The sequence below is a fragment of the Anser cygnoides genome, chromosome 3, assembly GCF_040182565.1.
Source record: "Anser cygnoides isolate HZ-2024a breed goose chromosome 3, Taihu_goose_T2T_genome, whole genome shotgun sequence".
In the NCBI taxonomy this organism is placed as follows: Eukaryota; Metazoa; Chordata; class Aves; order Anseriformes; family Anatidae; genus Anser; species Anser cygnoides.
Genome location: NC_089875.1, coordinates 442,655 through 569,641, shown reverse-complemented (window position 1 = coordinate 569,641; position 126,987 = coordinate 442,655). Strand labels below are relative to the sequence as shown.

At 45.6% G+C, this 126,987-nt stretch overlaps 3 protein-coding genes and 1 long non-coding RNA gene across 11 annotated transcripts; 2 read left to right on the top strand and 2 right to left on the bottom strand.

The window, feature by feature from the left end:
* Nucleotides 1-3,228: 3,228 nt before the first annotated feature.
* LGALSL (galectin like) lies at nt 3,229-9,634 on the bottom strand. Its single transcript, XM_066993391.1, has 5 exons — nt 9,447-9,634; nt 9,178-9,249; nt 8,956-9,044; nt 8,353-8,530; nt 3,229-5,617 (listed from the first exon to the last, which is right to left on the bottom strand). Exons 1-5 carry the CDS (start codon nt 9,477-9,479, stop codon nt 5,474-5,476), a joined length of 516 nt encoding a protein of 171 aa, XP_066849492.1. The 5' UTR covers nt 9,480-9,634; the 3' UTR covers nt 3,229-5,473.
* Nucleotides 9,635-13,790: 4,156 nt separating this feature from the next.
* On the top strand, nt 13,791-52,057 carry LOC106044698 (uncharacterized). 5 transcript variants are annotated; one of them, XM_066993390.1, is made up of 13 exons: nt 13,791-13,918; nt 14,962-15,174; nt 34,439-34,621; nt 36,622-36,691; nt 38,718-38,807; nt 39,066-39,182; nt 40,958-41,069; nt 41,692-41,836; nt 42,858-42,971; nt 43,558-43,702; nt 44,981-45,129; nt 45,704-45,843; nt 47,337-48,869. In XM_066993390.1, exons 7-13 carry the CDS (start codon nt 40,964-40,966, stop codon nt 47,456-47,458), a joined length of 921 nt encoding a protein of 306 aa, XP_066849491.1. In that variant the 5' UTR covers nt 13,791-13,918; nt 14,962-15,174; nt 34,439-34,621; nt 36,622-36,691; nt 38,718-38,807; nt 39,066-39,182; nt 40,958-40,963; the 3' UTR covers nt 47,459-48,869. The 5 variants fall into 5 exon arrangements, 4 of the variants coding, with proteins under 4 accessions (XP_066849491.1, XP_047916916.2, XP_047916918.2 ...); XR_007162200.2 differs by lacking the exons at nt 13,791-13,918; nt 14,962-15,174 and adding exons at nt 49,760-49,923; nt 50,320-52,057 and having other exon boundaries at nt 34,344-34,621; nt 47,337-48,736; XM_048060959.2 differs by lacking the exons at nt 13,791-13,918; nt 14,962-15,174 and adding an exon at nt 33,731-33,958.
* A 16,301-nt stretch (nt 52,058-68,358) lies between these two features.
* Nucleotides 68,359-72,256, bottom strand: LOC125182442 (uncharacterized). Its single transcript, XR_007162201.2, has 2 exons — nt 72,037-72,256; nt 68,359-70,227 (listed from the first exon to the last, which is right to left on the bottom strand). It is a non-coding gene; the product is annotated as an uncharacterized lncRNA (long non-coding RNA).
* An 11-nt stretch (nt 72,257-72,267) lies between these two features.
* On the top strand, nt 72,268-117,234 carry PELI1 (pellino E3 ubiquitin protein ligase 1). Of its 4 annotated transcripts, XM_066993388.1 has the most exons (8): nt 72,268-72,481; nt 85,098-85,262; nt 108,193-108,337; nt 109,424-109,553; nt 111,145-111,246; nt 113,262-113,459; nt 113,565-113,753; nt 114,732-117,234. In XM_066993388.1, the coding sequence occupies exons 2-8, from the start codon at nt 85,208-85,210 to the stop codon at nt 115,296-115,298; spliced, it is 1,386 nt and encodes a 461-aa protein (XP_066849489.1). In that variant the 5' UTR covers nt 72,268-72,481; nt 85,098-85,207; the 3' UTR covers nt 115,299-117,234. The 4 variants fall into 4 exon arrangements, with proteins under 4 accessions (XP_066849489.1, XP_066849490.1, XP_047916888.1 ...); XM_066993389.1 differs by lacking the exon at nt 85,098-85,262 and having other exon boundaries at nt 72,269-72,481; XM_048060931.2 differs by lacking the exons at nt 72,268-72,481; nt 85,098-85,262 and adding an exon at nt 72,872-73,154.
* The last annotated feature ends 9,753 nt before the right edge of the window (nt 117,235-126,987 follow it).

Below are 126,987 nucleotides of genomic sequence, written 5' to 3'. Positions count from 1 at the left end.
GTTAGCTATGTCTGAAAAACAGAAGAAAGAAGCCAAAAATTAAGTAAATAGGGTGCATAATGAGCATTAAGAATTAATATAAAAGACAAAAAGATCACGGTGCAGATTTCACATTTTATTGTTATTAAAAGTTAATTATGAAATTGGCACAACACATAAAAATAGATCTGTGGTGAATGATACACGTTACTATTATTGCCAGGTCATTTCGTGCACACCCTCACTTTTTAAAATCAGACAGTAATAAATATAAAACATTTCATCAGCTGTGAAATCAGTGTTACTGCAGCAGGGAGAGACTGTGCTTTCTGTTGACTCTACTCAAACAGATAATGCAGGCAGAAATAGTCCTCTATTCATACTTAAAAATAAATTAAGGAGAATGAAAAGAACAGATTTTTAGAGTATGCCCAAGCTGAAAATAACCCTTTCTTACAGACCTTTCTGCATGAAAGTCAAAAGGCGTTTTGCCACGGACTTTAAAGGCAGCAGGATTTAGCTATTTGTTGACAGACAGATGGAAAGACGTAGCAACAGAATCTAGGGAGGACCTGTGGCAAAATGTGAGTTTATTATTTTGATCTTGCACATGCTACTGAATCTCCTCGTTGTAGTAATTGTGCATGTTCGTAACAGCAGTGATTGCTGGGAGGAGTTGGGAGGGTGTATCAAAGCCAGATAAAAGCGTCAGCAGCTCATTTTTTCTCCCCACTTGGGTTGGCCTTCCTTCTAACCCCACACACCATTCATTGCAAAGCAGCTTTTTACCTGTACACTTCCTGGTCCCTGTGAGAAAATCAGAACAAAACCTGGCAAAAAATCTCACCCGGTCACTAACTGTTCCTAGACTTGTGTGGCCATATAAAAAGCTCACAGTGAGCATTTAGGGCTGTTCTCTGTCTGACTCTTGTTCCTCTCAGTTCCAGGGGTGCTAGGAAGTTGCTTAGAGCTGCCACTAAGTGGCTCAGCAGATTGCTGTTCTGCAGGTTTCTGCAGAAAAAGGTCACGGTAAGCAGTTTCAGTGTGGAAAGCAGCATACTGGGCTTTGTGGGGAGCACTGGGTGGGAGGCAAGACAAGCCCCACGTCAGATACACTGCTTGAGTTTTTGTGGGGGAAAAGATCTTCGTGGCAAGGCTACCCCAAAGTTTCCCTGCTACTTATTTAGGAGCTGCTTTCAAAGAAGGTGGGTAGGGACATGAGGCAGTTCCTGCCTTCCAAACTTGTAAGCAATGCTGATTTTTGCTGTGTGTCCTTCTTTGGGGTTGCAGAAGGTGGCAGCTAACAATGTGTCAAATAACCATCCTTGGGAAACCCTCACACAGCTCCACACCTCCTCTTGTCTGGCTCTGGAGTGCCCATGACCTCCCCCTAAACTCGTGCTCCATTAGGACTACAGCACGTCACACTACCACAACCCTACTAGCAAACTTGGGAGCGCTGTGGCTGCTCTGTTCTCATTTCCTCCACAGTGAATGTTTTTAAATCCCGGCAGATAAAATCTCACTGCTGCTCTCGAACAGGAAAATCTCAGGGCTTCAGTCTCAGCCTCACTTCAGGAGAGTGACAAGGGTGGAAAGCTGGCACAGCAAAATGGTGAATCAGGCTCCCTCTTTGGTTTTCAGGCTGTTTACTCAAAACAGCCCTTGAGAAAGATGCTATGCCTCGAGCAGATGTTACATTCAACCGGTTTAGCAATATTACGCCTATTTTTTCCCAAGCTAGGCAAGGAGGGGAAGGAGAATATAATATATGCTAGTGCAAGTTCACATAGACAACACATGAATATTTAGTACAAAATGTTCTTTCAAGGTGGGGCAAACATTTCTGGTTGTGACACAAAAAGAAGGTATTTTGTAACATTTTTAACAACTTGGCTGTGAGAAAGCATATAAGTGAAATATGCTTAGGCACAGACTACCTCACATCACCCTGAAGTATTCAAGGCTCTTTCTGAGTAGGCAATAAGCTCAATATTTCTTAAAAAAATACGACATCAGTTTAATCACAGCCGATTACAGACATAACTAAGTAATTTGGTGGTTTTTAAAGCTATGCTAAATTGAAGGATTTTACTCCACACAGTTTTTACCTATTCAAGACTTCTTTCATTTCAGAAATGATTTCCTTATTCACAGGAAAACATGGAAATATTCAACTAATAAATTCTAACATTAGATTTTCAAAAGTTGGTTTTACTCCTGAAGAATCACAGCTTCCAAGAAGCTCACAGACTACTTGTGTCTACTGAAAAACATTTTGAAAACCTGTCCCAATGTGGAAACAGTCTGATTTCAGGTCTGGTAGGGTTTATGTGCAAAATGAAAATCTGAATAATCCCTAAATTCTGGAGACAGAAGACTTCAGATACAAATTTTGCAGCACCCATCTTAGACATTTTGATGTGGCTTAAAGTCTAACTGAACAGAAAGATTTAAGGCCCTGGTTTTCTCTGACTTACACTGCACACAGAAGTGTTCAGCAGTAGCTTCTGAATGCAGTTAGCCAGCGTAAACCAAGCAGGCATGGAAGGGCCCTTGGCTTCACGGACATCATCCTTCCTTCACCTGCCATAGCCTGGTACTGCCCAAGCATGAAAGAAAAAGGCTTCAAAAATTCTGTTAAACAGACAAATAGGTATGGAAACTGTAACTGTGACTTTCTGCCCTTTTCCGGTCCTGGCACAAGACCAAACGGGTGTGCCCAGGACAGCAGGTGGGAACTCAGGCATGGTGGTATCACCAGGCCCTTGCTGCTGACAGGGACCCGTGTAGAGTTCATCCCAGCATCCCTGGCCTGTGCTTTGTCCTGCGCCAAGCCCGTGCAGGACAAGAGAAGTCTGAGGGCTGCACTAACCTACCACAGCTACCAGGAATCCTGAGTGGCTGAAAGTTCAAGTCTGCTGAACCCCTTATTCTGGGCTACAGTAAAGGCATGGAGGCAGAATCTCTATTGGCTTTGTGCTGTCAGGGAGATCTCTTTTGGTTTTGTGCTACAGCAGGGTCATGGTGCAAATCTCTCCAGCCTCTTACTTTTTGGCCCTCTGAACTAGCAGGACAGCCTCAGGCAACATCACCGCATCAGGAAACCTGGCTTTACCTATACAGCTGGAGACAGCAATAGGCACGGTCGGCACTAAACATCTCTCCAAACAGAATTCATCTTCTGCCTGCATCTGCTTTGGAACTGCAAACCATGTCAAAGCTGGAGAAAAATCCAAACAGCTCATGTAGAAGCACCTTTCCCTTGGATTTTTATTATCATTATTTTTAAGAATATATTTTGTACCAAAACACTGTCAGCATTCTTTATACAATGGAAAATGACACAGTCATCATGAATCATGTAAAAGAGTAAAAACAGAGCAAGACAGGAACATTTCATATCAAGGTTCAATCTGGAGTACAAACAGAATCTGATGCACAACTTAAAAGTCACACACCAGATAAAAAGATCATCTGGAAAACAATAGGTTCTCGCTTAATTTGGAAACAAAGTCAGGAGACTTCAATGTTAAGGCTAAAATTTCAATTTTTAACTCTCGTTTTTTAGGTGGCAGCCTGATTCTTAACTCATTCACACCAGCAATGTCCCCCTGGCTTTACAAAGAGATTTGCACTTGCATGAAGTAAGAATCAGGCTTCTATGCCTTTGTGCTCGGAGGACTCTGATTGACCTCAACAGGCTTTGGACTAGAGCCACAGTTGGAATTTCAGCTTGCAGTCTAAGGCTTCTTAACTGCAGGCCAAATTAGCGCAAAATGAGGCTTTGCAACTGGCATTCTACCCTTCACTTTGGATATTCCAGTTCTGGTTGCCTTAAAACCCTTCTTTATTGCAAGTTTCATATAGTTCTGTTTGTGAGATTTTTTTTTCTCTCTCTTTTTTTTTTTTAAATACAGTGCTACAAAGGATGTTTTTGTATTCTGTGTCCCTATATTACATGTTTTCAAAATTGCCTAAATATATGTTTATATCATGATTATAACTACTCAGAAAGACCTGCTATAGTCTACTGTGAGCAGCCAAGGAAAAAGTGTATTTAGTCCTAAAGACGTCAAGAAAAGTGGTTGTGTTCATTTATAGTGTAGCGCAATGACTGTGTTTATACAGCTATACCTACTATTTAAAAAGCTACTTGAAAAGTTATTCATGTGCAGTAGCTGATTTTCAAGCATTAATAACTTGGCTGTCTAGACAAGTTTTAATTGTCATATCAAAGGCCGAATATGTTCTTAAACGAGTGCAAAAAATCTCCCATCTCCCCTGGAAAGAGGCTGGTTCTCTTGCTGAACTAAGAGACTGCCAAATGTAACTTCTTCTCAAGTTATAAAAGCACAGCTAAAACTACAAATCGGTTGTTTAAATTTTAAAAACAGATCGACTTTAACTCAAACCTATCCTGTGCAGCAAAGTTAGTAAGCCCTGAAAAACAGTTTTTAGTGAATATGCAGAGCTCCCCCCACCAACTACCATGCCCGCGTTTTCCCAGGGCCTAGAGGGCTCCATTAAAATGTAACTAAACATTCAATAGGAAACATGATTTTTCAAGAATAATACGTAGAGTTTGCCCAAAGAACCTAAGACATTTTGTACATTCAAAATGTTTACATTTTGCTGTTCTTAACGATCAGTAAGATTGTTCATTTTTACCAATACATACAATGATTATAAATAAATAAACTACAGATAAGCTTTAAAAATTGTATTAACAGTACATTGTGCAAAAACTTGTAACAATCTACATTCTATGCAAATACCCTGACTAAAATATACAGGCTTGTGTCCTGACACCCTCATTCAGTTTTTGCACAGTCCTTGGACCAAATCAGCAGCTGGCAGCAATCAGCAGAATTCCATCCCAGGCCATGGAGGTTAGCTGATTAACACCAGCAGAAGATCTCACCCCCAGGTGTGTGCAAAAATCCCACAGAAATCAATGGGAGTTGTGCTTGACTAAGGACTAAGCAGTTTGATTGTACCCCAGTAAAGTGAATAGGAGATCTGCCATTGATTTCCGTGGAACCAGGCTCAGGCCCTGGGTAAGGACGTCAGCATGTGGCCCTGCGTTGTGCTACACTACTCCACTTCAGTGCAGAAACAATATTTGCAAAAGAAAAACTTTTCGTCGTTGTTGTCACTGCTGTTCAGTAACCGGTTTTAGTACAGCGTTTCAGAAATAGCCTTTCTGTGAGATTTGAAACGAGACTGCAAGTCTTTCTGAATCCATTCCAATTTGATTATCCAGCACAGGTGGGCTATTTTGATCCAAGAAAAAATGTCTCAATGTCTATTAACCAACAATGTTCTTCGTTAGGATAAACAACAGCCCAGTTCGTCAGCACAGGAGTGAAGAACTGCACATGGAAAAGGAACGGGGCAGCCTTCCTACTATAGTTGTGTCCAGAGCCGGCTGTCACTTCTCCAAATGGACGATGGCACCTGAGCCGGTTTGGAATCTACAGTTCTAACAAGTTCAGCCAAGTTTTGTAAGCTGAAGATCTCCATTTATCTTTATTGTGTCAATTGCTGACAGTGTTTCAATACGGTGGTAAAAATCAAAGAGCTGATGTCCATCCACAAATATCCTAAAACGGGGATGCTCACAAAGTATCTCAACCTGAAAAAAATAAAACAATGAACCATGTTCACAACGTAACTGGGAAGTTATTTCACAGGACACAAAAAGCTCCGGATTAGCCTTTAAGTAGTGTTGGTATGGTTACATATCTTGCTACTTACATGCTGTGCAATGAGAGGCCTGAGACCAACTTGCCCCCCTGACCCCAGTCACGCTACCATGGATCTGCTCATGCTTCACAGGAGCGTTAATCCAGTCTCACACTGTCCCGGAGGGGAGGACCCTGGAACCCAGTCCCACCGCTCTGCAGATTACAGTCCTGTGGGCATCACGGATGTTTTGCCTCTTAGAAGAATGCCGGAAACAGATCCAAACTGCTAATTACAGGGGGAAAAAACTGTATCTCCAACCCAAATCTTGCACTCCTTGCTACAGAATTCTTTTTTTCCTACAGAATGAGGGGGCAGTTCCCTCTGCAATGCCTTCCACACTTCCGTTAATTCACTGGAAGGGAGCGAACATGAGAGGAGGGATAAGTTTGCCCTCCCCTCCCACACGCTAGAACTGCACATACTCACACAGCTGCTGCGCAACTAAAAAGCCTTCACCATGGTGGCTGCACACAGCCTAGGACTGCCTGTTGGACTAGGGGCTGCAATGAGGGAGACGCACGATGGCTTGAATTCAGCCAGACAGTTCACACAAGGCACAAACCAGACCAGGGAAGGACACAGCTCTCCTCCTACAGCCCTGGAGAAATGCTCTGGAAAAGCCACAAAGACTGGCGCTGGACCACCCATTTCGGACAGATCCGGAGATTCCTGATATTGGGGGCGGCTTGAGAGGATGTCTTACAGTTAAGCTTTGGTGGAGCTGCCTGCCAGGAGGCTGAGATGTGAAGGCGTAAAATGTGCATTTGTTGTACAGGCCCTTGGAGACCTCCAGCTCTGGACAGGCTAAGGGAAGAAAATCTGCAGGGAAGTCATGTGTAAATCCTCAGTCGTTTCTAGAGGCTGGTAGTCTGGAATGAAGTGCAACTTTCAGGCAGAAATATTACAACAAATAAAAATCAGAACGGGGGCCAATGATAAACTGACCAAGCCTGATTAGCCCGACTGATTGAGGGCAAATCACACTGGAAGAAGTGGCAGTGGACTGTCCAAAAAAACACTGCCCCATGGGGACCTGGTAGTGCACCACGTAACAGGGAAGAGCCCGTGCTGCTGCGTAGCTCTTGTGTCACTGTAGCAGGTGCATCCAGCCTTAGGCCTTGTTATGTAAAAGATATGGTTAGCCTCAACACTGCTTACGATCCATTTTTACAGATCACCCTGGGCCACGCCAGAACGATAATTGAACTGGATCACAAGTAATTGTCAAGAACACTTAATAGTCCTGTTTAATTTATTCATTGAGAGGGAGACCATCAAAGGTGCAAAGTCATCTGGGAGTCTAAATTCTGTTTATGCATTTGGGAAAAAAAGAAAAAAAAAAAGAACAACTCCCCTCCTGCAGTATCTCACACTAAACGTGCAATATCGCTGTCCTCTGATGTTAGCTGTCATTAGTGGGACAGCCACAAAACATGCTCTGGATAATTTGTCTTGCTTGTTGGAGGGCCCAGCCACCACCCATGGCAGCAGGTAGCGTAACCCTCGCAGCCAGAGCAAGACCAAGCCTCCAAGCCCTTTCAAGTGCATTTCCCACGTGCGCCAAAGGGTGTTGCCAGTTCAGACAGGAGAGTTTGCAGAAGCAAGTAGAACGCAACCCATCCACAGCAAAGCCAGTCATCAACACCCTCTCGAAGCCCAAGCATCTGGGGAGACTGAGCTTTTGGGGTTGGGGGAGATTATCTTGGGGGCAAGATGGATTAAGAGAGTTTGGCAGCTGGTCAGAGCGCTGGCATTTAGCAGAGGGGCGGCAAGGTTTCATAAGAGGGGCGGGGAGGAGGAGGGCTTTTCTGGGTCAGCCGCATGGAGAAGGCGTGCAGCCTTTTTTCTCAATGTAGCCAAACCGCTGCGAGAGAAGAAGCCCTCTGCAGCTGCATACTTTGTTAGTCCTGATTAGCAAAGACAGCTTCACATAACCATAAACACTACAGATGGGAATCTGCTTCTAGGTCAACCCAGTCCATCCCTCGCACCGCAGGATTTCCATACACACCGTTTTCAAGTGACTACCAGCTTAAATTTGCCAGGAGATTTAATCCCAAGGTTCAGAAAAGAATACCTCCATTGCTTAGCTATTTAATCTGCTAACACAAAGGGCTACAGCCAACCTCAGTGTAACATCCCCAGAGAAAAAGGATGAACACGATCCTCATTAGCTGCGCTAAACTGCAAACACTACGTCCATTATAGAAACCATCAAAACACACGGCAGTCCCACAGAGTATTTACATTCTCCAGTAATAACTTGAAATGCAGTAATAACATAGAGGTACTTTTTAATTTATAGCTATAAAACTAAGCTCAGGAAGTGCGCTTCATCACACGGCATTACAACCTCCGACTTGTCATAACACCCCGTGATGTGTTTATAGCCCCATCGGAACTGCCTGCAGATGCAAGCGGCTGCAGAAGCGGGCTCTGCACAACTCCTGATCAATATGAGCAACCCGGCCAGCGGCGTCTCAGCCAGAGGCAAGTGAGATTACAAAGACAAGCCAAAGACTACCCTGAGATTTCACGAGAGGCAAGTCGCGTCCTGCTGCAATGCCGCTCAAATTACACTTTATCGGAGACGGTGCGTGCCGCTGCGATCGTAGTACTCACCCTAAAAGGCTGGTCCGGTATAAAGGGAAAGTAGGGAATAGATGACTGCTCTTCCCCCCATTCTCCAGCCACGCACGAGTTTCTGACAAACTGTCTGTCTGTGAATACAGCTTTCAGTTCGATGGCTACATCCGCAGGAGGATCTTCCGACTCCCCACAAGTCAGGCTGATGCCAAAGCTGCAAGACAAACAGAACTGCTCTCATTCAGCCAGAAAACAAGCAGATAAACCCCAAATGCAGCCGGGCTGATTTCTCAGCTTATCAAAACCGTCAGCAGCGTAGCAGCATGGGGGGGGTGACAGCTCAGCTCATCCGGGGAATGCCTCGAAAGCTCAGCAGGGACAAGGACATGGATATGGCACACATATAGGTGCGTGAGTTGCATAGATAAGCGTATATATGATCCGAGGCGAGTCCTCCTTTACTCCAAGTGAAATCGTGGGAAACAGGATCCCGTACAGAAATGCCCCCTCTATGGGTCAAAGGAGGAACCAGCACGCTATATTTAAGATGATAAAAATAATTCCTCTGTAGAAAAGGGGGGACTGGGGGGGGTCCCTCCTCCCCTCCTCGCCCCCTGCCCGGGCTCGCAGGGTTTTTACCTTTCGGGGTTGAGGTCCACTATGCCCATGACCAAGATCTTCTTTCCCGGCCTCATTCCTCCTTTGATGTGTCCACAGAAGGGGACGATCTGGAAAGGACAGTGGCGGCGGGGGTCACTCGGCATCGGCCCCGGTTGTACAGCCGGGGGGATTGGGGGGGGGGGGGGGATGCGAAGAAGGGTAAAAATCAGAACAAATCTAAACCGAAAAAAGGCGATTTACCAGGCGAGGGAAGTACACATCAGCTTGCACCGGGGATCCCAGGGAGTTGTTTAAATGCCCGTCCTCTATTTTCTGCAGGTAGAAACGAGAGCGCTGAGGCCCCTCCCGGCCGCAGGTGCTCACCCCCGGCGGCAGCAGCAGCAGCAGGGGCAGCAGCGGGCGGCCCCCCCCGAGGCTCCCCGCCGCAGGTGGCGGCCGTGAGGGGCTGCGGCTCCCCCCGGCTCCCCCCTGAGCCCCGTCCCGTCCCCCCCAGCCCCGTTGGCACTCACCAGCGCGTCCCGCTCGGCCACGGTCCCCGCCATCTTGTGCGAGCGGCGGCGGCGGCGCTGGGGACGGGGACGGGGACGGGGACGGGGAGGGGGCAGCGGGGCAGGGCGGCTCTATGGGGGTGGGGGGACCGGGGTATCCGCAGCCCCGGCGGGTCGGGGGGCAGCGGCAGAGCCGGAGAGGAGCCGGTGACAGAAGTAGGAAGGCAAGGAGGAGGAGGAGGAGGAGGAGGAGGAGGAGGAGGAGGAGGAAGAGCAGAAGGGGAGGTGGCCGGCGCTGCCTCGCCCGGCGGGGAGCTAGGAGAGCCCAGCCCCTGGCCTGGGGGGAGCCGGGCAGGGCGGGGGCTGCGGCGGCTTCTTCGGCTCCGCAGCTCTGCCCCGGGCTCGCCCCGGCAGCCGGGGGACGCGGCGACCCCGGCCCTGGGGGGGCTCGGCCCCCCCGAGGAGGCAGGGAGGGGATGGGGTCCCCGGGGAAGGCTGCGGTGGGGCTGGGAGAAGGGCTGGGGGAGGCTGAGAGGGCCCTGTGTTTTGGCGAGCGCAATTATTTATATTTTCCTTGAGCTCAGAACCCGAGTACCCCCACCAGGAGGCTGGAGCAGGCGATTTGAGTAACTGTCCCTCGTGAGATGGACGAGGCCGAGTCCCAGGAGAAGTACATCGTTGGTGGGGCTGTTCTGGGTGGCAGCGTGGCCCGTGGCATCAGGCAGCAAGGCTGTGTTTAGCGCCGCGTGTTGTTGGGCGAATTGCAGCCTCTCAGTCAAGTCATGCGGCGGCTGCTTTGAAATCCTCACCGCAAACTTCTTAATGACATAAGCTAATTGTATAAGTCGGCTGGCTATCGATTGCTCGTTACGGAGGGGGAGCTCCTATTGACATGCACATCCCGTGGTTGCACAACGTGACCGCGTACAGGGATGTCCCTGCTCCCAGTTGTGTGAGCAGGGGGCTCCCAAGGACTCCCCAAATCCTCATGGAGGGACCTGCAAATCTGCCTCGGCCTGAGGCCACCAGCTCTGCTTGGGTTGCCAGGAATCCCCTGCCTTTACCATAGCACAAGTGACCTGTCCCAGTAAGCATGCTGTAATGATGCTGTTGATGAATTTAGGGTCCAGGGGAAGGGGGGGGATTTGGAGAGTTGTCACTTCCTCACAACTACGATGTGGTGGCATAAACATCCCTCCGGCAACGTGACACGGGACCTTGCACGTGTCACCTGGCTTCCCTGTGCCTCCACTTAACCCATGCGTTGGGCTGGGTGGATGAACGTTGCTGTCCTTCCTCCGCCACGGCGCTGTGAGGATTAATTACTCATGCTGTGTAAAGTGGTATGGAAGAAGCTAAGTCATTGCAATGTTTAGGGTTTCAATATGACGGTGCATGTCTGTTGGGAAATGCTTCCAATCACTAGGTGATGCCATTCAAGAAATCAAGAGCTACTGAGAGTAAGTAAAGATTGTGCAAGTGTTTAGATGCTTGGTTACTTTTTCAGTAGCGTCCACTAATTTGGGGATGTTTTCATCTTTGGATGCCCAGTGGAGATGGCTCATCAAAGCTCATGTTAGTGCATATAGCTCTGCTAGAAGTCACGTACAGAAGCCATGTCTTCAGCTTTACCAGTACAATTGGGCACAAAGGCAGTGGGGATCACTGTGGCACAGGTCTTGGTCTTGAAAAACCACCGGACTGTTTTCATCATGCCAAAACATTGGGTGTCAGCCCTCACCACATGGAAAAGCACCTTCCTCGAATACTGCCAGGAGACAATCCATAAACAGCTCAGTAACATGAAACCATTGCACACTGGAAGTGGTCGGCTTCCGAGCGGTGAGCTGAGTGCCCTCACAAGTTCACCACAAAGAGGATCTGGAGGTAGTCTGATGATTCGTTCAGCTCTGGTGCGCTGCTCACCTCTGCCCTCACCGATGCTGATGCCAGACGCGTTGTGCTTTTTTATGCTGGCCTGAGAGAGAAGAGAAATCACACTAAGGTTTTGCATTTTTATTTGGTGGTACAGTGCTACACGATGCCCAGAGAGCTCTTTTCATAACACATCATCTTTTCCTCTGTTGCACAGGGAGCTGCTTTATTGAATAAGATTAAATTTATTGGACATAAAATCAGGCCAGCCAGTACTTTGTGCCAAAGCTTGAGTTCCTGTGAGGAGAGAGGTCATTATTATGTCTCTGTTTTGTAGCTGTTTTTAATTGAACTTTCTCATTTTGGAATAATTAAATAGCAAGACTTGGCCATTTGGCCAGCTGCTTTGCCTTGTGTTTGTCTTCTTTGGCGTGTTTTCCAAAAACTAGCACAAATGCAACGTTTGTTCTGTTGGCCTTGGAAGGAGTGGCTGGAACAACCTGTGGTATGAAGCTGTGATGGGGGAGGATGTTCCCATGTTTTTAGGACTGGTCTGTGCATTTCTGCTTCTATGCAATGTTCTCTTCTCACCCTATACCAGCCCAGGAAGACATTGAAAATCCTGTTTGCACCACAGACAAGGCAAGGCAGCCAGAGCAGCTTTGCCCCCTTGTGCCACTGTCCTGCCTATGTGATGGCTGCTCCTGTGGTTTCTTCTAGGGAGGTGTTCTCCAGCAGAAGAGGACTGCCTACCTCTGCATAGATCAGCGGTCAGGGTGTAGGGCTACATTTCTGGGCAGCACTGTGCCTCCCATCCATGGGGGAGCTTCCTTGAAACCCACTTTACCCACAGGTTTTCCTCTGCAAAGGGCCATGGGGTGTGTGCCACCATCTAAGCTACTGCACTCATTCTTCTCAAAAAGGAGAGATCTGAGCCAAATCTGTTCCCTCACCCGTGCAGTCCTGTTAAATCATCTGCACAAAATGGGCTCTATTTAATATTTGCACCAACCTTCTCACTGGGGAAGGTCTTGAGGTTTCATGCTTGAGGGCCTGAGCTTGTAGGTCTGGTGGTGGAAGCTGGTGCAACATGATAAATATTTGCGCTCCACTGAAATGATGCCAACATCTAAGTCTCTGAACTTGACTGGTTGGCCAAGTACAAAACCCCTTGTGGATAGGTACTGCCATCCAATTCTGGGCTTCTACAGCTGTTTGCTTGGTGGAGCCCGGGACTCCTGAAATACTGAGAATTGTATAAAGATTAAAAAGAAGTGGCACGGTGTGAACACCATTTGGGAACAGTTAATGATGTGCCCATCCCAGCCACCAAAGCCATTGCTGAGAACTGGCAAACCCAGAACTTCATCTTAATCCCAGCACCTTGTATCTTGCAGCCACTCCCTTTGATGATTTAAAGAGGTGTATCTAATTCTTAGCTGGCCTTCACCGAGAAGGAATGCAGCACGATCGCAATTTTGGTGTGGTATAATTACCCTGCCTTTCTTGCCCCATTACCACTGACACTGCTCTCCTCACACCTGGGTTTATAGGCTGACTTGTACAACCTCTCTGGTTTGTTTTGCTTTTTTAATGACGTTGGTGAGAAGATGGGAGGTGTTTGCTGGTTTCGTGGAAGCTTCCTTTGGTTTCTGGGTGGTATGGCACTGAAGTCCTCGTTCTTGTAAGACTGAAAGAGTTGAATAATATGATAAAGTGTGGCAATAAGTTTGATTCAGTGGCTGAAGCCAAGTGCAAAATAGTTCGGAGGAGTTTCTCCTTTCAGAATTATTGCAGTGCTGATAGACAGCCGCCTTATTTTCTTAGACCTTGGTGGCTTTGCCGCTGCAAATCATTGGACAAAGGTCTAGGAGAGCAGACCCGACCTCATGTAAAGTTGCCCTGCACAGGGGCCCAAGGCAGAGGTTTGGAGAGGGTAGTGCTGGCGTCGTGTAGGGCTTCGTGGAAGTCAGCAATGGGCTGAAGAACCAAGTCAGAGACGTGGACTTCTCTTGCCAGGTGGCTTCAAAGAGCCCCAAGAAGAAGATTCCCTTGGCACTGTGTACTGAGACTAAAGTGCAAGGTACCACGTACCTGCAGAAATATTCACGGTCCTGCCCTCCCACACCCACCCACGGGAAACAGAGGTGACAGTTAGCAGTACGGACAGTGCAGGGAGGGTGTTCAACGTGCCTGTGCGTTTTCACAAGTTAATGCTGTTGCATCCTCATCGATGGAGGAGGGAACCCAGGACCAGGAGCGGCACCCCCTCTTACAAAGGCTTTCTGTAGTGTCTGACGTTTATACAGATCATTTCACAGCTTCAAGTTCAAACTTGACATTTATTTAAAGTGGCTTCCTTGCATCTTGTTGCTTCCTGATTTATTCTGGTCTGTCTTGCCCTAAGGGTTTCAAGACTCTTACTGTGCACGAGTCCAGTGGGGAACTCATTTTTCTGGGGCTCTCAGTAACAGATCGAGTAGACCGGTGTTTAAGGAGATTGGCCTGAGTGAGTCGTTTGATCTCACACAACTGCTGCACGCCCGGTGCAGAGCGTGCGTCTATCAGCAATATTTGTCTTGCAGGTTGTTTACTGGAGTCTGCACTGGGAACCAAGGGTATGTACATAAAACTATGTCAGATAAGACATTGGTTGCGGGTTGAAGGTTGTTCGTGTTCAGGATTTTTCATCTCTTCCTGTCCCTTCCACAGGGAATAAATGTCCAAGTGCACGGCACAAACTGCAAAGTTGTGGCAGGAGCTGGAGGCATCCCCAGGGGCAGACTGTGTTTTTATGGCTCGGAGGCTCGTCTTCCCTACTGTGTCTTATTTGGGGCTTCCTTTGTTTTATCAGTGGACAACAATTATATCAGGAATCTCATGACGTTGGCTCTTTTTTTCTTTTAGTTTCAGTTTTGAGTTCTTTGTCATTTCAGAAATGTTTTGTATTATTCATGCATTTCTTTTTTTTTAAGAGGCAATTTATAGCTTTTGAACATGGAGAGCAATTTGAGAATGTGGCTACTTTCTGAAGAGCTGAAATCTAGTGGGAAAAAGGACTGTTATATATGTATTCAAAAATGTTGTGATTTTCAGGCCAACTTCATGAATTTAAATGGGAGGGGGTTCATGGTCATGATGCATTATGCATCCTGTGTGCATCACATCTGCCAGAGGATGCAGAAAAAGACTGCTAAAGGGCTTTTACCCATAAGTATCAGCATGTCAAGAGGTCTTTCTATGTACATTTTAAAATTTTAGTGACTGCTCTATCTAGAATAGGCTTCCTGTTATTTTGCACGGTCTGCAGGACTGGGTGGGGGCTGTTTGCTATTTTTAGAAGCTCCCCAGAAAATATTCTTAATTTATAAGTTAAAAGACCCATCTTCTTATTCCTGTTTTTACGATGCTTTCTGCAAATGAAACCTGGAATCTTTACATTTTAACTGCCAGCCCCAGCAGCTGAAATGTTAAGCAAAGCAAATCCAGCACTCAGTTACATTGGGCAATGCAGTGCCCTCATGGATTTGCTGGGTATAACTGCGTGGTCCAAACCAGGGTACTGGTTTTGGCTCCTTAGGAGCAGTTAGCACCTGAGTCCCACATCTGAAGCACTGAATGAATACATACACAAGACTGATGACTGTCCATCCTCCAACAGCGCCTTCGAACAACCCCGGTTCAGCTGACACATCTGCCCAGGCAGGAAACGAGGCTACAAGAAGGACATGGAGGTGCTCGAGAGAGTCCAGAGAAGGGCAACGAAGCTGGTGAGGGGTCTGGAGAACAAGTCGTACGAGGAGCGGCTGAGGGAGCTGGGCTTGTTCAGCCTGGAGAAGAGGAGGCTCAGGGGCTACCTTATCGCTCTCTACAGGTACCTTAAAGGAGGCTGTAGCGAGGTAGGGGTTGGTCTGTTCTCCCACGTGCCTGGTGACAGGATGAGGGGGAATGGGCGAAAGTTGCGCCAGGGGAGGTTTAGGTTGGATGTTAGGAAGTACTTCTTTACTGAAAGGGTTGTTAGGCATTGGAATGGGCTGCCCAGGGAGGTGGTGGAGTCACCATCCCTGGAGGTCTTTAAGAGATGTTTAGATGTTGAGCTTAGTGATATGGTTTAGTGGGGGACTTGTTAGTGTTAGGGCAGAGGTTGGACTAGGTGATCTTGGAGGTCTCTTCCAACCTAGACGATTCTGTGATTCTGATTCTGTGATTCTGATTCTGTGATTCTGTGAGGAGGCCATTCCTGTGGAGGCACGGACAGACGGACACTCTGCTTTGGAGCAGCGCCGCTTTGCAGTGTCTCTGGGTGGCCGATCGAGTAAGGGTTTCGCTGCCTTTGCACATCAGCTTCAGGAGCTGTATTCTCACCAAGGCATTGTTGCGGTCTGAACTCATCTTCTCTTTTGGATCATGTGAGGTATCCTCCATTAGTAACACTTTGCTCTGACAGGCGTCCTGCTGTGCATTGCAGCAGTTAGAAGTTAAATAATTTATTTTGGAAGCAAGTTTCGTACATGACTTAGAAAATGGAAGAGAACAAGGAATATTGCAACAGCGAACTGCAGGGTAGATTTCAGTGGTAGCCTTGGACAAATACACCATGCTCTGTACTTTCTAAGCGTTGCATTTTGCCATCCATTGTTTCAAAATTGCTTTCTCTCCCATAATTATCTTCACAAGAGGAGGCTGATCCAAAGTGTTGTGTTTTTTTTTATTTTTTTGATGTTGTTCATTGATTTCCATTTTTAATAATAAAGGTGAATAAACAAAAGAAAAAAAAAGCATGACAATATATTACCTGGCATTTAAAATAGAGAGAAGATGTATGTGTGCCACAGAGCACTTAATCTGTGGACATCAAAGTGCCTTACAGAGGTCATAATTCTCATTTCAAAGATGAGGAAGCAGAGGTGCTGAGAGGGAAAGTGGCTGGCTTAGCAGGTCAGTGGCAAAGCGGGGCGAGAGTCTCCCGAGCCTGTACTGCAGGCAGAGAGGAGGGCACACAGGAGAACAAACCTGTCCTCGCTTAATCAGGACGGCTCAGGTCCCAGGTGCAATGAAGGCACAGTGACACTGCAGGGAGAGCAGCAAATCATGCCACAAGCCGTGGAGCCAGTGAAGCCTGGTTTCCTGCTGTTCTGTGTCTTAAGAGTAGGCCGGGGGTTCTCTGATGTTGCCCTTTGATGGTGCAATCCTGAGGTGCCACTGTGGCCTTTCCATCACCAAGGGCACTGATGGAGTCTGGCTTCCCAGCTTGGTTGTCTGTTTTGCCAAAAGTTTTAGGTACTTGAGAATTTTTGTGCCTTTCTGTCAGGCGTGATCACCGTGAGCCAGTGAGTCACAACTAACACGTGTCTGCACACACACACCCACGCACGGGCACGCAGGCATATATCTGGGCATTGCAGTGCAGGGGACATTTTACCTTATGGAACTGTGTGGTCAGACAGCATTTTTATGTGGTAGATCTACGGTTTTAAATATGTTTTCTCTAAAGAGTTCTGAAAGATAAAAGGTGGTAGAGCGAGGATGTTCGTTGTGTTGATTCCGTAGCCACTGTTATTCCGTCTTACTAGAAAATGCTTTTCAAGGGAAGAAACAAAATGCCTCCAAATTGGACTTCCAATGCGAAACGCATCTTCTTCGAGCCCTCAGAGACTCTCTGTGAAGTCAGACTCATTTAAGTCATTCGTGTGATGAATCCTACCTCCTGGTGAGAAGACTTCTTTTATGCCTGCAGCCATGCTGCCTCGAGGCACGGTCCTGTCACATCTCGTAACCCAGAGAGGGAGAGGTTGAATGAGCATTTTGGTGGGAAATTCTGAAGTAGTGACTTTCAAGCCTTCCTGACTTGTGAGCTCTGAAAACACTTTAGGTGGCTGCTCATCTCCCTTGTCAGTAAATTGAAGCCTGCTGATATGAGATTGGTTTTCTCAGTTTTGATGGGCCCATTACAAGTAGGACATGGATGCCGCTGGTCTTCTGTGCATGGAGTTTCATGGAGCAATGTGGCCATCAGTTACCTGAAGATCTCGCGGTGTTTTTCACAGAGGGGTCTGCCTATGAAAGGTAGACATAATTTGAGGGATTATCCATCTCTAAGCAGTTCATGATAACTGCTTTGAGATGGCTTGCAGTGTAACCTTCTGATTAACAGTGCACCCCTGTCTGCTTTCTGCTTCTTCAGATGACTGCTACAAAAGATGGGTAGTAGGGGGAGGTTGTCTAGCTTTGTCATTCACCCTCTTTGACCTTCAACTCCTTTTTTCTTGATGAAGTCCAAGTTACCCATCAATTAAAGAGAGGCTGCGTTGTGTTCTTAGCCCACAGGAGTGTTGTGAGAGTTTTAATAATAAACTTTTCAAGACTGTCAAGTGAAATGTGCTATATAAATGCAGATTAATGTTACTAGAAAGCCTGCAGGTTCTTTACTTTATGTGTCTCCTCTGTGGTGTCTACCAGCAGACCTGAATACATTTGCGGCTCAGATTACTAATCTCAGATGTAATACATCAACTGAACAGACTTTCTTTCTTTATATTTTAAATATCACGGCACACTGTATCATGCAACCTATGATAATACTGTTTAGCATCTCTGTTATTAGAACATCTCTTCATATTTTTGTTGTTACAGGGCCCAGAGGCATTGTTTATGGGTAGACCTCAAAGACCTGGTAGTACTTCAGTTTTCCAGATAGGAAAACCGAGGCCCATTTTCCAAGCAAAAAACTCTGAGCCAGTGGTGTAGAAACTGGGTCTCCTACCTCTCACATGCCATCTCTCCAAGCACTGGGAAACTGTTTTCAAAAGAGCCAAAGACTGTAAATTACAGGACCTCAACACAGATTTTGCAAGTGAAAGTAAGTTTGCTAAACAGATTTTTTTTCTCCTCCTGTGTGCTACGAGTGACACTTCCACTAAGCACTGCAGTGGGTGCGTTCCCTATGTGTCTGGTTACCCCTGAAGAGGTGTTTTAACTGGAGGAGAAAACCCCCACTCATTAGCAATGACTTCTGTTCTAGTGATTGGCTACTTAAGGTTTTACAACCCCAAGTGCCTCGCTAATATTCTTCTCTTAACACCGAGTCTTTTTGCAGGTTACCAGTATGTTCCTCAGACTTGCAAGGCTTTACAGACCGTTGTTCAAAGCCAGCTATTTTGAAAAAATACACAAATACTAGAATCGTGGAATGATCATCACAAATGGCGGTGGAGAAGGGACAACTGCTTGAAGGTCCCTCTTCTTCACTCTTTACCAGGAGAATATCCTTCTACTGGGCTATGTACTCATGGTGCCACATCTTTCTGATTCATGGACTTCACATTCCTTGCTGCCCAGTGGCCTGGTGTCAAGACGAGTTGGGGAATACTTCCCTCTCTCCAGCTGATGTGGGTGCTTTGAAAGGAGACACTGTCTTGATCTCTGTTAGGGTGAAGATGGCACTTCCATGTCTCCTTTGCCTTTGATGTGTGTCCTTGTCCCCTTGGTTGATGCACCAAACCAAATTTTTTGAGTGACTGCTTCTGCCAGTGGCTCATATTGGAGGTGTAGATGGGGTTTGGGAATTCCACTTCTGGAGCCAGGCACCTTGTAGGGACATGTGGGAGTTGCTGTTACCACACCTGAGCCCTTTGCCAATCTGGGACTTGAGCGTCAAAGGTGAGTAATTGTTATTGATGGAGCAGCTGCTTTGTTTGTCCACTGAATAAATAAAGCAGACTTTCCAGCTGTTACCTCCTCCAAGTCTCTTCCAGGTCCTTCCAGCTTCCCCACATCACTCCCTTTTCCTAATCTCCCCATCTTTTCTCTGTGGCTTCCTCCTGCAGTTTCAGTTCTGGCGGGCAGCTCCCAGCATTATGTTCAACTGAAGAGGGCTTTCCACGAGCAACTTGAATGTCCCGAGCAGTACAACATTCTTCCCAGAGCCATCCGTGTCAAAAAGTGATGTTTTCGCCCTGTTTTGCAATGATTGTATTTAATAGTTAGTTAAATATCGAGGTCACCAGCCACTCCTTACTGGCATGCCCCATTCCTAAGGAAACACTGTGCCTTTTAACATAGCTGTGCTGGAGGGCAAGGGCATTTACTGACCAAACCTTCTGCTGGAGAGCTGATCTTTCCATTTCCCCTTCAAAGCCAAGGTTGCCACATTTTCCCAGAGTCTGTGACCTAAATAGCAAGTTGGTGTCCTGTGAGAGTGTCTGGTCCTGGAATGGCCCTGTTTCCTTTCCCTTGTTTCAGTGGCTGCGGTGATATCAGCATCCTTGCGAAAAACAATTCAGTCAATCCATCAGGGCTTTCCAAAGGCAGAAATGCCCCATGATGTGACACACCAAAACCCGTTTTGAAAGCAGCAGACTAGTTAAATGGGCTGACCCTGTGGACTCTGGGTCAATATACAATAACGGTGGTGCTGCACTAAGCTTTTCTTTCCATCAGAGCAGCTCTATCACATTGATCTGCTCAGTGTTGTGCCAGAGAATAGCTGGATAGCTTTTTTTTTTTTTTTCTTTTTTTAATGTGTAAATCCACTTCCTAACCTGGCAGGCTTTCTACAGCATGAAAGTGTCAGCAAAATATCGGTGCGTGTTTCTTCCATGCGGTCTGATAGGGATATATATCTTGTCCTGTTTGCCTAGGGTGCAGCTCCTTTGGAAATGCTTTGTAGAACAGTGCTACACAGGGAAAGAGTTATCTTTAATGACACTTCTGTGATGTTTACATGTTAAAGTCCTTGCATAGCAGAGGTATATGTGGTTATACTGGCATAAAAATGCTTGTGTTTGTGTGGTTCTGGGAACCAGTATAAATTATGCTGAAAAGAGCATGTATTTTCTTTATATTTTGGGAAAGCTGGTGCTGTAATTGAATATAACTGTAAATAAAACCACCCTGGCACTGTTTTTCATTCACAGGCCCCCAGTTCAAATTTATTGTTACCATTGCCATACCAACGCAGAAATAGCAGCTGTAAGGGGTCAAGTGAATCAGAGTCAGACTCATCTCAGGATATCTCATCTCATCTGTCCAGCTCAGGCACCAACAGGTCGATAATGGAGACTCCCTTCATAAAGGTAGAAATTGCTACAAAGTCAAGAGCCTCGGGTATTTTCAACACCAATTTAGGAGGGGATGAGAACCAGGCACTGGAAAAATCTGTTTCTGCCGAGTGTAAAAGGAGCACTGGGGAGGAGCTCTGTCACAGTATAAACTTCCAGTATAGGTTAGATAAATTCCCCATTTGACCCCTGAGATCCTCAGGATGTCTCCAGACTGCCAGTCTCACCTCCCACTCACCTGGGCACAGTGCCCACTGGAGGTATAAGGCACCAGTCCCTGCTCAGCCTGTCTTAATTAAAAACAACTTTATTGTTTGATAGATACCAACAGAATGCACAATATAACCGGCAACACAGAAGGCTTCTGCCCTGAAGACATTTTCCTGTAAACAGATGGCAAGCAGAAAATGTGTCAGGAAAGCCAGAAAAACTCTGTCTTGGTAGGTATGTGATTCCTTTCCCCTTTGGACAAAGCATCAGTGTGGGCTGATGTGGGCTCCAGTTACAGAAGATGTCTTCAAGGCTAAGGCAGTGTGGAAAGTACGAGGGAAAAACGTGAAACCAAGGGAGGGAAAAAAAAAACACAAACCAACACAACCAATTAGCATTCTCTAGTGGGGATTTTATTTCAGCCCGTCCCTCTCCCTCTGTGCTTAGCACTGTACATACACATATGGTAGGAGAGTAGCTCTGCCCAGGGAGGCGTAGAGTCCACATAGGCAGGAAAAGGGGTGGGGGACAGGAAGCACTCGGCTTAATTTCACAGCCTTGAAGCAGATCTACCAGCTGACATCATGACTTGAACAAGGTTGCCCAGGATGTCAGCGGCAGAGCCGGTATTTAAACCCCTGGCATCCCAGCCAGAGGCACTGGCATGTCCTGCTTCATCTGAAGCTGGTCTGACACAGCAGAGTCTTATGTAACTCAGCCAGAGTTTTGGTTTTGTTGCAACAGTTTCAGAAGAACTCAAGCACAGGATTTTTGCTATTTTTAAGTTCGAGAATGAGTGTATTTCTGTCTCACGCTTCACCAGGTTGCATCCAGGGTCAGGGAATGAGGGTTCATCTTCCAGCTAGCTACACAAGGCTTTCATTTGCATTCCCTCTTTGTTTTGTCTTGGGATAACAGAGGTTTGCACTGACATGCAAGATATTTTCTTACTGGTCATCGACAACCGCAGTTGCATTTCAGAAACGTTTTGGCACCTTGCCCCTCTGGCAGCCAACGATCTTAGTAGCAACTTCTCAGGCTGAAATGTTTTTCTTGAAATGCATTAGCCCATGTCTATTATTGCACACACTTTTCCTTTTCCCCTCGTCTGCTTTGGCCATATCTGAAGCTGTGAACTCTTTTCAAAGAATCTTTAATCTCTGTCAACATTTGGAGTGGGTCTGAATAAAAACTTGTTAGAGAAAATCTTAGTGATTTAATGTGCTTCTTGGCTTATTATTCTGGCTGACAATCTTTTACAGAGCCAGCATTGCAATAGCAGTAGGAAAGTAGAAAATCAGGATTGCTTTTAGTAGGAAGAATCACTCTGACATGCTGAGCAATGCCCTGATATGTTCATTGCCTGTCCTGTGAGTGTGCTTGTCTTGTAGACACACTTGCAATGCGGTTTCCGGGAAAACAGAGGCTTAAAACTGATAGGCATTTTCTGTCACCACCTGAATAACACTTAGAACTGTGGGATAATTAAGATCAAGTGCTTTAATCCATTGGTTACCTTCTCAGGTAAAGCTATTCATTCAGCCATAGTAAGGACAATAGTGTTTATCAGCTGTAAATCTAGGGTGTAAAGTAAAATAAACAAGTCATAAATTTTCTGCCCTGCTTCTTCCCACCTATTCTTCAGGCTATTCATCTATTTTGGAAAGCTTACTAGTTCAAAACTTCAAAATCACTGTCTACAAATGAGGAGCAAATATGACATTCTGTGATCTTTTGCACACAGAGGAGATTGAGGTCTTGATAAGAAGCAGGGGTGGGAAAGGAGATGTTAGTGTCCTTGGTGAGGAATGAAGTGAACTGGAAAGTAAGCTGGGGGGAAACAGTTTGGGAATCCCTGCCCAAGTTCAAAGTACTTACACAGGTACTTGCCTCTAATTATGTATTTAAACCTAGACCCAAAGCAGTTAAATACCTGCAAAAAAAGTAAAACACAGAGTCACCTAAACATGTACCTCTGTGCTTTCCTGAGTTAGAGTCTGCACAACTGAATGGGTTCTGGCAAGAATATTTCTGGTCTCTAGGCTTAAACTGACTGAAGCCATCAGGTCGGAGCTAAAGTATTTTGTAACAACTCAGCTACGAATGTCAAAGTCTGTAGAGGTGCAGCTTCTGCAAATGGTTCCAATTAACATCTTTAATCTTATTATCTCAAGTCTTTTATCTTCAAATTTTCTTGGCTGTTTGTTTGTTTTCTTTACATTTGTTTACGTATACAGAACTGAAAGTTTTTCTGGAAATGCTGGTATGGCTTTTAACTGTAAGAATGATTCACTGAGAATAATTAATTCAAAGATCTTGGCATCTCTTTTCCTTGTAATCTGGTGGTGGATATTCTGTGATTTTCTTGGAAGGTTTTTTCCCCTGCATGTGCATGTATACACTCACACCCACAGAGACTCACACACATCATTTGCAAATGCAGACACTTCCCTCTTCTTCCTTTGGAGCTTTTAAGTTGCTCCCTGTTTCTGGAGCAAGACACATCTGACCTGTACAATTAACCCTTTCTGCTATGTATCTCCTTTATTTGTGTCCAAAAACACAACAGAGCTTTTGAGGTCTGCAGGACCCGTCCTGTTGCCCCAGTGTTTTTGTCTGTCTATTTGTTTGTTTTTTGTCCATGCTGCAAACCTCCCTAAGCTTTCAATGCAGAGCAGGGACATGCAATACTCTGGGAAAGGCCTGTGCTAAGTACTAACTCCTACAGTTTGCCAAGGCTTGGCCTTGGAGACTGCTGGCTGGCCTGGGCCAAACCAGACCAGGCACTTCTACTGAATAAAACAGTACAGATCTGTTCCCAGGGGCCAGGATTGTTCCCCAGCATTGTTTAATTTATTAGTGTAGGTGCAAGTATTGTTGTTGATATAGAGGTTATAGCTTGCTCACATTTTAATATCTATTAGCAGCAAAAGCAGTGAGTTCTGCCTCAAACTTTAAGCCCTCGGGACCATTACTTACATAGAAAATTAAGCATGGTCCTTGCAGTCTGTGAAACAAGCTCATACATAGTGTAAGGGGTAAAATTTCCCTACTGGCCCTGTAAGTGAAGTCTGTCATGAAACTTAGAGTGGCTCATCACCGTAAACATCAGTATTACTTGAACTATTTGCTTTGTAGAGCTCTCACTCGAAATTTATGCACCTAAGGAGAAATCAGGGGGCTAAACACCTTTGAAGAGCAGTATGTTATGTTTTTTTCCTTGTTCTGAAAAACATCATTTATGCAATACCAGAATTCCCTGTAACTTAGTACTTTGCACTGTTATTTCAGAAATTAAAAGCTATTCTGGTGCTTTTTAATCACAGCACACTGTGACAAAAACCTAGTTGCTTTGCAGTGACACTCATATCATTGCAATACCGACAGCTCCCTTAGAACCTGAGCAAAGGAACTAGGAGGCTGTAGGTGAGCTGGGTTTACCTAAATAAATGCAATGCTAGAAGCCTGCAGCAGAGTATGGAGTCACTCTGTAATTACCCTCCTGGTTTTTCTGCCTTGTCTATGAAACAGTCACTGGAACAGGACAACTTGTATAAATTCAGGGAGGGCCATGATTTTTATTATAACTATAACAACACTTGGCTCTTTGAGGGCTTTTATCCAAATGTCTCCAAGCCCTTGTTCTTCACAAAGAGAGATAAATGTAATTATCACAGTTCTAAAGTGGGGAAAGCTTAGGCATACTGAACTTAATTAACTGCTCATGGATATACAGCAAATCAGGAGCAGAGATGGGAACACAAACCAGTTTTCCCAACTCCTCTTTGTACCTTAGTCACTGGATCCTGGTGCCATCTCTGTTAGGTAGCAACCGCGGTGGGATTAACGAGACAAAAAGTCCCAGTGGGACAAAGCTCGGTTAGCCCTAAAAATACTGAGACAGCCCCATGCCCAGCTGAGGTAGCTCTGAGATACACCTGTAGCCTTTTGTCTAGCATTTAATGAGCCTGGACTGGCACTGGGAACTCGCACACGGTATGTGCTAGACACCAGTTTGTTCCTCATACTTTGTCCTTGTGTTAACACTGAAGTTTGCTTGCAGGAAACGACTGCTGGCACAGTACCGCCTGTCCAGCTGCTCTGTAGCACTTTGGCTCCACCGCTCCTTCTCGGTCACTCTCTGCCCCTGCTCCACCGTGCTCTGCAGCGTGGAACCCCGCTCCACCGTGGTACGCCACGGGCAGCAGGGGGACAGCCTGCTTCACCATGGGCCTCACCACAGGCCGCAGGGGACTTCTGCTCCGGCGCCTGGAGCACCTCTCCCCCTCCTTCTTCACTGACCTTGGCGTCTGCAAGGCTGTCTCTCACTCCTCTCTCTCTCCCAGCTGCTGTTCCGCAGCAGGTTTTTTGTTTTGCCTTTCTTCAATCTGCTCTCACAGAGGCGCAAACAATATCGCTTATTGGCCCAGCCCTGGCCAGCGGCAAGGCCCTTCCCTAACATGGGGCAGCTTCTGGATTCTTCTCACAGAACCCACCCCGATGGCCCCCCGGCTACCAAAACCTTGCCACCTAAACCCACTACACAGCACTTGCGGCCACTGAGACCTGCGCAGAGTGACTCCTCATTCCTGGAAGCAGCGCCACGCGCCTGAAAGAAGAGGCTGTAGGAAGAGGTGCAGAGATGAGATAAGCAAGGTACTGATTCTTCAAAGGCAGCGTTTAGCTGTTGTTCTCTCAAAAGGCTGACAACAGAGAAGGATGGCCTTCACATGTTCTGTTCTGAATAAATGGTGTCAAGGCGGAGGAAAAGATACTTTTTTCATCCCTCTCACTGACTCCGGGCCAGGTATATTCAAACTCTGTGTTTTCTCAGTGCCTACACAGCCTGGGTGCAGAGCTACACTGACCTGTTTCCTTCCGATGCACTACCAGCTAACATAAAAGCTCTGGAAATCAAGGTGCTCCTGGCATCTCCACAGGCTCTCTGGAGGTCTCTCCACCCATCTTACTTACCATCTTTTTTTTGTATAGTTGTGATAGAAATTGTCTCAGCAAATCAGGAGAATTCATTGCCACATAAGTGACATCCTTTTCCTGTTTGGGGTCAAAATGTAACCTTGAGCTTTTGCAGCAGATAGACTCCTCTCCCTGTGTTTCCCTGAGCGCAGTAGCATATGTCTGCAGTCATTTATCTACCTCTAGGAAGCAAATCAAGTTAAAATTCTCAGGATGAGATTTTTCTAGCGTTTACTGACGGCTCATCACGTTGCAGCAAAGTGAGGCTTTCAAAACAGGAAGGTATTTCTACCCCTGGCTGAAATAACAAGTTTTAGCACAGTCAGCAGGTAGTTTGCTGCTCACACCCTGGTCACTACCTGCTTTTGCTGAGAATGAAGTAGTTACAACTGTGGTAAGGGGTGACTGATGGCAGAGTAAATATCAACCGTAGGTTTTGTTTCCAGACACAAGCTGATGACCAGTTTATCATTTGCTCAGCTCACTGTAGGACAACGTAGTCGTCTTTTTTACCCCACTAAAGCTTAAGGGCAAGTGAGGATGGGGCTCCAGTGTGCCAGGCACTGTTCTGTGGAAGGAGCAGGGAGCCTCTGCCCCAAAGGCTTCCATGGGAGAAACACAGGATGGGAGAAAGGGACTGGAAGGAGCACAGTAACACTAGGGCACAAAATATGCATGTGCTGCCATGGAGGACAGGCAGATGTCCTTAGGAGACATGGTATAAAAATGGGGAATTGGCTGTCTGTAGCAAGTTAGAAAAAAAGACAGAGGAGGTCTGGAGCTGAGACCCAGGTTAGAAAGAAACTTCTCTGAGACCACATCTTTACTGGTAAGTTAATCACACCGGGGACCCTTCTTTGGTGCTGATGCCAGCTGGCAGAGAAGAGCTTGTGTGCAGAATATTAAACTCTTCTGCTGTCAAAAGGTGGTGGCTGCCTCCACGCTGCCTCCTGGGAGCTCTCTCTGGCTTCTGCTACTTCCCAGACCATACCCAGAAACCTGCCAGGGATAGTCCTAATGACTGAATTCCAGTGCCCAGCTCTGGTGTTGGCCCTGCTTGCACAGCCACAGTCTTTACTTGGGCTGTGCTGTGGCTTCCCTTGCTTTGATCTGATTAACTCCTTCCTGCGGGCTGCTGCCAGCCACTCCGAGCCACGTGCACGGGGAGGTGCGCCACGTGGATCCCTGTGCCAGGAGACGTGCACATGGAGACTCTGGCTCCTTGTTGCAGTGGTAGCCTGATCCGACCCCAGCTACCTTCTGTCAAGGAGGAATCTCAAAAGGGAGGTGCTTTAGGAATAACGTCCAATAAAGGTGTTTATTTGTGAAAAAGCGTCTGGAAACAGCCTGAAGACTGGAGGGAAGCAGCAGCTGTAAATGGAGATGCTGCCACAGCTCCCTCATGTCCACATCCACCATGCAGAGCAGATGCCAGCAGCCGTACAGAGCGCTCCTTGGTGCAGCACAGGTTTCACTGGCACTGCAGAATCCAGAAGCTATTCTTGGACACCACCTACTGGCATTTTCCTTATTAACTCTTCTCAGGATGAGCAGTTTGGCCGGGTGTCGAGGGCATCCCAAGCCTGGAAGTGAAGACACAAACTTGACCTTCCGAGTCCTTTTCAGTGAATGTCCTGCTTGGTTTTTTGTTTGTTTGTTTTTGTTTTGTTTTGTTTTTCTGAGAGGGAAGCTGCCTTGGAGCTCTGTGAAAAAAAACATTATGTAAGGGAGGGATTTTTCCTTGCTGTTGGGAAAGGGGATACCAAAAGAAGTGCTATGAAAGGGAGGCGGGTGAAAGAAATAAGAGGGAAAAAAAAATAGAAGGAGAAAATGTCTTCAGGCACTGGTGAGGAATAAGCTGGAGGTCTTCCCTACTGCAGCTCAGGCAGAAAAGGCATTTTATACCCATCAAGCACCACTTTAAACAGCCTTTCAAGAGACAGAGCATTTAAGTCCATGATTTCTTCTTTTTCAGTATGCACTGAGCTCTACGTGGCATAAAGAAAAAAAACCTCTCCTTTCTGGATGCAGCATTTTAAATCAGAAGGGAGGAGGAGGCACAGCTTCCAAATGCTTTGCCTTTTGGCACCGACACCAAAAACTGTAGTACTGATGTTTATAACTCCTGACAGTCGCGACAGACAGAAAAAAAAAAGAACAAAGGAGCAGTCAGTTGTCCTCACTGACACAGCTCAGGCACCGAGAGAGGACAGCAAGGGCCATGCTTGACCTCTGTGTAGCCTTGTTGTTTGTAATGAGAAGAAACCTCCCCAGTTACAACAGCTTAAAGAATACAACCAAGCCCATCCTCCAGCATCTCGGTTTGGGCCTGCTGCAGCTCTGCTGCTTCAGCAGAAAACCCACCGAGAGGCTCCCAGCACACTCGCAGGCCCTAATTGCTCTGAGCAGCCTCACCCGGGGCCTCCACCCACACCTCCTGCCCAGCAGCCCTATTTAAGCTCAGCCTTGGGCTACCTCACAGGTGGCTTTGTCTTTAGTTTTGTTGCCTGGGTTGGCCCTTGGGGTAGATGTTGTTTATTTATACCCCCCTTGCTTTACTGATTGTAGCTCCTGGATGAACTTTGGGCTTGATCAACCCCTTTGGAGAGCTGGGCGATCACCAACCGCATGGAGTTTAACAAAAGCAAGTGCTGGGTCCTGCACCTGGGACAGGGCAACCCTGGCTATACGTACAGACTGGACGACGAGACGCTGGAGAGCCGCCCCACAGAGAGGGATCTGGGGGTTGTGGTTGACAGCAAGTTGAATATGAGCCAGCAGTGTGCCCTGGCAGCCAGGAGGGCCAACCGTGTCCTGGGGTGCATCAAGCATGGCATCGCTAGTTGGTTGAGGGAGGTGACTGTCCTGCTCTACTCTGCACTGGTGCGGCCTCACCTCGAGTACTGTGTGCAGTTCTGGGCACCACAGTATAAAAAGGACATGAAACTGTTGGAGAGTGTCCAGAGGAGGGCGACGAAGATGGTGAAGGGCCTAGAGGGGAAGACATATGAGGAGCGGCTGAGGTCACTTGGCCTGTTCAGCCTGGAGAAGAGGAGGCTGAGGGGGGACCTCATCGCGGTCTACAACTTCCTTGCGAAGGGGAGTGGAGAGGCAGGGGACCTATTCACTGTAAACACCAGTGACAGGACCCGGGGGAACGGTGTTAAGCTGAGGCAGTGGAAGTTTAGGCAGGACATCAGGAAGAGGTTCTTCACCGAGAGGGTGGTTGCACACTGGAACAGGCTCCCCAGGGACGTAGTCACTGCACCAACCCTGTCTGAATTTAAGAAGCAATTGGACTGTGCACTTAGTCACATGGTCTGAACTTTGGGCAGACCTGTGCGGTGCCAGGAGTTGGACTTGATCCTTATGGGTCCCTTCCAACTCGGGATATTCTATGATTCTATGATTTGCTCTGTCTGGGGCTGCTGGTGAGCTCTGCTACCAGCACCCAGCTCTGCTCAGGTTCTGTGGGGTTGTGCCAGTGGTTGAAGGTGCTGCTTGTGCTGGGGTCTCCCTTGCTCTCTGAGGTAGGCAAAAGTTCTTGCTGCTCTTCCAGTTCTCGTCCCTCAGGTAACTATCTCCTCCAGGGTTTTCCAACAGAGGTTCCTCCTGTTATATGTATATACATCTTTTTCATGCATGTATTTGTCTCTGAAGCAACCTCATTTAACATTTTTCTCTGAGGAACAAGTCTAGATTTAAGCTTATAAACTGATTTATGTTCTCCTAAGAAGAAGATAGAGACATCTATCATTCCACCATCTGTCCGAGGCCTGTTGAGACTCCCTATGGCTTACAACAGGGTTCCTATGGTAGTTCCAATCTTCACTGTCTGTTAGTACAATTCCTTCCAGTCAGCTGAGGAATATCAAGCCCATGGGTTTTTAATGCCTGTATTCCTATTCTGTTCTCAGAAATAGTTTTCAAGTCTGGTTTTTTTTTTTTCTGGAGTTCTCTGAATGAGATAAAATTCACAGAGATGTTTCAGAGAAGCTATCAATTGATGATGAAGTCTTGTTGTTCATGACTGTCATGATTTATTTTTTTTTTTTAGTGACAAACTCTACCTCTGTCCAAGGTACGAAGATCCTTCAGTCTTACAGCTGGAGGACCCTAGCTTAGCAGTCATCCTTATGGTGTAACCTGAGTTCTTCTCCAAGCTCTTTCTTTTACAAGGCTAGTGCCATTTTGAGCATAGACTTGACTTCCATTGATAGTTGAAAGGATAGAAATGTAACAGGGCTATTTTTGTGCTGTGTATCCAGGAGTCTACATACTGCAGGATCTCAGTAAGCCATCAGTACCTTCAGAGGTATGCTGGCATCTCTGGCTGTTCTCCTGCTGGTGGTCAGGACAGCGTAGGTAGTAGTGTTCTGCTGGAGTTTTGAGGGATTATGTTTGTGTTTAAATATTAACTTCCTTTTCTGTTGGCTGACTGTAGAGTTTGAGGGATAAAAGATGTATCTGGCAGGTGAACAGCCTTTGGAAATGGAGCTTGTTCAGTTTGGTGTACATAGGGTGTGAACCCATAATGTAATGACTCTTAATATTAAGGGTTTTGTGAAACAATCATAATTAGAGAGGCCTATTCCTCCAGCAAAACTGAAATTCTCTTCCTTCAAACGCTTCCATTTTCTCTTGTACAGTATGTTGCAAAAGAAGGTTTTCATTGCCGTGCCATATCACCCAGGGCTCTCCTTTCATATGAATCCTGCCAAGTGGAGAAATGTGTTCTTGGAAAACGCTTACATGGCTCGAGAGCGTTGCTCTGGCTCAATAGCTTTCTCTGACTGGGCAAGCTCTCTCTTTATGGTGAATAAAATCAGAGGTGATTTATAGCCTACATTGATATAATGTAATCCAACCATGATAGACATACCTTTCATCATAATGAATGATGAATGTAGTTGTTACTGCTTTGTTTTATTACTGTAGCAGCTAATTCTGATCTGTATTTACTGCAAAGGATGAATACGGTAAGCTGGAAAGAAAGCACTGGCCTTGTAATGGTTCAAATCCACTTAAGAAGAAAGAAAAGCTGTCCAGCACGTCAGGTGCAGACTATTTTACACTGCAGGAAAAAAAAAAAACTGTTGGCTTTACACTTTTCAGTGTGCATTTCCTAAATTTAAAGGTGGAAAGTCATGTGTTCTCCTTCTCACGTTGTTGGTGAGATCTCTTAGAGACAGCATCTGTGGTCAGAGCAACTCCTTTTCATAATTAATACTAACCCTGATTCTGTTCTCTACGATTCTCAATTGCTTACTGGTAGTTTTCAAAGTGGGTTTTAGATCTGCTGGTGTTTTTACATGGGAGTTTTGTGGGGCCACGTGGTACGCTGACAGATTATGCAGCCTGTAAATAAACTTTTGCAGTAATAACCTTTCTGTCTCTGTTTAATATATAATAGGTGAGAATGAACCCATGTAGGTTGACAGGACTTGACTCCATCGTTTCCACAGGCTTTGAAACAAAATAAGTCATGATATGTCTAAACTTGTATGGAAGTCTGAGCTCCTAAAGCTGATGAAAGAGGTGCCAGGACTGAATGGCCAGCCTGTATGATACGTGGCCAGTATTACAAGCCAGTATTATGGCTTAGGCTGTGAGACTACCAAAGCCGTGTGCTGATGGCATGTTGAGCCAGAAGATGTTTGGAAGCTGTAACGAAGGAAGAAGAGGACGTTGTTGTATTATCCAGAGAGCTGGCAGCTCAGCTGGCTTCCCAGGTGTGAGAGCAAGCTTCCAGTGATGGCACTGTGGAGTTTGACTGTAGACAAGCCTCAACAAAATAAACGAGGCCTGATCAAAACTGCTAACACCATAAGTTTCACTAAAAAATTAATTAGTAGGGAGGAAGAAAAGGAGGAAGGGCAGGCACTGCTTTGAAGATTGAGTTGCAAAAAGTAACATCACGGTAACCCTAAAGGGTATTTGGACAAAGACAACATAGATTTGGTCTTCAGTGCAAAAGTATAGAGAGAAGCTGATGTTGCAGGCTTGCTGCTGCCTTGCCAAGTTGCAGAGTGCTTAAAGAGCAAGTGACTTGTGTTTTCTGACACCATGGGAGCTCAGTAGTCATCAGTATGTTACGAGTTTTCAGAAGATCGCTGGTCTTGCTGCAGTCGGTTCTGGAGCCTGTTCTGTAGACATTCTCCAGTGTTACTGAGGAGGAAATTCCAGTCCCTCTGAAGGACAAGCCTATTCTAAGGCACCTCTCCTCCAAAATGGAGGTACTCCAAGTCAGTACCTCATCTCTGCCTGCAGGAGTGGGCAGGTCTCAAGTGATGTGTGGTGGGGCCGGGGACCTTTGCAGGCTGAAAAACCTTCTGTGAGAAGCTGGACTTCACCTCCCCTGAGATGTAGAGCCCCTGTGTACAGCTGGCTTTCCATGGGCAAGCTTGATCTCGAATTTGAATGAGAAAAACAGGCTATTGTGTGACCCTGGAAAGGCTGCAAAGTGCTCTCTGAGGACATGGATATGTGGGTGTGCATATATGTGTCTTCATTAATAAATTCATTAACTGTAGGCAAAAATAACAATGTTGTCTTTAGTTAAGGCTGCCCTGCGCTTCCTGCTAGAGCTCTGTTTCTTCACTCCTGACTTACCCAAACTTTCTTCTTTGATTGCAGTTTTCCCTTGTTGCTGCCATTTTCCATCATTGCTTGTTCACCTCAGGCTCAGTTCTTTTTCTGAGAAGCAATAGTACAAAAGGTCTGGTTTTGACAAAGTTTGGGGGGAAACCGATGTCTTAAATTTCTGACTGAAATAGCTGCTTTATTATTTTAACACTTTCATGTTCTAAAACGCAGCCTGGAAATTTGGCTGAGAGATCAACCTGGAGCAAAGGATGTGTTCTTCTTTTAGCCTTTGTGAAAAGCTGCCGGATAATTCTGTGAAGTTACAAGCTGTGAAAGTCCCCATTCACATTCTTGTTCTGGGAGAGGAGAGGGTAGAGGCTGGTAGAAACAGACTTAGGAAATGGTGTTTTCCTTAAGAGGAAAGGAATGGGACGATTGTGTGGAATGATAAGTGAGATGGGGGAGTGGATGCACAAGCAAGGATGAGGGATGTGAGAAGGATGGATTGAAATTGCATGATAGCATGTAAATAAGAAAACTGTTCAGAGGGACTGCTGTCTAAAATTTGCTACAGTATGCAGAATTTTTCTCCCTCCGTAATTCTTTATGGCCAGCCAAAAGCTGTTATTTGTGGACAAGGCTTTTATCTCCTGTCCTGCTAAACAGAAAGTGAACAGCTTTCAACTTGCCTTAGCTCTGCTAGGATCTCACATGGTTAATACCTGCCTCATGTAAAGTTTTTTTGACAGAAATGCTAATAGGGGTGTGAATAGATATGCATGAGTGAAGAAAAACAGCAGATGAAGGATTAGAGGAGTGGCATGTATTAATTGCTACAGAGCACCCCATTCGTGTTTCACACAAATAACCAGATGACAAAGGACAAACTGAAGCCTTAGAGGTAAGGTGACAAAAGTGAGGAGGAGCAATGCTGGAGCCATGAAATACCCAGATAAGGATAACACCACCCAAGAACTTTACCTGAAACCGTAGAAGGGTGATGCGAGATGGTGTGGCTCAAGATCACAGTATCCGCTGTTGAAAGGTTCAAAAGATGCATCAAAAAATAAGTTTGTAGTTACCAGTCAGAAGATCGAGAAATGCAGTGAGGGCACAAATGTGTTGCCCCATATGCTTCTTGCTGCACACAAGTGATCCTGTCCAGACCTCTTAGGTGCACACAGCTCAGTGCAAGTGAGTATGTTCATGGAAAGGTGGGATTGGGTAGAAACAACTTACTGGTTTTATTTACTTATTGTAAATAAAAATTGCCTTTCCTGTCTATAAGGTCTTTCAATGAATTTTTATTACATTAATTTCCTGTGGTGGTGGAACTAAATGTTCCAGTTCTGCTAATGATTCACATAGGAGGTGGTATATATCCATGTGATGGAATTTTATATATATATTTCAGTTGCCTTTAAAAAAAAAAAACACTAGATAATTAGTTTGCAAAATTGCTATTTGAAAGGAATATTAATGCCAAAGTCAGACACTCAACTGCTGCAATTTGAGGTTGTCTGTTCAAGCTTCGCGCTGCCCTCTTGGAAGGAAAACTGCTTCAATCAAAATGTTTGCTGTGCTCCTCATTTTCTAGATGCTCAGCTTAAGATGCCTGTTGCCTGATTGGGAGATACATTGAAAGCTGCTGATTATCGTTGACACTACAGAGTTGAAGCATATAAAGTGCCACAAAAATGCTATAAGAAAAATCAGGCCACAAGAGTGACAAAGCAGGCTTTCCAAATGAGAGGTTCTTGATGACCTGGATGCTGCAGCTATAAAACGAAGGCAGAGAAGTTTAAACAACACAAAACTGCAGTCCGGGTGTGTTTTCTCTCTTACTATCCCATCCCTCCTTGCTCCTGACCATGCTGGGATAGCAAATGGGCTCTGCAGTGCCTGTAAGCCATCACTGGGTATATATTTGTTGTGCTGCTGCTAGTGCAAAGGACTTGCTTCATGGGTGCCTTATGCTCTTTGTCATGGAGCTGTGGAAAAAAGGAATAATTAAATGCTTGTGAAGCATTCAGTTAAGGCAGTGGTGAAGGCAGAGCTAACCAGGAGGCTAACATGTCTGCATTTTGTTCTTAAAATCAGCAAGGGGTCCAGAAGTGACGCTGGCCAAGCAAAATATTGAATGGTTGGTTGCATGTGTGTGACATAGAGGACATGGGGGTGGGGGATCCAGCGAGCAGCCATGTGATTGAACGAAATAAAAAACTTCATAAAAGGAAGATATCCAGCATTATAAGTGTGTCCTTGTTCATCCCTGCTTTATTTTGCTGTTTTTCATTCTCTTCACAGCTGGACTGTTTCAAGAGGAGCGTCACACAGGCAAATTTCTCATACCTGTGCTCTGCCTGCCAGCTCCAGAAAGTGCTGCATGCTGCTGCGCTCCCAGTCTGATGCTGTAGACACTGCCTGCCAGACGCTGCTGCAGACTCTTGGGCTGGCCTTGAAGTAGGCAAACTTACCAACACTTAGCCAGTAAGTGAAAACATCTGGGGAAAATATTTTCTGTTGTTTGTCTCATGAAGTTTAGCTTAAAGACAGTAGCGCATCATTTTTTCTTCTCTCACAAGAATGGGTCAGGGGTTAGTTTTGAGTTACTTGAATGTTTACAGCAACATTCTTAAACTGGAGTTCAAGCAAAAGATTTGATGGAGGTCAGACAATGAATTTTAGCATGGCATCTGTCTTAAAATCTGTTTGAAAATAAGTAGACAGTGGATTCCTGTTACTGTTCTTATTCCCTCAAGCCTACTGAGATCCCCTGCTGCCAAAGGGTGGATCTGTTTTGTTCTGCAACAATAAAAAGCAGATGATTTTCCTTCTTAAAGTACCCAAAGGGGATTGCTAACACAGATCCTCTTCGCTGTGTGCCCATCCTACTGCACCCAGTCAAATCCCATCCCTTCTAGCAGTACAGAAGGGCTAATCCCTGGCACTGAAGACACCCAGATTAACCCACTGCAGGATTAGGATGCTTGAGCTGTTGTAGGAAGATTAGTATATTTGGTTCTCAATATTTGCTGAACTTTTCCTGAAAATGATTTCCAACAAGGTCGCTGACTCTGGGGTCAGCATGGCAGTTTAGGAAAGTCTGGATTTAAAGCAAGAAGCTGTAAAGATTAAACTGGAGTGGGGAGTGCACAGAGTGCATTTTGGATTTAAGCTCATCACTGCGGATAGAGCCAAAAGGCTTTGGCAGTGCAGTGCTACCAAGCTGCTGCCTTGCTGCGGAGGTGTTCAGGGTAGCAGTGATGGCTGTCTTGTGATTCAGCATGGGATGGGGGAAGGAGATTTTCTGACTCGACCCAGAGGTATCTTCTGGTGGCATTGAGACACTGACCTGTATGTCATCTCTCATACCTGCATTTGGAAATCAATGCACAGAGCTGCTTTGCAGGCCAACTCTTCCCTGTCCATGTGCTTCTTCTGTGTGAGCTTCTCCTTTTCATAGGCTAGACAACTTTGAGTTGCTTGGTTGGAATCAAATATAAGTGCTCCCTGGGCACTATTTTTGTTGGACCATTGTGCTGGTCTCCAGATAAGAGATGAATATCACTATTCTAAATGACAGTCATCCACAGATAAGAGATGAATATCACTATCCTAAATGACAGTCATCCACGGTGAGGAAAAGTGACTCTTAAATTGACTTTCAGGTGCTTTGCTTTCTGGAGCTCCCTGCTAATGACACTGTGTACCATTAAGCGGGTGAGCTGCCCACAAATGAACTTGTCCCAGTTCCTGCACAGTGCAATATGAGTTTATTTTGAGGGCAGGGCCTCCACAGTGGTACCCTCAGTTAGAAAATGCTTGGCTTCCACTTTCTGTGCTCTGCACTGGGACTCAGACTGTCTGTGCTCATAATGTCTTATTTCAGCTACTAGCAAGAGTATTCATGTTTAAAAAAGGATCTTTCTCTTGTCAGCAGGTATTAGTTCAAATGCAAAGTCTGCTCATGCTAGCTCAGCACCCTGTAAATGCTCACACCACTTCCTGGTCCTGGTGCATGGGGGGCAGGCAGCTGAGCTGTGGTCCCAGTATTCCCTGTGAACTGGCATCTGAGGTGCACTGACACTGGTGCAATACACCATGGTGCTGCATGGGGAAAGGACGGGCATGATAGATCCCCTTCCTTCTTAAAAAGCACATTTTTCCTTATTTTTTTCTCCAGGAAGCTACAGATGAAGGATCTTAGAGATGGTTAATTTTTTTTAAAAAGATTTTTGGTAATATAGGAAGAGTATGTATATTTTTTTTTCTTTCAGGGGAAAACTGCCGTGATAGTACAATAACTGTTAGCTTGGAAACAGCTTTCCTCTGTTGTGATCCAAGTAAATGCAAACTTAAGTCTGCTTCAGAATAGTTTGTGTTGTATCATGCTTTCATTTGTCTGTGAATGTGAACATGAGCAACTGTTTCTTAGCTGAAGTGTGTGTAACTGTTGTTCATCTGGCAATATCATTCTTCCTCAACAGGATTCATCAATTGAAACCCCTGTGGATGATGGAAATCTAACACTTCTTGCAGTGAAGATACACCAGAAAGGTAGGGCCTTTCCATGAAGGCTTCCTTTCAGTTTGATAGTGGGGTATCTTAGAGCTGTAGCTGTATTGAGAATTCCCACTTCTGGGAATGCTGTGCAGCCCAGTGAAGCAAGAGTTGTTCAGTTTTAACACATGCATTTATAAGCACTAAGCACATTCCTCTGCACTTTAAAAACATACTTTGGGGGGTGGCTGTAGAGCTGCATGCTAAAGTAACTCTGAATATTTTATCAAAGGCCTATGTTGCAATTTTTCCTGAAGAAATAACTCTTTGAAACCCAGAATGCAGGTCTAAAACTTGTCCTCTTGCCCCAGTAAGCTAGGCACAAGGCCACTGCTATGATGGCATCACTTCCAGTTGTCACTAAAACACAATAGATGTATTATGTTCTTGCTGGTTATTACATGGGACAGCAAATTTTGTTGGTTCTCCTGATTGGCTGATGTTTTCTGCACATGGAAGTTGCCCTGGATTTGTATTAATATGAATTTGGCTGACCAGCTGTGCCTTACAGGCACATGTAAGTAAGCTGTCTGTATTAAATAAAGAACTTCAGATCACCTGTCCACTGGAAGAAAGGGGAGTGTCTAAAATTGCGCTGGGGTAGTTTGGACTATATGAGGAGTAAAAGTGCACATATATGTGTATAAATGTTTTTCTGATCCAGTGTGTAGAGCATAATGTATTCTCTGACATGAATCATAATTAAGCCACTGGTTTCCCCATCAGAATGCCTTCCAAGGGTGGACCTCAGACCTATGCTGATAAGTTAGGGAACATCAGTGCTGGCTGGATGCCCTGCCCTTCCCCACAGCTGGCTCAGTGCAAATCCGTGTTCATGCATTTATTTTTATTTTCCTCTGCCATCTAAAAAGCCAAGGAATCCCAAACAGAATTCATTCCCAACCCCATGGTGTTGCTTCTAATGGGTAGGAATGTGTCCTTTGATCACAGGTTTGTTTACTGCCCTTATTAGTTGGCACTGGGGAGCCCGCGGGTAGACTGCCTGCCTGGTAGATACTGTAGCTGCACAAGAGTAATGATATTTCAATGCTGAGGCACCTTTTCAATTGACAATACTAGTTTAAATTTGAGGAAAACAAGTGGATGTGAGGTGACTGCAGTCCTGTAGAAGGTGGAGACTAATCAACCAACAGGGCTTGCTCTGATTCTGTGGGAATGACTTATAGTGGGAGCCTTTTCTATATTTGCAAACAAATTTACAAGTGGAATATACTTGAAACCAATCTCTTAAAAATAATAAATCTTGAAAAAGTCCATTTAGGACTTCAGGTTTTGGACATTTCCTTTCTTTCTGTTTCTGACATTGGAAAGGCTCTCCCAGGAGTTTCCAGAGTCCATGAAATCTGGGAATTACTCCACAAAAAGACCAATATCAAGGCCCATTTTAGGGATTTTCCTACAGTCTGTGTAGGAATGCTTTGTGAGGAATAGATGTTAAGTATAAAAATACAGGACTACTACACACGTGCTTGCTGTACTAGAAAAGTTATTCATACTTATACAATGTTTAATGCTATAAAATGCTCCCAGAGTGCCAAGTCCTGACAGGAGCTCAACTTTCAGCTCCAGGATCTAGAGCTTGCTACATGTCCAGCTTTCCAAAGCCAAAATCCAGGTGATTTTGTCTTTCCTTTTTTTCAGCCACCCCTGAAAATATCCCTTCTCCCACCCAGGAGTGCTGCCTTGGCTGTGATTTTTTGACCTATGATATTCTTATTCCCTCCTGGTGGCAGAGGGATGGAAATACAAAGCAGGAGGGAGCCCGAGAGCAGGCACTCATTAGCTTTTGTCTGTCAGCAAGTTGGGAACGTGCATTGCTCGGGCTGTTATAAAAGGCCCTTGTTAAGTAATCATATTTCTCTTGCATAAGTGTTTGCTTTTGGGAGGCTTTGACCAATCAGAGGCTGCAGCTCACGGACAGAAAGCATTTCTAACTACAGTGATTTGTTTTTAAATAATGCATGAGTATTAATCTGCTGAAAGTTCTGTAAAATCTCTATAGATAAGCCTGAGCAGCGGAGACGTCAGCGCCGATGGTAGCTGAACTACAGCTGTAAGACTGCCAAAAAACCTCTGAACTGTGCGGATCGTTGTGAGTAATATTTCTGATCCTTCTAAAGGGTGTATGTGGCTGATTACTGCAGGCAGGGAAATATTGCAGACTCCCATTGCCAGCAATAAATTAGAGGGAGACCAGAGGTGAGAGACAGGCAGTGAAACTATTGACTGGCCTTAAAATAATGCTTTCCTCCTAGACTTCCATAAGCAAGTATGCATTTCTCTGAAGCTGGGTCATCAAGTCTATTCCAAATATGCTAATAAAAAAGTGTGGTATTGAATTCAATTACAGGACTGTCAGGACAACGTAGATTTGGCCAGACAAGTGAGATCAAAGGGCCATCTAGCCCCATATACTGGCTCAGAGTGGCCTACAGTTTATATTCAAGGAAAAAAATAAAAGACTAAGGTAAGCATACAGTGATATTTCTTCTACTATATTTTCGTGGTTTTCAGAATTCTGCAGAACAGTCCTTTTCTGGAGTCAGAAAATATATTTTTAGTAGTACTTGTGGATTTTTCTTTTCAGAATTTGCTAGCTCAGTATATCTCTGAGGACAGTAAGTTTTTTGGGGATTGACTGACGTTTCTCGTCAGGAAATCTCATCAGGATTTGATATCTTGAGTTAATTGAGTTTTACGTAAGATTTTCATGAAAATAAATGGATAGCTTTCTGTTTAAATTGAACTGAAAAGGAAAGGTTTGCATGAATTTAGCACAAAAGTTTCCTATCCCACTTCCTTGTGATCCTTGTGATGTATCTGGTTGCAGCTAAACCCATGAACAAAGCCCGGAACTGTAAAACTATGCACTGAAGTGGGAACTGGAGTTTATTAGTTAAATGCTGAGCAGCTTGGAACAACTGCTATTGTTCCTGCTGACCCTAGAAGACATTGAAGTGTCTCTGTATAGAAAAGACAGTTCAAGTGCTGGGCTGTGAGGGGAAATAGTATTGCCCATAGGGTGGATGCATGTATGCTTACTTCTACAGATGGAACAGAACTTTTTCTTGATATAGCAATGATTTACTAGTGGAGGTCACGTGTAGAGCTCAAGTGACTACTTAGAAGCCTTGAAAAATGTAGTATATAGATCTTTACAGTCCATGAAGTTCATAAGACATGCTAAAGCATTTAAATCGTATTTTCAGTCAGCAGGAGGAGGTAATACCCCCATGAAAGGAAGTGATTATTTTGTAGTAGTTATGGGAGTAGAGAGGTAAATGTGAAAAGCTATCCTGAACTAAAAGGCATTCAGCTGCAAAGCCAGATTTTAATGTTTCATATTTCTTTTCAAAAGTGGAGGAAATGCTAGGCCTGTTGGCTTCGGTATAAATGCAGCAGTGCTATAACATAAGCTGGAACCCATCTTTTACACTTGCTTGCTAACTATTTAGACTGCAACCCCCCTGCAATACATCTACAGGCAAATTTGAGCTATAGCATTTGCCCTGCACTATACCAGGAAGGGATGGGTGGTGACAGTGGACTAATTGCTGGGTACTCATGGATTGCTATTTGGTTTCTTAAATCTGGCAAGGGTTTTTTGCTTTTGTGGTTCAGGTTTGTCCAGAAACAAGGCAGCCTTCCCAAGTGTTTGTAGCACCTGCTCTCCATCTGAAACTTGTATGGGGTCTCTAGCCATTACAGTTTGGGGGGTGGCAGAGAGAGTTAATTAACAGCCTGTCATGGACATTGTGAGACAGCTTTTTCACCAGACCATTGGATCAATTTATGGATCTAGAATTTGTTTTTTAAAAACTCATGAGAGACTATTTAAGATGCTAGTATTAGAAATCTCTGAGCTGTTGGGTGAGTGTTCTGGGAAACTATCAGTTGTTTTCCCTGTTTTGGACTGTTCTCTGGGCTGCTGATACTGACTGCTGCCAGAGGATGCTGGCTCAAACATCCACCTAGTCAATGAAAGGCCTCTCTTGTTCTTAAGTACATATGGGATTCTTTCCTCTCCTTTTCATCTTTAAGTTTTGAAGCTTTCCTCTTCAATCAGAAAGGTTAACAGATTCATCAAAAAAAACCCACAAAAACAAAAAACTGAAAATTCAATTAATAGCAGCTAAAACTGGGGAATTTACAACGTTATTTTTTTCTAAAATGGTCTCTGGGATGTGAAACAAAACTAGGCGTACATTAGGATAGCCAAACAATGTTTCTAATTTGTTGCAGGATAAAATGGACTCTATATACAAGCTGAAGATTTTTGTGATGTTTTTATCTCAAGCTACTTTCACAGTCATGGTGATACTGAATGCTGGAAACGCCACTGGACTATTCAAAGGTAATGCAAGCAAATAGTCATTGTTTAGTAGTCATCGTTTAGAGAGGTAGATCTTGTGCATCATAGCACTTCATGGTATAATGGTGCCTTAGGTGAGATCTATTTCACTTCTCCAAATACACCCTTATCAGAGCAAGGAGGAGGCAGCTAGTGCATTTAAGTCCTTTTAAATTAAAATGGTCTTGTCCATGGTGAACCTGGATCTAGCTGTGGGTGAAAAGCAATTTTTACATATATTGCGCTTGTATCCCTGTCTGAAGCTGTTCAGGCCTTGTTTATAGAGGGCAGTAGAACTTGGTTTGAACACTATTCAGCTGAGTCTGTCAGAAGTGGATGCTGTGCTTCTCTCTGGCTTTTACATGTAACTGGCTTTTCTGGTTCTGTGCAAGAGGAAGGTGCTCAGGGTTCCCCATAAGGGATAGTGATCCCATAATGGGTTTTTAAAGGCAAGCCAATTGCAGCATGTGGTTTGTTTTTAACAAGGGCATCCTCTCATCTCCCTCAGATCTATTGAGGTGTGGACTAAGCCTCGAGGAAGATTGCAGGGTGAGAAAACCAGCAGTCTTTCCCCATCCTCAGTATGTAGTAACACATTAGTCTGCAATAACATTCACCACTGTAGGTCTGTTCCGGACAACCCCTGGAAACATCTCGGATAAGTACAACACTGACTTCACACCAGCTGGCTGGACTTTCCTCATCTGGAATGTCATCTATGCCTGGCAGCTTGCCTGGCTCCTGTACGCCTTGTCAGGGATCTGTCGAAGGTATTTTCCACGCTCATGGTGCAAATGATGGGGGGTGGCTCTTCCCTGCTGTAGCTTGGCCTGTTACCCCACTTTTCTGGAGTAAAAGGCGGAGTAAAATCACTGCCATTTCTTTTGACTTGAGATGCTGAAGCTCTGGAGCTTCTTTGAGGCTCCACATCCAAAGCTGGAAAGCAGTTTGAAGGTGTATGCTCTAATATGTGAGCATGTAAACTGTTCTGTGATGCCTGGCTTCTGCTGATTCATGTGATCTGATACAGCTGCTCAGTCACTACTAGATACTGAAAATCCACGGGGGCAAAATTTCTGAATTACAAAGCTAATCCTTTTGAGTTTACTCTCTGGCAGGGGTCAGAGAATCAACACTGACAAGTCTCCCGGGTCATTGAATTGGATTTGAAGCTTTTCCTGGGGCTATGAGTTCAATAATTGCCTCATGAGTTATCTGTAATATTATATATTTCCTGTGGGATAGATTTTCAAGGGGGACCATGGACTACTTAGCTTGAATCTTGTGTGTTTGCTGTTTTTACATGGCATATAAGAAGTCTCTTAGTTGACACTGGCCAATGCTGAAGGAAAAATTGTGTTTAAGATTGAGTTCATGTATGTATGTACACACATAGACAAATATACATTCACACTATGATCCTGTAAGCCTATTTTCCCCCAAGAACTGGACTAAAATCCTCATAACTTTTGCTGCCACCACCAATAGCATAAACTTTGGAGCATCTGTGGAGCAGTCAGTCCCTAGCACCCACTGTGTCTGTGATACTGCAATGGTGGTGCAGAGACCAGCAAGAAATTCTGTATCACAAGACATTGTTTTGACGGGGAAAGCCACAGGGATTGTATTTTACCTCTGAAAAGGATGTAGAAGTAAAACAGTCTGATTTGAGCTGAAGTGCCCAACTCAAACATGCTTTTCCTGTTAGCATGAGGAAAATGGCGTCAGTAATGCTTGGTTGTTCAATGCAGGCATTGTTTTTCTTTCTCCATACCCACTTTTTCCTGACAGGAATGAACTTGGATGTGTATACATAAAGCCAGACTTGTTGCCAACACCTTTTTACGTGGCATGGATTCTAAATAATGGACTCAATGTTGGATGGCTATTTCTGTGGGACCGAGAGTAAGTCATTTCTTTTGTACAGGCTTTCTAACCCTCATGATGGGACTGCCCCAGTGCTTAATTTTAACCATTTTCTCCTGCATGTGAATGCTTAATCACACCTGCGTGAAACACTGTGGCAGGTCTTGGTGAAAAGTAGCATTCATAAAAAAAAAAGTTAAGGGTTTTACACAATGTTTTCATCTTGTCCAAGAGGAGGATTGGTTGTTGAAGTCTAACATCTCCTCAAAGCTGCAGTTCTTCAGTGTTTTATCCCACAGATAAGACAAGAGCTATGACACCTTTCATAAATGCAGTTAAGCTCCTTGCCTTGGATTGTTTTCATAATCACGCTCACACGAAGGGCTTATAATAGCACCACTGTCAAGAGGTGAAGAAATCAGCTGCAGTCAGGAAAATAATAACTTAATGATTAAGAGTAAAACAGCGTGTCAAAATGAGGGCTACACATAGTGATTACCTTTAATAAAGGCTTGATTAACTTAAAGTCAGTAAAGGCCAAACAGTAAAACTATGAATTAAAGTATTGTGACACCACTAAAAAATGCACTGTATGCCATGTGTATGTGTGTATTCTTTGTCCTAGATACCTCCTCCCAGCCCTGGTGCTCCTGGTAGCCCTCACTCTTGCCACGTGTGCTGCTCTCTTCATCTCACACAGAGCCTTGAGTATCCATTCCTCGTGGTTTGTGAAGGGTCACAAAGCTGAACTCTGGCTCATCCGGATCCTAGTAGGTGGCATGTAGGAAATTGCACTGTTAGTAAGTGCTCAAAACAAACAAACAGGAAAAAACAACCCACACCTCTGTATAGTGCTAAATGTATTGAGAATGAAAGATTCAAGGGCAGGAGATAGGTAAGGGGAGATTTCTGCCCTGACTTTAACTTGCAGGTGCACATAGGCTCTAATTGTAGCTCAGTTTCTGATCAGATGACATGGGAATGGATCAGAGCCAGTTATATCCCCCTCACTTCTCCAGCTGCCGCAGAATGAAGTTTTCAGTGAAGCATTTTAGCGCAGATCTTTGTGTGGTGGGGAGAGGAGTACTTCTTGCAGAGGAAGTGGGGGAATCGCCATTCCTAAGGGTGACTTTTGTTGTGGCTGATAGAGATGTCCTCAGCATCTGACTAGTAAAAATTGTATTATATAAGGTGGTTAGGGTTTCAACCTTCCTGAGTTTTGCCAAATTCTGGAGGAAAATGACTTTTCTGCTGTCCCTGAAGAGAGTGGGTGTATATATTCAGCAAACAGCACAGAAAAATAAAATAAATATATACCATCACTCCTTGATCCTTCCCTGTGCCCTCCTCAGATCTGCTACCCCAAACCCTTCCTCCCACACCCAGGAGCCCTCACACTGCAGATCTTCCCCTGGCTGCTGTGTGTGCTTTAACTGCCTTTGGTTCCTTCGCTTGACGTTGGTGTAGCTCAGTGAGAAACTGGGTCAGCTGAAAAAGCACATCCAAGGAGCCAGGAGGGTTGTCAGCGGAAGGGGATTCTCCAAAGCTGGGAGTCCATACGTAAAGCTTCCTACCCACCCTGCTGGAAATGTCTCTAAGTCTCTTGGCACAAAGTGGGAGTGGGCATTGTTTTGTATACCCTTGCATTTTGGTTCCTGAGACACAAGAGTAACACGGGGAATTGGGAGTAGCTGGTCTCCCTGTCCTTGTTCCAGAGTGACTCCAGCTCTCAATATTGCCTGCGGCAGGTTCCACATAGCAAATGTGCTTGCTGGGAGGTTTTTGAGATTCAAAACCTGTTTTCTCCCTGCCAGTTAAGGCAGCCTGCAACAACTGGGCTGAGCAGCCAGGCAGACTGTGTACTTTGGGGTGTGTGTGAGACGTACCCAGTGCAGCTGCAGGGCTTCATATGGGGAATCCTACAGATGCCACTGGGGTGGATCTTGTGGGCATTTTGGGGACTCCAAAGCCTCAGCAAAACAAGAAAGAAATGACACTAGTAATTGCTGTTCTATCCCTGCTTGTCTCCTTGCTGTGCTGTGTGGCAGGTTCAGAATGGGCTGGCGCTGTATGCCACGTGGACCACCATTGCCTCTCTGCTGAATTTTGCTGTTGTGTTGATCTACAAGTGGGATGTGTCCAACGAGATAGCAACAACTACCTCTTTGAGCATCCTTACTCTCCTCCTAGTAATATGGTAAGCAACCTCCTGGGTTCATGCCTGACTTGAAGGAGCCCTTCTACCTCTGACATCACAAACAGATTGGATCATCTGCCCCAATTCATTAATAAGATCTGTCCCTGTACCAACAGTACAATGGCTTCTGTTGCAATTCATAGCTCACTTCATTAATTTTTTTCCCCTCTCAGTGAATGAAAACCTCCACTCAAAAGCAATTTTGTCACCTCACCATAATATACCCCATGAGGTTTTACATCAGGCAATAAGCATCCATTCTCCATGGTGCTGCCCCTACTTTGAAAGAAACAAGAAGGTTTTTTTGTTGAATTTAACCTTTTCCTTTACAACCCTCCACTTGTGGAAAATTTGTATCAAACATGGCTTTATTTTTTCCCTAAACTTACCTTTGATAACTTTTTGTTAAATCTTATCAATTTTAGTAAATGAAAGATTTTGGAACATTGTTCCACATTGACCTGTAGCAAAACATTCAAGTCTGACTCTTTCCTTAAGTTCTATATAGGAAAAAATAGATATCTTGGTCACTTTTCTTCACAGGTTTTATGAAGGTCACTTTTTTTCTTTACAGGTTTTATCAAGAAAACTTCTTTCTTGACAAGTACGTCCGTTATAACCTCACTATCTACCCAGTGGTCATAGTGGCTCTGAGTGGAAGCGCGTGCAAGAACTTCTCACTTTCATCCCCAACCACCAACGGCATTTTTATAGGTGAATCTTTTTGGACTGTTTCCAGTTCTCATAAAAGAAGGCCAGTAAACAGTTCCACATCTCTCCCGTGTATTAGGAGCAGAAAGACTTTCTTTTTGAAAAATATCATTTAAAAATGAAAAATAGAGCTAGATTTGTTAGAAGGCATTTCATTTTGCAAACTAAAGAGTGGAGCAGAGCGTTTCCCTTTGCAATGGGAATTATTGCCCATGAGCCCTTGGGCTTGGAATCAAACCTTGTGTTGCCTCCAATTCACTTCCAGGTGCAATAAATTTGCCCTACAATTGTCCACCTGTGCTGCTTCAGAGAAGCCTGCCAGTTCTGCGAGCTTTTGGGTCCTCTGCTGGTAGCTCCGTGCCCTCTGACCCAGGGCAGGCCAACAGAAGAGCAGGGCTGGGATGGAGACTGGACTTTGCTTGCCTTGTACCACCTGGGATACCGGGCAGTGCTTTAATTTCTGACCCAAGGAGAAGCTGTATCTGAATTCCACAATGCAAAGCCCTGCACATGTTCCCCTCCTACATAGAGCCCAGGCTAGCCTTGACAAGTTTTGCCAGGATTATTTGGTTGCTGCAGGCCACTGTAGCTGAGCTGGATGTAGTCATGCACTGTAAAAGGGCTTAAGCTGTATAAATACTGTACAGTCAACAGCCTGGTAAAAGCTATGCCACCATGAGTAGTTTTATGCTGGCATGAAAGGGACTGGGACGCACAAAGTCTCAATCCTGCTGTAGCAATTTGGGATTCCTATTCCCACCACAGGATCAGCAGAAGGGAGTGTAGTGCCACCCTACAGCCTTCCCAGTGCCACATACCAGTGGTTAAAGCCCATTCCTGGACTTGCACCACTACCATCATCAAAGCCACTTCAATACGTGTTCTCCTTCTGCTGTAAGGGCAGGGTGGGCAGCTGGGAGCCAGATATTGCCTAAAAGCAGCCAGCAGGATTTAGCAGGGCTTGTCTGCTAAAGCCATGAGGCCACAGGTGGCTCCTGTCCTAATGGCTATGGCCATCAGGAATGTGAAGGTGTGTAATCTCTAGCAGACAGCTGTGTTCCTGCAGGAGGTGCTTCTACTGCTTTTATACCAGCAAAACTTCATCCTTAGTGGTTCAGCTTGTTTGGCTGGTAGGACAAGAATGTGCTTTTCCCAAACTAGTGCATGTTTCTTTATATAGTTCAACTATTCTTGGATTGTTTTGTTCATGTAATGCATTTTTATGCCAGCATCCGTAAGATCTACCCCTTTTACATATGCCTTGACTGGGAAGCGTTGGGCTAGTTCTACTGGACAGCAGTGAAGCTTTGAAATCTGTGCCTTGCCCCACAGCAATTCCCTGATGGACATTTCTGATGGGGGGCATTGGCTCCTCTATAGCATTCTTTGTTTTTGTCCTAAGCACTTTCCTGAATGCCTGCTGTAATGGGAGCTAGAGCGTGACAAGAAGCACTGACTTTCTCTCACGTGCTAATGTATTTGTGTTTCTCTTCCAGTTATACTGTTGGCAGTGACTTGTCTTATCTTTGCTGTTCGCCTGGGATTAGTCATATGGAGGCACTGTAAGAGACCACTAGAAGCACCAAGAAGCCCACATCCATCAGGCACAGTGGCCTGAGACCTCTGACATGGTGATGATGTGGCAAATACTTCAGAGGGAGAAATGAGAATTGGGCATCCTGTATCCACTGCTCCTTCCTTCCAGTATCAATTGTCTTGTTTTTTTTTTTTTTTTCCTGTTTCTCTTTGTGTTCTGAATTAGTATGGTTTGTGTCTGCAAATCTGCTCTCCTCCCATATTCTCTCAGATCAGCTAGTCACAGCCCCACCTTGAATCTGCACCGTCCTTCGTTTGACTCTGCATCAGTGGAGGAAGAGGTCCTGCAGATGAGCAGCTCTGAAAACCTTCCTGATGATTAAACTGGGGCTCTGCTCCTTCCAGTGTGAGGAAGGCTGTCAAGAGATGCCTGGCAGGCTTGCACAGACAGTTGCCCACATTCTTTCCCTGAGATTTTGTTCTTATGTTAAAGTGCATCTCTGGGTGAACCGTCCCTGGGAGCTATGGTGGGCAGCGGGAGGCTTCATTCCTTACTGACTTTGGCCAGTGGCCATCCAGTGCTAGGCATCTGCAAGCCTCAGCGCTCCCTTTCCTGCTTCTATTTGTCACAATGAGAACAGAAGTTGCAAATCTAGAGATTGACTTTTGTGGTGTTAATTCTAATGTTTGATGTCCAAGAGCAGGGTGGAGGGGTAGCACAACTGCAAGTCTTCAACCTATTTCAGGTTATCGTAGCTCCCATGACTCTAAAAATTGAAGATGCATTCCCTTTTCAGCATACATTATGGTGTCTAGGCCTCTGCCTTGTTTTTTGCTGACTTTCTCAGTTAAGTTTGTTACTGTGTCAGTGACTCTATCTGCGGACCTGCAATAACAGGGGATCTGTGCCTCTCCTGCTCCACCTGTAAGACAAAGGAGATCTGGGTCAGGTGGGAGCAGTGGGTGGCTTTTCCCTGAGCTGTGCAGTGCACAACTCGTGCTGGCTGCCTGCCTCCTGCTGGAGGATGGCTTGTAGCTGCTCTGGCGGGAGGTCAGACATAATGACGAGATGATGATACCTGATCTGAGTTGAAGCCTGATTCTTCAAAGGGTGCCCATTTAAAAATTTTTTTTTTTTGACTAGGTAGAGTGAGTTCATCCTGGCTGAGTGCTTTGTCATGTGGCTCCACCACTGTGGACCTGGTATTAGGAAGCCTGAGAACAAATTGATTGAATTGTCAGATCACTGCCTCTGTTTCCTGTGCCTCCTGGAATTGATGGTGCCTGGGTGGTGTCAGGAAAGTTTTCCTGAATTGCTACTGCTTTCAAATGCTGAATATCTTGCAGTGTTATTACAGAGGTGAATTCTCTTAAAATATGCTATTTTTTACATTTAACAAGGAACACAACCTGTGTTATGTAATTCTTGTCCCTCTCTTGCATTTTATTTCTAAATAAAGTTGCTAATGCCAGTATTCTGTGTTAATATGCAAGTAAATCACTTCGGTAAACCTCACGCATGCCTGAAACAGAGGTCCTGTCTCCTACCTTGCTTGTGCCCTGTCTTCTGCAGGGACCCCTGGGTCTTGCTGGAGCTGCTCCTCCTTGTGGGGCTGTGCAGGGGTGTAGCTGCTCAATCCCATCCTCACCACCCCAGAACAAGCTGCAAAGAGCTCCTCAAAGGCCTGCTTCTGCGTGCTGCTGAGGAGCTGCAGCAGCGCCACGTTCATCTTGTGCAGACCTCCCTGCAAGAAATCCCCTGGCAATGGCCCCAAAATGCTAGGGCTTGGTGAGCCCCTACCCTGGCCACCCACAAATAAGCTCCTGGCCCCCAAACCTCCTTCCAGCCACGTTTCCCCAGAGCTGGGGTAGGCAGACGTTCCCACAGCAGTCCTGCCACAGGGAGCCCCTGCCAGCTCTGGGAAAAGCAGCTTTCCTTGCATCAGTGGCAGGAACAGGAGCCTAAAAATATCAGCACCCCCCCCCACCCCTTTCCTTTTAGCTGGGGGGAAAACAGGGTTGAAAACTAACAGTGTGAACCTTCCCCTTCTAGTTTGCAATGTGCTATTTTTAAAGGCCATTTCTTCTGAAATGCCTTGTTTCCAAAACCAGAAATACCAATGATGTGCGTTTTTCCCCACAGCAGATCATTCAACAAAGCTGCATTTCATGAAGCCGCAAGCCTGCCAACATTTTAGCAAAAATAATCTGGCCAGCCTTTGTTTTCATGAGCGATTATAGGATTTGGGTGAATTTTACTGGATTTAAAATTTCTTGGAAAGCTGGTGGCATTAGGAGTACAAAGCCTAAAAAAAAAAAAAAGTTTGTTGTTGTTTCTTCTCTCTGTCTCTTTTTTTTTTTAACCAAAAAATGTAATTCACAGTCTAGGATGAACCCCGAATCCCCCGATTGCCTTGCCTCCCCCTGGGGCTGGAGGTTGGAGCCACGTGGAGGATGAATGGAACTAGAAGATGTATGGAGCTGGTGGAGCTGGACACCCTGTGGTTCCTTGTAGGGAAAAATGAGGATCGGCCAAGCCACCATCAGGTAGGCAATCCAGTGCTGACCCTGGGGTACCTCCTTCTGCTGGCTGGGGCTGGCTCCATCCTCCTCATCCTCCCTGCACATCCTCCATGCACGGCAGCCTCCATCCAAGGAAGGTAAGGGACTGTCCGTCAGTTTAGCGCTGTTTGCTCCTGAGGGCTGGATGTTACCAAAGCTGCAGGACGGTTGTTTTCAGTAAAAATTCCTGGGGAAATCTGATTTGGAAGAGCGTCACATTGAAGTAGTTGTGGGTCAGGGGAAATATGCATTTGAACCGAGTGAGCAAATATGTTAATTCAAAAGGAATTAAAAAAAAAAAAAAAAAAAGATTATAAGGTCCTGGGTCAGGCTCTCATTAAAGTCTGTGACTTCCAGAGAAAAACATGCCTCATTTCTCAGATTAGGACTCATCTCGTTCCTCTTCGGTGACCCCTAGAACAGAGGAGGTGCTGGGCTCCACAACTCAGGGCATAGTGCTCCTCCCGTGATGGTCTTGGCTGTGTGGAGCTTGGTGCTCCTCCTGTGGTGGTCCTGCTACGGAGCTCGAACGGCCAGGCCAGGCAGCAAGGTCTCCTGCTGGCTTCCCAAGCACACAGCACCCAGGCAGAGACACTGTATTGTGATCTACTTTGTTCTTGGCTTGATGTTGCTAATGACATTATATTAAACCACTCCTGGGAAAGCAAATAAATAAATAAGATTGAGACAGCTGGAGAGAAGAAACGTTACAGTGTGATGCAAAGCACAAAGCTTTCATCCAAAATTCACTGCGACAGGAGCATCGCAGGTGCCTTGCCCCTTCTCAAGGTGTCTCCTGGGAGAAGCATCGACCTTGGAGATGAAGCACAAAATCATCTGGTGACAACACAGGGGTAGTATTCCCAACACTCGTCCTCTGGGCTCAGGGCAAACCCTGGCTGGCTGTGCCTCCACTGCCTTATCTGCAGAGCTGAGAGGAACAGGAGCAGCCTCTGCGTGGAGGACAGCGAAGATCTGCAGATAAAAGCGCCAAAGACGAACGGCGATGATTAAAGGGATGCGCGCCCTTTGCTGTGCATGCAGTCTAAACATGCATGGGCCATCCTGGGCCCTTTGAAAGCTGTTAGATGTTTTAAAGCTAAATATTTATGTTATCTGCGCAGAGTTGGGACTGCCCTGTGTTGGGAGATTAGCTCAGCTCCCTCTGTCAAAGACATCTCGGCGAGGAGACGCAGGCTCAGGCATGAACACGTGGGAAAAAATGCTGGATGAGCGCGAGATCCTGACCCCGCTCCCAGCAGAGCCTGCAGGGGCACACATCAGCCTCGGGAGCTGGAAACTTTGCCTCAAAACCCTGAGTGTCCACACCAGAAAGCTGTGTTTTTTCTTGCCTCTTGGGGAAGAAAGGGGCTCGAAGGCCCTCGCCTTATGTTTAAGGCACCGAGAGAAGACGTTGCTCTCTTGGGACGGGACTGACTGGGGCCAGGGAGCATTGGAAGTGGTGGTGACACTGTTTGGTAACTCGATTTGTCTTGATGTTGTTCTAATAGCTTTAAAAACTGGGCGGTACTGGAAAGAATTTGGCTTCAGTGACCCATAACATGAATTATTTTCATCCAAGAGACAAAAACCCCAGTGTTTGTACTTGTGCCCATGTGCGTGGGTGTGAACTGAAGAGCAGAGCATCCCCTGGCTCCGCAGGCAGGGCTGGTGAGCACGACATCGGCGTGCTGGGAGCTGGAAAACGCTGCTACTGCCTTCCCCAGCACCAACGTGTATTTTCCAGGAGCAGACCAAAGGAACAGCTTGCTATGGAAAGCCCCTGGGGCTTCGAGAGGAGCAGGGTGGCTGAGCAAAGATGTCCAAGGGCTATGGCACAGCTGGGTGGGCTTCCTCGCCCCCGGGCTCTATCTCAATCCCATTAAAATCAAACTGGGGAAAGCTTCTGCCCACTGGTGGGACTTTGGGGCTGCGCTCCCTGCTAAGCGCACCCTCCCAGCCACCCTGCTGCTCTTTTGGGGACACCTTGCTCCCCACAGACATTCCTGGTGGTGGCCTCTGGCACTCCCTTAAGACCTCCTTTTGTATTTACCCGCTTAAAACAAACTGCCATGGAAAAAAAAATAAAACCCAACACTTGAAAACATTTCAATTAAACCATTTATTATTAGCTTTCAAAAGACTGGAAATCATCGAGAGATGGCTGCCAGATTCCCAACAACAGCAGAAGGAGAGAAGTTGGGGTCCATTTCCAGCATGCCCTAATATCTGGTGAGCTGGGGGAACTGGGAGAGGCCGGCGTGGGGGGTTTTGTGGGCACCCCCTGGTCTGGCAGAAAGGGGTCACCACGTAGCTGGTGGGACTGAAGGTGTCAGAGTGAGGGGCTCGGGGGCTCTGGTGCTCACGTGGACTTGGCGAGGTCTCCAAAGTAGAGGAGCCCCGTGCACCTCACCTGCATTAATTGGGTGCTCACATGTGAGCTAATTGCGTGCTCAGCTGTGAAATAAGGAGGTGCTCACAGGTAAATCAACACACATGTTAATTAATCGTGTGCTCATGCACGAGCTGGTCAGGTGCTGTGCATGGACCAACTGGGAGCCCGTGCATGAATTGATTGGGTGCTCATGCACGAGCGAAGGTTGGGTGCTAATGCATGAACTGCTCCAGAGCCCATGCATGAATTCTTTGCTTGCTCATGCTTGAGCGTTTTGGGTGCTCATGCATGAAGCAATTGGGCTCATACATAAATTAATTGGGTGCTCATGCATCAGCTAATTGGGTCCTCATGCATTAATTAATTGGGGATTCTTGCATGAATTAATTCGGTGCTTATGCATGAACTATTTGAGCTCCTGTGCATAAATTAATAGAGCACGCATGCATGAATTAACCAGGTGCTCATGCACGGACTATTTTGGCAGTCACACCTGAACTAACCGAGCTCCCACATGAGCGCTGCAAACCCCGTTGTTTGTGCCCAGTACGATCCACGATGACCAGACTGGCTGAGGGCCACACGTGTCCTCCATCACCCGCTGAGCAGGCAGAGGCATTGCATGGGGCGGTGTTGCCCGAGCACCCCGGTGCCCAGGACAGGCCCCACACACCAGTGACACTGTGGGAATTTCTACCCCTACCCAAGAGGCTGAGGCTTGGATGCTCCCGACGTCTGCTCAGGAGGACACCACCCAACCTGCTCTGGGATGCACCCTGCTCGAAACGGCAGGAGGAAAAGCTGCCTGCCTCACCCGACTGGTGCGGTTTGTGAGGACGGGTGGAAAAACAAGGAAAAACACTGCTGCACTTCCTCAAACGAGAACATCTTGTTCAGCCAAATGCAAAGCCGGTCCTCGAGGGCGCTCCTGAAGAGACGAGGAGACGGGGCGATGGCAACAACGCTGGTGCCCTGCTGGGAAAGTGGGAAAAGAAGCATTTGATAGTTATCACAGCCTTACCACAAAGCATATGCGTGCAGCGTCATAACAAGGTCTCTGTCAGTGCTTCTGCACTGCATCTCTGGGGAATTTGGACTCGCAGCTGCCATCCGAGCAAGATGTCCCTGATTCTGGAGCAGCTCCAGCCTGCAGTGGCGATGGGGACACCACAGGCAGGCAGCAGTTTCTGCCTGACCCTGCAGCAAAATCAAACCGGGAGAAATGGCAAATGTCCATCTGCTTTCTGCAGAGTTTGGGGTGGGTGTAACTGTGCAGAGCTGGAAGGGGCACCCATCCCGGATGGATGGTTTTGTTGGCAGAGCCCACGAGGAGAGGACTGAGACACCGAAGGAAAAGCAGGTGAGGGCGCAGTGGGAGGAGAGCGTGTGGTGGAGCCCCAGCATCACCTCTCCTCAGCAAGAGGACTGCTTGGACCTGGGCTGGCATCGAGGGAGCCCACACCAGGACAGACCTAGGTGGCTCACTGGGATGAGAGCGACATGTGGCTAGCTGAGGTTACAGCCCATAGCTCCACCTGTGGCTCCCAAAACTTCTCCTCTGTGTGCCCAGGGAATGATTTATCAGGAGACCTGGATGATGCCAAGGCCTGAAGGAAGACTTGAAGAAGAAAATCGGGTAAACCCAGAAAAAAAATCTATTGCCTTGGAAGAAGGACCTACTTGAATCTCTGCAGAAACAACTTCATTGCCCGTAGCAGTGATGCCTGCTAAAGATCCTTCTTGAGATGCCTTCAGGCTGGGCCCAGTTCTTTTATTGCTCCAAATGAAGACTGAGGGGGTGGCCCAAACCCAACTCCTGAGCAGGAGATGGGCTCCTCGTTCTCACAGAGCGGATCTGCTTGCTCAGGCTCTGACAGATCTGCTCTGCCAGGGCCCAGGAAGCTCTGAAGAGCCTCTTGAATGCTCTCAATGGCTTCTCAAGGTAAACATCTTACGTTGTGCGTGCTGAAAGTACCCACAGCACGGAGACTTTAACGTGAGGAACCCCCAAAGGAAAGAAAAGGAAGCAGAGGAGATGGCAAGGGGACAGAGCTGAAGCCTTGAAAGCCTTTTTCTTTCTGAAGCAGCCCCATCTCCATTGCCGGAAAGCTCTTGCACAGCCAGAGAGCCACCCTGGAGCCTCTCCGCTCCCACGCTGTATAAAACCACACATCGTATTCCCTATCAAAGGGCAATAAACACACTTTAAGTGTGTTTATCTCCTGGCTGACGGGCTCAGCTTAAAAGCTCAGTTTGCTAAGCTGGAAAGAGCTCTGCCTTGGCGCAGCAAGCTCGCCGGGCTTCAGGAGGGTGCTGGAGAGCATCCACCCTGTGGCACAGAGCCGTAATTCAGCCCAGTTACTGCCTCAGACCCCGAGCCCAGCACCCTGCAGCAGAGGCCGTGCTTGTGACAGCACTGGGACTTTGAAGGGAGGAAGGAGGAGGCACCACGAGGTCCGGCCTCGTGGCTTCTGCTGGGACTGGAGGTGCTGGAGGTGCCAGGACGCTTTGGGAAGGAGCTGCAGACCCAACGTGCACCCGCAGTGCTGGCTGAGAGCAGCCCAGTGTCCTCCTTCGGGTGAGCCCTGGTGGGGAGGCAGAGGTGGGCTCTGCTGGGGACGCAGCACCTGCAGCACCAGCTAAAGCCACTCCGGGTGGCGAAGCTATCACCCTGCGAGGATGTTGAGGGCAAGTCTGGACATCTTCTGCCGGGACGTGACTCCTCCACAGCGGGTGAACCTGTGCGAAGCAGGACAACTGGTCCTTCCAGACAGGTTGTGAGCGGCCATGCCCTTCGCTCCGGCTGACCTCCTCTTCCTCTCAGCATTTCCTTGAGGTTCAGCGTAGCAGGGACCAGCTAGACGGTTTCTCCTCCAAACACCACCACCACCACGCAGCATTGCCTCTGCAGGAAACGTCTCCCAAAGAGCCCTTTTCCCTCCCATTTAGGATTACAGCTGAAAATGCAGCACGGGAACGTTCTCAGGCTGCAAAGGGGCTTTGAAGGGATGGTGTAGAGCACCATCTAGTGAAGGTCCGTGAGGAAACCAGCGGCTGCAAACCCCTGAGGAGCTGCCGGTGCCTGCTGGGTCCTGCTCTTCCTCCGCCAGTGTCTGCATGGGGAAACTCGGTCCCAGCCGCAGAGCTGATGGCAATCAGAGCAGAGCACAGCTTCTTGTGGCTTTTTTCTAGCTTTTTCCTGCCCCCCGGGGGAAGCGGGCAGCTAAATCAACATTACGACCTTTTTTCCCCCTCTTCTTTCCTGAGGCCTCACCTCTCTCTACCTGCAACTTCAGCCCAAGCAGCTGGAGAGCTGCGATCCCCCTCGCAAAGCCCGTGAGATGCTGTGGAGCCATCTACCTGCCTCCTGCCGGCACTCTAATTAAAACCTTGAGGATGAGTTAACATCTCCATTTTTTTATTATTATTATTTTTTTTTATGGGCATGTTTGAAGTCCCTCATTGCTTTGGGCAGTCTGCACTGTAATGAAGTTATTAGCCGGGGACACGTCGCTAGTGGTAAATCACTGCCACCACCCCCAGCTGGGGGCAGACAGGCCCGTGATGAGCTGCTCCATAGGATCGGGGACAGTCCCCAGCTGGGTCATCCTCTAAGGTTGCTTCTTCACAGCAGCGTGGTACCACTGAGGAGCCAGCCCGGTTTTCAGCACGGCCAGAGCTAAAGTTCAGCCTTCCTCTGAGCCTCGAGGGCTCTGCTGTCTCCAGCTGACCTGCAGCATCGTGCTGCACCCTACCCAAAGGGTGGACCTGCAGCTCCACGAGGCTCTTCGGTGGCTGGGTGAGCCTCTCTGCCCCCATAAAAGAGCTGAAGACGCTCAGGTTGGCTCAAGGCACCTTAATGCCACCCCATGCAAGCACGGCCTCTGGGGGAGGAAGGGCTGTGCCCTTGCCCTACAGGAGAGGTTGAGCAGGATGTGGGGATGAGCCCTTGGCTCTGTGTAGCTGGTGGTGCCAGGGGACACGGGGGTGCTCAGCCCTGGGACCCCACCGCACGGCCTTCTGCTGGGGCTTCAAAACCCTCTAGAGGGAGCCCTGATCCCAAACATCCCCAGCTGAGGCCCTGCAAGGCTACAGAGGTGCTGTGTGAGCGTAGAGATGTAGGAATTCTGTTTTGTTGTGGTGGTTTTCTTATCTTTTTTTTTTTTTTTTTCTTTTTAAGGTTCCACACTGCCTTAATGTCCCCACTGACCGCAGTGACAGGCGTGCTTGCTGGCTCCTCCTGAGGCTGCCTGCGTGTCTTGAGCATGGGTTCCCCATCCACACCTCTGGAGAGGGCCTCCAGCTCCTTCCTCGGGGCTGCCAGTAGGGGATTTCCCTACGGGACCCTTATGTGGCGCAGAGATGCTGTAAAGCCCATCAGGGGATGAGAGCCTGGCTCCCACCCTGTGCCTCTCATCCCTCAGCAGGCGTGTGTGGCATGGGGATGGGCTGCTGCTGGCCGTGCTGCTGAAGAGCGGCTCGCCCAGCCTCTCAGGGACACGACAGACGTCACTTGGTGCCACTTGTCCTTATCTGCTTCCAGCAAGCCTCAGAACGGCTTCCTCCCCATCCTCACATCTCCCTTCTCCTCAGCTACCCACAGCATCAAATCCCACCTGATTTACTCCGTGTTAGGAGGCTCGTGATGCTGGTGGGAGCAATCCCCGTGGATAACTCTATCGGGATCGAGGCCCTGTGTGGGCCTTCCCTCCTTTCCTGCACTTACCAGCCCTGCAAAGCCCCGCCGTGACATCTGATTTCCGTCCACTTGGGCAGCAAACCAACATTTTTCTCACGGTCTCTGTGCTCTCGCGCCTTGGGTCTCTGCCAAGCGCTCCGCATCTTCCACTTTCTTTATTTTTTCTTCTACAGACCGAGTTGTCCTCTTCCCCCGTCCCTCCTCTTCCCACCCTCTAAAGGAAGCAAAGGAAAACGTCGCCGGCTCCCGGCACATTGACGTCCCCACGTCACGGAGGGCCGCAGGCATGCGGTGGGATGATGGAGCACTTCCAGGGGTGGGGACAGCCTGTCCCCGCACCCTGCCTCTGCCGTCACCTCCTCCTGACCCGCCGCCTCCCCGTGGGAAGAGGAAGGGAACAGTGAGGGCTCCTCATCACTTGTTTTCCAAGTCTGAAATTCCCTTCGTGTCCCGGCACTGCACCCACAAGGGAAGAATAAGTCGTGCCCATGTTGGAGCAAAGAGGACCCAGCAGGAGCGCCTGCTGGCATCTCCTCTGTCATCTGCCATGGCATTGCATCCCTGGGTCTGGTCACTTGGAGCATGATGCAGTTATTAAGTACCGCTGGCTGCTCCTTGGGTGCTAAATCCATTTAGCCAGAAATTCACTAGAACTGGAGCTTCACCAGCTGCCCTGCTGTTTTCCTCAGCATCCCTCCAGCCCCGCTCGGGTGAGTCACTCCCGAGCGCGCAGCCCAGATGATGCAGAAGTCACCCAAAGTGACAAAGCACTTTAGGAAGCGAGCCCTTTCCTAGCTCTGCTCATGCCTTCACACCACAACACCCATTTGCCACCCCAGTCATGGGCTGGCAGGGCTGCAGCATCCCCACCTTGATGTGCAAATTTGCTCTCGGCTTGCAAGCACCTTCTCCTCTGGGAGGAAAAAAAAAAAAACACCGCTCATTCCCCTTTTATTCAGGGCACTCGTGGCCTTTTGCAGGGAAGCCACGCAAGCAGCAGCGTGGCTCGAGGAGAGGCTTGTTTGGACCTGGGTGAACTTTGCCCCTTCTTGGTTTCCGCTGTCGGAAGCAGAGTCCCTCGGGTCAAAGGGGCTCCCTGCTTTACGCAGAGGAAGTCCCGCTGAGATGGATGGCCTCACCGTGCTGAGGTTGTAGGCAAAATGATTGATTTTTGCACTGCATCATGATCTGAAGCAGCAACGGGTGTCTACGTTTTCAGGACCTTACCTCTTCTCCTTACCCCCACAAGGGGCTGCCACAGCACCCCTACGGTGCCCAGGCCATCCTCAGGACATATAGTATTCCTGTGGGGTTATTTGGTGCCTTCTGCTTTTAGCAGAGCACCAAGAAAACCTTTTGGCTGTGCCCCATGTAGACCATGGAGTGCTGCTTCCCACCCAGGCAGGTCAACAGGTGGTGCTGGCTTGTCTTTGAGGCGCTGGGGCACTGCGACTTAATGATGTCTCTGATTAGGTTTTAATTACTGGGACGCTATTCCTGTCTCAGAGGGAGAGGAGCCTGTCCTTTCACTTCCTTTGCCTGTTCTCCTCCTTTTGTGGAGGTGTTATGGAGTCTAGACAGGGCTGGGACCTGCACCTACGGCTTCTCCTCTCTTTTAGCTGCCTCGATGAAAGCACAAGCACGATGTGACTCACCCTGCTTGCTTGTACGGGAGGAAACTTTCATTTATTGCTCCCCTCTGCTACACCTTCTTCAGGTAAAATGGGTCCTACCACCACACACCAAATCCCCCAGTCTGTTTTTGGGGGGCAGCCGTCCCAGGGGGAGCCTGGCTGGATGGGAACGGGGGACAGACCTCCTTTTTAACATGTTTTTCCCCTCATTGCATCCATGAGGACACCTGGAGGCTGTGGCGTGGTTCTGACACGGCTGGACTTTGGTTTGAAAGGAAATAATGACAAATGGAAGCAGGGAGGCAGACGGAGACTTGTAGGGTGTTGGATTTAATGACTTTAATGGGTGCTCGATGCCAGCTCTGCCCATGCGTAATTGTGAGTGAATGTCTGATTTCACTCGTTTTAGGTTAGATTTGGGGTGGCCCATGGGTACAACAAATGTCACAGTGCTTTATGGGGTTCCTCACCAAAACCCTCTTCACAGGGAGGTCAGGGATGTCCCAGGAGGTGGTGGCATGGAGGGCTTGGCATCGTTGAACCCAGGAGGACTTGGTTTGTCCACTGTCGTGGTCTCAGTGTGGGGAGGGAGTGCATCCACGTGGGTCACATTGCCACGGCTTCCACCAGCACCTCAGGGCCATCTCGGGTGGCATGAGCCCACGGCTCCCACCCCTCAAGGGTTTTCTCAGAAGGGACCGAGAAAGGGTTAAGAAAAACTCATTTGGGTTTCCAGCAAATGAGAACAGACACACGAGGCATCAGCTCCCACTGATCTTGAAATAAAATGCAGAATTTTGAAAAAAAAAAAAAGAAGAAAAAAGCTGCTTGTTTCCAGCACAGCTTCAAGGAAGGTAGAAAACCTTTGATCTCCCAAGTATTTCTGCAGTGCAACTTTCAGTTTCAGGAGTGCTCCTCTTGCATCTCGCTGGGTGTAGATCTTAATATAGTTATTTCTTCGATGCTCGATGCAAAAAAAAAATAAAGAATGCTCGCCTGCCTCATCTGTAATAACAGCCAAGATTTGATTTGATACATTTAATTACGGTGGATGGCACAACCGATTCCTCAGTCATTAATAAATGTATGAGGAACACATGAATAAATGAGCTATTACACTAAAAAAAGCCCAGCCCTGAAAAGGTATCAAAACAAGGATGAAAGCCTTCCCGTGGCGAGCAGGGGAGCGCTCTGCAGCCTCCCGGCTGCGGTGACACCGAGGGACGGCCTCTGCTCGGCAGGCTGAGCCCCCAGTACCTGCTCCGTAAAGGGGGGGTGGGGACAAAGGTATGGGGACGGATTTTTTTCCAAAAAACATCTTTACTTCAGGTTCGACACAACACCCATAAACAATGCAGTGGTTTCGAACTGTTTTTTTCTTATATTTTCTGAGTCTCTGATTTCAAAGCCCTTTTTTTCTCTCCCTCTTTAAACAGACATAGATTGCTTTAAAGATACAGCCGCGTTTCCCTGCTCAGCTCCTTACAGCCAAAATATTCACATTACCACTGTAGATGTGTCCTATAAAGCTACTGATGCTGTTTGAAACCTTACACCAAGACCTCCCAGTTTTGCTTTTCCCCTGTATTGCTGCTTTTTTTTTTAACTACCTCAACCCCGTGGCCTATTTCTCCAGCTCACCGAGTGAACTATGGCCACAGCAGCCGTGCCCCCGGAGCTGCTTTCCCCTTGTTCTTGAACCACATTAGCAGGGTTTTAACACCACCCATCCTGCTACTGCATCTAAAAGATCAGTAAAAATGTGCTAGCTGCTCAACAGTGGCTTTCGTCTTGGTGCTTGGCGAATTTGGGCTTGGGTGCTTGCTTGGCTCTAGATGAGTCCCAGCATCTCGGGACAGGGGAAGTAGGTGCGTGAGGTGGGTGGCTTGCTTGGACTGTGGCCTTTGTAGGATCTGTTTTTGTGGTTGGAAAAAAGAAGCACCAAAAGATTTAGGTAATTTCCCAGGGTACATCCACAGCTCGGCCACTGAACCTTGGTCCTAGGGGATGCTGAGGGTTGGCAGTGAGGAAACATGGGTTAGGTGTGCTCTGACATCCCAAATGAATTTCTGAATAATGTAGTGTACTGAAGGTTTCCCATCCTTCATCAGGAAATAGGAAAGCACGTAGAAAAAAACATTGAGCTGATAACTCCCCTGTAGGCATGTATTCTCTGCAAGGTCTGTCTGCTCCTCACACCCTTTTATTCTGGTAGCTAAGAAATATTTTTACCTTCTTTACCTTCTGCTCCCCCTCTCTTTGACCCTGCGCTTAAGATCAGTAGCCTGCTCTAATAAATAGCATAGCATCTGTCCTGTTGCAGTCTGATCTTCAGTGAGGGATGGTGGTAGCAGCAAGGTTTTCCCACTGCATGCACGAGCGACCCGGCTCAGCACGTGGAGAAAGCGCACGGGGCTTAAGGAAAGAAAACCCTGGGGATTTAAGCGTACGCCAGAGGTTTAACAAGTGCTTAAGTGCATTCCTGAAGCGGCCCGAGGGAAGCACGTTATTGTGTTGGGAGCAGAGGGATGGCGTTGGCACCTGCCAGCCACGTTCCCTCCCTTGCCTCCATCAGCATCGCTTGGGTGGCTTCAGCCCCTCAAGTGGAGGAAAGCAGGCTTGGGTCAGTGAGTGCACGCAGACTGGTTGCCTCTTCTGTGGCAAGGTCCTGAGTGTGGAGGGAGGAGAAAGGCACATAACACCTCAGGAGGATTTTCTGCTCATTTGGCTGTATTTGAGCTCCGATTTGTTGCCCTAGTGCGGGTGGTGGATGCTCTCCGCACCACAGGAGCCTGGCACATTGCCTCCCCCGGTGCCCCCAGGCTGGTCAAAACCAAAATAAATCCATGGGTTGAATCGAGGTTTAAGAGCAACTGCAAAGTGCATTTTGATTCCGTCTCTGAGGGAAAGGACAAAAACCAACCACGGCCCCTCCGCAGTGAAATGACGGGTAGAGCCAAGGAAGCCGGGAGCGATAATCTTTTTTTTTGTGCAAGTATTTGGAGCACTTCTCCGGACCCTTTCCACCCATTGCAGCTGACACCAGGCCAGCAGCTTGAGCTTCGTGTTCGGCACGGGGCGAGGATGTGGGATGAGCCGCATCCTGCCATGGTGCACTGGGTGGTCCTCAGGGTCCCCCCAGCTCCAGCTGATGGCTCCACGGGGTCATGGGGTGGCTTGTGCAAGATGCCCAGTGGAGATTTCTATGCCACTGTGCTGAAATGGGTGAATCTGGGGACAAGATCCTGGTGGCGTCTCTCAGGAGCACACCTGAATGCTCTTCCTGCATGTTCTGTAGATGCTGCTGAGAGCTGAGGACATGCACCACCCTGAGGAACCCACACAGTGAGGAGCTCGTCCCTCGGTAGTCACACAGGGCAGCTCTGCCATGAGAGCGTATGTACGAGATGCGTTTACGGCTTCCCTAAACAGAGCCACAGAACAAGTTATTTTGGGATGCTCTGTGCCGAAGGCTACTTCTCCATGGTGATAATTTCACGTTCCTGCTGTGCTCTGTGATTCTGGCTTTGCATTAATTCCGTTTTTCAGATGCAGGCCCCGTGTTCGTGCCTGCGGTAAGGCAGGCCGATTTCTCTCCTCAGGACGCGCAAACCTGTAGGCCGCGTCACACAGGAGGCCGCTCCCCCCTGTGACAACGACGACCAGATGCCACCCTGAGGAGAAGGGTTCGGCTCATGCTCCGCTCGGTGGGGTTAAGGGAATTGGCTGCTGTGTTGTTCACCCAGAACAGCACGTTCGGCACCACGAAACCTCAAGGGGTTTCCACCCTCACACCCTAACTTTGCGCGGCACCAGTGGCCACCTGCTGTAGTCCGTCCCACTCGACCTTCTGGAAGGGCACCAGCTTCTCGTTAACAGCCAAGTCTCAACGTCTCTTGACCTCCTAGACCAGGTCTGGATCGGGGATGTCTCTGGGTCAGCAGGACGATTTCCGACCTTTGGGCTGTGGGGCTTTGAAGCCCAGCAGTGACTCGAGCCTGGCATGTCCCATGCCCCAACACTGCTGGGTGTCACCACAGCGTCTGCCCTCAGCCAGGGACAGCTGAGGAGCCACCCGGGGTTGGTGTCCTCAGGCCACACCGATGGCAGCTCGGGTGTCGAGCCCCTCAGACCGAGTGTTGGCCGTGGTCCAGGCTGGAAGACGAGCTCCAGAAGGAAGCGGCGCGTGAGCTGTCCGGTCCAAAGTGGACGTATCCAGCGCCTGTCCCCTTCCAGCTTCTTGACATTGCTTCAGCACCTCCGTGTTTCCAATGAGGAGCCACGGCGTGACTCTGCGTGTGTCAGCACTGACATCTGCCAAGCGAGGTGCTAACTAGCGTGACTAAAGGGATCCAGAGCTGGCCCTGGCATCGACAAGTCTCTGTATTTGACTATAAATGTATAGTGGTTTTTACTGAAGTCATGTGCCCATGGAAAACATCCCCTGAGATCTGATGCCTCAGCCCCCTCTTGTCCCTCCCTCACCTGCCTGTGAGGGTCACAGGAGCTTCAGGGACCAGAAGCATCTGGGGAAACACCAGCAGCGTGACCTGAGGCGCAGATTGCAGGACGTTCACAAGCAATATATATTCATATGGCTATGTGTTTCTCAGGAAGAAGGTATGAAGTTCATCATAAGTATTGCGTTCAGATCGTTATCACATTAACCCCTACAGCCTGGGGGTTCAAGCAGCTCGCGAGGACAAGCTTCGGCATGGAGAGGCATGGACTGGGCACGAACCACAGGGATGGCTGCTCTCACTGACTACTTCACACGTGAGCACCCAATAACACACGGGGGAGCGAGCAGTGGGTGCATGAGCGCCCTGTCAGAGCATGCACAAGCACCCAATTACTTCACACAGGTGCCCCAACTAGCACCTGCATCGGCATCCAAATCACCCACTCCTGGGCAACAGTAAGCACGAGTGCCTGACTTATTTGTGCAAGAGCCCTTTCTGCTTGTGCATGAGCACCTGACAACTCATGCATGAGCATCAAATCAGTTTGTGCACGAGCACCCAACTCGTTCACGCCAGAGCAGCTGGATAGCTCTGTGTCCGGGTAGGTGATGAGGAGTCTGTGTTCGTGGGCACTAAGATCTGCATTTTGGCTTCTGGGTTTTTTAATCAGAGCATTGCAGTCGTGATGCCTCTGCCCTGTGAACATCATGGTGGGGACAGCATCCAGGGCTTCTTGCCAGCACAGCCACTCAGCACTGGCCTCTGCTTACCTGCCTGGGTGTAACTGCAGATGCTGCTTATCTTGTTGTCAACTTTACTCCACATTGCACGACCTGGTAAACATAAATAAGCAATGCTGGCAGGGGCAAAATTACAAATAATAACCAGGTAAGCACAGGCAGACTTGCAAAAGGAGGAGAGAAAGTAGGTGCTGCCTACATTTGAGGTGTTAAATCAGGTTAGGAGCAGGCTCCTAACGCAAAACCCCGTTTGTTTCCTTTGCTTCTGTGCCAACCTGATTCCTACAGATTTGGGCTAATTCAGGGAAACCTGGCTTAGTGCTAATGAGGCACTTGCAGAGCTTTGTGCTGCTCCAGCAAAGGCAGCAGCGTGGTCCTAGCACAGGGCTGGTGCTGCAGAAGGTCCAGTTCACCCCTCTGCATGCTTCTGTGTGTGGATCACTAAACAAGGATGGGGAAGGTTAACTTCAGGAAGTCTTAAAATAAAAAAAAAAAAAGAAAGAGAAGCCTTTTCCCTTCCTGAAGCCTAAACTTAAAGCTCTTGTTTGTTTTCTTTAATTTTATTTTTATAAGTAGGCCGCTGCTGGTGAGCCTTTCCCACAATGAAAGCTTTATGGGACCAGCTAAAAGCCGAGAAGGGTCCCAAATTAATAAACGCGATAGTAAGAGAAAGCCACAGCAGGGCAGTGACTTTAATGGAAATAAGCTGCTCGACTTTGCCCTTGGAAGTTTATGGCGTTTAAAGCCATTGTAAACACGTCCGTGTACATGGATACGGTTTCTATAGCAGCACAGCAACAGTTAAGGGCTTGCTCCCAAACACACCCCAAAGGAAACTAAAAATAGTGTGTCCGTTGTATCAAAATCCGTATTCATATTCGGGCAGACGTACAGAAACCAGGGGTTTGTCAGCATCCGTCGCCTTTTCCCCCCTTTTCCCACTTTCTGGAAGGGGACGGGGATGAGGGTGCTGGAACAGAGCCCGGGAGCGAGCAATGCTGCACGTGCCTGCTGCTCGCCACCGCCTCTGCAGCTGCAAAACCAGTATGACTGCTGGTTTTTACTGGTTTTAACCTAAAGGCTTGGGTACATGGGGTACATGGCATACTGCCCCCTTCCCGCAGCACGGATGGGTACAGCCCCACCCATCGCTGCAGCAGGGTGGGAAGGGCACTGGCAATAGGGGTGTAGGGCGCATTTGGGGTTTGAGGGAGTCTTCTCTTGCCTTTGAGCGGGCATTTACCAAGCTCAGGAGGCTGGCTGCTCTGTGAAGAAGGACCAGAGTGCCTCCTTGGTTTGCTATGCTGGGTCCCATCTCCCTTTCTAGGGTGGCTTTTGCCCTCCGGCGCGGTCACCAGCAGCATCCCGGTGCAACCCAAGGTCGCCTTTGGAGCAGAGGGAGCTGTGTTCACGTGGTTTCGCAGCAGGAAAGAGTCAGGGAATTAATGTTCTTTCTGGGAAGGAGGGTGTGTGCTCCCCATGAGCAGCCCTCAGAGCCCCCCTGTGACTATAGGAAGGGCTTTGCAGTGACAGCTTTCCTGTGTCATTGCATTCCCGAGAGCATGTCGCATGTCACAGCAAAAACCAAGATGCACAGCCAATGAATACAGGAGATACAGCATGCCAGAGCCAACACGGAAAAATTTAACTTGATGCAACGCGATGAATTTCAAGGCAGAGATAAGCGCTCAGGACCTGTTCCTGGCCACCTCTTCCACAAGGAACACAGCCATGCCAGGTTTTTCCCATGCACCATCACAGAATGGTTCAGTATTCAGGGAAATGCTGAATACCAAACTGAGTGAAGCTCAGGAATACTTCAGTCACATCATTCATAAGAGTTGAATGTTTCACTTCTTCCTTAGGTTCACTTTTTTAAAGAACCAATTATCGGATCACAGCACCCAAAAGTTGCAATGAGAGTTACCTAACCCCCTGATTATTTCTATTTACTCTTAGTTATAAATGTGTGTCTTCCTATATTTTAAAATGAGTGTCACGTGCCATAATGGTTAGTGAGTGACTGGTAAAAAGTCACTAATACAATCTGCAGGAGCAGATTTATTGCAGGCATTCATTTGCAAGCTGATGCTTTCATAAAGAAATATTGCAAAGAAAGGCTTTTGGACCGCTGTCAGCACTGGGGCAAGAATTACTTGCTACGGGTCTGAAACCATCGCTGCCTTCAGTGTCGTGATGGGGATGCCTCAGATATAGAGGGACAAATGGCACGTAGCCTGGGTGGCTCTCAAGCCCCCAAGGACCTGGCTTTGCTCTGCAGCCACGCAGCTTTGGGAACAGGCTGTGGCACCGCTCATCCTCCCGCCTTGCCCTTTTCCCTCCCAGCTCTCTTGCACCCTGCTTCCAAGATGCCCACCCTCAGCACCCAAGAGAGAAGCTCTCCCATCTCCGAGACGCCCACAAGAAGGGCATGCCCACCCTCTGTCAGGGCTAAGCTGCTTTTTTGGCTTTGGCCGTGCATTCCCAGCCAGCCCCGTGCAGGCCGTGCCAGCGGAGAGCCCAGACACGCTGTCTCCCCACTGATTTTACACGTGGGTTATTTAAAGCAGACACCGATAGCTCTGAAGTCAAGGCAGCTGAGCGCGGCTGCTGGTGGCTAATGAAGGTGAATGTCAGGAGCCGTCGTTGAAGTGATTAGCCTAATTAAACTGAGCCGCGAAATGCAGCAGCAAGGTGCCTCCGACGGGAGGTTTTGCTTTGCGGGGTGGAAAGCCAGGCACTTCGTTCACGTCTCCTGCACACATGGATGCACGACCTGCTGGTTTTCCTTTGTTTTCCCTTTGCACCAGCCCCCTTGTCCTGATGCAGCAGCTCTCCCAAACCGGTTTGTTTTATTTCACTGTGTTTTCCTTCAGGTGAGGCGCGTGCGTGCTTCAGCTGGCCTGGCAGGAGCAGCGAGCAGCAAGGCTTTCCTGGGGAGAAGAGCGAGCATAAACCCCATCTTCAGCCCTGCAGACTGCACCACCAAACTCATTCCCTGGCTAGGAAAAGCCTCCCAGCTCCGTACATCTTCTGGAGCGCACAAACATGGTCACAGCACCTCCTCTCCAGAGGGGTTTCCATCGATTTGGCCTTGCTGCCCCTATCTCGCATCCCTCCTCTGCCTCCCAGTCCTTGGACGAGTCGCTGCAGTTCCTCGTCTTGTCTCCCCGAGCCATAAAGCACGGGTGAAGGTATCTGGCTGCCTACCTGCCGAGGCTGCTGTGCAGATTAATTAGTACTTCTCAAGTGCCTCGAACATTGACGAGTATTATCGCTACATAACGACTGTTGCTACGTAGGGAAAATCCCCGCTGCCAGATCCAGGCGTGGACGCCGCGCCTCCGTTCCCTGCCCTCGCAGAGGTCACAGCCTGGCCTTGCTACGAGCACAGAGCCAGAAAAAAAAACTCATTTCAGCTTCTCCAACACTTTGCTCGTGTTAGTTCTGCAGCTTTCGCATGCACACCGTCGGACGCCTCCGCGTGCTCCATCCTAAAGCATCCATCCCAAGCAACATTTTCGGATGGGCAGCCCCTCTTCCTCGGGCGATCATCCCTACCCAGAAACAGCTCCAGCACCCAGCCCCAAAAAGCCGTCTGGCTCCCACAGCAGAGGCAGAGAAGGCAGGGTGGAGCTGCCCCAGCGGCGGGCGTTGATACCACACCTGAGTATCTGAGTGACTCACGGGGCGCTCAACCAAATGATGGTTTAATTTCTCCTCCCCTTTTCTCAGTACCAGGTAATGAGTAAAGCGATAAAACGGTGAGGGGCTGCAGAAGGGGAGTTTTCCCTGGTGAGAGGACGAGACCATATCAAATGAAGTTCATTCACAGATGGACCCCCACCCCAAAAACAAACAAACAAACAAACAAACAAACAAACCCTACAAAAACCAGTGGCAGCATCTAGAAGCAGACCTCGAGGAAAGGGCCAAGGCAACTGGCTGGGCTAGAGAAGAAAAGTCAAGAGCTGGAGCCTTCCAGTGCCTCCCCCAAACACACCAGCATGTAACTGGTGGTGCGCAAGCCTTGGCTGGAGGTCCCCAGAGGAGACCTGGTGGGTCCAGTCCCGGGCAGGGGTCTCACTGCTGGCATCCCGTGGCCCTCCAAGTGGGTGGAAGCACTGGGAGCGGTGGCCGTGCTGGGGCAATGCAACTTGGGGGGCTTTTGGTCAGGTGCTAGGTGAAAATCTCCCTTGAGGACCCACTAAACAAGCCTCGTTTTGCCAGAGCCCAGAGTGGTCTCCTTCCCTTTATCCTCTCCATGTGACTGCCAGCCAGAAGACACCACGTAAACTATCTTTTTCAAAGGGGAAAGCCAAGCAAGGGCTATTGGTCTGTTACCACGCAGCCAGCTCGGCTCATGTGGCTTAGATCATAGCTGTAACGAGCCTTCTGGCACATGAGCTCCCAGGCAGAAAGCACAGGATTTTTTCCATAACATGCAGGGGGGAAAAAAAAAAAAAAAAAAAAAAAGAGCTCTGGCTCCTTATATTGAAAGCAAACAAAAATATATAGACATCTGTGGTTTTGTGTGTATTCATGGGATTATAGGACTCAAAAGCTGCTTTGTTTCTTCAACTAACCCGTGGTTGCACGTGGCATGGACCGATGTGTACGTGGTAAATCAGCAGCACCGGATTGCAGCGGAGGGGTGGTGCAGTGAAGGGTGAGGATCTGTCCCCGTGGTGCCACAGTCTGTTGCTTGCAGAAGTCGTTCTGGGCAAAGAGGCTTAATTTTTCTCTGCCTCGTTTTCCCCACGTGCACAAGGGGGCTGTGGAGGTTACCCACGGAGTGTGCCCGTGCTGTAAGCACCAGGAGCCAGGCTGATGTTTGTGAGCTGGTTTTCACCCTCCGGACTGGTGCACCGGTCCCAACGAGCGATGCACAGTGTTGTCACGTCGCCTGATTACGCCTCTGAATGTGCCTCGCTGAAGTCACACCTGCCTCCTCCGCTCTGCTGCTTGTGGGCGAGGGATGGGTGCTGCCTCGTCCTCCTGTCCCGTGGCTTGGGGCCGGTGTCCGTCTGTCCGGCAGCTGCAGGTTGGGCTTTGGAGAAGCACAAGAGAGGGGTAGGGGCGTCGGTGCGAGCGCTGAACAAACTTTCCTTTTGGACCCACGTGTGATAAAAGCAACGGGGTGCACACCAGGGTGTGCCATCAGGTGCCATCCGCCCTCGGCAGGAGGCTCCGTGTGCTGCTTGAGCTCTTCTTTTGTGATTGTCTTTGGAGTTGAGCCCTCTGTAGGCTCCTTCTGCCCCCAGTCTTTAATGAACGTGCATCAGCGGGGCCGAAGCGATGCTCGCCCGCTGGCAACCCGCTGCGTGCCTCGGCTCCATCCCTCCTCGCTCCTCTCTGCCTCTCCCCCGTACGGAGCACTTCACGACCTCACATTTCGGCAATTGTGCTTAGAGAGGGTTGGCTTATTAACTTAAAGCAAATTAAATTTTAAAGAACTGGTGGAAGAAGGTAATTTAATCCGCGCAGACGATGGGCCTGATGGATGGGGAATGGTTGCACAGCCCTGCCTCGGCACAGCGCAGGCGTGAGCAGCGTCCCCGTTGCTGGGCATGGGAAAGGGGGGACCGGCTGCCAGGCTCGGGGTGGTTTGGGTTGGTGCCAGGACTCGATGTGGGGCCCTCTCCGAGTTCACATCCGGGCAGAGGAAAGAGCACGCTCTGCTCTAAAACTCCCGCGTTGACTGATTTTGTTGCCGCGTCTTATATTTTACCTGCTCTGACCTGCCAGCCAGCACCAAGTCTCTTAACCCTTCCCGCGAGGAACTCAGCTTTGACTCACAATCGAAAAAATGTTCGTGTGGCTGGCGGCTGACTCAGGACTTAATGACAGACCGCGGCACCGTGGTGATTACGGCCGCGGGCACGTACCGCAGCGCATCGTGCCCACGGTCCCGGCAGCACTGGCTGCTGACAGAGTTTGTGCAGGTGTCCTTCTGAATCACCTCGAACGTCCAGTCTGGACTGGGAGATCCACGAGGGACCCCTGAGCTGTTAGCTGGGTCTCCTCTCCGCTGTAAGGAAGCCCACCAAGGTCTCTTTGCCCCCATTTTCACTGCAGCCCCACCGTGCAAGAGCACAAGGAGATGCTGAGCATGGCAGAGGTGGCTCCAGGAACATCTCCCTTCCCCAGCGTGGTGAGGATGAGCTGTCACCGCCGAGGCCATATGCAGCGTCATAAAAACCTGGCCGAGAGCCTTTACTGTTTCTTCCTCCATCGCTGCAGAGAGATCACAGGGCCATCAGTGCTCTGACGGGGACGCTGGAGGGGACCATGTGTCGGTGTCGTTTGCATATGACTCAGAAAACCTGTTCGACACGAAGGCTGGAACAGCGTGTGGCTGTCAGAAAACAGAAAATAGTTGTTTAAATATCAAAGATGATCTCGGGGCTGCTCCAGGTTTCAGGGCTGGGAGGGGAAAAATCGGCTGCGGCAAGGTGGGTCGGCAGAGGTGATGCTGTGCCTGGGGGGAGTGGGCACGAAAGGGGGAACCCCCTCTGTTCCCCAGGCAGGTGCATGTGTTTTTGGGTCACTGCTCGTTTTGGCTCCCCAGCTCTGCTAGGCTCCAGCTTTTAGCACCAGCTCCTCCAGACCTCGGGCATGCCGCAGAGGACCACCAGCCTCTCCTTCAAAGAGCGGAGGTTGCTCCTTTTCCATAGCAAGGGACGAGCGCCGAGCCTGTCCCCTCCCCGCAGGGCTTTCTTCATCATACCCCGTGGGTGCTGCTGCCAGCTACACCCAGCCATGCCGACGTGGCTTAGTAAGGCGAGCACGGGACCCGAAACCCAGCTGAACCTCTGCCCCGATGTGCCCGAGGCACAGCATTCACCGCTGCGTGCCTCAGTTTCCCCGAGTAAATTGGATGGTGATGAGATCTATTACCGGGCGGTAATGAGATCTATTATCGGATGTAATGAGACCTATCCACGCTGCCACACATGGGGTGAGTGATGCATCGCACGCAGCACCACGCGCTGCCTCGTGCTCGCCCTCCGTCGCAGCACCTCCCGCCTCTCCCTCCTCTTCCTCCCCTGGGGAGGGAGCAGAGAAGGGTGCTGCTCCCAGGCTGGCCCCAGCAGGTTTTCGGTGCCCTGAAGCACCTAACGCCCGGAGAATTAACACCAGGTAATGCAGTTCTCCCCACTGCTAGGAGAGGGGCCTTGCAGCTGAGATGTTCTCGGCTTCGTCATGCCCAAGTGTCACCCCGACCCTTCAGCTCTGCACCGTCCAAGCCCAGCACGGCCAGCTTTGGGTAGATTACGGGGTAATTCTGCTCAACCCTCCCTGATTTCTGTGGGATTCGGGCACTGATTTGGGAGGAAGAGGCAGCGCTCGCTGCTTTGTCGCGCCGGGACGTGCTCGGTCCCCCCGCAGCAGCCCCCGGCTCCTGCCTGCGCTCACCTCTGCACAGCCAAACCGTGACCGAGGGGTGATGTGGGGGGGCTGCCTGCTGGATTTGGGCTGAACGATGGCCAGCACCCCCAGGTCCCCTCCGAATGGGGCCCCCACCACCCCCAGCCCTGAGCCTCGGGGGCCCATCCATGTGCTGTGGTAATAATAATAATAATAATAACAACGATAGTAATAGCATTAGTAGTAATAATAGAAACAGTAATAGTAGTAATACAACAACAACAACAGCAATAGTAGTAGTAGTAGTAATTTTGGAAGTAGTAATAGTCATAATGTAATAGTAATAATAAAATGGAAAATATATAATGTAAATAACAACAACAATAATAGTATTAGTAGTAATATTATAAGTAGTAATAGTAATAGTAATAATAATAATAGAATCACAGAATCATTAGGGTTGGAAAAGCCCTTCAAGACCATCTGGTCCAACCATCCCTCTACTACCAATGTCACCCACTAAACCACGTCCCTCATCACCACGTCCATAACAACAATAATAATAGCAGTGGTAATAGTAGAAGCAGGAACATAATAACAGAATAATAAAAATAGAACAATAGAACAATAGAATATTAGAACAATAGAATATTAGAATAACAGATTAGAATAATACAATATAACATAACAAAACAAACATAATATAATACAATAATAATGATGTAGAATATACCTCCCCCTTTAAACCCAGCACCAACACACGCACCCCCTGTAACACATGCACCTCTATACATACGTTATATGGAGACGTGTCAATATTAAAGCATAAACCCACACCCCTGCAAGCCACCATGCGGCGTGCACGCATACACATATATATATATACATACACACACACACACAGCGCCCAGCAGCCCCAGCCGCGGGGAGGCACTACAACTCCCAGCATGCCGCGGGGCGAGGCCCCTCCCCTCCGCCCGCTGGCCCCGCCCCCCGCTCTCTGCCCCCTCCCCTCCCCTCCCCTCCCGTCCCCTCCCTCCCGCGGCCGTTGGGTGCAGGAGCGCGCGGCGGCCGCTGAGGCAGAGCGGCCGTTGGCGCGGCGGGTGGCGGCGCTCCGCTCGGCTCACCTCACCTCACCGGCTCCGTCCCTTCCTTTCCTTCTCCTTCCCCGTCCGACCGCCGACAGAGAGACCGGGAGCCCCGGACACCTCCTTCCGCCTGCCTCCCCCTTCCTTCCTGCGGTGAGTCTCGCGCGTCTGTCGCGACACAGCCCGCCCCCGCGCCGCCCTGTCGCGACAGAGACCACCTCCTCGCGATTGCGGGGAGGGGGGGCTCGGGGCCTGCCCGCCTCCCCCTCATCCCCCTTCCTCCCCTCCCCTCCGCATCGCTTTGTGCTCCGCTGGAAGCCTGCAGCGTGGGTTGCCTTTTTTTTTTTTTTTTTTTTAATTCTTTAATTTCCGTGCTTCTTGCGAGTTTGTTACCTTTTTTTTTTTCTTTCTCTTTTTTTTCCCGTATTCATGACAAATTTGTCCCCCGGGGAGGAACAGATTTTGGGGGGGGAAGCTCTTTGTCACGCAGCAGGCAGGAGCCATCCGCTTGCGGGGGGGATTTAAAAAATAATAATAAATAAATACGAAAAAATAAGAAAAAAAAAAACCCACAAATATTCGCACTCCGGGGTGGCTGAAAACCGAGGTTTTGGGGTGTTTTAGGGACGTTTTGGGGTGTTTTTTGCCGAGGGGAAGGGGGCCCCGGGCTCGGCAGCAGCACAACAAAGGGGGTTTTGTGCGGCCGCTGCTAACCTGCGGGCACGGGGGCAGCCCGCGGGTTTTATCCTAAATTTTGTACCCTCCCGCGACAAATAATCCGACGTCGGTTTCCTCTGGAAGGATCCGGATCGGCGGTGGATCAGAGGTAGCTTTTATTTGTTTGTTTTTTAATTGTAAGCTGCTCTCGGGGGGACGCGCAGGGTTTCTCCCATCCCCTCGTCCTCTTCTCCCCGGTTCTTTTGTGGGCAGCCAGGGATCCGGCACAACTTTGGTCGGCTTTTTTTTTTTTTTTTTCTTTTTCACTCTTTTTCACGTAGTTAAATAATGAGGTTTCAGGCAGAGCCGATAGCACGGGGCGATGCTGTGCTGCGTGCCGAAACCACGGAGAGGATCTTAAAAGGCCAGGGCAGAGGAGGAGCGGCTGTGGTTTCAGCTATTCCCCCCCACTCCTAAAGGGGGTAACAATATCTTAAAGCAATTTTTACACTGAAAGCTCATCTCTTGTGTTTTCAACCCCCTCCAAAGCCGCAGTTGTTCGATCTCTGCACGATGCAGCTTCTAGAATACCTGCAAGCACCAAGTAGTGCTCCTGGCCATACCCCTCAAAAGCTGCTCTGATGTTTTTCTTGGGACTCCTCTGACTTTACAACACCCCACTTGGCAAGCAGGGTTACAAAAGACGGAGCGAGACCAAGCCCTGGGCTCAGCATCCCAGGCACGGTGGCTTTATTTTTGCCATTTTGAAGCCACGCAGAGGGAGACGCGGGGTAGAAGGCTCTTTCCGGTTTCTGTTTTAGCAGCTTTTAATATTTTACAGAGAAAAAAAAAAAAAGCCGGATGACCTGTTGATGATGCATCTTCTGTCACTTTTTTATGCTGAAAGGCGCTGCTGGGTTAGTTGAGACAAAGGCTTTCCCAGCAAGGCTGGCCAGATTCTCATTTGCATGTGTTGTGCGGGCCGTACGGACTTTGTGTGTTTTAGGCCAGCGATTTCAAAGTGAGTAATGTGGTGGCAAAGTTCAGAGGTCTGCACCGGACACTTCCCCTTCTCCTCTGCCCTGCCTCCTCCCCCCAGGAAAAAGCCTGGTTTGTAGGAAACCGAGGACTCGTGGCTGGAAAATGAGGCCCTTGTGGTGCCCCGTCAGAGACGGATCTGAACGAGTTGTGGAGTTCCTACCCGTTTTGTATCAGTGGCCAGGCAGGAAGCTTTAGGAATACGTTTTAGTTGTATTTAGGCATCTGCAGCATACCTTCAGTTTAAATGCCTCCTGTTTCTAACAAACTAAACTTGTAGGAGCGCCTGCATTTAGCTGAGTGCAGTCTTGTGAAGTGTGCCTAATAAGTGTTTCGGTTCTTGCTAAACTCTGAAATGTGTTTCTCAATGCAGCAGGTTGCCATGTTATTGTTTGTGTCTGAAATCAAAGTTTCAAGTAACTACTCGTATTTCAAGTGGAACAGAACTTGGTGTTAGTATGAAGTCTGTCTGCTACAACCATTGTGTGTTTTGGTATTGCTATTGGTTTGTGTTAAGAAACGAGGCATGGAAAACAGCATTCTTTCACTTCAGGATTTATAGCTAGCGACTGTGTTTGTAGATGCAAAATAGAGCATCATCTGCTCGGGGCCAGTGATGTTTAAACTCCTATTCATTTGTAAGGAACTAATTGTGAGTATATTTTTGTATATAACGTCGTCTTAGGATCTCTAGAATACAGGAAAACATAGAACCTGGAACTGTTTGTAGATGCTACTCTATGCCATGAGCTAAAAAAGGAAGAAAGAAGGTGTTTCGTGAAAAATAAAAGTCACTTTTAAGCATGTGCTTGTAAGCTAAATTGTACGGTTGATCTGGAACTCTTGCAGGATGCTATTAAATGGAAGTACTTGTTGCTAGCTGGTCACTGCTCATCTTGCTGATTAAATAATAAAAGTTCTGACTGTAGGTGGCATTAAGAGGTAGAAGTTCACAGCTCTTTTGCTTCCAGACATTCATTCCTTAATCTTCAGATTCACAAGTGTGCTGACAAACTGTCAAAGGAAGTGACAGCAAAGAGATGGTGTAGGAAGTAGGTCAAGCACTGCTAAATACTGCTGAGATAGTTTCAGTGGAAAAAAGTAAGCTTGCTTCCATCTGATCTAGTTTCTGTTTCCTTTCAATCTTCTGGTTACAAGAAGCACCAGGAAATCTCACGCTCCTGCTGTAGTCCCATAGTACTACTGAAATTAATATTGCATCCCTAATCGGGCACAGTTGGTCTGCCTGGGTGGAAAGATTCATGGTGAGGAAGGTAAAATAGCATTTTAGTTCTGGTTCTGTGAGGTGCTGAATCCCTGCAGATTGTGTCAGCTGGGCAAAGAAGAGGTGCTCCTGTGTTTCCCAGGGGTCTTAGGCAGCTTGTGGGGTAGATTTCCATTCCTGCTCCTTCTCCCTGTGCTGCTCCAGGTTGTGCTGAGGCAATGCCATCGTGGATGATGATAATTGTCACAACTGATTGTGAATGTTTCTTGTTCAACATGTTGTTTGAATGGATCTATTCAAAAAATTGCCTTCCAAGTTCAAAACCAATGAAATTATTTGGCATGCTAGAAACATCCTTAAACTACAAAAAAGTGAGCTTTACCCTGTTGCTTCTCTGTTCTAAAAGCAGTAAAAAAACCTGTCAGTAATGTGATGTGCAGAAAAATTACAGCCTTGCACTATGAGTATGTTCTTATCCAAGTATCCTATATTTATACTGATTTGAAAGCAGGTATTACTTGCGGGAGGGAGGAGGTGCTTCAGCTTTGCCCAGGTGAGTGCTCGGCTTGTTGGCTCCCTACGTGAGCGCTGTGCCGTGGACTTCTTGTGCTGACCATTGTCATGCGACTGGGAGCAGCAAACATGGCTAGCAGCTTGAAGTGACCTTTCTGCAATAACCTTGTAGTTGTGAATAAATGTAAAAAGTTCAATTGTCTGCTGTGACAAGCTGTTTAGGCCGCCTCGAAGGGGCTTTATGGGACAACTCTGTTGAGCTGTGCTGAAGGTAGGTGGTCATCAATACCAGTCTTCTTTTGGTGACATCTCCTGCCTGACACACGAGGTAAATCCTGTGAGGTGCTTTTTAAGGATTGGGCTCAAGTGAGAGCTTGTCAGCAGTTTGGTTCAGGCTGAATGTAGTGCCCGGTGGGAGCATTTGGTTAAAGATTGATGGTATCCTCAGGTCCCTGCCATGTAGGAACACGGTTTGGTTCATGAATAGGTAATAAAAGTTAATCTGCTGACCTTGTTTCTTAATCCGTGCTGCTGAATTCAGTCATAGTGACTTGACTGCCACCCATGGTATGTACTGATATAAATGCTAAGTTTTAGGCTCAAATCTCGTGTGCTCGAGAGGGGAATGGACTGAACCTCGCGTTGTGTTTCTGGCTGCCATTTCCCAAGTGGAAATGTTCTCTGATCTTACTCTTCTAACTGAAGGTGTATGGCAGTTGGTAGAGTAGGAGCAGTCAAAACCTCTTACTCTGCCCTTGTTATATTCCTTTTGGGAAGAGGATTTGCTCAACTCTCACTCACGTTGTAATACTTTTCTTCTTCACAAGTAGAGTATGTTACAGAAGACTTTGGATCTGTGTCGTGCTGGCTCTGAATGCTCTTGATCTCCCTTGATGTTGGCTATACAGCTATGTCAACCAGATGTTTTTCTATGCTTACACTGTTTGCAGCAGATTAATTGCAAAAATGTGTTTTCAGAAGGGGAATTTTCAGAAGGGGAAAAAGCATTTCTTTTGGGAGAAGGTTTTTAGTAGTGCGGAAATATTTAGGCCAGAACTGTTCTGGTCCGGGTATACTAGGTAGGGTGGGGATGTATTTGTTGGTGGGGGCAATTACACCTAATTGACAAAAGTTAATCAAAGACCCAGATGTAAGCAAGCTTCTACTGACAGTGTTTTTGTGAGCCTGTTAGTTTACATATTCAGTATTTGGGGAGATAACCATGGTGGTTTTGGCAGAAAAGCTTTTGTTGCTAAATGCTGCATTTCCATTTCTGATTCCGTAGCATTTGCTGTAGTGACGGAGGCTCTGTGTTGTAGACAAGTCTATGGTGTAGCACAGAAATGAACAGCAAGGAAGCCAAGAAAAAGCTGAAGTTAGATTCAAATCAGAAGGGATCTGCTTTTTTGTTTTTTCTTTCCAAATAGGATAATTGGAATAGCTACTAGAGAATGTGGTGTTGTGTACTGATTGAGGTTTGGGGCAAATTGGATACATCAAAAATGCTTTGTAGTTGCTTGCAAAAGATGGGATTGGAGCAAGTTTGTTGAGTAAGATTCTTTGGGTAATAGTTCATTGGAGTTAGGACGTGAGGCAGAAAAAGGAAAAAACCTGCCTAGCCAGCATTGTCTTTAAGTAGACTTCCATCAATGGATTATTGCCTCTGTTGCCAGTTGATATATCTGCTTGGATGATGGAGTTAGCCATTTGTATTTCAAATAACTAATGTTTCTGCAATTATATGATCCTTTGGTCTTAATTACAAACAGTTAAAAATACTCTTTCATGAGCTGGGATATTTTCTTTATTTCACAGGCAAGGTTGGTGACAGAGTTCAAATCTGAAGAGATTAATATTTTTTTCTTCTTTAAGAAATATTGTAAGAGTTGCCATTAACGTTCGTGGAGCTTAAGGCCTGCAAGAGTTTTCTGGAGGCATAATGAGAGCAAATCTGGATCAGATTTGAGTATCTCCCCCCAGCCTGCTTGCCTTTTCAGTGCCCTCTGCTTAATTGTGTGTCTCAGGTTTGAGTAGAGTAGTGAGCAACTGGGAAGCAGCAGCTGTTGAGAGTTCCTCCCTGCCTTCTGCCAGCTTGCCCTCTAGCATGGTAACCCTATGACCTGGGTCAACAACATCAATGTTTTCATTGTTCTTCGGGTCAGGTTAGCTGGACTGTAATCTGTGGGTTAGATCTAGCTTGAAACATTTCCATTCAGCTGGTCCTCTGCCTGAGGAGTGACCCACGGTGACTGGGGCAGCATGCAGAGCCCTTAGGTAGAACTGTGGGCTTAGAGCTGGGAATTAGTGTCCATGTAGCCTGTGCACGTGGCCCCCTTAACCTTCAGGTCCTTCGGGCTGCTATAAGACAACATTAAACTAGTGGCAAAATCAGGCTGAGGATGGCATGTGTTGGTAGTTTTTGTCTTGTGTTAAGATCATACTGCTCTGCCAGCCAAAAATCTAACTCCAAGTGCCCGCTTTCCCTACCACTGGTTCCTTCTGCTCTCAGTGGTTGAGTAGTATTAAATAGCCAAGACATGATTTTAAAAACATGCCAACTTGAGTAATACTTCTGTTTGCTTTGTCCTAAGAGAAATTATTCACGTTAAACGATAAAAGTAGTTTCTGAAGAACTTCTGTAAAGAAATCTCAAGGCTCCTCTTCTCTTAAGTGTTAATGTGTATACTGAGATTTTTTTGGGTGATGTTTACTGATGCTGCCTTGATATCCTTTTCACTTACCTGAAGCAACTGTAATTCACTACAATACTTTTACAAGAATAAATATTGTCTCAATCATGGTTTAACACAAGGTTCAACTGGGAAAATAAGTAATGGTTCTTTTGTCATATCATGTAGCTGAACTATTTATTTGGTATGAGGTTAGGGGAAAAAATCCAAAATGCATCACACATGGAACCTTACTATAAAGTAATTCACTTCCTTTTAAAGAACTTGTTGCTCATTTTCCTTCTGTAATGCACCTCTTGGGATAAGCTGCTAATTCTAAAAATATGTCAGTTCCACCATTTCCCACTAATATATTTTTTTTCTTTGTTTGGCTTTGGTTTGCTTTTTCCCTGAGCCACTTTAAATACTCTGAGGCATGCTTAACATGGAAGAAAATAAATGTGCCTAGGTATTTGAATCGCTGTATTTAGATCACTGCTGTATTTCAAGGCTAGTGGAAGATGACTTTAAACTTCTGTTTTAAAGTAAGAGCGTGCAGGGGCCTCAAGCTTTAGTTAATGTTTCAAGTGGGGTGCATACCTGCTCTTGGGTCTGGCTCCTTTCTGCAGTGCTAGTGGTCTGTTTTGAGTTTAGAGAAGACAATGCAACGTCACTAATGATGTCAAAATTGTCTGACAACCAGAGGAGTTTCTCACCTATGGGAAACCAGAGTTAGTGACTGTTCTATAGTACTGCAATTTCCATCTTCATGATCAAAACCTTATGGTAATTCAGCTTCGGATTTGGGAATACCATAGGTATTCAGAGCTCTGCAAAAAGCTGTGTGATGCCCACAAATGGAGGGAGTGCGTTGGTTCTCCATTAACGGCTTCTGCTCTACGTTAGTAGTGATGATCAAAAATTGGATAGTTGCAGAGGAAAAGATAATAGTCAAGCTGGAAAACACGTCATCTTGTTAATACCTAACTTCAGCACCTGCTATTTGTGTGTGTTGGGGGGAGTATTTGTTTAATGTACTGGCAGTGCAGGACGCGAGAGATCCAGCTCAAATTCCCCAAAACTTACGGGGACAGTCTGTAAAAACTGCTTCTTAACAGTTTCTGCTTCTTTCAAATACATGGTGCAGAGAATCAGAAGGCTCCCGAGCAGGCCCTTAAGTGTTTCATTCGTTCTCTTTCCTTTCCTATTTGATAATGTTTAGGCAAATTTGTGATGATAGATAAGGAGTGCTCTTCTGGTCCCATCTGCTGTCCCTGCATCTCCTCAGCAATCACGTAGCTGTGCACTTGGTGCCCTGGGATTGGAGATCAGGCTGAATGCAAGTTACACGACAACACGTTACCGTACAAAGACAGTTGATCCCTCCTTTGTGCCTAGGTGACTTTCATGGCCAAGTCATCTCCTCTTGATTCCTGTGGTAGGTGGATCTGTCATGCAAGAATCTTTGTTCTTTGATGTTTCGTTAATAAGGTAATTGCTATGCTGCTGATAGCCCACATCAATTGTTAAAGCATTCATTCGGTGCTGTGTGTGGTGGATGAGAAATGTCATTAAAGTAGAACTTTCCCTTTTGGTGCTGCATGACCTGTTGGCTGCTGGTTAAGGTTTCTGAAAGCTACTTCAGGTTGTTGCAGAGGGCTGCAGTGCTGTGGTAAGGGTAGCAGCTGGGGTTCCTTCCTTTCTTTTTAAAAAGAACCGATACATGGTTCTGTTGAGTGGTCAGGCACCTGCTGAAGCTGAGGAACTCAGCTTGATCTTGCAAGCAGATAAATGCATGGGCAGCTTTGTTATTTTTAACCACTTAGCGTCTTTGTGCACGTGTGTGTGTTTTTACAGTCAGTATTGTGGCTTTGGCCAGGGGCTTTCTGAGCAGTGTGTGTCCTTGTACGTGTTGCTGTTGGCTGAGAAAGGCCACGGTGCCATATTGAGACGTGAGGGCTTCCATGGCTTAGGTACAGCAACTGCTTTTGAATTCCTAGGCCAACGTGTGTGCTTTTTCCTCATTTAAATAACTGTTCCTATTTCACTGCTTTATGAGCTATGCATAGTCAGCAGTGGAAACTCCTACCTGTAGAGGAAAGGTGTTGGAAGCATTTTTCCTGCAGTTTTTCATTTAGTGTAATCTTGGAGAGGAGCCTGTTGAAGTTGGCAGTGTCTAAATGGGAACAGAGATAGGAGCCTGGTCCAAAAGATAAGGAGAGAGTAAACCTTTACCTTAAAGCTCAGAGGGACCAGTTGAAGGGAGAAGTGAGGAGCTTCCTTATTGTGTCAACTAAGCATGTGTAGCAAGTGTCTGGCATCTTTCTGTCTCTTAGCATCCACAACAGCAAGTACTGTAGGCCTGCTGCTATTTTATAGCTATTAATAAGGAGCAGTAACAATCAGATTTATCTGGGCCTTTTGTCAGTGTGCATTTCAGAACTTCATTTGTTAATAAATAGCAGTTCTAAAGATCCAGATAGGGCTTGGCTTAGATGTAGCATGAGATGGCACGAGAAACATCTCGTCTCCTTGCCTTGCCCTGAGCAGATGCCAAGCACAGGGTAGAGTGTTCCCTCTTGCTGCCTGGCCTGTGTCCCCAGGCAGCGGTGGGGCTGCAGTCCTTCTGCACAAGCGCCATTAGGGAGGGACACTGTTCCCTCCTGAATCCCAGGGAGGCGTGGGGAAGGGCACGTAAGCCACAGATAATAACAGAAAACCTAAGAGATGTGTGCTCCACTATCCTATCCAACGAGGAGCTTGGTGTTGTTTTGCTCTGTTACATGGTTGGAAGGTGGGGGGAGAGGAATCTGCATGCAAGGATGATGTCTCCAGAGCCCCAGATGGATGTTAAGCTTGGTTTTGCTTTTATTTTAATAAAGGTAAGAAACTCACAGGTGTGTTGATGCTTAATTTGCTGATGTTTGGAGGCTGCTATAGGAATGCAAATGAGCATTCGGTTACTAATCAAATCTTGCATTGCTCTGAGGTATGTAAACTAATGAAATATGAAGCTGGGTGAATAAACTGATAGTGTAGCATAAGTTTCTCAAGTTCACGTGTTCCATTTCTTCTGCCTCCGCTGCGTCAGCTGAGATGTATGCCTCAGTGTGACTGAGGAGCAGGCACAGAACTTGCCTGAACCACAAGCCTGGTGCTTAGGGTGAAAGCACAGTGACTTCTGGTGCAGAGAGGTATAACATCTGTTTGTAACCTTTGTCACAATGGGACGGATTATAAAATGACAAATACTCTGCCAATAGGCATATGCTCAATTCAGCATTTCACAAAGTATGCCAATTAGATTTAATACAAATGTTCCCTTGGAAAGAGCACCTTGATTTAATTTTTTTTCAGATGCATGAAGTAGAAATGGTCTGAGGCTCTCTGTTTGTTCTTTAAAGACTAAGTGCTATATTTCTAGCTCTTGGCAGACATTGTCCACAAGTACTTCATGTTCCATTGGGCTTATGCCAAATTTAATGTACTGTGTGTACTGAAAGCATCAAAAACAGGCTTACTTTAATTTTAGATTTTACAGCTACCATTATTGATTTTTCTTAGAGCTGTTCCATCCAATCTGCTATCAGTTTAATTTCTTTTCCCTTAAGGAATTTGGGAAAGGATCTTGACAGTGTTTATTTGTGTGGCTAGGGACTGTTTATGTGAGTGAGAGCTATAGATCAGACATCTCTGCAGTGGCCAAACTTTCCATTTATAGAAGCTAAATCAGCACGCTGAATTATTTGTGAACTCCTGACTTTAGCAGTGACTGGTATGCTGTGACTAAGGGTGGTGTTATAAACAAAGTCCATCAACTGTTTTTCAAGAAGCTTGAATTTGATAAAAATCTGAGATGGGAAAGGACTGTTACCATCAGCTGATCTTCGATCATATGGTACCAAAAATTGTGGGCTACCATTTTGCAGTCCTTGTACACCATACAAGTACAAGCCTGTGAGACCTTCGACTCTGAAGAGACAAAAAAAAAAAAAAGAGAAGAAGTAGGGGGGTAGGGGAGAGAAACAGCACAAGTAGAAGTTACGGTAGGTTGACAAAGAGAGGAAGGAAATAACAGGGGGAAAGAATAGGGCACAGTGCAAAACACCCAACCAGCATGCGTTGGTTTGTTCATAACGCCGCAGTCATCAGGTCTGCTGATCCCTGCCTGACAGCTTTGTCTGCTGGCTTCATATTTTGGCTGTTCATCTTTTATTTTCAACCCTCGGGGCCAAGTAGCTGTGCATAAGCATGGCTTTTGGCCAGGTGGCTCATCGCCCTAAGAGTGTAGAGCAGGATTCCCTTCCATTATGTTGATGTGGAAGAGCATGGCACTCAATGGAGCCTGCTTTTTCCCCCTCCCCCTCTTAGTAGTTTTTTTTGTCTCCTTTGATTAAATGCAGGTCTGCTCTGCTTTCTGCTTTGCAACTGCACCCTCTGCCAGTGCCGCTAGAGCAAAAATTGCTCAGGTCATCAAAGTGGGGAATAGAGGGAGGGGTCTCTTGATGCAGAGAGACTTAAAATCCCAAGGAGTTCTATGTTTGCCGTTAATAGGACCTATTGTAATTGAAGAACATGGGAATTACTAGTTAGCCTTCATTGTAGGCTTAACCACAGCACCCGGTGGGTGGGTTTGTTATGCCTAACTGTTATGTGTAGTTTGAGAATAGTTTTATGTCCAAATTCATTGTCCAGTCTTCAGGCATAGTTTGCAATTCAGATTTTACTTCATCTTAAGGATGGAGCTTAGTTCTTGAAAGCATTCCTTTAGCTTTGATAATCTTCAAAATACCATCCCGCAGTCTTCAGAGACTGTATTTTCGGTGGTCTTCCTGTCTTCTCACTGCGCCTTAGCACACGTGTGCTGGGGGCTCTGCTGTGACCTGTTGCATTTCTGCTTTGCCAAGCAGCTCTAGAAGATGCTTTCCCAGCGTGCAACCACAGACCAGTTAGGAAGAGGTTTTGCAACTGGACCCTGAGATGTGTTAACATTAGTATAACCTGCCCGGGAGTTTTGTTGTAGCAACTGCCTATGGAAGTAACTTGCATTAATATTAGTGGACAAATTGTGCCTCTTTTCTGCCTCCCAAAAATGTTTTGGTAATTTTATTATTTTGATGTCCGTTCTCATAGGGGGAGTAGGTGCTTCATCATGCATCAGAACTGAGTAAGCTGACAGTGCTTGTTTTCCTCTTGTCTCTCAATTTGTCCCAGTCCCTAGACCCCCAAGCACAGCAAAAACTATTATAAGAACTGTTCTACAGAAAAATGTAGAAATGAGTAAACCTGTTAAAGACAGAGGAAAGGGTTGTTGCAAGTCTACTTTTGTAGCAGGGACAGAATTAGAAGGTTTTAGTTTATTGCAGTTACTGTGCTTGCTTTCAAGCTTAATTTTTAAAAATCCTTCATATAAGCCAAGTATTAACTCAGTATGCATGCTAATAAGATTTGTGCTGTACTAAGCCATCTTTTGCTGATGAACATAGCTTTTGTTACATGAAGGAACAAAATAAATTGAATAGAAGGGTGCGTATAAAGAAAACAAAAATCAACTCCAAGGTTAAGAACAGGAGTGGTTATGTTTCCTTGTTTTTTCAAGATAAAACACAGCTTTCAAGTACTGCTGAAGAACAAGCCCTATTTCCTGTCATCTCACTATTAATTAGTCCATGCATTTAAAAAAAAAAAAAACACAACGAACACATTAATTTTGCTGTTTTTCTGGAAACGAACACCCAGGCAGCTCTATGCAGTTCTCCCTTCCTGTTCTGTGTTTGCAGATGCAATGTAATGAATCAAATTGAAGAGTGGATCTGGGTCTGAACCTGGGGAGACCATACCATGGCTGTGCAGAAACGTTGTTGTCTAAATGCAGGGCAGCAGGGAGGACCGCTGCTTTTGTAGGCAGTGGTATTTTATTCTGCCTTGAAATTGTTTAACCTCGGAATGAGATCCTGCTTTATGTTAGTGGTAAGCAAGTGCAGGCATTCCTGCAGGTCAGGAGAACAGGTGATAAATAATAGTCGTGTGATGCAATGCTTCTGTCTTTGCATGCAAAGCTCATGCCTAAGTACTAGTGGCCAGGTTTCTCAATGAATAGAAGTTACTTTGGAAGGGAACTCTGGAGATCATTGAGTCCAGATCCCCTTGCTCCCCCACTCAAAGAAGTTTGAAGTTAAAGCCAGCTCTTTCATCCTTTTATTCGGCATGGTATTGAACAGTGCACAGCCAGGGTGTCTGCTGACAATTCTTATCTAATGTTTACCTGCAACTGTCAATCTTCTGTAAATGTCTAACTTAGACATACCCAGTATAATTCAGGAATGTGGTGTGTTTAAAGTTTCATTAAGTCTTGAGCATGCTTGTACAGACTGAACGCTATCTGAATTCACTGAATAATTTTGAACAACTGTTTGAGTTGCTGTGTACTAGGAATATCAATTGGACACAGAGCGTACGCTCTGCTCAAAGACATGCTGTAAAGAGAAGAATTGCCAACATTGGTAAGTCTCTATGAAACCAACTTCTTTACAGTGGCTGTGAGCAACAGGTAGCTTTCCCACCTCTGCCTCTCCCAGCTGACAGTTCTCAATTGGTGATGCTAGCCGTTTGGTGCTAATGTGGATGGGGCTTAACCATATGGTCTCGCTCTCACTTTCTCTCGCAGTGTTGAAAAATGTTGTCCTGTCTACACTAGCAGCTAACTGATCTGAACCCATTGTTGACAGCCACCATCATCAACAGGTCATTTTCCCTCTGCGAGCGTGGCTTTTGATTATGTATCGTAAATCCAAGTGGAAGTGCGGTTACAATCTCGCGGTTCTTGGACACGGTGAGTTTACATCTGCACGGTTGTTCTAAGAGAACAAACGTTTCTTCTTACACTCGAACTTCTCTAGATGAAAATATGTAAGAAACAAAAAAACACAAAACCAACTACATCTAGAATTCCTGTGAAATAGACTTTTTTTTTACCCCATAAGGTTTTGATTGAGATTAGTTGCTAGAAGTACAAGTGTAGAACAATACAAACTATTAGTATTGTGTTGCCGTTACTGTCCATGACTGTATTGGTTCTTTAAACACTGTATTTTTAAAACAGCTGGAGAGAGACTGCTTGAAGCTGATCATCAGACAGCATCTCTCCACAGCAACTGCAGATGTTATTGGAGACATGACTGCTAAGCTGTACCAAACCATATTTTCTCTTGTCCCAATGTTGAATTTCTACCGAAGGTTGTTTCCAGAGGCCCTGAGCCGGTGTAATATTGTAGTACCTGCTGAGAGTGATCTCTTGCTTCTCCCTCTCATTTCCCCACCCCCTGTGCGCACACAACCCCGCTCCCGAGATCCAAGTTGTGCAGCCCTGCACCCTTCTTTGCTCCAGATCTGCTGACCAGAATTTTTCAGCGAGGTGACTTTTCTCACTAACCCAAGAGAAAGAAAACTCCTGCGATTAAATTCCCAAGAGGTTCAGGGAGATGAGGTTCAGGCAACTTTGTCATTAGACTGACTATATACCCTTCTGATGTGGTAGGCTTAAAATGCTTGCTTTGCTTTTGTAGCTTTGTCTATGAATGTGCTTGGCTTATTCCTTTTTCTTAGCCCTCTCGTTTAAGGACAACTGCTGCTGCCTCCTCATTATTGCTTGCACCAAAATAATAAGGGAGGGTTGTGAGAACATTAACTTTTCTTTGCTTGGACCACCTTTGATACAAAATTAAGTCTAGAGAAAATGAGAATACAAGCTCAAATCCAATGGATATGATTAATAGCGTGAAGACTTTTGGCATATAACTTTGAAAATGTTTACAGTTTTGTATCTTGGGGGATTGGAGCAAATAGGCACGAGATGCTAATCATAATGATGTTTTTCGTGATCAAAGGTATCATTACTTCAGTGGCTGCTATTTGTGTTTAAACTGCCAAAGTCCTAAAACTGGTTATGAGCAGTCAGTATTGGTGGTTAACAGTCTGAAACATTTTAAGTATAGAAAACTCAACCTCATTTTTTTTTCCAAGTGAGTTTGACTTGAATTCATGCTGCATATTTCTTCTAGTTTCAGATCAGCCGTGGATTCCACTGTGCCTCTGTTTTCTGTCAAGTTTTTATCCCAAGTGAATTTTTTATTTCAAAATTACTTAACAGTGCCACTGTATTTCAAAGTGAAACTTGTCAGATAACACAGTATGGTCTAGAGCTTTAAAAATACTGTAGCTAGTAGAGCTTTGTTTTATCAACTCAGAAGTCTCATCTGTTAACAAAGAAATTTTATCTAATGAGATAGAATGGGTCAGAGAGGATTTACGATGTTCAAGTACTTGTGTATAAGCCAAAATACTTGTTACAGGCTCTTAGCAAGCATGTAATTCCTTAAGAGCTTCAGAACACAGTTGTTAGTGAAGCTGAGGGTTTTGGAAGCTCAAAGATACCTGCTATTTGAGTGCTTCATCTCTTCGGGCAAACAGTACGCAACTTAAATATGGTAACTGACATTGAGCGTTGTCTCTGACTGCACTGTAATTATTCTGAATGTCTGGGGCTTATCCAAAATCAGTGTGGTGAATTAAATTACACGTCCAGCCCAGATCTGCTCCAGTACAGTCTTGCTTAGGTAGGCTGATAGTGATCTTGCTTACGCTGGTTTAATTCAGCTGGCTTCAATGGGATTGAATCCTTACTTGCACCTACATAATTGGGCTCAGGTATCAGGTTTGGTTAGGAGACCTGCTAGGTGGACGAGAACAGAATTAGGACTTCAGTTCCTTTTTCCTTGCTCAGTTTGCTTTTGATTTTTTTCAGCAGAGTATGCCTAGAAACAAAGTCCTGCTGCTCAGTACAATTGATCATCTGTTAAACAGATGAGCTACAAACCTCAGTTTTATTTTTGTGAAACATTGTGAAGGCTTAATATAATAAAAAGAGAGAAAGAACTCGGTCTGTTGCTACATTACTGTGCCAGGAAATAATCTTTCCTCTCTGACCAGTTCCTTAGCTGTTCCAGCCATGGTATGATGTAGTTTTACTCTTTTAACAATGGCTTTATTTAGATTATCCTTTTAACTAACAGTTTGGCATGCTTTAAAAAGCCATTTAAGGAAGAGGATCTTGCTGTGATACCCCAGATTGGGCTAAATATATAGGCTGCACATCTTTTATTTTTTATTTTATATTTAATTAGAAAGTCTTCATTTGTGCCCCAGTAAAAACCATCTATAGAGCATGTTGAGTTTGCAAGCAGTTATTCAAAAGGCTGAAGTTTTGTCAAAAGATGCTGTCTTCTGTGTATTGGAGCTGTTTCAGATTATTCTGTGAGTTTCTGGTTGGTAAGAGATTCCACATTGTTTCTGGTTAACAAGAATATTTTTCTTGTGATCTTTGATTTCTGTTGGCTGCCGCTTCAGTGGGAATTACGACTGTTTCGACGCCCCTTTGTGTTAGGTCCTCTGCTACCTTCGCTTATTTTTTGTATTCTGGACCTTTATTTTTTCAGATAAATATAAGTCTTCAGTGTATATAGTTATAGTCGTACTGTTTGGGGATGTGGTTTGCAGTTTTTATCCAATTTATACTTCAGGTAGGCTTCTATATCAGAAGTTAAGGAATAAGCAACATGCTCTAACCTTTGGGAAACCCAAATACTTAAATGTTAATAAAAAAAATCAGTAAGTAGTGTGAGGCTGTTGGGAGGGTTGTCACACTTATTCTGATTGTATTAACCTTTTCCATTCCCTGAATGAGGCAGGGTGACTTGAAAGAACAGATCTGGGTATAAACCCAGTATTTCCTGAACTTGCGCCCCCTGATGTTTGATTCGGTCCTGTTCTTAAAAGAAGTACAAGTGTAAACACACAGGTAATCCCACAGTCAGACTTTTTGAAAATCCCAGTCCTGCAAATATGAGCATGTCTAGTTTTAATATCAGAAGCTGTAAAATCATCTCTCAGTAGCAAAACTAGGAATGTGCAGTTGTTCCCAGAATCGGTGCTTCGCTTCTGAGTCAGGCTATAGCTGACTGTTCTAGCTGGACAAGTTTCGTGACCAAAGCTTTGTGTAAACAGTTGGGCTCCTGCTCTTTGACTATGATGTTTGTATCTTCCTCTTAAGTACTTAAAACAAAACAAAGCCACTTTGAATAAGTCTTTATTTGTTTCTCATTTCTAATGATATAGATACTCTAGCTTTGTTAGATTTTAAAAGTAATGAAAATTAAATAATTGTGTATCTGATGTTACTGATATAAAGCCATACTTTGAAGAGAAAATCTATTTTTTTAAGCAAAAGGTTTTTAGAAAATATTATTTTCTTGTATTTGCCCATTTTTATTGGGTTTTTACCTTTCTTCAATTAAAATGAAATGCCTTTCTTACAAACAGGAAAAAGCCTCAGCTTGGAGGTCACTGCTAAAAGAAAAATACTTCACCTCAAACTAATAAAATTATTGGAGCTGATATATATGTAGGTTCTGTGATGTTCCTTAGCATAGAGAATATTTCAGTTGTTTGGTGACTGCTAGGACCAAAATGAGATCAGCATGGCATGTTTACAGACGAGGACTATGTAATATAAACAAGGCTAGAGGAGGTAAGCTTATGACAGCACTCTATGTGTTTGTGGAGTTCAGAGTTTATTTGGGGGACATGTAATTCACACACTTCCATCAGCAAAATGCTGAATGTGCAGAATGACTTCAGAGTTTAAAGTACTGCAGTGTCTGTGAAGCCAAAGAAAGTCTCGTCTTTTCTTTAGAGAATATATATTACTTTTACAACTAGTTTTGAGGTTGCCAAAGCCAGGCTGAGTGTGCTTGATGTTTTTTTAATTCTAAATAAAACGCTTGTCACTAAGGTGTATGGAGGCAATGCATGCTGCTAAGGCAGCAGCTGGTTAGACATCACAGCTCATCAGGCTAGTAGCCTTTGTCCCACTTGTCCCAAATTTTACTAACTCGTTCTGTTTTTTAGTGTCAAATTGGTTACACTGGCTTTGCTGTTTTAGTAGGTCTCTGCTTTATTTGCTGTGTCTGTTGTATAGTTCATTACTTGAATGGGCTTGCCTAAATGTATTCCTGATCTGGAATTTGCATTGGTCTAGGAGCTTGAATGTGGTCGGGTGTCTTAGTTAAGGTTGGGTAGTGACTTCTTAACGTGTGCGTACTTGGCTGCTTGGCCTCTTCCTTCCTCTGCTGCGCGGCACTTTTCTTCTCTGCAGATCGATGACACGAGACATCCTGAAGCAGAAGAGTCACAAACTGAATATGAGCAGGACTCCTACAAACCTTTGAGTGCGTGTGAATGAGGCACCAATGTGCTCACTATGCACAGCTGTTAGCAATTTGAAGGAAAGTTCATAAACAATGTCAGTCCCAAGGGGGCTGCACCAGAGGACCAGAGAGAGCCCTAGCTAGAATACAGCTTTAAGCATGTATTTTTTCAGAAGAATTTACTGAGTTGTGTTGCTTGAAAACGTTTTGTGGGAAATAGGTAAGCCTGCTTTAGGTGATAAGAAATACACTGAGCTTGTGTCTCCAAATCTCAATTTTACGAATTTTACTGATTTTTGGGCCATATATTGAGGGTCTGCATTCACACAGAATTCTGTTGACTTCAGTGGATCAAGGAAGAACTTTTTCGTCTTCAGGAACACCTTACTTGCTTACTGGTAGACTTACATTAGCAAGACAGCAATCTGACTCCTAGTATTTCATTAGGGTGAGTGGTGTGACTTACCGTCATTGTAAGTGCAAGGGCAGGTCGTGAAACTGCCTGCTGAATATTTTAATGTGGTGTAGCAGTGGCTGCACACGTTGACTATTGCTGGAGAAGTGCTTTACCATGGTGACTCACTTTCCCTGTGCGCTACCAATTTAAAATCTTTTGTCTTTGGATGTTAGATTTTTGTCCGATTTTTGCTTTCCTCAGTGATGCACGCTCAAAGGCAACAAAGAGTAACACAGATTCTGGAGAACATGGTATTTTGTGGGGAAGGAAGGGGGACCACTGTCATGGTACACAGATACCTCTTACTGCTTTTGAAAAACGGATTTTGTGACCCACACACTTAAATATCTTCAGAGTACTTTTGGTTGTAGCTGAAGACTATACTATCTTAAAGAAAACAGTTGCAATATCCAGCTGGAGAATTTCTTTTATTTGAAGGTAACATTTTTCTGTATAGATAGCAAATTTTACACTGAACCTAGTGATACCTTGAAAACTTTCAACTGTGTCAAATATTAATCATAATTTCCTTAGCTCCTTGATTTTGTTAAAACTGGACTATATGGTCAGGCCAAATTCGCTTGTGTGTTTATAAAAGTATGGCTTCTGATCTAAGTCTCCTTGGTTGAGATACTCTGTCCTTGGCTTTTTTTGGTGAGAATACATGCAATAACACCAAAACCTTTATGTGAAATGACCATACATACTTAAATGGCTGTGTTTTACTGATTTGTGATGTTATTCCCACTGTGCTAACGTTACTGTAGTAGTATTTTCTTTGTTTTCTGTTGAAATTTCAGGAAAAAGCTTGAACATCATGTTCTTTTCTCCTTTCTGTCCGAGTAAAAGTTAGGGAAGGCATCCCTAGCACTGACTTCTTAGTACTTTTTGAGAATGACCTTTGTGTTTTTAGGTGTTAGTGCCCGTACAAAGGTAAATGAATGGCTGTTGCATCCTCTCAAGTGCAACTGCCTGTTTATTTTTATAAGCAGAAAACCTCTTATCCAAATTGGATTAGAAGTGTAGGAAGTAAAGTATTGCTCTTCTTTAGATATGCTAAATCATGCATTGCCCATGGGATTATAAAGGAGAAGAAAATCAAATGCCATGGGATACTTTTTTCCTCTGAGCAGTAACAAAGTGGGAATGGGTAAGTGATCTAAGGAAACATGAGGAGGTGGAGAAGATATTTGAACTTCATCTGTTTGACTTGCTGGCTGTGGAAGGATAGTAACGTGGAAATATAAGTGTACAAAAAGTTAGGGTTTTTTGTTTGTATAGCATTGTATTAGCATAAAAACTGGTTAAACGTATTCATCAAGAAACAGCTTCTAATATATTGGGAGACAGCAGAATATAACTTTATTAGGAATTTATCACACATGCAAAGTAATCAATTCTTATTTTCTTGGATTGTTGCTTAAAGTAATCTTTGTTGTTTGGGCTCAAGTACAGAACACTGAAAGATTGCTATAAAGCCATGCTTGAATGTCAGCAATATGGGAAACTGAGGAGCTGAACCAGCCATTTAACTTATATTGTAGCCCCCTAGATATCCTGTTGGGCCACTGTAAAAAACTGACACTAGGCTTGCAGAGAGTAGGCAGACCTCTGACATCTCTCCAGAGGTATGTAGGTCATATGCTTTTATATGTAAATGCTGGAGGTGATATGTTTAGAAAGGACCAGGTTTTGTACCTTACATAAAGACTGTCCAAAGCTTGAATTTAAGAGGAGGAGGAATACATTAAGATGATACATTTATTAGCTGTGATTTACCAAATACTCATGCATGAACTACAGACTTGGGACTTTCACATGCAAGGTTTAGGAGGGCCAGGTGGAGGTTATCCACACTTTTTTTTTTAAACTGGAATTGCAGATGAACTACAGTTGAAATGGTGAGTGTAATAACAGGGTGGTAAGGAATTTAGGATAAAGCAGAGGGAAACTATTGGATGAACTTGGCTTTTGTGTTTCACAGCCTCCCAAAGTGAAAAGGAACTTGCCTTATTTTAAGATACCCATTCGTGTGATGTGGGAGTTGAATAGAAACTATACTGAGTAGTTTTTAAATTTTGTCCTTAAGATCTTTTTTTCCTAGTGAGTGTGGAGAGCCAGCATGCTATAGCTGAATTTCTATAAGTGAATACTTTTCTGTCCTTTTTTCCTAATCCACATGAAATGTTTTTTCTTACTAAAAGTGAAGCAAAGATGTGTTAACACTTCTGGCAAGTCTGTGAACTTTCTCTGAAGAAGTCCCTGGTCAGGCAATCTAACTTTGTGGGAATGAAAACTTTCAGGTATTGCAGGTTCAGCTAGTTCTACTAGCAGGTACTTTAAAAGTTTTGCAAGCAGGAAAAATATGACTTGGAAATGAATTTGAATTGGGCCTCTGTTTCTTAATTTAGGGAAACCATAATACCTGAAGCTCACTGAATCTGAGCTCTGCTCTTCAAAGAACTTAAAACTACAGCTGAAAAATTCTTTGAGGAAGTACTTGAGCATAGCCTATGTTAATTGAACTTGCAGATATGGCATTTGACTTGTTGTGTTTTCAAGATCCACAAGTGTTCCTGGAAGACTTAAACTAAAAAAAAAAATCAACAACAACAAAAAAACACTTCCACAATAGCTGTGTCCAGGTACCTGAGAAATTCAAGCTTACTGTCTTGGAAAGAAGCCCAGTGCAACTGCATCTGCATGTTTGTGGCTTAGTAGATGGCTTACATCAGATTGACCTTTTGGGAAAATTAGTTTTATTCAGATGATGCCTTACTTATCTTTTCAGTCCTGTTGTTTGGGAATCCAGCACTTCTCAGGCCATTCTTGGGAAGTCAGATGAAGGTCTATCTAAAGAGCAGGTCAATTCCTGAGTATCTTATTTGGGCAATGATTGCTGTGAATACAGTTCTATAATGCCATTGCTGCACTATTAAAGGGGGCAACGTGTTTGTGAAGCTGTTGTGAAACACAGGGGATGCTGTGTGTCTTAACCTTTCAAAGTCTTAATCAGCCCAAACGGTCTCCAGTGTGTGTACAGCAAGCTATCTGCAGTAATTTTTGCTAATCATTTTGTTTTAAGTAAACGTTGAAACAAACTGTCATAGGAAGGCTATCAACAAACATGAAGCTCCAGGTCGGTCTGAAAAACTGCTTGTCATCTGCAGTTCTCCAGCATTCAATATACCTTCCCTATTTCCTAAGGGAAGGCATGTCTTGAGAGGCCTCTTCATGCCTAAAGCTGAGTCTCTTGCAGTAATAACTTGACATCTGGTAAGCCAACTCCTGCTCTGAGCAGAAGGTTGGACTAAATGACCTCCTGAGATCCTGGAGTGCTCTGTGATTCTGTGGAGTTCTTCATAAGAAGTTGACTCAGCCTTTTGGAAACATATAAGCAGCATTCTAATGCTGGTGCACGACTGAAGGGCGAAGGTGTCAAACCTGTAACATAGGTGGCTTGTTTGAAGGTGACCTGCATTTAAAATCCCTTCTGATTCTTTTATTTTGAATATCAAACAGATAATGTTGTTAATATCATTGGAGACTTTTCAAGATAACTTCTGTCTTTATATTTTACATCATAGAATCATTAAGGTTGGAAAAGACCTCCAAGATCATCTGGTCCAACCATCACCCTACTACTACTGTCACCCACTAAACTATGTCCCTAAGCACCATCATATCGCTCCATCTAGAATCACTTTAGAATTAGATCTAGGATTAATTCTTGAGTGGTTCTATTGAGTATCAACAGTCCTGCTGTCCTGTAGATATTTTTTTAGTCTTGCCTGAGATTCCTTCAGCTTCTAGTAAGGTTTACTATGAAATTCTTTCCCAGTCCAAAGACGAGTGATTTTGCATGCTCTTTGTTTGGCGGGGTCTCTCCCCAGTAGGAGTTTGAAAGTACTGAGTTAATCCAGTGCCAAAAGGCTCATGCCTACTAAAGCAGAAACCAGCCTGGAGACAGAGGGCCAGTTGTGTTTTCAGTCTGCCAGGTGGGATACGCATCAACAGTAACATGCTGTCCTTGAACCAAAGGAGGACTTCCCTGGCGTACCACAGGACAAAGCATGCAAAGATCTAAGAGTGGAATAGGACGTGGTAAGAAGTGCTCGTTAGGCTCGTTTAATGGCATAGGATGACTCGAGTCATGGGAAATATCTCTCTGCAGTGTGATGATTTGTTGCCTCTCTGTGACTAGGCTAGTGCAGCTTCAGTGATGAGTTGCTCCACAGTTGCCTAAGGCTTGCCATGGTTGTTGGATGACAGATATTGTAGAGTTGGCGAAACCTTTTGAAGGAAAGTTTGCTGTGCCTTAAGAAATTGAGATTCTACTTTGTTCTTTTACTTGGCTGTCCTGCAAATCTAATTAGCTTCTCCAACCCCTTCCAGAAGCGGTTAGTGTAGAAGAGTTAACGAAGTTGTACCATCTACTCTTCATGTTACAGCAACTTGAGATACAGCAAAGCATTCTTCTCTAAAAGCTCTAACTGTAACAATGGACCTTTGTTTGCTTGGTCCTTACAAGAATTTTCTTCTTGCTATTAGGCACCACACAGTGGTGCAAAGAATTAGGTCATTTCCTTCCCTCCTCCTCTTCCTGCAGATTACTCGATTAACATTTCTATTGTATACTCTAATTAGCATGTTCTTGGCTTCAGGCTGCTTTCCCCCCATAATCTCCTTAAAACACTGTAGTATGACTTTATTAACTGTATAACATGGGAACTCCTTGCACAGAGATTACACGCGATGTAACACAATGAAAGATTAATGAGGCTGGCAAGTCGGTAATCTGCCATCCTTTCTTCTCCCCCTGTGCAAGACCTCTGGGAACCCCATAATAGAATCAGCACTTCCTGATGCATGAGATTTGCCTTTTCCTGGGTATCATTGGCTTTGATCAGAGTTCTGCCTCTGACCTGGTGGGAAATGGATTTAAGGTAGTGTATAGCGCATGTTTGGCATTCAGCGTTGAGTGTATTTCCCCTTGGGACTGTTACAGATCCTGTTCTTCTAAGGTTTTGCTGTTCGTGTTCTTTAGTCTCTTCCACCACACCCTATGTGCAGCGATTTTAAACACTTACCCTGTGTTTGGGGCTTTATTCCACTCCCTGCCTGTTTCATTAAATAAAATTATCAACAGGCACGTGTTTAAAATGTCTCTTGAAGTGTATTAGTGTACTGATCGGGGAACTCTAGGATGAGGAATTTGCCACTCGGATTTCTCAGCTGTCCACACAGAAGAGGACATAATATCACCCTTTGTCCATATCCATGAGTCTGTCTTTTTAACTGATACAGCTAGAAACGCATTCCTCTTAAAAGCTCGTTCTGAATGTCATGTGGAATCACGTAATTATATCAAACTGTACAGCATCTGCTTGTGAGTCAGATAGAAGAACATGACGATACAGCCCTTTATTTCTTTAACAACTTCAAGGGAAGAACCTCCCCTGCAGTTAAGCGTCACTTCATGAAATTAGCAGCGATAACTTGGGCTACAGATTTCATTGTTGTAGTCTAGCACGGTTGACAGCATCTCTGATCAGGGAAAATTCAGGTAGCTTGCCTAGTGAGAGTGCACTCAAGGCATTTGCTTCTACTCCTTGAGGCAGACCGCCATTCTTATGTGGAGTAGAAATCATTAAACCTTCCTCTTAATAAAAACCTTCCTCTTAATAAAAGTCAAGAACAGAGTAGAACATGGCTATGGATAGGCACAGGCAGGGAAACAGTATTTCATCGGACACAGCCACTTTGTGTGCTAGGTCCAAAGTAAGTGCAAATAAACCCTGCTTTTAAGATGAGGGCATGGTTAGCTATTGAAAGGGCATTATGCAGTATATTTGTCTGCTAGCAGACTACCCTCCAGAATACTGCGGGTCGCTGTTATGGGAAGAGATGGGATGTAGGGGTGAGGATTGTTTCCTGTGGGAAGCCGGGTTGGACAAGTAGAAAGTACGTCCAAGCAGCTGCTCATTCTGCAACTTATGTGACTGCAGAATACAGGAATCCACAGGTTTATTAACCTGGGTTCTAAACAGTGGCAGCTGTAAAACAAAGAAATAAAATAAAGCTCTTAGGAGAAGAAACTCTTAGAAGCCAATTATCTTAAATTTGCTTTTTAGACTGAACACTTTTTAAACAGTGCAACTCGAGCGTTATGACCACTGTGAGAAAAGTATTGCAACTTCAAAGTGTCGATACCAGTGTCACTTAGCACTGCGCCAGTTTGGGGTGCTCCTGTGCAGAGAGAGCCAGGAGTTTGACTTGATCCTTGTGGGTCCCTTCCAACTCGGGGTATACACTGATACAGAGCACCTTTTGTACTTTTATTGCTGTACCTGTATGTTAAGTGATACTAACACAATCCTGATGCTTATTTTTTTTTTCCTTTTTAAGTCCTGATTAAGACAAAATTAAAACTATTAACTTTGTATAGGCCAGGGCAAAATGTAGAAGACTTGAAGGTGATGGGGGAAGTGGGATCAGGCAACTCCACCACCACAGTGAAAGGTGCCATACCAATCAGTGGAAGAGTGAGGCTTGTGTGATAGTAGAGTGAGGGTGTTGATTTTGGCAGGGAGGAGGACCAGATTTGAATCTCAAGATGTGGCTTGATGAGGTTTGTTCAGAAGGTTCTGATCTCACTAGCTTTGGTGCAGCAGGTTTACAGAATAAACCCACGAACAGATTTAAAAAATGATTTGGGTTAAAATAGTTGGGGTTTGTGTATGTTGATTTGGTATTTTTTTTCAACCACCTTCTCAGCTGAGTAATCTGACAGCTGTGATAATGACCATACCATCTCAGATCAATATTGAGTAGCATGGTGGCCAGAAGTGGAAGCCTGGAGAGGAGTGGAATGATGGAATTTGCACATCAATGCTTCTCCAAAGTGCTGTTCAGTGGTTGCAGCTCAGTCATTTCTGTGGAGCAAAGTGATACCTGTGTGCTTAGTAAGCTATGATGGTGTATGTGGTGTCTTTGAGCCTCTATACAGTTTTATTATCAAGAATATCCTATGGCAAGGAGTTCTGTAGTTCAGTTTTTCAGGTGACAAGGTGATGTAACAGCACAGCCTGACAGTATTACTTTGGAGAAGATTAGCTGTGGAGTACAGTTTGAGGAGAGAGGAAAAAAAGGTAAGCATTAACCTCGTTCTCAGCAGTGAAGCTTACTGATGTGGAGTTGCAACTTATGCTGCATTACAGCATTATGAACAAGAAACTAGTTTGCCAGTGCTTAGCTTTGAGTGCTCCTGTGTAATCAGGAGCCTTCAGTTCTGCTGGTACAGCTGTTTGCACAGCCATGCTGCGAGCTCAGTTGGGAAACAGATCCAGCCGAAAAACAACTGAGCAGGTAAAACCACTTTTAAAAGCATGGACAGCTTCACTGTGAACCAGATCAAGGAAACCAAGCCAGGAAGCTGTGCTTGTAAAACTGAGGTGGCAAGCAGTGCTATCTATAGGAAAGAGCAGCAGAAATGGCAGCTGTACAGCCAAGTGTAGAGTTTGGGGATGTCGGATGTCAGCCTGAGCGTGCGTCACTTGAGCCAGCGTAACCATGCGCAACTGCTTGGCCCATTACAATTGCAGTGTAAGACCTGATGTAAATGTTAAACTACTGCATTGTATCTCGCTTGCAGCAGACAAACATTTGCATGATCAGTTCCACGAGGCGGTAACTTGATCACCATTTTATGGCTCAGGCATTTAAACAACTGCATCAAGCCAGTGGGTTAGATTATTTCAATCGTAGTGGAATGCAAAATGAGAACCTGGTCTAGCACATGCAGAGTTACCTTTTCGAACGTGCATCCTGTAGAAATAAGATGCTATAGCATCTCTGGCCAAGTGATTCCAGTATCTAAAAGCAGCTCTACTCAGGTGGCGTCTGCAGGTGTATTGTGTCCAGCTCTACAGTATATTAGTGAAAACAGGGCTAGCAATACCTGAAGGCTTTCTGCTGTTTTAATTCTTACTGTATTAAGTAATCACTTTTTGTGTGGGAGGTGAGGAAGGCTAGCTGGGTTAATAAGTGATGATTTAAATAAAAAGAAAAAAGGTATAGCCTGCATGGGTACAGTTATGTAAGAGGAGCTGACAAGGAAATAGAACAGTGTTTCTCTGCGAGTCTAAACCGAAGAACTGCTGGGGATCTGGGCTGCAGGATAGCTTTCAACACACCCTCTACTTCCTTTTTTCCTTTTTGGGGCCAGAGATTGATGAATTTATGGCACGGCGAGCAGGATGCAGGCTGTGACTTCAGCCAATGGTGCGCAGCGTGGTGGTGTTTACCTAGCTTACGTAAGGCAGAGCCAGCCCCCGGTTAGTCAGAGTGCGTTCCCCACTGCTTAAGTAAAAGCACACGGCAGAGGCACTCAGTCTGGCAGTTGCTGGGATTTAAAGGAGTTGGTGGATTTCGTGTCTCTTAAGCAAGACTGAAGGCTTTTTCTTCTCTACAGTGTAGAAATACTGAGAGAACAGAAAGATACTGGTAAGTGCTCTGCATGCCGTCGGTTTTACGTTCTAATGTTGCACTGTTTCAGCCTTTATAAAAGCCTCCTCAGTCACATTATTTTTTAGTAAGAAGTTGGGAGTTCAGTGATATGGCTGAAGGGAAATCTGAGAACAGGCAGCATGTTTGCAGGCTGCTTTCCCACCTCAAATAAGAAGAGACATATAAAGTGCACAATATACTAAATGCATCTTGTTCACAAGAAGTCAGTCGCTTCTCATTTTTAGTGTGTGGAGCAAGATTCCTTGAAACTGTCAGCGTTATCTAATAAATCATACCAAGGGGAATTTCTCACGGAGCTGTTAAATATTACTGTTGTCTAAACCAAAAGCGGTTTAAATGTAATTATAACTTATTTGTGCAAGATGATACAATACGCTGTGTGAAAAAGCTTGAGCGTAATACAAACATCTGTTCAGTTGATACTTTGGTACATAAACTGCCTCGTCAGGAAGTCAGAAGCTCAGAAAACAAAACAGTAATGTTCAGGTCTGCAGAACAAGAAGTCATTGTGGTTTTCTGCAAGTACAGGGTTCTCAGCTATGTATTCTACTTCAGGTGCATCATACAGTAGATTTCCCTGTGCTCAGTAATCAAAGCATAAAAAGCTCCATCTATTTGTGTAATGGCCCTTTTAAAAATAAAATGCCTGTATTTTGGTATATACTCTCCATCTGTATATGGAAGTTGTGATTCTCTCACTGAATTGCAATGAACGTTGGGATTGCTTATTTTTGAGGTAATACCGTGTAATTTGTCTGAAGGCAGTAAGAGTATAATTTTAAAGGATCCTGACTGCAGAGTTCTCAGTCAGAAAATTAGACCTTCCTTTTGCCACTCTGTACCACCATTATACAAGTCTGTTTTCCTGATTCTGCTTTCACAAGGCACTCCATAAAAATATGAAAAGGTAGTGCCATGTTTAATGAACAGATAGTGTTGTGTTATCAGCATGCCTGTTATACTTTTTTATGGCTTCATAATTACAGCTTATATAAATAATCTTTAGTTGAAAATTTGAGTATGAAATAAAAGCTCTTAAATAGTTTGTAGTAACAGTCTCAGTGCAAATACAACCAAAAACTGGCCTATAAAGTTGCAAATTAATCTTCGTAAGTAGCTTGTTTAAATTACTTTCTTTCACTGGCCTCAGAGTTTAGCTAATTCAACAAACGCAAACTGTAGTTACTTGTTCTAGTGCTGCAGGGTTGTTTTTTTTTTTTTTTAAAGGAAAGTTTAAAAGCAACCAATAAGCTTTACCTTGTATGAGGTTGTACGTTTTGTCACTGATATATCTGAGAGCTGACTTTGTGGGCATGGGTGGTAAGTGTGCGTGGAAATGTGGCAGTTTAACTGGTGAAGAACTTTTTTCTCAGCTAATTAAGGTTATGGATAATATTGCAGTGACAGCTTTAAAATAGCCACCCTGTGCTAAAAGACAAATGTTTTCAGCTTCCCACACACAGTCTGAATTACATCATTTATAATCTGTAGGAGGATATCGTGGTTTCCTCAGGGGAGGATCAGCTGTTACTTTTCGTAACTGAAAATGTTGGATTTTTTTTTTTTTAAAGAGAATATTTTCAGAATTGATTTTTGTCAATCTGCTAGGGTGGATCATTAGCTGTTATGTAACTCTTTCAGTTTTAATATGCCTGGCCCCGCTCTGATCCCATCAATGGCAATTCAGAATAACAGAAGTGAAGGCAGCAGAAGTCTGATTGGAATCAAGCCCTGTGCGTAGAAGGATTTTCCATCTTCTGAAAAGGAATGCTATTTTTGAGTACTGCCATGAAGTACAAGTTTTCATGTAGGCACTTCTATTGTAAGTCTTCCTCTAAAATGTTTTCCTGAACAAAGATGCTTGTCCTCACGGCATTGTTCCCAAGCTTCATAAAATTGCTAAGAGCTGCTCAGATTTGCTTCTGTGACTGAAACCGGACTCGAAGCAGCACACTGGATGCTAACCCAACTAAAACTGCTGTTTCTTACGCTGGAAAAGGTTAGCTGTAGTCTTGGTGCAAAGCAGTAGACTTGCTATTGCGTATCAAGTTAATGTCCCTTTGAAAGTGTTTACAGGCAACGTGCTTTTTTTTTTCTGCTAAGATTCTTGCATGATATGTTTCCAGGATTACCAGCTTACCAATGGCAGATGTCCCCGATAAAAAGATGCTTTCATTGTTTGAGAATGAAAAACCCCTCTATTGGGATCTTACAGATGTTCTCAAGGCACAGCAGCAGATAGTTGTTTGCATTGTTTTGTGCTTGGTATCCTGTGAGGGAGAGGTTGCTCATTTCAGAGTTTGGCCTTGTCTTATTTTCAGTACTCTCATATCATAAGACACTCTCGTGTATACCGCAGATGACTAAGCTTATTCAGGTTATAAAAGAAAAGGCAAACAGTATAGACTAAGGAAAGAATAAGCCATACAAAACCTAAAGGCTGAGCTAAATTTCCACATTCCCAAGGCTAATTCTGTACTTTTTTAGATGCTGAAATACTACCTTTTCCAGAAAGGAGGGGAAAACTAATTATCCTCCTGTAGTGGAGGAAAAGTAGCACTACTGATCTGAAGTGACAGCACGACTTGAATACTTAACAGCTGTTTTGCTATACCTTTCCCCGGCATCTGTGGCGAAGGATGCAAGCTGTAGACAGAATCTGACTGATCTCAAAAGTGAAAGATAAAAACGTGCTGAACCTAAAGTTCCAGGTATGTGTGTGAAGGAAACATGAGCTTATTTTTAACTAGAAACTGGGTGAAGGATGAAAACACGCAACACTCTTCTGTGACTTGCATGCTCTCCCAGGCAATCGCTCCAGTAAAACCATTTTAACAGAAGAAACTTTCAGAAAGAAGACAGTTAAAGGATAATAACTTTCCAGTGCTGGTTTAACCATCAAGTAGAAGAAAGTGATTTCCCAATCTTTGTCTCTGCCTTCAAAACTGTGGTGATGCAAGGAGCTGATTCCTTGTTGCTTACACCGGTGTGGATCAGCAATAACATTATCAGTATCAACTGAGTGACACTAATGCGAAGGACGAGTACATCTCTGCAGAAAACAGGCACTTTGAAACATGACAACCTGTGAAGGTACCAATGTTTCAAGGCTGTGAAAGAACCACCCAAAGATATTCTTACATGATCATCCACCTTCCAAAATGTGCTACCACTCCAGTTACTTCATATGCGTGCAGTGCTATAAACTGCGCTCATGTTTACCAATCGTGTTCCCAAATCCAGCAACTTGGGCTTGATCAGGACTTCTAATCAAGCAAGGAGGTGGTCTGCTGGGAATTACGTTTATTTTTAACTTCTCTCTGCTTGTCTATTGCTTCTCCCTTCTTCCACACTTGCAAATACCTTCATCTTGAGAGACTAGTATTCCACGCAGATTTTGTCTCGTGGTTACCTAAACTTTGATATTCTAGTCCTTTAAATCAGAAATCGAAGATTTAATCTCTGAAAGGATAAGATGTAACCATAGGAGAGAATATGCAGTACTGAAATACTGTGTATGTGCTCAGAAGGGTTTGGTTTCCAATCTTGCAGTCACAAGATTGCCGAGTGAAAAATGTTATGAATGCTAAAGAGTTTAAATATGTAAATGGATGCTGGTGAACTTGGGTCCTAATTGTGTTTAGTCAGGTAGTGGCACTATTCAATGTGAAATCTTCTTTTGAAGAACAATATGGTGCTTTACATCTAAATAAAACTCTGTATTACAGTAATATGTCTGGGGAGGGTCAGGATAAAAGCTTTTCTTTTAGAGTTGCTCATGATATACATGTAACTGATCAAAGGTGCACCTCAGGTATGTATTTCACTTTATTCGTAAAATGGTGTTGGGCTTCCTGAAATGAATTTTAGTCCTAGGATAACTTAGGTTGGGAGGCTGTCTGATCCAGTCCCTCTGCTCACTGGGACAGGCTTACATCAGGTTGTTCAGGGCTACGTGCAGCTGAAGTCTGAACATCTCCAGGAATGGAGATCCCGCAGCTGCTCTGGATTTTTTTCCCCTAAGAGCTAATCAGGATTTTCTGTGTTGCAGCTTGTTTGTTGCCACTTATTCTGTCCCTGCATACCTGCGGGAAGAGCTGGGTTCTGTTTTGTCCATATCCTCCCTGACTTAAAGCAGAATTGCTGAGTGAAGAGATGAGATGTTGCAAGGGTTGTAAATGGAGAACTGCAAATAGCAAATTGTATAAAAACGTCAGTAGGCGAGCTATCTTGTGCTTTATTTCTATAAGCAAAAAAAATAAATAAAAATCCAAACCCCTAGAATATGTAGATATAGAACTTAAAGTAATATTATAAAAATGGAAAGATATCCCTTTTCTGCATCTGAATCAGCATATTTTTATTTTAATTTACTCATTGACAGAGGACTTCTTTTTATACAGTGAAAGTGTTTTTTTAATGCAGTATTTTAGAAAAGGGCTAGTCTGGCACTAGCTACAGTTGCTAACAGCCTATAATGCTGGCTCTGTGTTTAGAAAATGATGGTAATTTATTACAAAGAGACTTTTATTCTAGTATTTTTAGCTCACAGCAGAGTGTTTAATGAATCTCTGCTTGGGCTCATTGAATTTATGTTCTCCCCTCCCCCTGCCCCATTTTAACCATTAAGATACTGCTATTCTTTCTTCAATTCTGAAAGCTGCACTTAGTCTTCTAAATAGCAAGCTTATTCACTAGGTGCTGTGCCCCACTGCAAACAAGACCTGAAGCCTTTCTATAGGAGCCAGTAAAGACTTGTCGTGAATGTAGTCTCATGATCAGAAAAGACAGTGGAACAATTGAGGATGGCTGGCAAACTAAAGCTGATAATTCAAACAAAATTCATTATATCTCTGGGTCCCCCACTGGAGTCCCCCACTGGAAACGGCATGTTCAGTGAAAGCAGACAGCCTCTTAAACTTGTATCTGCCATGAAGCATGGGAACACTGTTTTCATGTGCCCAAAGACTTAAACCTTGGGGGATAGCAAGTGAAGGAAGACAAATAGGTCAGATCCTGATGTTCGGTTTGACTAGAGCTAACGTACGTCATGAAGCGACTGAAAGCATGTCAGATTTGCAGTGCTCCGTGAGTGAGTCCATTCATTATTACATGCTGCAGCAACACATGGCTTGCTAGGTCTTCCCAGAGAATCGTCTGCCTCCGGATTCTGACTCGTGTTCGAATGTGACAGGAGAGGGGGCAATCCTACACGAATGTACTCAGAAATCTGTAGCTTTCTTTCTGCCATCGCAATCTTTGCCTTCCATGACTCAACTGAGTATTTAAGAACAAGAAGGCTTGTAGGAAACTGGGTTTTCATTCCTAAATAGAATTTAAAATAGTTCTTCAGTTTAAATGTCATCTCTTTCCGTTCCCTCAAAACAGTTACACGAGGGTATTGTGCAAGTTACCTTCCATGATCTTTCTCCTGGCTCCAGAGGAACCAGTTGTAAGAACAAAACGGTATTGTTCATGACTTCTTCCTTTTCCAATTTCCTATTTTGAGACTGCAAGATACTAACTGGTACCCATCGTGTTTTTGTGCTAACAGCAAAGTTGTGCTCAGTGAGCAGCACCTCTTACCAACTGAAGTAATGCCGTTCTGAAACGGTTTTCTCTGTGTGCCAGTTGCTTTACTCACAAGATCTGCTCGGTTATATAATACAGGACTGTTCACAGAGAAAGGGTTTCAGGCTTTAGTCTCTTCTCTGCAGCAGAAGCAGAGATCTTGAGGTGAAATTTTTTTGCTACCTGTTACGTGATTTTGAAAGAATATAGGATGGGGTGGGATCTTGTAGTTAACACCTTATTCCTCATCAGTGTTTAAGGGTATGGAAGGACTTTCAGAATACTTTCAGAATAGTCTGTTGTTCTGAGATTACATCAATGAAGCCCAAACCACCAATGGCCACAGATGCTGCTGCAGAAGTAATGGTCATGGCAGAAAGCTGACTTAGAAGTGTTCAGTTCAAGTGGCCAGTTGCTCAGTTGTATACTGGCTCTACAGCACCTAGTTGACTTTTAAATGTATTTAATCAGCCTTTCCTAACACTTGGAAGAATTCTACTGTAGTATGCTAGAAATAAAAATCAGGCAGGTCATTCTGTAATAAGAAAAGGCCCATTCTATAACTTAGTGGTTCTTCCCTATGAACTCAAGAGCATGTCCTTCCATAAGTTCTTAAATACTATATCCAGCTTTAAAAGATATGCTTGCCCGCTCTGTTTCAGCAGTGTTATCCATGGCCTAGTAGACTCCTCTCCAGTAAGTTTTATTTGCAGACATGAAGTTGCGCTTGGAGTAGTCTTTGGAACCTCACTGGAAGAATACAATCAGCATTTATTTCCTTTGAGGGGGAAAAAAGAAGTCTCTTCCTTTTGGGTATGGTACATCAGGGAGATCATAATATGTGAGAAAAAGCATGTACAACACTGCATTTTTTTAAGGGCTCTGAATTTGATATGTGCTTGAACTGAAGCTTCTGGGTGTTAATGGTTGTAAAAGTGATGTGTGCATCTCATAAAGGTTCTGAGACATTTTTAAGTCATGCTTTTGAAAATGTAGAAGCAAGCTGTTTTACTAGTGGTAGCTCTAGACTTCTTTTTCTTGAACCTTCACTAAGTGAAATAAGAAGTGGGTTTGCATCATATGTGCTGCTCCCAAAATAAACTTGTCTGGATTTATTTAACAACAGCAACAAAAGTATTACAGAGGAGCTGAACGTTAGATGCTGGACACTTTTTCTTGTATTAAGACTTTCTAGTTAACGTGTGCTGCTGAAGTCTGTCACGTGAAACTGTTGGCTTCTTTTTTGGTTTCTGCTCAGTCATCTCTTAAGAGGTTGCTGGCTACCTGTTCAGGTGATATTTTAAAGTAGAGTCTCCCTTAATTGTTCATGTGTAATTAGTTTTGAAGAGGATCAGAAGCTGACTACGTGTATTTTTCTATCCTATTTTTTTTTAGCTTTCTGTGACAACGTTCACTTGGATGATGAGAGAGGAAGTTATGCCAAGCCTTTTTTGTACTAATGGCAAAGCTTAGTTATTTTTGATGCCTGCCTTCCCCCCTTCTCTGGGTGAATCGATTAGCTCTTTTTTCAAACGTCATAGTGTAGGGTGGGTGTTACTCAAATCTTTTTTCTTTTACAATGTCATGGTATTTACTACTCCCATGCGATTTCCCCATAGGTGGTGTTACAGGATTTCATAGCAGTTTTTATCATTTTTAAAACGCCAGTTCAAAGGACAACCTTCATGCACCTTAGCAAAGAAACATGAAGCACAGCACATGAAATGCAATGACCAAGGTGTGGTGATCCATGAGGGCTGTGATGCCAGGAGGCACAGAAGGCCCCAGGTGGCCAGGTCAAACATAAAAATTGTGAACTCAGTTCATGTGGGGCTAAGTTTATCAAATGGGACAATCTCTACTTCATGGTGTTATGTCTACGGGCATGAGTAGAAGTTTAAAGGCCAAATTTCATATAAGGTTTTTTATTTTTATCTTTTTTGGTTGGTTTTTTTTTTTTTCAGTTTTATACTTTTCGGGGCAAAACTTTGGGCTTTACCTGCAACAGCAAATACCCTGGCCATTCCAGTTAACTTACTGCTACACATGAGTCAGCAAACAAGAAAGGCTTTGGAGCAAACTAAACTACTTTACTTTCTCATGTGCTGTTTATTGCTATTCGTGGGTGATAGATAGGGGCCGTTGGATCAGTGTAAGGCACTTTCTGCACCAACTAAATGATGGATACCCTAAGGCTTGAAGCAGGATAGCTGTCCAGTGAAAAAGCATACTGCTTCCTACATAGTGAAAACAGTGCAGGCAGGACACGGACACTGCCACGGTACTGTTGTGCAGATCAAGTTTATTATAATGCACAGCGATGGATCAGGACATGCTTGGGATAATGTTACATGTGCTAAACAGAAGGACAGTCTTTGCTTACTTCCTTATTTCAGGCAACTTTAAAATCCATGCTATTCAGACTTGAGAGCAAAGGAAAAAAAAACGGAGAGAAGAATGAAGGGTGAAAAGAAAGGTTTCAGTTCAGTCCCCTGGCTGTGTTGTGTGGTCATCACAGCAAAAGTTTGAAGGACGGTAAGATGTCCTCAGGTGTATTTGTGTGAAGCTCTCCTAAATACGTGGGGTAGCATGCAAGAAGGCATGAGGAAACATACTGAATTTTAAGATAGCATTGTGGGCTGACTGCAGGTGTGGATCAACATATCCATGCTGAATAAGAACTTGATGGATTGAGAAGGGTTGTTGAGGGCCAAGCTTCTCTGTGGTGAAACAAAGAGAACCGAGAGGGTAGAGATCAGGTCAGTAAAAGTATCTTTGTACCAGCTTCTGAGCAAATGTGAGCAGGATGTCAGACTGCCGCATCCTTTTCTCTGTTAGGGTATATGTGAGGGGTAGATAAAATCTGCACAGTGATGTCTTTTCTGCTTAATATCTACTTCTAGGTAGAAGAAAATAGAGATACAACATTATATTTGTGATCAAAGTTGATGACAGGTTACAAGAAATGTTATGTGGGCCAAAAATGTTTATTTGAACAGAAGGCAGAATATTAAAAATCAGTACTGAAAGTACAGAACTAAAAAGCTTAACAGTTTTCTGAGTCAGTATGAAAACTTATCTGGAAAAACTGGGGGAACAGTCTTGTTTCTGTTAAAGGCAAGCTCAAACAGGCTAGCATCAGCTTTGTTCTTTATGAAGCATGTGCTGTGTTGGGTAGGCTCTGCAGGAAGGTCAGAGATGGGTTGGGTGGGTCAGAATCTGGAAGTGTTACTAATGAGAAGCTATACAGAATACTAGTGGGAACTGCTCCTCAGAGCAAAAGTAGGACCAAAAGTTGCATTGCGAAAGACCATTCTCAGTAAGAATTACTGGCAATTCCTACAGGACATCTGGTTCAAACAGCTGGTTGTATCACTTCTGTCTCTGGTTAAACAGAGATCACATGGCATGTCCCAAACTCATACAGTGGACTTGATATCCAGTTGTCTTACAAATTCCTCTAATCTGCAGATCCAGAACATCTTTGGAAAGCTCTGAATCACCTACTTTCCATGAAAACTTCTACCTCTTTGGTTAATGCGCTGGTCTTGTTTTTTCTTTAAATTTTATACCTGTCAGGCTCTATTTCTTGATAGATCAACCAAAGATTATAAGAGAAGCTAAGTACTGTTCATAGTAAAAACTAGCATGAAGGAAAACTGGATATTTTATCAAGGCTGTATGGGAATTATCTAAACGTACTTGTATTTTTTTTTTTTTGCTCTTGTAGTTGTTGCAGGCAATTCAGCCAGAACTGATGTGTCTTTATATGTGTGATCTGTTTAAAATTATTTCAGGCAAAACCAAAATTTGGAAAAGCACCAGGTAGAAAATATTGTATCTACTCTGTCAGGTCAGGAAGAACGAAAGATAAATGTGCAGGTTTTTATAATGATGTATTTCAGTGCCTCTTACATGTCACTTTATCGTTGTTTTTACAGGAAATAATGAAAAAAGTGTGCCACAACTCTTGATCAGAGACCTGAAATTTGAGAAGAAGTCATTAGCTAAGCTCATGTTTTCTCCTGATCAAGAAAATCATCCATCAAAAGCACCAGTGAAGTATGGTGAATTGATCGTATTAGGGTAAGTGTTTGTGTGTGTGTTGGCAGTGAGAATGAAGGTAGAATTTCAGAGTGCGCTTACAGCAGTTAAACTGCAGGTTGCTGTGAGAGGTGATCATGCTACCTCTCATTCGAACTCCTTTTGCATTGTATCTAGCAAGCACACAGCTGAAAGTGAGTTGTTCAGCTTTTCTTTGGTAGCTGGTCTCATGTAAGGAAGGGGCTAGAATACCTGGCTGAGGGAGGAGGTAGAGGGATGGTTATCTTTTTCAGCAGCAACCAGGTGACACACGTAATGTGATATATTGGAAAGTTGCACTGCTGTCTGCATACCTTTTTGTGAGCATGGAGGTAGGGCTGTAAACAGCAGAGTCAGATGTAAGGTTATTTTCAGCTCTTGTGTTCATCCCAGGTAATTGTTTCGTGACAAAGGGAGCCACTTTGTGAAGGGTTTCCGAATTGATTCCAGGTTGGGCCTATGCAGATGACTAGTACGATAGTGTTCAAAACCATGGTAGCTGACTCTAATGCCAAAGTTCAAACAGAAAATACTAAGAAAGCAAATTGGCTGGCTGGTCTGTTTATGTTGACATGCTCAAAGTAAGAATCTGAGGGTTTTCTGATGGATTAAATTGAAGTCTCAGAGGACAGCATATCTATTTTTTTCTGGGTTTTCATTTCAACTAGAATTCTCTGAAATGGTAGTTCTCCACCAGGTTTGGTGAGTATTTATGGTCTTTCATTTACAGTGTGAACACACAACTTAGAGATAAAACTACAGATAAGCATATAACCTTACTTGTTTTCTTGTTTGTAGCCCAAGTCTCTTCTGCTTGTTGATAGTAGCTTTGAGATTAATCTAGATAGTATTCCTTGCTCTGCAAGCTTTGGGCGTATATGCTGTAGTTCTGCGGGCATGTTTCAATATTGTGTTTACCAATTCTTGGATTTAAATAGATGCAACTAATAGGAAGTATGTAACTTTTCAATATCGTACTAATTATGAAGGCTTTGTACTTAGAATTTTTTTTCTGGGCTGTCTGTACCTTGTGAGAAGCTAGGTAGTACAGGAAGATGGACTTTATTCTTTTTCTGTCCTTTTTGATAGGTACAATGGGTCTCTCCCAAATGGAGATAGAGGAAGAAGAAAAAGTAGGTTTGCTTTATTTAAAAGGCCCAAGGCAAATGGGGTGAAACCTAGCACTGTGCATATTGCCTGTACCCCTCAAGCAGCAAAGGTAAGCTTGATTTGTGTAGTTCAGTCTTACTTAGTGCTGTCTAAAAAGTTCAGTGAAATCAATGCTGTTATGCTGAGATGAAATGATGTAAAAAGCATGAAATTCTGGCTGTGAAAAGAATGGTTCATATTTATCCAAGGATGTTTGGTAGCAGTCAGGGTTAGCAAGAAACCATTTAGCAAAACAAATCCAGTGCCCAGTCCTTGCCATGTCCAGAAAGGAAAATGCTTGTTTTTTTGAAACATGAATTTTCAAGGGTAGAGGTTAGTCATGTAAAACACTTTTTTTCCTTCCAAATTTGCTACAAACATCTGTTCTAGACTTCCTGTTTTCACACTCATTCATGCTTTTTAGGGCTAAGCTTGCTTCACTTGAAGCTGACTTTGAAATAGTTTTATCAAAGCTGTGTGCACTTGATACTCAGCCCAGTGGGTAGGACTTCCCCGGAGATGAGTACAGGTGGGTTTGGCAGGGCATGTTTTGTATGGCTGGTAATCAAATTCAGGGTTCCCAGTAAGAAGCAATGAAGGAAAGGCTTAAATCTTGAAGCTGAAATGTATTTCATGTCAAAGTTAAGGCTATTGTAGATAAGGTATTACTATGAAATACTTCTTTATTGTAGTGATTCATGTGTGCAATAATGTTCAGTAAGAAGTGGGTCACTTCTACTAAAACCAATGGAATTCAAGAATGTCTAGGCCCTTCAACAAATACAGCACTGTTAAGTGTTTGACTCTCTAAATACTTGGACACCTAGGAATATTGATTCCTAAAGTCAGGAAGTGGCATAAAAAATATTTTCAAATCATACGCATTTTGTTGACTGAAGTTACTCCAGCATTATGTACTTAGCATTACACCTGTAGGACATCTGTGAAAAGAACATTAATTTTTGTTAATTCTTTATGGTCTTCAAATAATAAGTGCTATTTAGAAGCACTTTATAAAGGGTTTTTTGTTCAGTTCCTAGCAGGTGGATTTAGTTTCGCATGTGAGGCATGGCATAAGTCTCTAGAATGAAAATCGAGACTAACTGAAACCTAGGTTACTTTGCTACAACTAGTGCAACCTGTGCTGAGTTTCTCCCTATTACCCTGTTTACCAGCACTGCTTGTTACATTTTTGTTGACGTAGCTTATTAATCAGTGATTTGAGTATGTACTCAGATCTTTCCTTTGGAACGAAGTCCCTAAGTTTTTGTCGTCATTTTGCTGTTCAGAAGTTCAGGCTCAGAAGGCTACGAAGGTGTTCCAATCATTTTTAGCCTTTGCCCTGGGTTGTTTTATTCTTTGTGTCAAGGCCAGCTGTGCTTTAATACCAAGCATGACTAACCATCTGTCTTGGTTACGTGTACTTTGTTACAGCGTGCGGTAAAGAGACCAGTTTGGTCTGTTGCTGAATCAATGGTGCAGCTTTATTTAATGGCCAGGGCTGGTTTTTGTGAAGTTTAACTACAGGTGCGTCACTAATGAGCATCTGACTTAATGTGTTCATTGAGCAGAACAAGAGCCTGGTTATGCTGTCTGCTTTGCTGCTGTGTTCAGTAGATCTGTTGTTCACTGGTTCAATAATTTGCCTTTTTTTCCCATAGGCAATAAGTAATAAGGACCAACACAGCATCTCTTACACTTTGTCTCGGGCCCAGACAGTAGTAGTTGAATATACCCATGACAGCAACACAGATATGTTCCAGGTATGTGAAGTAAATGACATCTGAAAGTATTCATGCTTGTGGTGGTTTCTAATGAGACATTCTCTGAACACGCTTTTCTCAGATGCGAAAGTTCACACGTGTCACTTTCTGCAGTTCGCTTTGCAGAGATGTTTAATTCTGTTTGTTCCCAAGGCCGTCACATGAACAAAGCCGTATATCTGTGCATCTCTTCTTAGGCTTACTTGATCAGAGGCGAAAGCTGTTTTTGTGACTAATGTACAGGATTATGGTTTGGTCTTTGACTGCAAGTCTTTTAACCTGTTTCTAGTCTCTCCTTGCAAAATGAATAATAAAGTACACAGTTCTCTGAAGCATTCGGAACTTTGCTTCCAGCATTTATGAAGGGATTTGGGATCAGCCAGTAGGAGGCAGGGTAGAAGAAATGCAATGTGAAAATATAGAAAAGCTTTTAACACAACTAATATGACCCCCCTGACACCTTTAAGCAAACCCAGAAATAAGTTAAAGGTGTTGGTAATACTGAGAGAGGAGGCCCAGTTCAGATGTGCTGTCAGTTCAGAAGAACTTTGCTGGAGTTCCTGTATGTAAGCAAAGGAACCACAAATACATGTACAGCTGTGATGTTCACTCATATCTTGTACTTATTATTTCCTGTTTTTTCTCAAAAGGAAGGGTTTTGTTATGGGTTTTCTTGTGTTTTGTTTCTTCTGATTCCTGGACTGATGCTGCATTGATTTTCATTGTGCCTAATTTATGGAAAGGAATTTTGCTGTCACAGCATTTAGCTGTGACGACATGGCAGGATTTAAGGAGTTAGGAGGTGTTGGTATGTGGTGAGGAAGCTGCTGTGCAACTGCAGATATCTACAACAGAGCAAAAGGGCTGTAAGAAACTAACTGCAGCGTAAGCTATTGCTTGTGTAAGTGTTCTCTCTTTAGGCAAGCTATGGCATGTATGCTGCTCTAAAATTGCCAATGGCAATCCAAGTGTACTGATGGGTTATCCTGCCTAAGAAAAAAAAAAAAACAACACAAAAACATATTTTGACAAAGCAGTTTCAGTCTCATGAGAGCTCTCTAGCCTTCACCAAAAACCACCTCAGGCCCTGGTTCTTCTTCCTAGCAGTTAATCAGTCTTAATATAACCATCTATGTTTTAAGAGCTTATTGAGAGCTCTGGAAATGAGCGAAAGGTAAAAATATACAAGTGGGCTTTAAACCTGGCTGTGAGGATGTTTGGGACAGGGATTTAACTTCTCTTTATTTTGTAAAGAGAAGGTCAAGATGATGGGAAAAGCAGTCAAACACATGCAACTTTATTAGAACCTGTAGAGTTGCATGGGACTGCAAAGCTCGTTCTCTTCCATGCATCCAGAAAAGAAGGCCCAGGTACTTTGCAGCGTGTTATTTCTAAGAACATCTTAACAAGAATGCAGCATCTGCTTACAACCTGATTTTTTGTGTGTTGTGCATATCAACGTAACACCACCGTCACCCCTGCTGCAAGCACCTTGTACCTGGTCTGTCCTGACAGATGTGCTGTTCCTTGGTGCCCCACTGGAGCTGGAAAGTCAGCTCATGTAATCTCTGGACAGTCTTTCCCTAGTCTGGTGTTGCTCAGAATATTCTGGGCATGCAAAGTGACTGAATACCACTTTTTTTTCCATCTAACTGCTGTTCCCAGCTGTTTCGGCACTGCTGCAGCCGGTCCAGCTGACCTCGTTCTAACCTTTCTGATGAGAAGACCTTCAATGGGAAATCTTCTCAAAATTGACTTAATTACATCTTTTTATTTCTCCTTCTTTTGCTTGGCTGTACTCAGCCTTCAGAATAACTTTGATCACATGGAGGTGGAATAACTCATCAATTCAGATTAGGCTTTAGAAAACTAAATTTAGATTGGTGGAGGGAAATGCTTCAGACTGGAATGTCATGACGTTTTCCTGATCATTTTTAAATGCTTTAGGCTTGAACATTGCTAGACCCAGAGGCAATGGGTCTACTTCTAAACGTATTTTGTATCCCTTTTTGCAGATTGGTCGATCAACAGAGAGTCCTATAGACTTCGTTGTGACAGATACGGTTCCTGGAAGTCAGAGTAATTCTGATACGCAGTCTGTGCAGAGCACTATATCAAGGTTTGCCTGCAGAATCATATGTGAACGTAACCCTCCTTTTACTGCGAGAATATATGCTGCAGGATTTGACTCCTCTAAGAACATCTTCCTTGGGGTAAGGGAACTTTGTTCTCCTAGATCGATGCAGGCTTGTTTTAGAACTAATTTGTATCTCTACTTGAGCAAAATTAGAAGTTGTCATTGTTGTCGTTTTCCTTAGGAGAAGGCTGCGAAGTGGAAGACATCAGATGGGCAAATGGATGGACTAACCACAAATGGAGTTCTTGTTATGCATCCCCGTAATGGATTTACAGAGGACTCCAAGCCAGGGGTATGGAGAGAGATATCTGTGTGTGGGAACGTGTTCAGCCTCCGTGAAACCAGATCGGCTCAGCAGAGGGGAAAAATGGTAAGAGTGAGGACCAACATTTTGTGTACCGTGTTTAAAATGGGTACAGCCACAAGTGATACAGCTTGGGCATAAACAGAGGCCAGAATCTGCCTCATTCAGTGCATTTGTCACCTCTGTAATTAGCTGCACCGACTTACGTGTCTGTGGTTGTACATGAAAGGTTCTTGCTCAACCTGAATAACTGACAGGTTATCTCCGTAGTATTTAACTGCAGATCTAGGCTGCTCTCCTAAACTGAGTTGCCAGTCTAGTATGTTCTTCTGGAAGATGTGATAGTTATGTGGATGATGTAAAGAACATTTTCCTGATTCTCCCTTCTGAGTTTATGCTTTTAAAGTTTTCCCACTTTTACTTTTTAAAAGCATAACTAGTTTTATTAACACCTACCTATACACCTGGATATCCATCTCTCTGTTGGTATCCTGGGTTTTCCCCTTCCTCTTGATTCCAAAGCACTGGTGACACTTTGAGGAGATGATTCATTTTGGTATGACTTGGGGTCTCGTAGCAAAAGGAAACCCAGCAGGAATACTTATTTACTGGTGCAGTTAGCTAGGAATGCCAGGAGCTCATTTCTCCTGGGGAGAAGAAAGCCTTGTGTAGAGGGGGGTGTGTAAATAAAATACTCCACAGTACGATGGAGGACTCAACAAGCCTTGTGCTGCGCCATTCTTCCTAGATGCATTTCAAGTAACATATCTGGCAGCATTATAGGGAAGGAGCTGAGAAGAGAAATTAAGGTTGGAAGGGAGCTTTTCATGGTCTTAATCTTACGTCCACCTCAATCTCCTAAGAAGTTTATTTAAAAGAGGAGGAAGGAGATGGCATTGGGTTCTGTGGCTATTTTCTACAGCACACTTGGTAGTTGCTTGAAACTTTGGATCTTCCAGGCAAATTTGTATTATGAAAGTGCCGTATGTTACTCTTCAGATAATGTCAGGTGGCACCTCTTTCTCTTCCTCTGCCCATCACAAGGTTGAAAACGAAACGAACCAACTCCAGGATGGCTCTCTCATCGACCTGTGTGGAGCAACGTTGCTGTGGCGCACTGCGGAGGGGCTTTCACGCACTCCCACTGTCAAGCACCTGGAGGCGCTGAGACAGGAAATAAACGCGGCGAGGCCCCAGTGTCCCGTGGGGTTTAACACCTTGGCATTTCCCAGCATGAAGAGAAAAGATGTTGTAGACGAAAAGCAGCCGTGGGTGTACCTGAACTGTGGCCACGTCCACGGCTATCACAACTGGGGAAACAAAGAGGAGAGAGACGGCAAGGATCGAGAGTGTCCCATGTGCCGCTCTGTCGGCCCCTATGTGCCTCTGTGGCTTGGATGTGAAGCTGGATTTTATGTGGATGCAGGACCTCCAACTCACGCGTTCAGCCCGTGTGGACACGTGTGCTCAGAAAAGACAACTGCTTATTGGTCCCAAATTCCTCTTCCTCATGGTACTCACACTTTTCATGCAGCCTGTCCGTTCTGCGCGCATCAGCTGGCTGGTGAGCAAGGTTACATCAGACTCATTTTCCAAGGACCTCTCGACTAACACACGTGTAACCAAGGACTGCAGTAATCTAATAAGCTAAGCGATTCTGATTTTTAAACCAACTGTTTTTCGTATTCTCTGGGCTTTGCTGGTTTGCATTACAATGAAGAATTTTTTGTTTTATTTTTTGTTATGACAGCTAAATCCCTCTCTATTGAGAAAAGTCTGGAAATGGAAGAAACAGGGGTAGGAGGGGAGAAGTCCTGCTTCTTTAGTTAATAACTCTTTCTGAAGAGCTGAAAGAAGTGTTACAGAGTGAATTTAAATGCCTTCCGTTTAATGGTTTTGAATCACGTGCCCACAGTGTTTCAAAGTTGTTTCTTTCTTTTTGTATATGGAGGGTAAATAGTTCAAAAAACATTAGTTTACAGCTTGGATGCAAACATTGTAAAATATAATGTGTATATTAACTCTTTTCTATTTATCTTTATTATTGAAAATATGTAGAATGTGTAGAGTAGCATGGTCATAGTGTGTTACATCCAGCAATTGGATGTGTAGAGTAGCTCTGGATGGAGAAGGATGTGAGATGGAAATGGCAGAAAAATCTTTTTTAATCTACAGTACTGAGTTCTTAGAATAGTTAAAATGCTTTTTAAACAAGCTAATGCAAATTATGATGGCATAAAGGTGTGCTTTAACCATGTGAAAGGTAGCTAAGAAGGACTTCTTAAAATGTCTTTTTGGTAGGACTGTACTCACGATCTGGTTATGAAGAAAATATTTACCAGACTCTTTGAATATGCAACTTAGTCTAGATTAAGGGTTTTTTCCTCCCTTCATGCTAACACATCTTTATTTAGCATTAGTGACATTTGTGAGGGTTTTCCAATGTTTAACCATAAACGAACCTGAAAGATGAAGCTCACTTTGTTCCTTGCTGGCTGGGGAGGCGGGGAGAGGTGGATGTGTCCACACCACGTGTGTGGGGAGCAGTTTGTGGATCGGCCACGGTGATTTCACAGCTCGTGAAAGGCTTGTCAGTCGCACCTCCTGCCTTCATCTGGCCTGCTGCAAACTGGCACGTGCAGGCACAGGGGAGCCACAGGCTTCACGTGCTTGCCTTTACGCTGCTCCGAGGAAGGAGCTGGGCACAGATGCTCACCTCGGCCTCCCCTGGAACAAAGTAGAAGCCCAGTACCTCCTGGATGCACCCCTGCGTCCTAGCATCTTCGTGCACTTGACACAATTGGCAATCTGTTAGGGAAGAGCTTGAGCTGGGCCTGGGCTGGACTCGTGGACCGCAGCGTGGGAAGCTCGCGTGTGGTCTGCTCTCGGGGTGGCAGGCTCTGGCTAGTGGTCTCCGCGCTCTCTTTTCCCCACCCTTCCTTTCCCTTCTGTATCCACCAGAAAAGGCCAGTGCACTACATCCAGCTTTGCTGCTAACCCACCGTGCTTCATGGCAAATACACAATCTGACTTTTTTTTAGGATTGAGTTGAGCTTTTTTGGGCCAGCTTCATACTTTTTTTTTTAATATGTACTGTATAATTGACAGTAGCAAATTTCTGTACTTTATAGTGTAGCTTTAATTTTCCTTTTCAAAGCTGTTCTAAACTTCTTGGTTTAAAAAGAGACGTATGTTGCTTAGATGTCATGAATTATTTGCTTTGACTGTCAATTGTTTCTCCATTTTTAAAAAGAAATTATATATATTGTTTGGTTCACTCAGGAAATGCATGTGTCAGGAAATCTGTATTATAATTTCAGTTAGCTGTCATGTACAAGTAACTGCTGTTACTCCCTTTTCATAGAAATATAACTGATTTTGACATTTTCCAGATTATATGCATTAAGTAATGAAACTTATGCAGCAAGAAACCCCTGTATTGTAGTTGTTCTAATCATTTTATTCAAACTATATTATACTGTAGTTTAATTTTTATTTGCAAATTAATTTATTCAAACTATGTGAGTAAACACTTTTCAAAAATAGAGATTCTGGGATTGTCTGTTGCTTTGTTTCCAAGAGATGGGAAAGGTGGCTGGAGATGACTCTTCTGTCACTTGAGGTGTGTGTTCTGCACATGTGGATTAAGTTCACAAAAAATAACTGAAGAGTTTGTATGTTATTCTGGTCATTGGATGTGACCTTTCACTGTGTTTTCTGTTTAACTCTACATTAGTAAAGGCAAGGTCGTTAAATGATCTTTTCCCTGGGTAGGTTACAATTAACGAAATGTAAGCAAAAACTTCAGACAGATGGCTGGACTCTTACAAAACTTCAGGAGCTCTTGATTTCATCGTCCACACAATCAGATTGACACATCTTCTCTGTTTGTGATCTTGCTGAATGCAGGGATGTGAAAAGCCAGAAAAGGAAATGATGAAAGCTACAAAGCAGGATGAGTAATGTAGAGATGAACTGTGAAAACAGATTGAGAATTGGACTGTAGTAAGCACCAAAAGCAGCGTACGCACCCTGTGTTGGAGGCACAGCATGGAGCCAGCGGTGCTGTTGCCACTGGGTACACAAACCTTCAGCCGGAGAAGGAAAGAAGAGCGGTTCGTGCCCAACACACAACCATCACTAAGCCTGTACCCTGTTAAGATGATTTTTTTTATGCTTCCATTATATTTCACCCCTTTCCTAAAAAAAAAAAAAAAAAAAAAAAAAAAGGAACACTGCATAAGAATGTGTGGTCTCAGCAGAACCAGCTGTTTTTCCTGGTAGCATTATGCTAAGGTAATGCTACCCAGAGCCCTGTACTCTGCCACGCACTGCCCGGTGTATGTTTTCCTTGACCCAAGGTGGGCTTGTTAATCCTGTCTTTAAATGGGCAGAACGTGGGCATTCAAAAGCCTGAGACACGGAAACCCCACTGTCGAAAGCAGGATAGCAGTGGTTGAGTAGGCTGAGGAACAGTTTCCATAAAACATGCAAGCTAACTAAAAGCAGTAGCTTTGACTGTGGTTCCCTATTTAAGCTCCCCTCTGGGCTTCTGTTCTTTAATAAACAATTTAAACAGAAGGTCTCATGCTCTATAAACTCTAAAATGAATGCCAGATTAAAAGTAAAATAATCCCTTTAACACAAACAGCTGACTAAATCACCTTGAACTTTAAGGCCTTTTGTTCTGGACAGATGTGGAGCTGAGAGAAGTGCGAGGGGATGAGCCACTGCTGGCTGTGAGATGATTACAGCTCTGCTTGCTTAGCCAAAATTGGGCCCTTGTACTCAATAACCAGCCCCAAACGAAATCTGTGGCCTTAACCTGCTTTCAAAGACGTGCTCAAATGGGAAGAGGCGTCGGTGATGCAACTGGCAAACGGTACGCGTCTGTTCCCTGGGCGATCACTGCAGCTATGTGGTGCTGATGGAAGAATGCATGGGGAAAGGAGGCAAATGCAGGCCTTTTTCTGGCCTTGGAGTTTTGTGGAAATCTGCAGAAGTGCAACTGGAAATCGGCAAGTAGCTTTCTGCAGTTGGTTTGTGCAGCACTGCTGTGCTCTGTGCAGTTCTTTGTGAGCTGTGTAACGCGGGTTACTTAATGAGCTGACTTGCTTTCAGCTGTAGGAAGTTGCATGGATTTAATAGGGTAAAAGGCAGCAGCTTGGTACAGCAGCTGGCCACGGAAGGCCTTTTGTTTCCAAAGCAGAAGCGGGGCAGCCCTCGTTGCGTTGACTCAGGGCAGGCAGAAGCACGGTGACTGGGAGGTGGTTGGGGGCTTTCCCTGGGAAGGCTGTGGATAGTCAGGCACCTACGGAGCGCCGTTCCCTTGGCTGACTCAGCCACCAGTTTCGAGCAGCACAACGGGTGCGTGGTGTGGCCGAGACACGTGGTGCGGGCTGGGGATGAGGTTTTCTAATCCCGTCTGCGCCAGGCTTGTTACACCTGCAGGAATGAGGCCTGCCTCCTGACAGGTTTCATGATGTGAGCCCTGTGAAGTCACCCTGGCAGTCCTCCTGCTGCACTTGAAGGTGCTCTGTAAATCTCGTTATGACTCTCCTGTGGCACGCTTTATCTCTTTCTGAACTGAGAGACCCTTTCCAGGTCCGATTCTAGCAATAGTTTTTGCAATATAAAGCTATTGGGATGCCTACAGTTATCTGCATGCACTCCGTCTTTCAAAATGGATTAAGTGTGGCTGCTGTTGAATTTCCTGGCAGATTTCCTGGCCATAGTCTTAGCTTGTGCAATCCCTGCTTCATTTTCTGGAAAAAAAAAAAAAAAAAGGAAAAAAAAAAAAGCAAAGGTTCTCTACTTTTAATTGTAGCACTTGGCTTTAACATAAGGGCTGCGATCACCCTCGAAATGCAGCTTCTAAGGCTCCTTTATGGCTGGAGGAGATCACCTAGACACACAGTCACGCATCCTGTGAAAGATCTGCGGGAGCAGCGAGCGTGCCAGGGGCTCTTCGGGGAGATGTGTCTGCGGGAGCCAGCAGCGAGCCTGCCCCTTCCTGCTGCCACTTCCCAGGTGGCAGCAAGAGCTCGGGCCCTGTTTCCTTGCCCTTGCCGTGAGCAGCAGTGTGCCGAACTGGCTTCTGAGGTGGTATCCCATGGAAACAGACCCAGTGGCTTGAGCTGAGCCAGGGAAACACTGCCTGTGCTTGTTGCACAAGAAGCGACCCGGTGCTCCAGACGATCTGGGTGGCAGCAAAGCTCTCGGAGGTGGCTGGGGCTGTGCATTAGTGCAGCATTTGTACCCTGAGTCCCATGCCTGAATGTTCACGTTCCTGCCTTGGTCCCCGTGGGAGCTGCTGCCTGTTCTCCCTGCGGCGCTGTGATACGGTCCTTTAGGGCTGCAGCGAGCAGGTGACTTCACAGAAAAAGCCTGCTCGGCTTTCTGGGTGCTAGCTTGTGTGGGATCAGCTTCGGCACCAGCTCAGGCTGCATCACCTGAGGCTGAGCTGGGGGGGAGATGAGTAACCGGAGGCGAGGTGCCAGCGCTGGCAGCCAGCAGCTCCCTGCCCACTCCCTGGCCCCAGCCGCCCCCGGGATCGCTGTGCATCTTGGCTGCTGCCACGCAGAGCAGCAGGGGAACGGTCACAGGTTGTGCAGGGGGAGGAATCACAGGGCAAAAATAGACGGCGGCGGGCAGCTGGGGAGGGGTCTGGTGGAGAGGAGCACCGGGAAACCACAGGCAGGGCTAAAAAGTGAAGGGAGGATGGGAACAAAAGTCAAGTGAGTCCAGGGAGAGCAGGGGCATGGACCTTAACGTGTCAGCTGGAAAAACGGCTCTTATTTACTGCAGCTCTTCTGTGCCTGAGTACCTGTCTCAGCACCACGGCGTGCGTGTCACTGCTGTTGTGGCCCCTGCCGCACAGGCACAGCGTGCAGCATCAAGCACTGAAGGCCGCAGCGCTGCTGAATGCGAGGGGGGAAGAGAGGCTGTCCCCTCAGGAACGCCCCAGGACCTGACGCTTGTCCCCTGGGTCTTAACGCATGGAAAATCATTTGGATCCAGGAAAACTGCTCCTCTGTCAAGCGACGTCTGTCCAGGCCAGAGTTTCATTTCCTGTGGTGGAGGTACACATATGCCGGGGGGGATAAGAACAGGGCAAGCAGATGCGATGCTGCCTAAGCCTTGTATAAGCTGTGGCTCAGGCTTTTTGAGTAAGAGTTGGCATCCCTGGATTTTTCTGCCTTTTAACATAAAGACATCTCAGCTCAGATAGGCTCCCAGGGCCTACAGCTCTTGCAGCAAGGAGTCCAGTGGCTCAGCAACACACTACGAAGTGCTTTCTGTTTGTTTTGAATCTTGTTCCATGATTGCTTTGCTTAAAACCCAGTTTCTCATATGACAGGATGCAGTGAATAACCGTTTCCCATTCACCTTTTAGATGCCACTCATAATTTCCTACCAGCATGCCCAGCTGTCCTTGCAGACGGGTACCAGCACCAGTGGCACCCTAGTTTCTGCCTTGTCCTTTCTGCCTGATTGCTGTCAAGGACGAGTTTGGGGCAAGGTAGGGGGCTGAGAGCAGAAGCAGTGAAGGCACCAGCAAACGCTTCTGCCATCCCTGCCACCACGCAGAGGGGAAGGCAGGGCCTGAGCCACCTCGCAGGCTCTGTGTGGGCGTGAAGACCTCACAGAGCACACAGAGAGGCGCTTTGCTGCTGGCAGAGGCAACCTCCTTCGTAATTTGGCAACGCCTGCAATATTGTGATGTTTTTATTTTGAATGCTTTTGCTGATTTAGTGTCACTTCTGTGGAAACTAAACAGCTCTGAGGCAGGAGTGAATTATTAATCTGCTCTGATTTCCTTCCTCTGCCGTGTCTACATATACAGTAACAGCTCTGCGCTGAGATCACTACTGAAGGGCTGCTGTCTTCAGAAATAGGACGAGTAGAATCCTTTGGAGTTATAACTTGTATGCGCACCAGGATCGTCTATTTTTCCTCTTCCTAGTGGAAAGGCTTCATTAAAAGGCTTCCCTCCAAAGCACTTGCACAGCACACGACTTACTCCTAGGGATTCCCTGTGAGCGTGCTTGCATTAAGCATGAGCAGCACAGGGAGGGGAGAGAGGAAATAATTCACTTATTCAGACAGTAGATGAAAGTGCAGTACAGAGTTAAATCACCTGGGAAAAAGCTTCCTTGTGTGTATTCTTTACTAGTAATTCCCAAGATCATCCTGTCTGCTTATCTTATTTATAAGACATTGTCTTTGTCCTTGCATTTGCTTCTGCTCCAACCAAAGAAAAATTGTTTCACTTTTCTCTGCAGCTGCTTTATCTTAGAGTTTCTCAGTCACAGTCACTGTGGTTATAATTTTTTAATTGAAATACGAGATTTCTTTTAATGCACTAAACAACATTGGCCAGATTTGGGCTCTGCAAAACGTGCTTTGTGTTGTTGGCTTTCGTTATCTGTTCTTCAGCCCAGACAGGGTTTCCCTTCAGTCTCTCCTGAATAATGCTGGAAATGGGAGGTGGCAAAGGTTAAGGTAAGAGTGATTGCTTTCCTGTGCTCCTGGGGAACAGCCACCTGAAGGATGTGTCCTGTGGTGAGCCTGGCGTTGCCTCTCTGGGCCAAGGGGATCTGCTTCTTTCCCTGGGTCATGCTCAGACCTCTCAGAGTCTGTCCCAGCACCTGCCACGTCTCAGTCCTCTGACACCTTTAAAATAACCTTTTAATGTGACCACCATTACAGCTGGCACCTACCTGTGCCGTTCTGTTTGGTTGGCTGTAGTCTAAGAGCTGAATGAACGCGAAGCCTGTAGTGCTTCCATTCTCTCATCTCTCCAAAATAATATTTTTAGCTGATCCCAGAAGATTTGAAACAAAACAAATGCATGCAGCAGTATTCTAAACTTGCCTAGATGCAAAGCTAAAAACTGCAGCTTGCTGTCATGCGCTGTAGGAGAGGAATTGAGTCAACTCATCTTTTCCAAAAAACATGCTTTTTTTTTTTTTCTGTTGTGTGGGAGGAGGAGAGAATTAGTTATTCAGTGGAACGAGGACAATTAAAAGCAAATGCAGCTTCCAGCAATGCTATCATCTGTTCTGTTAGCCCTGAGCAAAACGGAGACAACCTGGCTTTTAATTGGCCTCTTTCTTCCTGGCCTGTGCTTCCAGTTGGCATGGTGGCTGACGTTTTCAGAAGTCTCCGTAGGACTGAGATGAAGACATGCCCGCTTTCGTTTTGCCTGGGCAATCACGTAAAATGTGATTTTTTTTTAAAGCGGGTGAAAGGTTCCAAATTGCAGAGGATTGAGAGGCCGGGTCTCACCTGTCTGCCTGCAGGGAGCTGCCCTGCGATGGGGACGTGTCCGTGGGTCCCATGGCACGATGAGCCCGTGCCACCTCGCTGCTGCTGGAGGGTGAAGGATGTTCAAGGTGGGCTGCAGGGACGCAGCGCCTCTCCCATCTGCTGCCCCTTCCCCGCAGCCCGTGGTCACGGCAAGGCTGGGCAAGCTGCACCCAGGCTCTGCAGAGCAAAGCTGCCAGGGCCCCAGATTCATTTAATCAAGCTTGGTTTGCTTCTAAGGAGGAGTGAAATGAAACAGAAGCTCTTTTAAATGCCAAATAACAGCACTGAGCAGGGGTATTCAGTGCTTTCTGACTTAACCCGTGTTAAATAAAAGTGGATTCAGAGCAGCTTTCCTGAGAGAGGCAGGGTGAGTGATGCCGAAGCCCTCAGCTCCACCATTGCTCCCGGTGCTTTCAGTGTTACTCAGCATTTCTGCCAGCGTCACTCTTTATCACTTGGAAATCTCACTCCGCCTGTTCTCGAGCCGGGGAAGCAGAAGGTGTGCGCGAGCGCCTTTGGGCGTCGATGAATCAGTGCTCATGTCGCACGCCAGGGCAGCTCCTGGCAGCTGCCTGCACGGGGAAGCCATCGCCAAAAGCTGGGGCAAACACCTCGGCAAAAGGGGCTGGCGAGGGACCGTGCCCTGCCAGCCCCGAAGGAAAAACACCACAACCCCTGTGTCATTAAAATAATATTGCCAAATGCGCTGTATTTATACAGTGGAGTGTTTTTCATGCCGTGGAGGCCTGGGATTAGCGATCCTCATGACAGCATGAATATATTTATAGGCCATGCATGTCTATGTTTTGTTATATTTTTATCTTTATAGGCTAATAGTTAATAAAGCCAGGCTGTATTTATGTTTCTGCAGTGAAAATATGTTGAATAGTATCACGCAAGAGGCTTAGGCTCTGCTGGCCCAAAACAATCTTCCAGACTTCAATTTAGGGACCGATTAAGATTACAAAAGTGTAAACGTGGGATGTCAGACATCGGCTTCCCCGGGACACAGCCGGGGCAGGGCAAAGCCTTTTCTCATGTGGAGAGAGACAAGCAACTGTGGGAGTCCCCAGGCTGAGGGCATTTAACTCAGCTTTGCTCCTGGTACTTCAAAAAATGATAACACATACGGTGCACGCTGCGTAGCAGCAGCTTCTAAATGATTTTCCTGTCCTCAGTCCAGCTTGCCACCTGGCTGATCCTTGCATCCTGTATAGATACTGTCAGCAGCCGCCCTGCGTTTGCTCCGGGTCCTGCGTGGCGATGCAAAGCGGTGTCAGGTCCCGGCGCCTCCGAGGCGATGCCGTCCCCTTCCTGGCGTAGCCTCCACCGCGGAGCTGGCAGCCGATCCATTTGATGTGGGCTTCGCTGATAGTGGAGAGTGCTAATCTGTTAATCACAACGTCGCGCTGTACTGAGTCAAATGTCTTACAAAATTCCAGTACAACTGCCTTTTATCTGCCAAACTTGTCATCTCGGAGAAGGAAAGCAGGTTTGCCAGATGTGAGTTTTTCTTTCAAAAAAAAGAAAGACACCACAACACGCTGATTGGCACTATGTTATTGTCCTTTACATATGAGCTCTTACCGGCTTTATTTTGCTCAGTATGGATGTCAGATGAGCTAGTCTAAAATTATAGTTCTGGCTTTCTGTTGAGAACCATCTCTTCAATTCACTGGAATTTCCCTAGTACTTCGAGGGGGAGAGGGGAAAGAAAACCAGTAAGGGCTCCCAGATTGCACCAACAAATTCTTTCCAGAATTTCAGATGCAAGCTTCTTTGCATCAGCCGATTTTAAAAAGCTTTGTTCGCAACGTAATAAAGAATCTGTGGAAGTCCTCTCCTGTGTTAGTCAGCCCTGTGGCGGGGTCAGCCCTACCCGTGTTCTGCTTGCCAAGTGTCCATCTAACTTACGCTTCCAAAATCTGCAATATGGGAGACTCCACAGCCTCTCCAGGTGTTTTGTTTCTCAGTTCAGCTATCCTTGCAGTGAGAAATTGCGCCTCATCTTGAACCTAAATCTCCCCAGAAGGTGAGATTTAGCACGTTATGCTTGTTCCCTCCCCAGAGGACGTGCAGGCAATCGGTTTTTGCTCTCTGCTTCTAGCAGCCTTTTACGTATTTGAAAAGCTGTTAGCATGTCTCTTCTCAGCCTTTTCTTCTCTACGCTAAAGGAGTCCTTTGATCTTTCCTCGTAGGTTGTGTTTGCCAGACTGCCGTGGTTCTTGTTTCTGTTTCCTGAACTCTGTCTTCAACTTCAGCACGTCCTCCCTGAGGCCCTCGACTTGCTAAGCGAAGTGAGAAGGTCCCTGCCCATATCCTGCATGCTGCATGTCCCTCAGAAAACTCTTTCCTGTGGGGAAAAATATCCTGATTCTTTGTTTCAGTGCATTTCTGCCCACTGAGAAGCATTTCAGTTTGGCTTGCCTGAGTCCCAAACGCTGAGCAATCCAGATCTCTTACAGTGTCCTCCTTTTGGGTTTTAAGGACAAGGTGACAGGGTTATCCACACCACACCAACCTGGAGTAAACAAACAGTAGTGCTGCTTTCCATGTCACTGCTGCACCCAGGACTGGGGCAGTGCACTCCTGGGATGGTGACAGAGCAAGTTTCACCCTGAAAAACACCATACAGAAGTTCCCTCCTTACGAGGACTTCTACTTAACCATCAGCTGTATTTGTTTTCTGTGCTTCTCCTGAAGCATCCACAATTCACCACTCTTCGGGGACAGATCCTGCGTTAGGATCTATCTGATGGGGAGCAGCAGTCTTACACAGCCACGCTGCTCCTGTCTTCCCTGTGAAACCAACTCGTTAATGAACAAAGCTGGAGTTTGTCAGCTCCTGCTCTAATAAGGTAGACTGAAAAGCAAGTTGAGACCAAAGGCTTACCTGCTGTTTGGGAGTTTTCTTGTATTCTGTTTTTGTTTTTAAAAATGAAACAAAAGCAACCCAAAGAAAAAGCTTTTGTGTTCTAAGCAGTCGTGCAGAGTTTGAAAATAAAGACATTACAACTTTCTGCAAGAGGTCTGCCTGTCATCGATCGGCAGCTTCCCCTGCGTGACACTGAATGAACTCATCCAACAAATGGACCTGGAAGGAAAAGGGGAGGAAAGGTGCCTAAGAAGCCTTAAACCTCTGATATTCAATTTATTAAAATTTAATGGCGAGCTATTAATAATGAATGCAGGCAGGAAGATGGGAGAACTGCAGTATAATGGCCTCAAGATTTCTATTTAGCCAGATTTCTCTACAGAGCTGGGAAAGAAGAGGGCAGCTTTCAAAACAATGAAAAGACTCCTCGGAGGGACAGATATAAGAAGCAGTCTGCAACAGTCTCTGCGGGCTGGGTAGCTTGGTGGAAGAGTATTTTAAGTGTTTCTTTCGTTAAAAGCTGAATTGGGGGGTGGGTGGTGCACATGTCTTTTAAGGAAAAGACGATTGTGAATGCTGAGACCTTGAATATAACATATGGAACTGGGGTCATTTCCTCACTGACAGTGATTTCCTGTGTGAAATTAACTCTTTCTCCCTGCATCTCCCATCTCTCACAGCAGACCTGCAGAAATACAGCCTTCTGCCTCTTTGGGCACACGTCGGGGTCCAGTACAGGCACGGTGGTGGCTGTCAGGGGCACAGCGAGCTAGGGCGGGACAATGTGATGAGCGTTACACCTTGAGCATAAACAACTCACTCGTCTGTTCAGCTCCTAGTAATGTTGTCTAGACCGTTTCCTCTGGTGGCTGCATGAGCCAGCATTATTCAAGTGGAGATATGGCACATCTGTGACTTCCCTTTCCTCGCTGCCAGGCCAGCTGTCTTATCAAAGAGAGAAATGGACTTGGTTAGACATGACTTGTTTTTGTAAGCCCGTGGTGGCTGCTGTAGTATGCTGTGTTTGGATGTCCCCCTGGATATTGATAATAGGCTCTCTGAGCCTCTGGGACCTCCCCTGTCCCTCAGAGTTTATAAAGCCATTTGCTTACA

Coding starts and splice junctions, on each gene's coding strand:
- LGALSL (XM_066993391.1), bottom strand. CDS start 9,479: ATGGCGGGGACCGTGGCCGAGCGGGACGCGCTG. Junction 9,250..9,446: donor TGGCCGAGCGGGACGCGCTG/GTGAGTGCCAAC, acceptor TTCTACCTGCAG/AAAATAGAGGACGGGCATTT. Junction 8,531..8,955: donor GTGGACCTCAACCCCGAAAG/GTAAAAACCCTG, acceptor TTTGTCTTGCAG/CTTTGGCATCAGCCTGACTT.
- LOC106044698 (XM_066993390.1), top strand. CDS start 40,964: ATGGACTCTATATACAAGCTGAAGATTTTTGTGATGTTTTTATCTCAA. Junction 41,070..41,691: donor CGCCACTGGACTATTCAAAG/GTAATGCAAGCA, acceptor TCACCACTGTAG/GTCTGTTCCGGACAACCCCT. Junction 45,844..47,336: donor CACCAACGGCATTTTTATAG/GTGAATCTTTTT, acceptor TTTCTCTTCCAG/TTATACTGTTGGCAGTGACT.
- PELI1 (XM_066993388.1), top strand. CDS start 85,208: ATGTATCGTAAATCCAAGTGGAAGTGCGGTTACAATCTCGCGGTTCTT. Junction 111,247..113,261: donor GCAACACAGATATGTTCCAG/GTATGTGAAGTA, acceptor CCCTTTTTGCAG/ATTGGTCGATCAACAGAGAG. Junction 113,460..113,564: donor CTAAGAACATCTTCCTTGGG/GTAAGGGAACTT, acceptor CGTTTTCCTTAG/GAGAAGGCTGCGAAGTGGAA.